The sequence below is a fragment of the Acinonyx jubatus genome, chromosome E4 (genome assembly GCF_027475565.1).
Source record: "Acinonyx jubatus isolate Ajub_Pintada_27869175 chromosome E4, VMU_Ajub_asm_v1.0, whole genome shotgun sequence".
Taxonomy (NCBI): Eukaryota; Metazoa; Chordata; class Mammalia; order Carnivora; family Felidae; genus Acinonyx; species Acinonyx jubatus.
In genome coordinates, this window is record NC_069395.1 from 20,480,629 (window position 1) to 20,624,807 (window position 144,179).

General features: G+C 36.8%; 1 long non-coding RNA gene across 1 annotated transcript; it reads left to right on the forward strand.

The window, feature by feature from the left end:
* Nucleotides 1-4,541: 4,541 nt before the first annotated feature.
* On the forward strand, nucleotides 4,542-101,975 carry LOC113603922 (uncharacterized). Its single transcript, XR_003425722.2, has 4 exons — nucleotides 4,542-4,739; nucleotides 24,028-24,126; nucleotides 96,533-96,704; nucleotides 98,086-101,975. It is a non-coding gene; the product is annotated as an uncharacterized LOC113603922 (long non-coding RNA).
* The last annotated feature ends 42,204 nt before the right edge of the window (nucleotides 101,976-144,179 follow it).

Consider the following 144,179-nt stretch of genomic DNA (forward strand, 5'->3'; position numbering starts at 1 on the left):
TCTATTTTCACAGATCAGACAAAAAGGATTAATTTAGAGTGTAGAGGCAATAAATCAATGAGCAACATACACTCTCTATCATTAACACCATCACTGAGTGCACAGGTCATTTGTATATTAAGATTGCTCAGTTCTTTTTTTTTAAATATTTATTTATTTTTGAGAGAGAGACAGAGACAGAGATAGAGACAGAGCACGAGTGGGGCAGGGGCAGAGAGAGAGGGAGACACAGAATCCAAAGCAGGTTCCAGGCTCTGAGCTGTCAGCACAGAGCCTGATGTGGGGCTCGAACTCACAAACCACGAGATCATAACCTGAGCCAAAGTCAGATGCTTAACCAACTCAGCCACCCAGGCACCCCACGATCACTCTTTTCCCATTTGCCAGTGAAAACAAAGTACCACTGGTTTACAATCATTATCCTCACTTTCCACTCTTGAAATGATTTGATAACCAAATGATGATAATTCATGTGATGGCAAAATCTGACCTGACCCAACAAGAAGAGAATATTTATAGTCTTTATCTTCCACTTACTCGAATATGCAAATTTGTCATTGTAGAAATGTGAGTGTGTGGATTTCACAGTCCTGCTCCACACTCTCTGGGGAAATTACACGGCACTGCATTACCTTTCTCAACGCTAAAAATAAGAAAAACATCTGGCCTCAAGGGTTTCAGGTAAGGGATTATAGACCTTACCACTTAGAACCAGTTTTGATCTTAAATACAGAAGCAGATACGGGGAGGTGACATCAATAATTTAGCAGAATAGGAAGCCCTTGACCTCATTCTCCAACAGAAACACCAACTCAACAACAATATACAGTCCAAGAAGACTTTACAACTCCAGAAACCAGTTAGGAAGTTGCAGTATTCTAAGCAAGCTCAAAGCCAAGACCAGTCACACTGAAATGGGCAGGAAAAGCCATTTCATGTCAACTATCCCTAAGCTGTCACAGCTGTAGATAGGAGGAAAAACCACACTCTCCTTCCCAAGGAGGGAAGGAGAAGAGTGGACTGGGGGTCTAGCATTTCAGCTTTTGGTGGGGGAGGGGGACAGAGAGGACTGTCCTAAGGACTGGTTTCTGACTCAGAGCACTGATGAAATCAGCGTAGCTGGAAATCTGCGGGTCAAGGAGAACAGAAGAGCCTTCAGCAGCTTGATGCACTGGAGGAACTGCAGTACCACAGAGCGACACCAGAGGGAGCAAGAGGCCACAAACTCCTAAAAAAGAAATCAGCAAATCCCTCCTGTGGAAAATCCTAAAACAAGTGCAGTGAGGACACGTAGCCATAAAAGGTTTGAAAGGTCACCAGAATCTGTAGCCACACTGATTGGTGAGAGTTTTCCTCTGTCTGAGGCCAGTCCATAAGTACGAGAAGTGTCTTTTTTTTCCGACTGCAAAATTCACAATAACAAAAATAACAACGCATGTAAGGAAAAAAGGAACATGTTCCAATCAAAGAAACAAACTAAATCCCCTAAAGAAAACTGAGATCTATAAATTACCTCAAAAAGAATTTAAAATAACCATTTTAAAGAAGCTCAAGTACAACAACACAAGTAGACAGCTAAATGAAATCAGTAAAAGAATGCATATACAAAATGAGAATACCTTCAAAGAAATAGAAACTGTAGAAAAGAATGAAACAGAAGTCTAGAGCTGAAAAATTCAGTAACTGAACTGAAAAGTTCACTGAAAGGAATTAACAACAGACCTGGCCAAGGAGAAAAATCATCAAACTTAAAAAAAAAAGTCAACATGCTAGAACCTGGATGAAACTTGAGGGCATTTGTATGGTGAGTGAAGTCAGCCAGTCACAAAAACACAAATACTGCCTGATTCCACTGCTATGAGCTATCGAGAGTCAAACTCACAGACACAGCAAGTAGAACCCTGGTTACCAGGACCTGGGAGGAAGGAAGAGAAGGGGAGTTGCTCAATGGACACAGGGTTTCAGTTTTGCAAGATGAAAAAGTTCTAGAAATGTTGCACCATGTGCATATAGTTAACACTACTTTACCTTACACCTGTATATTTTATGTTATGTGTTTTTGACCGTAATAAAAAGTAATAAAACAGATGTGAGGTCTGAAATGATCTAACTGTGCTCAGTTATAGTATGTTCATTCAGGTGATTCAGAATATGCTTGCATTATTTTGTAGGTATCTGTATAAATTTAAAATTTTTTTTAATTTTCTCATGAAGAGCCAGAGTCCTTTCTGCAATAGGGGAGTTGAGGAGGGGGTGTGTGAAGGAAATGGAGGGGGCACCTTCATACCCCAGTTTGAGAAACCAAGTGCATGTGGTTAATTCGTACTTTATATATGAAAGAGTAGAGCTTTATACACTGCTACATTGTCCTTCCAAATGTCACATCACCAGGAGGAAGCAAATCTAGGGTGTCAGCTTCAATAGTTAACCCTAACCTGATCCTAACCTTAGCTGAAGTGAATTCTTAATATTTTGATAGTAATAAACTTTATTTTTAAATGATAACCTTGCCGTAAATGGAAGCGATGATAAATAAAGCCATTTCTATTTTTTTAATGTTTATTTATTTTTTGTGAGAGAGAAGGGGAGAGACAGAGAAGGGCAGAGGATTTGAAGCAGGCTGACAGCAGAGAGCCCCATGGGCCCTTGAACTTGCAACCGGGAGATCATGACCTGAGCTGAAGTCAGACGCTTAAGTGACTGAGCCACCCAGGCGCCCCTAAAGCCATTTCTAATAACAAGAAATTCAACTGCTCTTACATTAATTTCTACCACTATCTAAAAATTTCTAAGCATTAAACAGTCTGCTAATATTTTCCGTGTTTTATTTTCTTCGGTTGCCACTCATTTTTTTAATATACTAAATGCCAATATAGTTACTTCATAATTCCTGTGAATTTTAATTGAAATTAAGAGTGTAAAGCAATCCCATACAGTTCATAAGTTCAGAGCACTACCATTTTACCACAAACTTAGTGCAGAGCAGACGTTGTTCATTTCCTTTATATATATTTTATCAAGTCCATGGCTCCACTATTTCCTGTAACTGCTGTTATAGAAAAGTATAACATCAAGTGTAACCTCTTGTGCTAAGGGAACCTGATAGATCGATTCAACAACACCGAAATCATTCAAGTCATACCAAACCTTCACTAAATAGTGAGCATGCAACATGATGCCTCACAACTTTAATTCAATAATTTTGTTAAAATGCCATATGAAATAAAATAGTGGCCACAAACTTGGAAATAATGGAACATTAAAGAAAAGGTTTAACCACCATCTAAAGCGAGAACTTCTCTACCATACATTTGGCAGGCAAACAAAGACAGTGACATCCCCAGCTAATGGCCAAATATTGGCATTGTTAGCACACTGATGCCTGCAAAGATGGCTCAGATAATTATTATAAACCACTGAGAGCACATAATGTCAAGCATTCACGTACTTGACCCCTAGCCATTAGAATGATTTTCTGCTCTTTGAAAATGTAACTGGCTAAGATTGTGTCCACCTGTAACAAAAGTATAAGTATGCTATTTGAAAATTAAAATACAGCCCACACTTTGCTATAAATTACTTTTAACGCATTTCATGAGAAAGTTTGAAATAACGGAAACCTCAAATAATTTTAACGTTAGTCGATAATGTCAAATTTGCAAAATTAGCAACCCACATGGATTATCAAGTCTGCTGAAACCTATGCCTCCCGTGGAGGTAGCACTTTTGCTGCTAAACAGAAATACCCACTTCTAAACTTTTACAGTGTCTTGTGATCCAAGCTGTTGTTTATACACATAGGAATTTTTACAGATGATTTTGGTTACCGCTGTGCTATTATTTTAACATGAAATAACATAATCTTTTTTAATTCTAATAATATCATGTAAGCATTCGTCAAGCTTAAAATCAATAACTTTGGAATGCAAGTTAATATTAAAAAAACAAAAGAAAAGAAAACATAATGAGGATAGCCAAAGAGCCAGCACGACTCACTGTGCTATTAACTTGGAAAATTGTATTCTGTGATATTTTAGAGAATAAAGCTAAGAAAATAAATATACTATCAAGGCAGGCACACTTTTAAGATAGCCAGAATCACATTCCAGGCAAGAAAAATAGGGAATATGTAAGCAAATTGTTGGAAACATGATTGTAAGATGAACCACTCATTATAAAGTGCCCCTAAGTTTAGTCTTAAGGGGAATTAAAACATGTTTGGTCTCTTAACATTCCCTCAGTTTGACTTAACTTTAGAATCCAGGCCCCTGACCTCCCTCTTCTTAGAGCATTTACTTGAGAAATCTTGTAATTATAACTGCAGTCTCTAGAAGTAACTGGTTTTTAAAAGCCTCTTGTCAGTTTTACAACCAGGAATGTCTTCCTCAAGGACCTGAGAGTCATTCCTTTGAAATGTAATCATCATGGAAGATTGCACTCTGATCTCCCAGTCTCTATGGAAAGTAGGATATTAACTTTGGTGGACATCTTCCTTCAAGTTGTGACGCTACCCCTTGTCATGAAGATAGGAGAAAGTTGACTTTTCCTTTGGCTAAGGTCACCTAGGAAACACAGATGGCCTGCATTCCTTCACCCCAGCTCTTAAAAACTCCTGCCCTTTGTTTCAGTGGAGCTGGTATTCAGAATTGGTCTTGCTGTCTCTCCTATTGCTGGAAACAGGGTTGGAAGCAATCAGCTTCTGTCTTCATCTTCTTCAGTTCAATTTTCTCCTTTAGCAGGTGAGTTTTGAGGAATGTTCTTCCTCCATAGAATGTGGCTATACAGTAGTGGTGGGAGTTGGCAGCTGAGCAGATAAAACAAGGGCTCAGAAAGTGGTTGTGGAAGAAAGTGGAACTTCTCAAGGATTTAGCTGTCAGCCCCTGAACTAAAAAGCAAAAAACAAAAAGAGAGAAAGAGAGAGAGGGGGGACAGGGAGGTGATGTACTACTGAGGAAAGGTTGTGGTGAAATGTTCCAGTTCCATGATACTCGGGAAGCTATCAGGTCTCCACATTCCTCAGCAGAAGAAGCACATTCAGAGGTAAACAAGATTTAAATACCAAAAGGGGAGAAGGAGGGGCACTTGGGTGGATTTCAACTCTGATCTCTTGTTCATGACTTCACGCCCTGTCTCGGGCTCTGTGCTGACAGCTCAAAGCCTGGAGCCTGCTTTAGATTCTGTGTCTCCCTCTTTCTCTGTCTCTCCTCCCATTCTCTGTTTCTCTGTCTCTCTCTCTCAAGAATAAAAAAAACATTAAAAAAAAATTTTTTTAAGGCTGCAGGCGGAGAGAAAGAGCACAGAAGAGAAGAAGAACAGAGTCTTATTCATTGGAACACAAAGTCTTTAAGGAGGGTGCCTGCATAATGGACAGATTCAGAGGGATTTCAGGGCAGAACCTCAGGTTCACATGGTACCCCTTTGGTTTTACTAAAGGGAAAGGTGGAGAATAAATTGCGTTCTCATTAGAGGATATTGGATACTTCTTCATTTATGTTCAATATGAGGAATTAATGGTATAAGAATATTTGAATCAGATGTTTTTTGAAGCCAAAAAATAGGAAATTTAGAGAATAAAATAAAACACTTGTTCCAGGTACATAGCTCCCCTCAAGCCTTGTTAAGTTTTAGAATCCCAGCAGATTTCCACTGCCACATTGAGGGCACCATCAGCCAGCATGTCTTGGGCCTGCTGACGGGATTAGTAGTCCCTCTGGGCAGCTTTCCTGTGTCCTTTGAAGAAGAAAGAGTTCATACAAGTCTGATGAAACTTATTTTTCTCTTTTTATCCAGTGGTGCTCCTTCTCGGTAGACATGAGGTAATTTCTTATTCAAAACTTTTGTTAAGAATCCTATACAGAAATCTGAATACACAAGCATCACATTTTTAATTTATTCCTTGTTGACTAGAATCTCAAGCTGCCTCCATTCTACACTGAGTCTGAGTGGAGAAAACTTAAATTTGGTCTCTCAACAAACTAAGCAAGAGCAGGAGGAGGAAGAGGAGGAGGAGGAGGAGAAGTAGTTAGCATTCAACTCTCAGTTGAGAGAAAAATGTCCTCAGAACGTCCTGAAGAAATCTGAACCTCCCAATCTCAGCGGTGGGAGATTCATGTTTGACCAGAGGAGGGAGACTTTCCCACAACTTAGACAATGCAAATGTAACACCACAGCCAGCTTGCACTAGAAATTAATTCACCTAGAAAATATTTACTGAGCACTTAGTAGGCCAGAGCACCTGAATAGATAGAGAAGATACAGAAGTGAAGACTAACCAGGGAGAAACAATCAGTACAACAAACAAGAAAATACAAGTCAGTGATAATTGCTGGAGGAAAATTAAAATTGGGTGATTTGCTAGGGAAGATTTTTATAATTTTATAATTAGATTGGATGCTCACTCGGGACGTCCTAACAGAGGGGTGGTATGTAAGCTACGAACACAAGAAGAGATCACTCATTTGAAAGTCAAGGATGCAGCTGGTATAAAGACCCTGAGGCAAAGAACTCAACTATAGGAGGAATGGAAACACCAGTGGCTAATCCACTGGGGATGAAGTGAGGGACAGTATAAAATGGGATGATGGAGGAATATGGGAGGGTTTCAAGGATAGGAAGAATCCTGATTCAAGGCATCTGTATTGTGGAGTAGGTCTGGACAGCCAGATCCTGGGATACTGGGTCCTTAGGAGACCTGGCTAAGTAACAGTTACAACAACTTGATTAACAGATCAAGGAATTCTTGTGTTTACTACCTTCTATAAATGTTTTTGCTAAGCCTGCAATTACCCAACAATTCACACTTAATCCCTTTTACAGCTTGAAAACCAAAACCTAGGTTACATGACCTTATCGAGGCCTCAAAGCAAGTGATTGGCAGAATCAGAATTTGCAATATTTTATGAATTTCCTGGATTTGATTCCTTGGTGAAAATATGGGGAGACCCAAGAAGGGTTTAGGAGACATTTCCTGTTTCCTAGGTTCCTTTCTCTCTTTCTCTCCTCCTACCCCAGGAGTGAGCTCCCATTCCAGATTCCTTGACGCTTTCTTACCTGAGTCTGCTCTGTGTTATGATTTGGTCATCGCACGGATTGAGCTGTAACTCACAGTGAGACATCTGCTCCTTCAAACAATTGCTGGAACGCACCCCAGGGAAATCATCCTCAGAGGGGCAACTCTTTATGAGTTTACTTTTTGAAATTTGCTCCGTAATCATTAATTTACACATATCAAAAGGAATAGAAACTTTAAATGTAGGTACATTTTCAATATAACCTAAATCTATAACATGTAATATTTTGCATATAAGTATGGTCAAAGAAAAAAAGTAATCAGAATATTTGATTAGAACATCTTAACACCCCCAGTTTACCAGAAAGCCTTTTCGAAGCATAAACTATCCTGCCCATTATCCGGGTCCACTTATCCGGGTCATTACTGCTTTTTCATACTAAGCACAAAATGTAGCCTCATAAATGCTACAGGACACACTAAAAGCAAGATTGCAAGTTTAGCACATTAAAGATGGAAAACATTGCAAAGAAACTTTCAAACTGCAAGAGTTTTCTTTAAAACCAAAGCAAGCTTATTAAAGTCAACTCCTACTTATGATGAGACTGTGTAAGAAAAAAATAAATTGCTCTACTTTCCTTCTGAATAGGAAAAACTCATTTTATATAAGGAACATTCCACAGAGTTTTATTTAACCACATGCATTTGACTGAGTGTGTCTGAAGTACTTCAGCACCTCTTGGTATGTCATCATTCTGAACTCGTTTAGAATTCAGTGAAACATCACAGAGCATAATATATTCATTTGGTAACCATTTGGATGTCACATTTATTTCCATAGGTGTTCAATTGCAATTTGACGTTACTGGGCACTCAGGGAAAGCGTAGCCTTAATTTCTATAGTTGCCCCACTGTTAGAACCCATCCCTCTGCATCCAAATCAGCGCATTTGCATGTACAATTTATTCTTAATCTGAGTTTTATATTTTAAAGAATCTCTTTTTCCTGATTATCACGTTTAAATGCAAATTGTTTGATACACAGCTAGTCTGTTCCAGCTGTGGAGAAATCTTATAAAGCAAGATACCATAGGTTAGATATAGCAGCAAACTTTATACAAGCTTGTGTTGTTTTCTTTAAAAAAAAAAAAAAAAAGTTACATTGTACCTAAGTAACATGAGCCTATTTTTGCCATTTTTCCCCCAGCTCAACCCGACCAGGCTGTGTTAAAATATAAATATCCCATAGGAATGGGTCTTAAATTTTGTGAGTTTTGAGGAATGCTATCCTTCACATAGAATGTGACCTCTTCATATTTTAGTGAAAGGAGCTGAGCAATAATGCAAGGGTCAGAAAATGTTTCTGGAAGGGTAAAATGCCTCTGGTCTCTGATTCTCAGAGACTGCGCTGCCAGCACAAGAACTGAAAAGTAGGAATGAGGAAGCTGCGGATGAAAATGCTCTCGTTCTAAAGATAGATATTAACAGATATCCAATCAGAATTGCAATTATAATCTGTCAGATTAATTCTACAGGGTCATAGTAAAATATGTGTGTATGAGATTAAAATGTTTCCATTATCTACCAGGTAGCAATATTTTTAAAAATCGTAATAATTACGACTTATTGTAAATGACAATGTAAATTTCAATCTACATGAACTAAATTAAAAAATATATGTAAAATATATGCAAGTGTGTATATGTGTGTGTTTTATGTAGCTAGAGTGGAATTATTTATTATTAGTTATATAGCAATATTATTCTTAATTATAAAATAACCAACTGTAACTAAGATCTAAAATAAAATCTCAAAAATAAAATCTCACACAGCACTTCAGTATAACACTTCTTCAAAGATATTAGATCAAGTTTAAACCCCATTTTAGGGGTACCTAGGTGGCTCAATCGGTTAAGTGTCCGGCTAGTGATTTTGGCTCAGGTCATGATCTCATGGTTCATGAGTTAGAGCCCTGCATCTGGCTCTGAGCTGACAGCCCAAAGCCTGCCTAGGGTCCTTTGTCCCCCTCTCTCTTTGCCCCTCCCCCACTCACTCTCTCTCTCTCTCTCTCTCTCTCAAAATAAATAAATTAAAAAAAAAACCCATTTTATACAAGACAAAAAATAGAGGTAGATTTGGAGGGTTGTAATGAGGTAAGCCCATAGTGAACAAGCAAGGGCTGACTCTAGGGGGTCTGGGTGACTCAGTCCTTTGGCCAACCGCTCAGGTCATGATCTCACCGTAGAGGAGATTGGGCTCACTACTGTCGGTGCAGAGCCCACTTTGGATTCTCCGCCCCTCCCTCTCTCTCTCAAAAATAAACATTAAAAAAATTTTTTTGGAAGAAAGGGCTGACTTCTCATATAATTTTCTTTGGGTTTTAAATATGTTCAGTTGTCCCCAATTCTCAAAGGCAATATATTTTCTACTGAGAAAACAGAATGAAAGACAGTAAATCATTGCTGAATCAAATTAATTTATTCATGTTTTTGTTGGTTTTGTAAAGGCTGAATCGTGAGTGAATAAATGAAATGTAAACAGATGGAGGCATTGGTAATTACATAGCTCTGGTTTCAGATTCTGGCAGAGTCACCAACACATGTGGAAGGACCCACAGTGCCCTGGTCAACACTTGACCATTCCCCCTGAGGGAACCTCAGCTTTTATTAACTGACCCTCACCTTAAACCTGAGAAATTCTACTTCCTGAGAATACCAAAAAGGTCTTAACTAAGAAGCAACTGAAGTGGCAAATTGTCCCTTTTTAATAGCTTATCAGTCACATAATATAGAAAACAAATGTATGATCATTTAGACTGCATAATTACACCTGCTGAGACAAAATATTTTTGGAAAGAAGGTTTGATTTAAGAGAAGTGGTAAGAATAGACTCTTAAAGAATCATGGATTCTTGGAGAGTCTGGGTGGCTCAGTTGGTTGAGCGTCTGACTTCAGCTCAGGTCATGATCTCACAGTTCGTGAGTTCGAGCCCCACGTTGGGCCCTGTGCTGACAGCTCAGAGCCTGGAGCCTGTTTCAGATTCTGTGTCTCCCTCGCTCTCTCTGCTCCTCCCCTGCTCACACGCTGTCTCTCTCTCTCAAAAATAAATAAAGATTAAATTTTTTTTAAATAAAAAAAAGAATCGTGGATTCTTTTTACGTCTACTATTCCTAACCAAAATGTCTGTTTTACCATATGTTTGCGGATCTAATTTTTAATTCTTTTACACTGTAAATCCACCAAATGGTATACAGTTATCACAAGTTCACATCATTCAATACATGAAAGAAAATTTTCTGTTTCACATTTTTCAATGAGAAATATTCAGGATTCTGCCATGCAGTTTTTCATTTGGAATTTTTCTTGACAAACAGTACCCAACAGTATTCCTAAGTAACAGAAGAAGAAATACATTTCAGTGAATTTTATGTCATTTGGAATTTGTTATGACATATAAGCATCTCTGAGTAACTAAATAGTAAGCCGACTGTAGAAATAAAAACATTTTTTCTTGTCTTTCAAGGAGGAATTTTATTCTTTGACCTTGAGATGACTGTCATACCATACTAAAACTTCCAACCTTATCAAATATAATGTTATTGGCCTTAGATGCTATTTAAAACCACTAAAACTTCCTTCAGGTGGGGTAGAAGAAACAGCATTTCTAGCAAGCAGATATTAACCCCTTGCCTAATGAGATTAATTTGTTTCTCTGTGGGTTGGAGATATCTATCCAGAACAATTTCTTTTCAGAGGATTTCTGCTTTATCAGAGATGGCAGACAAATATTTAATCACCCCCTCAACTCTTCTCTTTTTTCCTGACCTGCTTCCTAAGAGGGAAGGACTAGTTGCTGAGCAACAGACATCTCTGAACAGCATACAGCTCCCCAGCTCCCTTAGTTGGTAAAATGAAGGCGGATGAAACCTAACTGAGACATGGGCACCAGGAAGGGGTTTTGGCTGAGCCACCTTCCTCAGGCTGTGACAACATTGCAATCAGTCGTGAGTTTGGCAGCCATATACTTTCACAGCTGCGGAATATCAAATGTCTTGTAATAACGGTTACTAAATTAGAGCGAACTAAACGTTTGGGAGCTAAAAAGAATCAGTCTAAGTCAGAACATTGAATATCTCAAAGAAGTGTTGTTTAGTTGCAAGACAATAACTTGTGTGCTCTCATGTGGGCTAGACTGGAAAACAGAGCAACATCTAATTTATACATGTTATGTATTTACTTATTTACCTATGTGTCTATTTATTCATCTATGTCAGGGAGGATATTTTGGTTTGTTAATAAACACATATAACAAATTTCACCTGAATATTATTTATTAGATTTTCCCTGACTTCAATTGTGCTGTCCTGCAATTTATATAATTGATTTTAAATTGAAAGTTCACTTAGGGTTCTAGTAATTAAGATATTTCTTGTTGTTCTCTAAGAACAGGAGAGTAGCCTTGTCTATACTACCCCTAAAATGTATAGAACTTTAGCATTTTTTTTTTTTTTTGTCATCAGAAGTAAGTTCCCAATTCTTAGTTCTCTGGTAAAGTTGCTACTCCACCCAAACTTTAAAACAAATCAGCAACACTCAATAAACTTGTTTTTGCGTGGTTTCAGCACTTAAATAAGTCAAAGTTTCATTAAAACAAAAAGATTTAGGGGCACCTGGGTGGCTCAGTCATTTGAGCGACTGACTTCGGCTCAGGTCATGATCTCATGGTTCATGGGTTCGAGTGCCGCATCGGGTTCTGTGCTGACAGCTCAGAGCCTGGAGCCTGCTTCAGATTCTGTGTCACCTTCTCTCTCTGCCCCTCCCCACTCACACTCTTGTCTCTCTCTTGCTCTCAAAAATAAATATAAAAAACATTAAAAAAAATTTTTAAAAAGGTTTAGTTTCTTTATTGAAAGCAAAAAATATGGTAAGAATCTTGCAAAAGTGCTATATTCAAAGCACCTAAAAAAGTGAAGTCTTTACACACTATTTGCTGAGGCATGAAGCATTTCTCTGAATCACTGGAATCAACACAATAGGAATAGGCACAATAGGCACAATCTTGCCTTCATGGGTCACATAGTCTAGTAAAGCTGATGGGCATTTCTAAAAAATTATCATGTGCTTATTTTTCCTGCATTGTCTGGGTGCTGAGGATACAGCAGTAAAGAAAACAGCCATAATCATAGCTCCCAGGAGCTTACAGTTGCAGCTGGAAAAGACAAACAATAAACAGTCACACTCATATGTCAGATTGGGACCAGTTCCATGGAAGGAAGGAAGGAAGGAAGGAAGGAAGGAAGGAAGGAAGGAACCGATGGAGGGAGGGAGAGAAGAAGGTAACAGAGATAGACAGATGACAGTGCAAGTGGAGTGAGGGACATTATAAGGGTCTGATTTAAAAAGGTAGTTTTCACTGCTGTTGTAATCAAGAGTTTGACTACATTTTTCATGTTTAACCACTGACAGCTTTTAAACCCCATATCTTTCTCTTTCCTGCTTACCCTACATCTGGGCAACCAGTAAGGAAACCCTGTGCATTCCTTCCCTTAGCACTAGTGGAAAGTTCAAGCGAAGTCCATTCCTCCCACCCCCTCTTCACCATAAACCCTCACCTCACCGTCTAACTGCCCCCCTGGTCCCCACCCCTGCAACAAAGCCGTGTGCCTCTCCTTTCCCTCGAGTCATTTTCAGACCACTTTAAGAGAATTCCCTGCTTTCCCCCAAAATCCTCTTTATATAAGTAACACATGTCTTCACATCCTCATAATGTTCATGTGGTACCAACAGTCTCCACATCCAGATCAAGTTTTGGGTGGAGCCTCCAAGGGCAACAACAGAGTAGGCACTTAGATATTTCAGTTATTCCACGTTGTAGGAATTTACAACGTTTAGAGAAATGATTTGGTCACTGTACATGAACTAATTGAGTCATTACCTGTTTAGTAGTTACTGGTGTTTTAGTAGCTACCAAATATTAACATTAAAAAAAGACACAGAGAAGTCTAGAATTTCCCCTGAGCGCAGCTAGTATGTCCTAAACTCTACCTTCCTGTCTTCACGTTTGTTGTACTACTTTCTTGTAAGTCTCTTAAAGTTTTCATGAAATGAGACTAAATAAGTAGTTTTCCTGGCTTATTCAAACAAAATATCCCTATAGAATACTTGCCCTCATGTCAAGAGATGCCTGAGGAGAGAGAACAAAATCGCAAATATTTATTCCAGATGCAAAACATTCCAGACAAGGGCCCACTGTTCATGTTTTGTTTTTCTCTCCAAACTTTTCTCTTGAATTTTAATTCTTCTGATTACATAAAGAAGAAAGCCTAATGTAGGTGCTAATCTAACTTTAGCCTCTGAGTTCTATAAAGTGTGTGAATCTCACGTTAACAAGGAAGGCACGCTGCCCAATCCACTTCGGAGTCAAGAGTGGTGTTTTGGAGCAGTGGGACTGAAATTCCGAGGGAAGATGGGAAGAGCAAGGGAGAGAATGGTGAGCAGGGGACCCGCAGCAGTAAAGGTTCCAGGAATAGGTGGCAGTTAAATCCACGGGGCCTTCTGAGGCAAAGAGCAAATATTTGAAACCTCCAGTCCTGAATCTAAAAATCAAGGGTATTTCCTGAATACTATCCCATTACATAAAACAAATTGACCTCTTTATCTGTAGAAGCTGTAAAGTGCAGCTGTTTCAATAGGAGACACATGGAGTGAGAGAGTTTGCCCTGAGGTAGGCATTTCATGCATTTTTTAAAGCAAAATCAAAGTTCTAAAATAAGAACTATAATAAGAGAGAAATGTGGCAGGACCACTGGGAATTTCTCATGATCCCTCATGTAATTGAACAGCATGAATACAAAACCAGCTGCATATTAGTTGTCCTGACACGACTGTCTTAGCGCCTTTCAAAACAAAATGAATATTCCCCATTATTACTTTACCTTTTTCTGCCGGTTTTATTCTGATTTAACACTTTCACAGTATTTTTTTCAGGTGTCTTCTCTGTATTCAGAATTTTTCTTAACTTCAAAGCAAGCTCTAAGCATTACAGTGTTCCAAGGAGGTTTCAATATTGAAAACATCCTTGCCCTAAACCATAATTATGTAATATATGATCATTGTAAAAACAGAAATTTGTATTAAAATTGGAATCTCCTGCTTGGCTACACAAGCTAAGCGTGAATTTATTTCTTTTTTCCCCATACTCATGATCGAAAAGGAACCCCCAAATTATATCAATTCCAAGGAGTCTTAAGGGACCTCGAAACAGAATAGGCTTTGGACCTCAGTATAATTGTATTACCTGCAAATAAGAAAAAGTACAAGATTATGAACTTATAATTTCTTTTCTTTTTTTGTTAATTTATAATTTTCTGTGTGAACCAAGATAATATGCTCCTATACATGACCACGTCAAACTCTATTCGCTTTTTTGTCCAAACAGAAAAAGAAGCACAGTAAAAGCGATTAGTTTAATATATGAAATCGTATCAAAGAAAAAACCATATGAAACCTCCCTGTCTCCTTTACCACACTTGTGCACATAGCTGGATGTACAAGACAATTAAAACCTAAATAGGGATGTTGATATTATGGGGAATTGTCCCTGTCTCCACAGTGAAGCCACTAGAATGGTTTTGTCTTATTGTTACCTTTTTTAACTCTGAAAATCCTGACGTAGGCTCTAATGTTTCATAATGCCTTTTCCATTGAATGTTGTGCCTTTCAAGGAAATAATTAGAATTTTCTGTTGAAACTTTAATTCGCCACTCTTATTCTGACCCCAAAGAATAATCAATTTTGCTTTCTTTGTTTCATATAAATATTCTCAATGTTGTACATTCTAATTCCTAGGCCATACGATCTCCCAAGAGATTTTAGAGGAGATTTTTTCCTTTTAATGTTGGAGAATAAGATATGAATTTAAAAAAAAAAACTAAGGCAAGAATTTTTAGAGCTAAGAGTAGAAATTAACTTTGTGGTAGTTTTCAGTGAGTCTCACCAGTATTTTGATTCTCTTCCCTGAGCACCTCAGTCATCAATAAACACTGACAAAATTCTCATGAAATTAGTCATATCTGTGAAATAATGCATATAAATATAAAACAATGAATGGAGATATAAATATATCTTTTTAAAATTTTTTTAATGTTTACTTATTTTTGAGAGAGAGAGAGAGAGAGACAGAGTGTGAGCGGGGAAAGGGCAGAGAGAGAGGGAGACACAGAATTTGAAGCAGTTCCAGACTCTGAGCTGTCAGCACAGAGCCCAACATGGGGCTTGAACTCACAAACTGTGAGATCATGACCTGAGCCAAAGTTGGACACAACCGACTGAGCCACCCAGGCGCCCCGAGATATAAATATATCTTGATAATTATTGCTATGACTTCTACTAGTACTACTATTATGAACCCTCAAATTGTCTAATAATTTACATATCAAACGAATTTGGTTTGTTTGTAGATGACTACCAAATACCACTCCAAACACAGTCTTTCCGAATGGAAAGCTCCCACAGTGTTTCCACCAGACAAATATATCTACACAGAGGGTCTCCATCGTTACCTCAAGCATGTCTTATACACACTAAATTTGACAACTGCATAAAAGATTATTGCAAATGAGACACACAAAAGGAAGGTGTAGCATCATAGAACACTGCTATATGTGTTCTATATGTATCAAAAAATCATCTATTTGATGAGAATAGACATCAACTAATAAAGTATGCAAAACTCAGCCAATGTGAGTCTATGTCAATAAGTGCTCAAGGACTAAATCTTGCTCCCCATTATCATTTAGTATGCTGAATTGCCATAAATTTCCTTTACCTTGCAATTAGAATGCAATTTACTACTAAGGTGGTTGACGAAGCAGAATGCAGTGTTGTATGGCCATGAACTGTAAGAATATTAAGATCAAGAGTTTTTTCCCCAGAATGCCAAAAATCTCTCAAGTAGAAATTCAGAATGGTATTTTTTTTAATTCTCTTTCTTTTCTTAAGCTAAAGGATTATATAACAACAACAGCAAATCTGAATTTGCCAGAAAATGAATTTTTCACTAGCAGTATATTAATTGGAGGCTGTCACAGTCTATAGACACAGGGCATCCATGATCAAAAGTAGTTGTCTCTCAGGCATGATCACATTCAGCACATAACAGTCATTACATAATTATTTAAAACTAATTTTGGAAATTAAACTAGAAAGGCAACATTACAAGTCATTTTCTCCTGTTCTGATATCTATTGCACTTTAGACAGATATTAATATTACCTACTGTCTTCTTAGTATTTTAGAGTTTCACATTTCTGTTTGAATTTTCTATAATATAAAAATATGCCATCAATAAATGTATTCAACTCTAACAGGTCACACCTATTCACCCTACACTTCAAACTTTTCCATATTGTATATACAAAAAAGAAATGTGATATCTCTAATGGGGTATTTAATTACCTACTCTTTAGTTGGTTATTTTTATACACACACACACATACACCCCACATAAATACACAAATTAGGATGTCAGAAAAAGCAACATTTTTTAATGTGAAAAACTGAGAGCACTGTTAATACCACAACCATTTCCCAGACCTTTTAGAATTCCTCTAAGACAATTTTGACAGAGATTTTAATCTCAATGACATAAACAAAGCTGCTATTCAATAATTTATTTCATAAAACCAGAAGGAAAGAGAGCAACTGCATGACAGTAAATCACTGCTTGGATCTTAAGTACTACTCACAATGACTAGCCTGGCCATTCTTTATGAGTGCATGATTTCCTTTGAGAGATGCAAATTTTAATTTCACTGGCCTGGCGATCCTATCTTTATAAATCTGCAGATCCCTTGGAAAGATACACATTTTAATCTTAGATGTATGGAGAAAGAAAGCTATGTACATATTTACTCACACTCTTGAAGACTTGTAAGACCTTTTAGAACATAAGCTCTATTAATTCAAAATTTATGGTAATAACCTGGAAATTCATCTATGTTCAATCTAGAAAGAAAACAATGTTAAATAAAATATCTATGAATAAAATTTCACCAGTTGATGGATTCAATTGTTTTCCAAAACCTTTAAGTATTTACATTTCATATGCAATACATTTCATAAGATGTTTGTAACAATACCAATTCATATGTGAATATCAATTCATATGCGAATATGTGAATATCAGACCTAGAAGTTAATTAATAATCATTCTTAGCTAACATACTAAAGATAATGATGTGAATTTTAGTTGAAATACACATGAAATAATATTCCCTCTGGCTCATTGTTTATAGCACTCATTTCACAATTAATCATGTGCCATCTTAAAAAAAAACAATTTTTATTTCTAACAAAATTTTCTGTTACTTTTTAACTTTTTGGTTTTTTTATTACTTTTTGAGGCAGGAACTAATTTTTTTTTAAATTTTAACAGGAACTAATTTTTGTATATACACTCCACAACACTTACAAAGAACAAATGTTTGATGCGTCTGGGTGGCTCAGTCGATTAAGCAACGGACTCTTGGTTTTTGGCTCAGTTCCTGATTTCTTGGTTCATGGGTTTAAGCCTCTCATGAAGGTCTGTGCCGTCCCTGCTTGGGATTGTCTCTCTCTCTCTTTCTCCTCCCATTCCCCGCTCATGCTCTCTCTCTGAAAGAAAGAAAAAGAAAGAAAGAAAGAAAGAGAAAGAACAAATGCTTATTGATTTAAATTTGTTCCCTTAAATTTTATTAAAATACATAATTATATAATAATTATAATTTAATTTTTATAATTATCATTTACATAGTTATATTGTTTTGTATCTAAAGGCTTTTTTTTTCCTATACATACCACATATACATGGTTTATCTACATATACAATGACTCACTAAAGTTAGTTTTTTGGTTCATTTTTCTTGTAAAAAACTGGAGTATCTTGACTGTTTAATTTGTAAATGAAAAGTATATAATGACTAAATGGACTCTCATTGAATGCTAACCAGACTGTCATTGCTAACTAAACTCCATTTTAAATGGAAAGATGGTGAGTGTTAAGCTAACAGCCCAGTGCCAGTAAAATCAGGAACCAAACATACTCCTTCCCTTGATCTCACTTCCTGCAACTTTGTATTGGTTGTTCTCCAGTCCAACAATAAGCACCTGAGTTTCTGTTGTTTATGCCTTACACCGGAGCAAATCAACAATGTTGACAATTAAAGTCATTTGCAGCCATATTACATATAAATAAAATAACCAATCCTTCTAATGTTGGCAATGAACTCTAATTTTTCAGACAAGCACTTAATTGATTACTTCTGCCTTTCTGTATTTCTCAACATGTGTAGCAAAAGGCAACTTCAGGTCTGATAGACAACACCCTCCCCATTTGAACAGTAGTTTCCTAACAGTACTATCAAGCACTGATGATGTCATTTAAAAATGAGCAATTTCTGTTACCTTTTGATCAAGATATTATCTTGGTTTGTTTTATGCAAAATGACCCAAGCCAATAACCACAGTCAGGTCCTGTCTACACAAGAAAAAAACAGGTATAATTTGAGATTCGTCTAAAACCAGATTCCATCTACATCACAATAAAACTAATGAGAAGTAATTTTAATGAAATAATTACAAATTTTCAAAAAGAAAAGAAAATTTAATGGCACCTGGGTGGCTCAGTCAGTTGAGTGCCTGACTCTTGATTTTGGCTCTGGTTAGGGCAGAGCATGGAGTCTGCTTGAGATTTTCTCTTTCCATGTATCCCTCCCCACCATTCATGTGCTCTTTCTCTAAAACAAACAAAAAAACCCAAAAAACGGAACAACTACAACAACGACCCAAATTTAACAATTATTGATTGTCCACTATGCAGTTGTTATAGAATATGTAAAGGACTATAAAAATTATTGTTTGAACTCAAGAAAAATTAAACAACTTTAAAGTTGGTAGAAAAGCTTGCTAGCAGTAAAAAATTATAAAAGAGATGTCACAAAATAGCATAAGATTAAATTCAAAAGAGGAAGCATAAGCAATGAGTCAAAAGAGATATTCTTTCATATATGTTCCATAATTAAAATTCATGACCTTAATGTTAGCTGAAAATGATTAATAATAATAAGTCAGGTATTCACATATGAATGGATCCAGAAATGTTTAAAGTTTTCTGAAAACTAAAGTATATATTTATATATAGTTATATACTTTTATAATAAATATTATATAACTTTGTCTTTTATATATATATATAAGATGAATAAATAGAATGAATAATTTTTAACAGCATATTCTGTTACTGAGATTATTTAGTTTTTTGTGAACACTGATACTTGTGGTGAGTTTTTTCTGCAGGGTTTAAATCAAATAATTTTTTATTTACTATTTATTTAAATTATTTCTCCTTAAAAAACTTATTTTGTGGGGGCACCTGGGTGGCTCAGTCAGTTGAGCATCCAACTTTGGCTCAAGTCATGATCTCACAGCCCATGGGTTTGAGCCCCGTGTTGGGCTGTGTGCTGACAGCTCAGAGCCTGGAGCCTGCTTCAGATTGTGTGTCTCCCTTTCTCTCTGTCCCTCCCCTCTCTTGCACCCTGTGTCTCTCTCACTCTCAAAAATAAATATTTAAAAAAACCTTATTTTGTGGAACTTAATTCCATTTATTTCAGCATTTTTTTCCAAACAATCCAGACAGGAATTGTTATATTTAGCCTTCTGGTGGATTATACATTTATTTGCATTTTGGGGCACTAAAAGTAACACTGTAGAATATGGTGTTCTCCTTGACAACAAATCACAGATTCTGTAATAAGTTATATGTGAGGGGGTTTTTTTGACAGAAAAAAAATCTTTAACCCTTTTTGACAAACTTTATTCTCTATGTTAACCCTGGGATTCCTTCAATTCTGTTATTCATTGTAGTAAGTAAAATTTCCCTCTTTTTTTCATTGCTAAAGGTTTAAAACATGTGCATTTATTCTAGCATTTCAAGATTTTTGTAGGAAAAGTTGTTTGTTTCATCCATGTCATTCATGGTTTTGTATATCAAAATTTGATTTCTATTCAGTTTGGGTTTTTTAGACTTCTGAGCCTAAAAGTTGATAACACCTCTGTTCGTTTTATTGCTTTAGCATTTGAAAAGAATTTTTTAAATTTTTTTTTAACATTTATTTATTTTTGAGACAGAGAGAGAGAGAGAGAGAGCATTAACAGGGGAGGGTCAGAGAAAGAGGGAGATACAGAATCTGAAATAGGCTCCAGGCTCTGAGCTGTCAGCACAGAACCCAATGCGGGGACCTGAGCCGAAGTCGGATGCTTAACCAACTGAGCCACCCAGGCGCCCCTGAAAAGAATTTTTCTGAGTAAATGATTTTTTGTTTGTTTTTAAGAATTACACTAGCTCTATTGGTTGCTGTCACTGTAAATTAATACCTTAGGACACCATCTCTGAATCTACGATGCTTTCCACTGCCAACATCAATAGCTATTAAATATTTAACTACTTTTAAAAATCTGTAGTTTTACCATTTTACCGAACATAAAACGAACCTGACACCTTTCTACTGATGCAAATGTTGGTGTGTCTCTTTCTCATAGAATAACAGTGTCTTTGCCCTTTGTTTTCCAGCTGTGGGCTGTTATCTTAAAAAAAAAATAACTATTTATGTTACACCGATATAATATATTAAACCCTAGTTCTTTGTGGAACTCCAAAGTTACTCTTTGGGAATTCAAGTAGATTACTTAAAGTGAGTTCTGCTTTATTTATATAATTAACTTAAATTAGCATGATTTGTCATTGGAGTGAAAAATCACATAATCTATTTTTTCTAATTTGTCTTTTTTTTAACATTCAGGGTTTTTTTTTAATTTTTAGTTTATCCACTGTGAAGATGATGCTAAATACTTTCTTATATTGACTTAAATTGATGATAAAATTTGAGATATGTCATTCAGCTTTGTATAAATGCAAATTACACATGTTGTCTTATAAAGCCTGTTTTCTCCTTGGATGGCTTTTCAGAAAGACACCATCCAGATATATTGATTTTCTGTTTGGATTTTGTTAGATTGGCTTAAAAGCATCTTGTGAACTGGCCACACCAAGCCAATTTAAAAAATAATTTTGAAAAGAGGCTCCATCTATTACACACAACAAATGTAGATATATTTCAGGTAATTATGGCTCTAGGTCTGTTCTTTCTCAAGAATGCAAACTTTATTCTCATTTCTAATTCCAGTTTTATGTCAGTTATTAACATAATGAAGATTCTTTCTCTCATCTCTAGATTTCTAGATTATTCCTGAACAAAATGACTGATTCAAAGTCTATAATAATATGATGCCTGGGATGACTTTAAACTAGTATACAATCATCTCTCAATTGTGTTTAATTTAAAATTCCACTGTCTCTTTAGATGAAAACGTTCCTTCCAATCTTTTTAAGAGCTTCAAGATTTTTCCATCTAAGCATTTCAGGTTCCTCCAACACAGCCTCTGTAATTAGTGGCTCCAGGCCAGTAAATTCATCCTGCCTGTCAGTGCCTCTGTTTCTGCTAGCTTCAGCCCATGATGTGAAAGTAAATCATTACAACTGGCTTCCCAGACTTGAAATTGAATTTGACAAACAGTCTTTGGGAGTTATATAGGATGAGAATGTGAGATACAGATAGCAATCACACCTGTGTAACCTCATTACACATATTCAGTTCCCACTGACTTCAAAGATAGTCATGGGTATATAAGAAAAAGCAAAATTTGTCACTGGATTCCTAATATGTCTCTAATGGCATACAGAAGGCATCATGCTTCTCATTGAGCACTGGGAGTTCCACGTTCCAAGTAATGAATATCTTTTACTTGCTATTTAAATTATTCCAAATAGATCTCATTTCAAATAGAGATTATTATTCCAAATAGATCTCATTTCAGTCCACAATGCCTCAAGAGTGTAATTTCAAAAGCATAATTATGAGAAATAAAACGTTCATGAATTTATGGTACATTGCGAAAGTTAGAAGTAAAGTCAGCAGAAAATGATGAAACAAACTCAGAAGATATTAGAACAAAGAAAATTAGAGATCTTTTAATACCATGACTTCATTTTACCTACGAGAAAGCTCAGGTTGCAGGAAGAAAACGAAAGCCTAGGTCAAAGAACTAGTCACTGACTGACCTGGAATAAAAATCAAGTCTTGTGATTTTCATTTTAATGTTTTCCATCTCATATTAGTGATTTTCAGGGGAAACAAACATATAAATTAAACTTTTATAATTTCTAATTTTTACACAAATTTAGGATTTTTTCCCAAGATCGTTATTTTATCAACAATGTTTTCCTTCTTTACAATTATAAATTCCAAATGATTGGCATGTTAATGTGGATTTTGAAGTCCAAGTTAATTACTTTGAAAAAGTAACCCTATTAATATGTTTATTAGTTTACTAAAAGTTACTGCAATGATCACTTTATAAGTCCTGTTTAGAATATTTTTAGCCTCCTCTTGTTCTTTCAGAGTCGCTTTTAAAATTCAAAAAATTACAGGCAGAAATGCGCTTCACTTGCAAAAGAATGATAAGCTCGGCGGTATGTTCCCCTCAAGCTTCCTTGTCATGGTCTCCTCAAGTGTGCTATAGCCAGAAGACACTGGGGCAGTGTAGCCTTTGGTCCCTAATTAGTTTCATGCCTATCATTCCAGCATTCAAATACAAATGAATTTTCAAACTTCTTTTAAAACTGAAGACACTGATTGACTTTTGGCTGTTGCTTAAAAAAAACATCCTGAGGAAATGCATCCTTTTTACCTGCACATTCCTGACCTCATAAAAGAACGAGTACTCACAATGGCTTGCAGGTATTATTTATTACTTGTAAGGAGAATAGAGCATCTTGAAAATGCACACACCCCCATAATATCAGTACTTCCAGTGATATAAAATGAAATGAATGAACGAATAACAAACAAAATATCACAAATGTATTTTCCTTGTCTTCTCATATAAATTAAGACGGGATAACAAAAGTCTCATAATAAATTCAAATAATTAAAAATCAGTGTTAAAAAATATGGATGCTATAGAGAGGGCTACTTCTAGAAATGCAAGGATTATTTCAGATCAGCATCTGTAAGGATTCATTGATTATTTTCACCCATGATTACATCAATACAAATGGGTTTTATGGCACCTGATATATTTATTTTCACTCTTTTGCAGTTGAAACTCCTACTTCTAATAACAGTTGAAAACTTGGTAGCCACAATGTTTGGATTCCAGAAGCAGAAAAAAATGGTGACTTCATATCTCAAAGAGTCACAGATTTGTCTTAATTTGGAAACTGGAGCTAAATAATTTATGAAATGTGAAGGAGTAGTATCATGTCAATGACACTGCTTCAGATGATCTTTCTTAAGCAGCTATTGATAATTTACATGTAAAAGGCCAAATGCTAGGCGCTTTCTTTAATATCCTCTTTGCTCTTTACAGCAACTGTATGAATAGAGGTTAGTTATACCTATTTTATAGTTTATTTTATTAAAAAAAAAAACCTTAGAGCCCGTGGGATTAACTAACATGACCAAGGTAACACAACTAGTGAGAGTAGTGATATTTTTTTCAAACAAAATTGTCTATTATTTATTTATTCTTCAGCAAAGATAATAGAGTATGTTGGAAATTCAGTCATGAATGCAATCTTTCAAAAACTATAATTTTTATTGTTCTATAACTGAATGGGATTTGATCTACAATATATATATTTTTAAGCAGAAGAATTTATCTTCCCAATTCAAAGTAACACAGAAGTTTCCAATATAAAATGGAATCAAATCAAGTTGTCTCTCTCTCTCTCTCTCTCTCTCTCTCTCTCTCTCTCTCTCTCTCTCTCCGTTTCCCTTTCCTGTCTTCCTTTCCTCGCTCTTTCTTTTCCTTTCCTTGAAGTAACATAAATTCCAAGTGGACTTATTTTCCTGGAACTGAGGCAAGGACATCTTAGCCATGTAATGTCATGTCCCCTGAGTCTAACTGATCCTTCTTTGCCTAGGTATTATCTTCTGTTTCTGTTGCATCTGTTCTGGATGTCTCTGATCCACCATGACTTCCAGTTACCTGATCCATAGTCTACATATCCATTCTTCCAATGGTAAGGCCCTCACTCACATCTATTTCCTACCTTTCTTGTAGACAGAGTAAATTTATAAATCTCAACATGCTTGGCCTGGATGTGCAGAACTCTATAATATTGCTATGGTTCAAGCTAGTCCAAAAAGCATCTCAAGCAACCATTGATAACCTGAGACATTTACCATCTTGCTTATCTGTGTCCTGAGACTCGTAAGTCATGGCATGTTCAGCTCTGAGATACCTCCAAACTTATCTGGTGTCTCCAGACACATTTATTCTCCCTAGACTCAGCTAAAAGCATATAGCAAAGACTAAATCTCTTTCCAAAGACCCAGCAACCACTAAACAGAATGCACTTTTCCTCCAGTCTCTTTCCTGCCTTGTAGTTGAACCCATCTCCAAAAATGGCTCCTGGGGAGAAATCATAAAGCAGGTTGTCTGCAATCCATAATCTCCCTGGTGGCAGGAGGAGGGAGATAGGGGAGACAGCCTGAGAAACTAAGAAGTTCCTTTAGCCAAATCTCCTTGTAATCATGCTGATGACAGTTCTGGTACACAAACTAACGATATTCACTCTCAAGAGAGTCCATATCTGTGAAAATATTTTAGCATGCTATACTTGATTTGTCTAGGAATGTTTGTACTAAACAAACATGGAGTCTATGAATTTATAGCACATGTCTCTCTGGAAAATGTCAGATAAACTATGCAACCATCTGGGAACGTGACAATGTATCATAGCAAAATGGTCCTCTTCTGTGTCATTTATGTAACCACGAATATCACACAGAGTCCCATACAGTAATCTGAGCCGGAGCACATCCTGACTGACAAGAAGTCACCCAGGCAACTACATTGAAGGTTCTGGTCTCTCACTTTCACCTATGCTTCATGATTACTTATCTTCCTGAAATTATTGGTAAAGTTTGCTATTAAGTAAGATTTCTTATTTGAGTGAGTCTGATTTGACAGTACAGTCCTTTGTGTTATCTCAATCCATTACCATCTTCTCTCACTGGTATAAACCCTAGGTTCCGAGTCATCCAGATCTGGTCTTTGGTATTTTTAAATAAGATTATAGATTTCACTAAAATGCTTTTCTCTTTAAAACACCTCAGTCTTACAATTAAAAGTAGGAATATCTGTGACTATTGTATGCTTGAGGCCGTGGACATAAAAGACCCTTATTGATTCTTTAATGATGACAACAGTAAGGATAATGAGAATATTGAAAATACATAATCCAATGTTAAGATATGAACTACTGCTTTTATTTGAGATGTTTACTATGGCAGCACCACAACATCATCTTTGGTACATTACAGTCACAATTTTGTTACTCTTCTCTCCTGAAATCTTTTTTTCAACGTTTTTTTTTTTTTGTTTTTTTTGTTTTTTTTTTTTTATTTTTGGGACAGAGAGAGACAGAGCATGAACGGGGGAGGGGCAGAGAGAGAGGGAGACACAGAATCGGAAACAGGCTCCAGGCTCTGAGCCATCAGCCCAGAGCCCGACACGGGGCTCGAACTCACAGACCGTGAGATCGTGACCTGGCTGAAATCGGACGCTTAACCGACTGCGCCACCCAGGCGCCCCTCTCCTGAAATCTTAAATGAAATGAGTACTTAACTATTTTAGCTAGATGCCAAGGAATTATTAATAAAAATTATATTGATAATTTTTGTTAATAATAGTGTGAATAGTTTGATAAATTCCTATGTCATCTTATTTTTTCAAGTATTGTTTAAAAACAAACACAAAGGATTAGCAACCTCTGCAATTGTGCTTCTGATACGTACAGACAGATTGAGCAAAATATTCAATTATAACAATCAAATTGTGAGAATTGAATTTGTTGAACTCTTATTAAAAAGGTTCTAAAACACTTTATCAGATATTATTTGAGTACCAGGAAAGCCACGTGCACAAATATATTGCTAAATATGCCACAAAATGATTGACTATTTTATAAACAAAATATGTCATATTCAGTGATTAAAGTCCAACAAATGTAAGATTCTAAGGTTTACATAGGACAAAATTTAATACAAAAAACTCCTTAGTGGGGCGCCTGGGTGGCTCAGTCGGTTAAGCGTCCGATTTTGGCTCAGGTCACGATCTGGCGGTATGTGAGTTCAAGCTCCGGGTGGGGCTCTGTGCTGACTGCTCAGAGCCTGGAGCCTGTTTCAGATTCTGTGTCTCCCTCTCTCTCTGCCCCTCCCCCATTCATGCTCTCTCTCTGTCTCAAAAATAAATAAACGTTAAAAAAAAAATTAAACTCCTTAGTGATCTACACAAATTAGGTACTTGCCTTATGATATAAATAATATTTTCAACTATAACTGAAATTAACTATAAATGAATAAAAAACATTATTATTACAGAAGAAAAAGACAAAACATTCTGAGTTTTCCAAATGAATCTACTATTATGGACCAAACTATACGCCACTATACATAAGAATTAAATTATTTTCCTATTAAAATTAAGTATATTTCAACTGATAACTATTAGTTTATTTTTAATGTGTCTTTTTGGTATTTTTATCAGTGATATAAAAGAACTAAAAAAATTTTATGAGTATGGAAAGAGAAAAATACAAATAATTTATTTTAAGGTAAGAGTTAATGAAAATAGTTACTATTATTTTCTATGATTGAAAATTTTTCCAATTTAAAACTTAGAATTTCTGTGAATTCAGTTCTGCAAATATGCATTGCTTATGAAAAATGGAATTTTTATTACTAGAAGAAAATTTCAGAATATAAAATTTTAAAATCTAGAGCTTTCTACGGGACCTTGAGGAGACGTATTATGATAGTGTTTCCTAAGGCAATATATTTTAGGAAGTAAAAGTGACAGTGTGGCTCTTGGGCAAATCTATACATTTAAATGAAAACTGCATTGATGGTGTGTCTATACAAAACATTTTTTGTACCAATGATATGTTATTATATGGTGCCAAGTGGACCTTGTATAATATTTATCTTCATGACTCAGATCTAACTATAAAGAACCAAACCAGCAACTGCTCAAATTTACGTTACTTTGCATCATATTATTAGAGAACACAAAGTACTCCAAGCACCATTTAGACAAGATACTTCACTAGATAGAACCTGTTCTGCTTTTAAGGCAGAGCTGCCCAGGCAAAAACCTCCTCAAGTGAAATAATAACCCAAATGTGTGTGTTACTAGAATGATGTTTTGTGTAAATATATCACACAGTGTAGTGTACAATTTAGAATAACTTCAATATGGTGTTATCTGTCACAATATGGCATATATTAGGCTTTTGGCTCTTTTTTTTTAATGTTTACTTATTTTTGAAGGAGGAGAGAGAGACAGAGAGAAAGAAAGAAAGAAAGAATCTGAAGCAGGCTCCAAGCTCTGAGCTGTCAGCACAGAGGCCTGTATGGGGCTCAAACCCACGAACCGTGAGATCGTGACCTGAGCCGAAGTCAGATACTTAACCAACTGAGCCACTCAGACGCCCCTAGGCTTTTGGCTCTTTTAAACGTGATCTTATTTACCAAGAATTTTTATATTGTATATATGACTATAAAAAAAAAACACACAGAAAAGTTTCTATTCTTTATTACAGTTGGTTACACAGTCCAAATGCATGCAGCATCCTTTGGCTATAGTATGGAAAAATGAACTTACAGCTATTAATACAAAAAATGAAAAGAAAACACTGCTGCAAATTAAAAAGAAAAGTGATTTCTGGATAAAATAATGACAATTCCAAAAGAAAAAATGTGTTTTCCAGTCTGTGGGTATCCCTACATGGAAAAGTTTTCTGTGTATTAGGCAGCAAATAAGCCTTTTTCCCTGATGAATCTTTGTCAGTTTACTGTCAGAACAGAATGGGGCAAATTAGTTTGAATTAACCATTTAGACCACATATGCACAATGCCTAATAGTCTGTGACTTGTCTGACAAACATTGAAAATTTTATTTTACAAATTCTTGTTTGACTAATTTTAATTTTTTTCTAAATTAAAATTCAGTTTAATGAGTTTATGAGTTTAGATCAAAGGTTTTCAATCTAGAACATTGGACCCCTAAGTTCACACCAAAATGGACTCAAAACTAACAATAATGATGCTAATGATGATATTGATAAAATAATCAGAAACAACATTTATTGTGTGCCTACTGTACTCCAGGAACTGTTCCATATATTTTATGTGTATTCAATATTTAATCTTTACAACACAGCTGTGAAATTAGTATTTTTCATTTTACAGATGAAGCGATTAATGCAAAGGTAGATGAGGTAGCTTTTCCCAAGATCATTTAGTTAGTAACTGGCTAGTTAAGATTCGAACCCAAGCAACCTAAATATTTTAATCATTATGCATATTATCTTCCAAGATAGTCATGGGAAGTCCATGAATTATTTTCAATTCTAAACTATCTTATAAATATTGCATATTTTTCTATTTTGGATAAACTAACTTAAATGCTATTTCTTTTACTTTGGTCAAAATTGTGTGAAATCAGAGTGATAACACTAATTGATTACAAATAATAATCAGAAGTCCACAGACGTCTTGGGGCATAAGGAAGATTATGACTTATGTGTTGTCTCACAACCATTTGATAAGAAAGTTAAAACAAGAAAACCTAGATTTCTTGGTTTCTTTCCAATATGTTTCTGAACCTCTATCTCTCTAATATAATACTGTATCAGAATTTCCTTCACACAATGTTTTATATTTTTCCTGCACTTTCTAACCTTAGCACATTTAAAATATCTGGAGCTAATGCTTTAAAGACTTGCAAACTTTTAAAGTGGCTTCTATGCTCAAAAAATATGAAACCAGGTATAAAACCCACTTTTTATCCAGTCAGCACATCCTTTGGTAACATATTCTATTTCTTCTATCTAATTTTAAGGTGCCCAGTTGCAATGGTGTATAACAACCTGATAAGGTTTCATTGCAAAATTCAGTCACAGGGTAGGTCAATCTGAAAAAAATAATGTTCACATAAATCCAACCTGGATCAAAATTTTTATTGCAGACATGAAAGTAAGCTAGGGTTGGGGTAGAAATGAAAGAGCTATAGAAATGTAGCACACTCATAATCTTTCATTTCTGCCCTGGAGAGGCTTGAAATGTTGAAGCCAGGAAATAGAATATGATCAAACAGCCCTGCTTGTATGTGACTAAATTGATAAAAGCCATGAAAACCTCAATCTAAATTATAAAGCACATTTATGAAGTCCTATCAAACTGAATTGTTATCTTTATGTGTTTTAAACAAATTCTGAACACTGAATAATGGACCAATAAATGCTTAATGAAAGAATGAATATATGGTTCTACCAATCCACACTTTATTTTTTGAGATACTTACTTTCACATCTCTAAAATCCACATGAAGCCAAGACTTGAAATTTTTTCTGAGTGATTTGTGGGAGAAAGAAAAGGTGCTGTATTACCAGTAGAGAAAATCCTATGCATTTTGAATATTAATAAGTTCTTTAAATGTGAATACAAATGCAATATATGTCATAACATTTGTTTGTAGTAGTGAATTGTCATGACATCCCAAAAATTATCCACTAATCACAATTGGCAAGGCAAAAAAAAATAAAATGGTGACAGGTTTGACATGCAAGCGATTAAGTTAATTTTAAATTCAAACTCATCTGCTAGGTTTTAAAAAGTGGAGACATAAATTCTAAATGGAATGGCCAATGTGACTAGCCATTTCGAGTTTAAATGCCCAACTTGAGAACGGGTTATACAGTACAGAAAAAATACTCAATTGTTCAGATTTTGAGAATCTGGAAATTTTGTCACATATAGATAAGGACAGAAAAAAGAAAGAATGTAATCTCTTATCTTCACACACTTGAAATTTTATGTCTGGCATTGTGTGAAGAAGATTGGAAATCTAGAACTGTATCCATAATGACAATTTTAAGTTACAGATGTTAGCTTGCAAATTCATGCACATATTATATACCGATTGCTCAACACTGCCTTAAATTACCTAATTAATGAAATGAAACACTTTGCATGTACTTATCATGGCAACATATCATAACACTTTAACTCTGTGTTTTTACTATGAATAAACAAGCAAATTGATAAATGAACGTGTATCTCCAAATGTCCTTTCTGTTATTACTATTTGACATAAAAAGTTAAAATTAATTATCACCCAATAAATATATCTTTTAATAAACAATTTACAGTAAAAGTTAAAGATTCAACATTGGTTGTCCTTAAAAAGGAGCACCACATGGATATTTTTTGAATTGAGGAAGTGAAGGGAATGAAGTGAGAATACCCATGCATGTGTGCTGAAGCTAGCTCTTCCATAGCTGCTAGAGAAGTAAGTGACTCTTAACAAACACAATTCCTGTTTTTTGCCTTTAATTTGAGCCAGAGTGCCAACAATAATAGCAAAATAAGTAGCAGAAAAAGCATTCTCTACATTGGAAAAAAATTGATTTAATGTAATGATAAATTGAAAAGTTTTTAGAGACTGCTATATGAGAATAAGCTTGAGCAATGCTACTCAAAGTATCCTGTATGGAGCAGTGTTGGACAGAAAACTCTTCCCAGTACGTGGTGAGATAAGGAGCTTATGACATATAAGTCAACTCTATAGTCACCAAACAATATTTAATTCAACTGATATATTTTTTATAATAATACTTCCTCAATGAAGAAAGCACTGTGTAGATTTATATACTGTGTATATTTGAGTACAAGCTCCTGATCTTATTCTAGACTGGTAATAACTATGAATAGTAATGAGCTAGCACAGGGGTCAGCATATTAAGGCCTGCAAACCAAATCTCACCCACCACATTTTTTTGTAAACAAAGTTTTATTGGAACACAGTTATGAGCATTCTTTTTTTTTCCACGACCCAACTACAAGACATAGTTGAGTGCTTGCAGCAGAGACCATCTGGTCCTTCAGAATTTTGAACATCTGGCCCTTTAAAGAAAATATTTGCTGACCCCTGAGCTTGAGCATCCATATGATCTTGAAAGCTTTTGAAAAGGGAAGTTGAAAATCAGAAACAGGGGTTCCTGGATGGTTCAGTCAGTTGAACATCTGACTCTTGATTTCAGCTCAGGTCATGATCTCACAGTTCATGAGTCTGAACCAGCGTCAAGCTCTGCACTGACAGTGCAGATCCTGATTGACATTCTTTCTGTTTTCTTTTCTCTCTGCCTCTCCCCAACTCTCTCTCTTTTTCTCAAAAGAAATAAGTAAACTAAAAAAAAAAGAAAATCAATAGAGCATATCTAAATGTGCATGTTAAGGCACATATTATTCATTGTGTGCCATTCTATGGGAAGAGGTGTGACCTCATGAATCCTGACAATGTAAACCGATTACGATTACAACTACGATTTGAAAACTATGTATTCTAACCAGACTCTCTGACTTGGATGTCAAGAATAATTAAATATTCCCAAGGAAAACATGATGGTTGTTCAGATTTTAACCTGAATATTAGTCAGTCTGGAATTTTATAGAAAATAGAGAATTTCTATTCCGTATTCAGTGAGTGGTAAATACATTCTACACCTAATATTTTTACTCCTGTGTAGAAAGGCAGAATATCTTCCAACACTAAAGGGATATTTTTAAAATGCAAAAAAATAAGGTTATACCATGGATATACAAAACTATATTTTGAGGATAGGTAAATTTACAAAGGTATAAATAAGAATGAACAGGCCACAAATACCTTTTCCCCATTAATTTGAAATGTTACTTAAATTATGAGATATTTTTGCTTTCAAGCCATATTACAATATGTGGTTCTTTCTATTTTTTACCTAAAAGGAAAAATATACTATGAGAAAATTTTTTAATTGTATTTAATTTGAAGAAACAGCTATTTATGTACATAAATATTCATATGTATATACAAATGTATCTAGAAAAATAGACAAAAAGGAAAAAACCTCATATCTTGATTAGTCAAAATAAATGGAAAAGAAAACTTAATACAATTTCTCACATACAGAATAATTGAATATGTTAAATGAGCACCAATTTACATATAACATCTGCTAAATGTTTAAACAATTTAAACAGTTTGATTATATTTATAGATGTGACTTTTAAATATGTAGGCCAAAGCAATTATAGCAAGGTTGCAGGTATAAAGCTAATATACCAAAGTTCAACTGCTTTCTTATATACAGCAATGAACAAGTGGAATTAGAAATTAAAAACGCAATACAATTTACATTAGCATCAAAACACTGAAATACTTAGGTATACGTTTAACAAAATCTGTACAAGATTTCTATGATGAAGACTATAAAACTTTAATGAAAGGAACCATAGAACTAAAGAAATGAAAAGATATTTCATGTTCATGGATAAGACCCAATATTGTCAAGATGTCAATTCTTCTCAATTTGATCTATAGATTCAATGGAATCTGAATCAAAATCCCAGCAACTTATTGTGTGGATATTGACAAACCGATTCTAAAGTTTATTTGGAAGGCAAAAGACCCAGAATAGTCAAGACAATATTGAAGAATAACAATTAAGATTGATACTATTTGACTTCAAGACTTACGATAAAGGTAGAGCAATCCAAAAAGTGTGGTATTGACAAAAGAACAGGCAAATAGATCAATAAGACCGAATAAAAAGCCCAGAAATAGACCCACAGAAATATACTCAACTGATCTCTGATAAAAGAGCAAAAGCAATACAATGAAGCAAAGATAGTCTTTTCAACAAATGGTGCTGAACAATGGGACATTCACATGAAAAAAAATCTAGACACAGACCTAATATCCTTCACAAATGTAAACTCAGAATGGATCACAGATATTGGTATAATATGCAAAACTCTAAACTTCTAGAAGATAACACAGGAGAAAAATCTAAGTGATCTTAAGTTTTGGCAATGGCTTTTAGATGCAACACAAAAAGCATGATTCATAAAGGAGATAAGATTAATAAGCTGGGCTACATTAAAATTAAAATTTTTGTTCTGCAGGAGACACTGGCAAAAAAAATTAAAAAAAAAACAAGCCACAGACTGAAGGAAATATTTGCAAAAGACATGATTGATAAATAATTGGTGCATAAAATATCAAAGAACACTTAAAACTCAATAAGAAAACCACCCAATTATAAAATGGACCAAAGACCTTAATAGATGCCTCACAAAAGAAGATAAACAGGTGGTAAATCAGCACATAAAAAGATGCTTCTCGTTCTATGTCATCAGAAAAATGCAAATTAAAATGAGATACCATTGCACACCTGTTAAAATGGCCAAAATCTAGAACATTGACAACACCAAATTCTGACAAGGATGTGGAGCAACAGAAACTCATTGCTGGTGGGAATACAAAATGGCACGGCCACTTTGGAAGCCAGTTTGTCAGTTTCTTCCAAAAACTAAACATATTCTTGCTATAGAATCCAGCAATCATGCTCCTTGGTATTTACCTAAAGAAGTTGAAAACATGTCTACACAGAAACCTGCACATGGATGTTTGGGAGAGCTTTACTCATAACTGTAAAAACTAGGAAGCAACTAAGATGTCCTTCAGTAGGTGAATGGATGGACTATGTTCAGTGCAGACAATAAAATATTAAGCACTAAAAAGAAATGAGCTATCAAGCCATGAAAAGACGTGAAGTAAAATGATATGTGTATTACTAAGTGAAAGAAGTATGATTCCAGCTATATGAAATTCTCGAAAAGGCAAAACTATAGAAACCTTAAAAAGATCAATGATTGGGGCGCCTGGGTGGCTCAGTCGGTTAAGTGTCCAACTTCAGCTCAGGTCATGATCTCACAGTTTGTGAGTTCAAGCCCCGCATCGGGCTCTGTGCTGACAGCTCAAGAGCCTGGAGCCTGCTTCAGATTCTGTGCCTCCCTCTCTCTCTGCCCCTCCCATGCTCACACTCTGTCTCTCTCTCTCTCTCTCTCTCTCAAAAATAAATAAACATTAGAAAATTTAAAAAAAAAAAGATCAATGATTGCCAGGGGCTGGGGAGAGAGACAGATGAATAGGCAGAGGACAGAGGATTTTTAGGACAGTAATACTATTCTGTAGGATACGATAATGATGTATACCATTATACATTTGTCCAAACCCATAGAATGTACTACACCAGGACTCAACCCTAACTAAACTGTGGGTTTGGGTGATAATGTGTCAATTTAGGTTCATAGGTTATAACAAATGTACCACTCTGATGGAGGAACGTTGATAATGAAGAAGGTTTTGCATGTGTGGAGGCAGAGGTATATGGGAAATCTCTGTACCTTCCTCTCAATTTTGCTTTAAAAGTTAAAGTCTATTTAAAAATATGTAGGCCATTAGAAACCACTAGTTATTGTTACGAAATGCAGATGCTCTGACAAGTCAAAGACCTTTCTTTCAAATCACCAGAGAATGGTATGACTCAGTAATCAATATTTAAAAAGAAAAATATTCTACTTTGTTTTAAAGCTTACTTTTGAATATTAGAGATGACCAGTGTATTGTAGGAAAGAACATTTTGCACTAAAACAATGTGGGGTCAAAGAGGAAGAAGCAAGGACCCCTCCAGGGAATTGTAGGGTAATACAAATACCACCACGTTCACTGTTTCAGTTTTGAACGTACTCTTCCAAATGGTTGGAAAAGTAAATATGATTAATTTAAACAGACCAGTCTTGCAGAGGACACCCTCTGCAACCAGAGGCATATGGAAGATGGAAGCTAGGTATTGACATTGAAGGGATCCATGACATATTCTGGAGTAAAAATAATAATTTGAAGAATTAGTGGAATAGCATGAATATATCTTACACACACTTACTCTCTCACATCTGAAAAAATATAACCCAAAAGGTTAACAGTTACCACTCACGGAAATAATAGTAGAGGAACAATGGAAACTTTCCTTTTGTTTTATGTTGTTCAGTGGTGTTGGAAAATACACACACATACACACATATATACACATATATACATTTTACAAACACTACTTCTGTAACTTAAAAACAAACTAAAATTACTATGAGAAAGGCTTAGAATCATATGTCACTATTGAGAGGGGAAAAGGGGGGCCTGTTCACTAGTTTTTTTTAATGTTTTATTTATTTATTTATTTATTTTATTTATTTGAGAAAGAGAGAGACAGAGACAGAGAGCATGATTAGGGGAGAGGCAGAGAGAGAGGGAAACACAGAATCCAAAGCAGGCTCCAGGCTCTGAGCTGTCAGCACAAAGCCTGACATGGAGCTCAAACCCACGAACCATGAGATCATGACCCTAGTCAAAGTTGAACACATAACTGACTGAATCATCCAGGTGCCCCATGTTCACCAGTTTTTAATATGCCCTAACCTTTAAGACCTGGTCATAACCTCCAGTGACTTATTGTATTTAATCATCAAGCAGAACACAGGGGACTGGAAAGATAGAAAAAATATTTGTCAAGATACAAGCAGTAATTAGCTCATTCATGACTTCCCCTTAATTTCAGTAAGAATCTGTTTTCTCATAGATCATTCATGCTGATAGAATGGCTCTCGGGAAGAATTAAGGATATTTTACATATCAAGAATTCTGAAGAGAATGAAGTAAATCAGTATTTAAAAAATTTATATAGGCAAACATATAAAGATTATCATCACTCTTTATTTTGGTCAGCAGAGTTGTCCCTGAATATACATGGATGGTTTTACCAATTTCTTCGTAAACTAGTGAGTTGCTGGTTCTCATGTGAAAACCTATGCATCCAAGAATGACCTTGGCCTGGCCACCCTCAGCAAAGTCTCTGGTACTGGGATGGAGACAGGATTTGACCTTCAATCTGCGGGAGGTGACTCAAAGTCCCAGAGTGGTGAAAATTTCTGTTGACAACCTCAGATCGATTACTGATAATCAGATAGTATTAAGAAAATTTGCTACATATGCCACTTGTATTTAGTTTATAAAAATACTGGTTGAGCCATGTGCTTGGGTGCCTAGGGACCAAACACACACGGGGCCCCAGGCAGGGAGGGCAGTACATCAGGATCACCAAGTTATACCTGAGCACATAATCCAAAAGAGAGCTTGGATTGGCTAGATGCCAACTGGAAAAAAAGGCTTTTTTTCCATACAAATATAACTTGTCTCATTAAGTACAATATGTATGAAACTGAACGCTTCATCTCTATTCACCAATTAAACATAGCTGAAGGAATAAAAAGTGTTGGGAAGTTTTTAAATTAAATTAAGACAAGGGGACTCTGGGTGGCTCAGTTGGTTGAACATCAGACTCTTAATTTTGGCTCAAGTCATGATCTCCTGGTCATGAGATCGAGCTCTGCGTGGGGCTCCATACTGAGCGTGGAGCCTGGTTGGGATTCTCTCCCTCCCTCTCTTACTGTCCCTCACATGCTTGTGCATGTGCGCGCTCTCTCTCTCTCTCTCTCTCTCTCTCAAAATAAATAAATAAATACACATTTAAATTAAGAGAAGTCCCCTAATTCAAGGAATTTATATTCTAAAAGAGAATATGCTATAACAAAAATAATGTTTAAAATGTACATCAGAATTGAATAAGCACATAATTCTACACTAGAACAGGCACAGCACTGCAAGGATTCAGAAGAAAGGCATATGTCTCTGCACTAGACTTGGAGCCAGAAGGTTTTGCATTACAGCCCTGCCCCTGAAAAACAAGTGAGCCTTCGATAAATCACTTAAATGATCTAATTTAATTTGCTCATTTGCAAAACAGATGTACTATTACCTATTTCAAAGGATTACTTTAAAAGTTAAAGAATATAATAAATGCATGAAATTTTGTGAACTATTAAGAAAATCTACACATATGAAGACATTACCAAAGATAAAAAATATTTAACTGGGAAAAACAGCATTTGAGCTATATGAAAGGACAGGAACAACAGAAAGTGGAAGAGGATAGCATCCCAGAGGAGAGAAGAAGTGAAATGTGTAGAAGATAAATTGGCAGCGATGCTTAGAGAATAGATCTTCCTGTTAACTCACTAGTAAAACATGTGTGGTAAATAGTTAAATATTTGACTGAAAGGTGAAAAAAAAAATAATGTAGCATGAATGCCAGATTAAGGAATTACAACTTTATTTGGTAGACTCTAAGGAAACACTGAAAGGCTTAAGGTTATTTTTTTATATGATCAGAAATATGTTAATGAAACACTAAAACTTTGTGGGATGGATGAGTGAGCAAAACCTAGAGATGACACGATCTCTTAAAAATTATTGAAACAGCTCAGACAAGAGATGAAAATGAAAGGCCCCACTTTTACTCCAGCAACTCCATGTCTAGGATCCATTATACGCTAATATCAATAAATTTACATTTAAAAATGTGTGTAAAGAATAAATTGTATAATTGTTTCATAACAGTGATATTGTTTTTAAAAATGGAAACTACTGGGACACCTGGGTGGTTCAGTCAGTTAAGCGTCCCACTTCAGCTTAGGTCATGATCTCATGAGTTTGAGTTCATGAGTTTAAGCCGTGTCAGGCTCTGTGTTGACAGCGTGGAGCCTGGACCCTGCTTCGGATTCTGTGTCTGTGTCTCCCTCTGTCTCTGCCTCTTTCCTTCTCATGCTCTGTCTCTGTCTCTCTCTCTCTCAAAAATAAACTTTTAAAAAAGTGGAAACTACCTAAATGTTATCAAGGAAATATTAGATAAATTACAGAGCATCCATTGTACACAATGCTATTCAGGAAATTAAGACAAAATTAAAACTACGTAAAGTGACATGGAAATATTTCTAAAACAAGTTAAATGGAACAGCAAGTCAAAGAATGAGGCATAAAGTAAAATCACATTGAAGTGTCTTAATGTACATATTTTGATATGTATACACCTTAATGAATGACATTAGAATGGATGGAGCATATCAGAATATGAACAAAAGTGAATGCTGAAGAAAGGAGTCGGGGCAGAAAGAAGTATGAAGGAGAATTCTCACGTATTTTTTTGTACATTTCTACGTGTCACTCAACACTGCTCTACACACTGGGAACAAAACTGTAAATAAGACAAACAAGGTTACTGTCTCCATGTTGCTTCCATTTTGGTTATGAGAAATGGATAATGTGTAGATAAACAAGATATCCTATGAATTTAAGTATTACGCAGAGAATTAAAACAGAGAGATGTGATAGGGAATAATTTAATGTATACTTCAGATTGCATGATTTTTTTTAGTTTTCTATTTCCACAAATTCAGTGACTTAAAACTATATCCACTTATTATCTTGGTTTCCATGGGTCAGGTTTTCTGGGTCCTCTGCCCAAGTCTCACCAAGCCACATGCAGGCAAGGTGTTGGCCAAGATGAATTCTTTTGGGCATTCAGGGCCTTTGTCCAAGCTCACCAGATTGTTAGAAGGACCCATTTTCTCAAGGTTCCATGACTGGGAGACCTCGCTTCTTAGTGGATATCAGCTGCTGGAGATGACAGCACTTCTGTGCCTCATGGACATCTCCATAGGTAGTTCACAGCAAGACTGTTTCTTCCAGGCTAGCAAGAGTCTTTTACACTCCAGTCTGCTAAGATGAAATCTTATAGAACCTAATGTGGTTATGGGAGTGGCATCCCATCACCTTTGCCATTTTCTATTGATGAGAAACAAATCAAGGATTCCATCCACACTTAAGGGGATAGGATGATACAAGAGGGTGATTCAGTGGGCATCACCTTGGGGCATGCCTGCCACAGCCCTTCTGCACAGGTGACATTTAGGTTGAGCTCTGAACAACCAGAAGTAGGCAGCTGGATTGGAATCTGTAATGGACCACCCAGAGTTCCCTGAGGACAGACAGATATTTTCCCAGCTGCTAGAAGTGTTGCTGGTTGAGAGCTTTTATTTGGGTTAAGTTAATTAAACAAGGAGACCATTAGACAGGTAGCTCTAATGTGGCAGCCTATGAAAACAAACCATAATCAAATCTATAAATGCCTCAAAATTACAATTAAACTTAAGAACAACCAATCACAAATAGTCAACTAGGCTTTAAGCTATAGCCAATAAATAATTTTGTTACATTGCTTCTGCCTTTTCTTTATAGAAGCCCTTCCCCAACTCCTATCAGTAGAGCACTCCTAATCACTTCCAGTTTGGAACTACTTGATTCAAATTGATTCTTGCTCAAATAAATTCAAAAATTTTAATATGCTTGAGCTTATCTTTTAAGAGCAGTTAGCCCTCTCCAGACATCTCCCTCACTGGAGAGAGCAGCTTTGCCCAAGATCACAGCCCTTCCAAGAACACCTTTCATTCAATAACTGTTAATAAAGGAGAATAAAGGCCAGGTCCTCTCAACCCAACTCTAGACATTCTGGAAGAGCCAGCCCAGCCTCAAATTTCCTGATAGGGTCACCTAAGGCCTTGATTAACGCTGTGTAGCAACCCAACTTCTCTCTCTGCCTACCTTGCTTTCCTCCCTTGCACAATCTTGATCCCAAGAGCATTCCCTAATAAACTCGCTCCATCCTAATTTCCCCCTCAGAGTCTGTTTCCTGGGAAACTGAACCCCCAGCCCTAGCTCTGACACAATTAGCGTGATAATTATTCCAGGAAGAGGACACTGGGAGGACTACTGGTCTTCAGACTTCTCAAGTAAGAAGGACAGGCAAAAAAACCAAAAAAAGTGATTGAATTTGGAGTTTAACTGATCAAAAAAATGGCTCAAGTTGAGGTCATAAAATTAGGCCAGAAGGAGAAACCAGTGTTAGATCATGCAGGGCTGTGCAAGTGAGGGTATGGAGGTTTGATTTTTGAATGTGGATTTTGAATGTGATTTTTGAATCGAAAGCCATATTTATTGTACTTGTAAATTAAAATTTTAAAAGCCAATAAAAATCAAACCAAAGTGATGATTAAAATATGCAAATAATGAGAGAATAGATGATAGATGAATTTGATAATAGATCAATTAAAGAAAAAGAAAAAAGAAACCTTGGAAATAAAATATGGAAGTTTCTCATCAATGCAATGGACAAATAAGAAGGATAATTAGGTTATTTATTACCAATTCTGATTTAATTTTTTAAGTTTATTTATTTATTTTTAGAAGGGGGAAGGGCAGAGAGAGAAAGGGAGAGAGAGAATCCCTAGCAGATATTGTGGAGCCTGACACTGGGCTCGATCCCACAAAGAGTGAGATCATGACCTGAGCTGAAATCAAAAGTCAGATGCTCAACTGAATGAGCCACCCAGGGTCCCCACTTCTGATTTAGTTTTAATAAAGAGTAATTGAGGCAATGATTTTGATAAACCTGTATTTGAAAAATTCTTATTGATGTCTCCATATATCTTTAAATTCAGCACTTTTGAATGAACATATCCTTTGCAAACAATGCCAAGACTGCTGACCCACTAAATATGGCACCCTATCAGGAAATAACACTTAAATAGACCCTAAAATCTATACTGTTCAATTCTCTCAAGCTGTCAATGTATGCCTGCAAAGAATAAGTCTTTTCTCTGCCATACACAAGACGAAGAAAGGTCTGCACTAGAAAGTTCAGATGGCTTTATCAACAATGGGGTCCATTCAAAAGCAGAGGAATCTGACAGAAAAGATGTTTGAGAAGCGAATTTGAAGAATTTCATAAATTCCCCTTTCCATTTCTTTCCACTTAAAGACAATTCGAATAGCTTGCTTCTACCCTAAAAGACAAGATAGTATTGAGCTTTTAACCTTGACAGAGAGAAAAACTGCAACCTCATTGTGTAGGAGGCTTCCTGCTGAGTGCCACCAGCAACTTAAAATTCTTTCTCAAGTGGAAAGATGAAAATTCTTGGCAAATTTTATCAGTAAGAGTCAAACATTAGATTTCTGAGACTTAAAGATAGAATTATATTAAAATTCCAATAAATTCCCTCCATGCACTACTAATATTAAGATTTCAGTCATTCGGGTGATGCAAAAATGTATTTCAAATGGATACTAATTACTTTCAACCCACGTAGCTAATGAGCCACAGAGTCTATAAACACACAGATGAAAAATAGTTTTCCTTATTTATTCATCAGCTCAGTTTTAGAGTTTTGGCAAAATGAGTTAACTGTAGACACAGTTGGCCTTAACTGTATTAATTAATAATGAGGGAGGAAATTAACCTCTGTGTAGGATTTTTTATCTACAAGGTGCTTTCATAGGCACTCCTTCACTGTTATAACAATACTGTGAAGTAATAAAAAGTAAATATTATTCTCACTTTACAAATGAGAAAAGAAGTTCAGTGACATCAAATACCTTATCCAATATCACACAGTCAGTAAATGACAGGAAAGAGATAAAATCCACTTCTGTCCATTTTACATACTCATGAAGCCTTCATAACAATCCATACTGGTATTATTACTGTGGAGGTTGCATCCTCCTTAGCACTACTGATACCCCTTAGATGTCAGGCAACGAGCTAAAGGTACCCCCTAGATATCATCAGAAAAACTCTGACATTAGACACTTTTATAGCTGTAGTACTGTGAAATATTTTAAAAGAGTAAGTCACTGCTATCCAATTTCAGCCTCTTTCGTTAATGACCATTGATTTTCTGAATATCGCCTCTTTAATATCTGAAACCTTTTAAAAAAAAATAGGATATATGTAATTATTAGTGAAAGATGTAGCATCTGTGCTTAAATGTATATTGCTGAACGGAAACATGGATTAACTGTAAACAGGCACAAAGGAACTTTGGGAGAAACAGAAATGTTTTAAAAACTAGAACTTAATGAAGTTTGCATGACTCTATAAATTTATTAAAATTATTGAGTTGAACACTTACAATGTGAATTTCGTGGTATGTAACTTACACATCAGTAAAGCTGCTTTAAAAACAGTAAGAAAAAATGAGGGGAATGTGTATTACTGTTAAATATTAAAATATGAATATATTAATATAAATAAATTAATATCACATTTGAAGGAAAGAAGACTACAAAGTCACTGAGTACCTGAATTTAAGAGAATGAGCATGTGGGGCCTAAAGAAAGAACACAAAGGGGAAATAATAACATCAAGCATTCTGTAGCACTTTCCCTCTTACACTGCCCCGTGGCAAAATTACTATCTAATTTGATCATCACAAAGCCTCCATTTTATATCCCCATGAGGAAAAAGAAGTATGGAGAGGGAAGGTGATTTGACCAAGATCACAGAACTAGTGTCAGAGCTAGATTTCACACTCAGCCTCTAGAATGTAACCCTTACATTCCAAAGAAGTTGGATTTGTTCAGGCTCATTCTGGTACTGTTCTATCTGTTCTAACTACTCATTCAATCCACTTTGCCAGACATGGCTAGCCATTTCATTGTCATGTATAATCCGATGAGGCAGAAATTGTCATTGTGATTTTGGTGTCATGCGAGTCTCTCCGGGCCTGACCAAACTATGGGAATAAACAAGGGTCTTCTGAACATCAACCCAAATTCTCCTGGCACTTACTGACACTGACCTCATGGGATCCTAAACACTTGAAAAAGTTTACCTCTTCAAAATGTTTCTGAGAATCCCAAGGATTACATTCAAATTGAAGCTCTGAGAGGCTGCCTGGTCATTCTCTTGGGACAGCAATGTCTCCATCTAGGCTCCGTCTAGCGCCAGACGAAGATGTGCAGGGGTCTCTTGAATGTCTCAATGCCCCTCATCCTCTTTGTGTAAGGAATCCCAACACAATGTTGCTTGTCCATCAATATTTTTAAATATCATTAGTAAAACAAGCGGTTCCATTTTTTTGTTGTTGTTGTTCTTCTAGTTCCAGACACAAGCCACTGGCCTTGCATGAACTCATGTGCCAGTCACCAATTGGAACTCAGGACCACTGCTTTCCTAAAATGTCCAAGGTTTTGTTGCTGAGTGCAGCTCACCATGCCTGCCTTCGTCTTGGCTTATTATAAGCCAAGAGCTTTCACTCACTGGGACCCTTGGTAATCCATTCACCCCCATCACTTCCCCAACTATGTTTATACAGTTTGAATCCCTGTTAGACTGTGTTGCAGCTCTGCTATATGAGATATTCTGCTGTGCTGGAGCCCATCATGTGCCTAAAGAACAATACACTGAACAGGGCATAATACTTTGAAGTAGCATTTCTTTTGTTACACTGACCCTGTTAAATACATCACTTAAAAAAATGTTTATTTATTTATTTTGACAGAGAGATTGTGTGCAAGCAGAAGAGGGGCAGAGAGAAAGGGGGAGTGGGAATCCCAAGCAGGCTCCATGCTGCCAGCACAGAGCCCAGTATAGGGTTAGAACTCGTGAACTGTGAGAACATAACCAGAGCCGAGATCAAGAGTCAGATGTTCAGCCAATGAGCCCCCAGGTACCCCTAAATACATCATTTTAAAGTACTTTTTTAACATCACAAAAAATTATTATTTGTTAAATTCTATAAATGTGTATCCATATATAATTCTATAATGTAAGCTTTGTGATTATAAATAAATGAGTCAATAAATGTTTACTCAATTCTCCGTATTCCTAATTTTTTAACCGATCATGTTTAACAACTCAAATTTAAGTTTAGCTTTTTCAAATAATATATCGCAAATTTGATGACTACATTGAAAGTCAAGCAAAAGTGATAAAATCAAATATATGTCTTTTAAATGTAGCAGAACAGTTCACCTTTGAAATAAAATGTATTTTTTTAATCTTTTCTCTGGCCGTTAGGAGAAATCTAGAGAGATAAAGTAACTCATTTGTTGGAGACCTCAGTAAACAACAACAATATTTACATGATTCTCCAAATAAGCCTTAAAAAAACTGAGCACATAGACAAACTACCCAGCTAAATTTCAGGATGCACATAATTCCCAATTGTTAATTTATATTTTTGATCTCATTTTTATGCCTGAATAATCAACTTATGCTTGGCCATGTATTTTTGCACTAAACATATTTAAGAATAGAACATTTATAATTTGATACTATTGACTAAAATTTTAATCTGGATTGGTCTGCATTTGTCTTACAGTTGAAATTACTAAACTTTCCTGTATTTGTTTAAAATAACTTACAAAATAGTATCCTAAAAGTGCATTGTAATATCTCCCATAACGATACAGGGAGTTTTTTTTTTTAAGAATAATATATTTAAAATGAAGATTCAAACCTAGCCAGATTCTCTTAGGATCTCAAATGACTTCTCATGTGTAAACTATTTCACTAAAGAAGCTGTATGGATGCACACAAAGCAGTTAATAAAGGGCCTTCAGCCTGCTGAGGCTCTTAGAGAAGCAGAATAACCTGAAATAAACTTTAGGTTACTGGGAAAATATAGTTAATGAAAAAAACATATTGAGTGTTCTTGAGAGGGATTATTATATATTTTAATTAAAGTATAGTTGATACACAATGTTATATTAGTTTCAGATGTACAACATAGTGATTTGATAATTCTATACATTATGCTATGCTCATCACAAGTGTAGCTACCATCTGTTGCCATACAATACTATTACAATACCATTGACCTTATTCCCTATGACCTTTTATCCCCATGACTTATACTTTCCATAATTGGAAGCCTATATTCTCCAACCCCCCTTCACCTACTTTGCCCATTCCTTTGCCACTCTCCCCTCTGATGATCACTAGTTTGTTCTCTGTGGTTATCGATCTGTTTCTGCTTTTTTTGTTTGTTCATTTGCTTTGTTTTTTGAATTCTACATACAAGTGAAATCATATGGTCTTTGTCCTTCTGGTATTGTTTTTGATAAATGCCTTATAAATAGTAAATTATTTTAACTTTATTTTACTTTAATATAAACATATTGTAATATTTATACATTATTAATGTATTCACTGTTTCAAAAAATATTTCCTGAGTGCCTGGGAGAGGCACTTAGCTATGAGTTGGCAGGAAATAAGAAAAAAAAAAAAAAGGCCCTTGTCTTCATAGAATTTGCTTTACAAAGAAAAAATAGAGAAATAAGCAAAATAAGTGAATAGTTTGTCAGATGGTGAAGAAGTGCTGTGGAAAAAAAAAAGCATAGAAGGATTATGGGAGTCAATGGAGTAGTTGTAATTTAAAAGGATGGTCATAGGGGCGCCTGGGTGGCTCAGTCGGTTAAGCGACCGACTTCAGCCCGGGTCAGGAGCTCGCGGTCCGTGAGTTCGAGCCCCACGTCGGGCTCTGGGCTGATGGCTCAGAGCTCAGAGCCTGGAGCCTGCTTCCGATTCTGTCTCCCTCTCTCTCTGCCCCTCCCCCGTTCATGCTCTGTCTCTCTCTGTCTCAAAAATAAAATAAACGTTAAAAAAATAAAAGCTAAAAAAAATAAAAGGATGGTCATTGAAAAGGTGACATTTGTACAATGCCTGAAGATGAGCAAACCAGTCTTGTAGCTATGTAGAAAGAAAGAAATTGAGGACAAGGGAACAGCAACTGTTAAGGTCTTATAGCAGGAACATGCCTGGTAGGAAGACAGTATACATATGGTGAAGAGAACAGGGAGAAAAAACTAGAAAGGAAGTCAGCTGTGTGAGTATGCACATGCATATATGTTAGTGCTTATGGGACGCTTTAGGCCATTATAAGAAGTTTGACTTTTGTCTGAGTAAGATAGGAAGACATTGAGTAAGACAGGAGAGTTTTGAACAAAGAAGAAACATGAACTACTTTATATTCTTAAAACAATTACCCTATTTTGTTGAAAATAGACTCGAGAAAGTCACACATACAAAAGTAATAGACCAGGGAGGAGGCTATGCGAATATAATGCAGGAGAGATGATAATGGAATGAATCAGGGCCATAGAAATGGTGATAATGCATTTTAAAGGCAAAGCCAAGAGAATGGTCTTCCATATTGGATTAGATGGTAGGAGAAAGAGGGGGGAGAGAACTAATTTTTAACCTGAGAAACTGAATGAATGGATAATACTAAAAGGGTATTTGACAGATCAAAAGGGTAACAGAATGTCAGGAATTTAGTCTGGGTCATGTTAAGTTTGAGCTAGCTGTTGGACAGTCAAGTGGAGATGTAGAGTAGGTGGCCTGGACCAGAAATGTTGTGTATGTGAGGCTTTAGATAGATAATAGATAACAGATAGATGGTTTTTTAAGACCATGGCACTGGATGAGCTCACTAACAGCAGACAGTTTAGGTAGAAAACACACCAGGTACAAGAATTGAGTGCCGGGGTACTCTAGTTGGAAGTTGAGAAGAGAGGAACCAGCAAAAGCATTGGAGTTGCCTTACACGCATCTTAAAAAATTGTCTAAACAAGGACATTCTGTTCTTCTCAATCCCAATTCCACAATGTTTTTGTGAGGAGAAGGGAGAACACACAGCCAAGAACCAGGTACCATTTATAGTCACTCTCTATGAGAATCATGAATCTATAGTCATCTTCGTGGTCAAACTCTTGTAGCTCATTCCAGGAAAAACTGTCAGGAAGCAGTGGAGGTCAAGAACTGAAAAGTATAATCAGAAGGTAGAACTAGCTCAGTCATCAAATCCTTCATATTCATTCAGCTAATAATGATTGAGAGCCAACCTTGTGAGTTACTGTCCCAGGTGCTGAACTCAGAGTGCTCACTAAATCAGAGACCATTGCTAATCCTACAAATGCAAAAATTTTATAAGTATACATCATAATGATATAATACCCTTTACAATAATGGCAAAATTTTTTGATCAAAAAGTGTATATGTCAAGCACTATATAGACAGATTGCATTAAATAAAGATGACAGCAATAACATCTTCTATCCCATAAGCTCTCCTGCAATGTGATTTTGCCCATTCCCAGGTGGACTCTTATTCATCTTTTCTTGGTATCTAGGTTGGACTTAAGGGCCGGGTTTTTTTGGCCAGTTTTAACCAAAAGAACATGAGGAAGTGACTTTGTGTGACAACTAAGGCTAAATAAGTAAAATTAACCATCTTCCACCTGGTTCTCTTAGAACACTTGCTTTCCAGACATTCCTCTTAAGACTCTCCCTCTTGAGGGGCACCTGGGTGGCTCAGTCGGTTATGTGTCCGACTTTGGTTCAGGCACAATCTCACAGTTTATGGGTTCAAGCCCTGCCTGGGGCTCTGTGTTGACAGGTCAGAGCCTGCTTAGTATCCTTTGTCCCCCTCTTTCTGCCCCTCTCCCACTCTCTATCTCTCTCAAATAAATAAATAAACTTTACAAAACCATTTTATAGAAGACAAAGTAGAGGAGCCTGCTTCACTCTGTCTCCCTTTCTCTCTGCCCCTCCCTACTTGCGCTCTATCTCTGTGTCTCTTAAAAATGAATAAATGTTTAAAAAAAAGTTAAAAAGACTCTCCCTCTTGAAACCCAGTCACCACACTCCAAGAAGCACAAGTCACATAGAGAAGCTATATGAAGGAGCTCCAGTGAACAACCACAGGGGAGCCTGTTCTCCAGGTCATTACAATCAGATATGTCAGTAAAGTATGCTCCATATCATTCTGCCCTCAGCATTTGATGCATTCTCAGCTATCTGAGTCTTCCAAGCTCAGGCTGCTGGTTTCAATATTCTCCAACCAAATTTATAAGCATAATAAAATACTTCCCATTTTGTGTCAATGAGTTCTAAGGGTGGTGTATCAAGCAGAAATAAATGGCAGGAAGAGTAATGTTAAGTATTTTTGTCACATTATCTCATTTAATTATCAAAAGAAATCTATTAGCTGGATATCATTATTGTCTGCATTTTACAATGGGAAAATGGGGACTGAATCTTAAAGAACTGTTAATGCAGCTAATAAATGGTACTGCCATAATTACAGAACTAGACATTTTGAAAACAGCACTATGATATATACTACAGGTAAAAAACTCTGCAAAGCGCTGAAATAAGATATAAATACATGAAATAACCTCTGTTTTTGAAACTTCTATAAGCAAAATAAGGAGTCAAGACACGTATATGCAGCAATTGCTTTCTTCTAAAAATCTGTAATTCAATGGCAAATGGTGCATTCATTCATTAATCAAGCATTCAATAAGTGGCCACTGGGTGCCTAACATTGTATTAATCAGAAAACCAGGGAATGGTTTAGGCAGAAAGAACAATAAGTAGTGAAATGAAAGAGAGGACACCTTTATAAATCACCCATTTGTATTCTATCCTAGAAGTAAGATATCTACAACACCTTGCTAATAAAAGAAAAAAACATAGAAGGATTGAAAATTTGTGAACATAGTTCATCAAAGTGATCCATGAATCATGCACAGAAAACAGGTTCTAAAAGATTACATAAAGTATGGAAGAAATAAATAAAATAAGTATATATGTTCTTATGTGGGAGAAGGAAGAGGAAGATACAGAAGAAAGCATGCATAGGGTTGCTACTAAAATAAATTGAAATTGATATGAAATATGTCACACTTGAAGTTATTCATATTTAGAGGAATGGTTTACATGCATAGTTTTAAGGTTCTGCTATATAATTTTTAATTTTATCTACAAATTTTACATTTGAAGTTCTGAGGAATAAAAAACAGGTTTTGTCCATAGTACTAGGGAAAATAAGGATGGCATTTTAAAAGACAGAAAATATTGTTATCTCTTCTAGATTTTCTACCTCAAAAAGCTCACATTTACTTTTTTTTTAATCTGAAAAAAAATAGAAAAAAAATCTAAGAAAATGACAGAGTTAGAGCACTAGTCCCCAGATTCTATGCTACTTCAGTTTGCCCAGTGAACATCTTGGGAGACCTTTGTGTTTGGTCAGAATGCATCATTATCACATATCTTTAATCTCAAATCACTGAAGATCTTAATTAGTGAAGACTGAGGTGTGTGTGTGTGTGAATGCGCATGTGTGTCTTTAGTGTACTGGTATGTAGCAGAAATGAGATCTTGGTCAACTCCATTTTCCACTATTAAAAACAGAAATTAAAATGCTGTGTGTGTGTGTGTGTGTGTGTGTGTGTGTGTGTGTGTTTACCAAACATTGCCATTGAAAATGCTATTCCAGTTTTATATAATGCAAACTTAATTATTTTAAACTCTTTTCTTCAAAGACATTAAACCACTCACAAAGGTATTCATTAATCCACATATCTCCAAGATACTGTATCTTTATTTAGCTGAACATTTGGTTCTGAAAATTAAGTCTTGTTGGCTCAGGATTTTAGCATTGCTGCATTATTTGAAAATAAGCAGAAGGTTTGTAAACAGGGGGTTTAAAAAAAATTAGAAATCTAAACTCCTAGCTGCTGAAGGAGTGCCAACCAGCATATGGAAGGATCAATGTTGAGTCTAGTTTTAATTGATCTGGTTATAGATGCAGTGACTAGAGAGGTAAGAAAGTTTCATGGCACAAGTTAATGTGCAAAATGGCTGACATAAACAGTGATCTGTCTAGTCTTCATATCTATTCAATTTAGCTTTGTGGGGTAGGAAAAATAATTTTCCCTCTACCCTTCTAGGTTCTTGGCTGAGACTCTCTCCCGCCCCCCCCCCATAATAAAAGACAGACTAACAGAAGAAAAACAAACAGAAATTTAATAACATATATGTCTGGACTACATGGGAGACCCCAAGAAAACTGAGTAACTCTCCTAAATGGCCCAAGCCAGCACCTTAAATGACATTTGAAGCTGAAGACTAAAGAAGATTGGGGAAGGTGGTGAGCCAGTCATCTAAGTTTCTAGAGACTTACTCATCCTCCTCTTCCTGGTACAGAAAGAGAGACACCATTAAAAATGGAGATTTCCCTTATAAATGTGAATGTCTCTTTCAAAGGGTAACTTCTACTTGGTTTTTCAGTTTGTCCTGTGTGTACTGTTTCTGAAAAATCATAAGTTCAAAATAATCTTTACGCCAAAGAGACATATTTTGAGGTGATAAATACTGCTCCCCTTCAGTATCTTCAACCCCATACTCCAAAATACAGGAAGAATAGTTACCAGTTAATGATAATTTTTATATTAATATTAGTAAAATAATGTGAATTTATAAATTCATGATCACTGTTATTGATTAAACGTGATTGTCAGCAGAAAATGTTGCCATTTTAAACCACAATTTAAAGTATAGTCTCTGTTCTGTGCATTTTTTTTGCATCACATTTTCTCACCATAAAATGTCTGACATTTGTTCATGAAGCATTTCTTAGGCTTCTATTATGTGCCAGGCTCTGGGGGCGAAAACCAAATGAGATACAATTCTTCTCTTAAATGAGTCACAATTAAAAAAAAATACAGCAGGTAGTAAAGTAAGTAAGTGTGCTTACAAGGCACAGATACTGATATAAAATTGTGTACCGAAACTATGGGACACAAACGATAAAGCAAGTAACAAGTTTTCCTTGGGAGTGATGTTGGGAAGTGCTTTATAAAGGAAGGGGTTTCTGCATGGAGTCTGGAAAAGAGCATGAGACAGAACAGTTCGAGAAAGGGCACTATGGCACAAAACAGTCCAGCCTACTTCCTTTGAAAAAAATATTCTGCTTTGATAAATAGATACATAGAAGTTTGCTCAAATAGATAAAGTAGACACACATGTATAATACACACCATATGTTATGTATAATGTATACATACATATACACAACATATATATAATATGAATATACATAATAAACGGTATGTGTGTATATATGTATATATACATATCTATAGGTACTTCTATGTATTTTTCATGCTTTAGAGCAAAGTAGCCATTTTTGCCAGCCCATGGAATGCTCTTTATTACATATACCTTTTCTGGCCTTCCATTTCTGACTTGATCCACAGTTTTGTTTCTTAAAATGCTTACTCAGTGAGCTCTCACATTTAAGAACAAAATAGTACCCAGAAAATATTTTAAATTTTAAATTTTAATCATGTTTTTATTGAGTCATTTACATAAAAATCTAAAAATATTTTTTTAAAAGAACAGTAGCCCCATCATTGTTTTGTAATAGGTACAACGTAATGCACTTACTTTCAAATACTCTGGTGCCACCCTGTGGTTCATTTCCATATGACATCCTACTGATAAATTGATCATTTTGTTATTTCATTGTAGAAAACTTTTTAAATACTATACTTAAGCATCTGTTTAACAACTACTATTAAGCATTATATTGGTATCATAAATATAATTAGTCACTATGTTTAAAAAACAAATAGTGTTTATTTTTTCAAGGGGTTTAGTTTTGGGGATTTTTTTTTGAGGGAGAGACTAGAATAGACATGGAAATAAGTATAATACAGTGCCTTTAATAAATGTGGACCCATGTCCGTATCTTTATCATCTTTTCTGTCATAATTAAATAAAAGATTGTGTAGGTGACCCTTTGAATGATTTCATCTGTTTGGGAAAACTATAGAGATATATCCTGAAGAAAGTGTTTATTATTACAATAAACCATTTTTCTTGCTTAATATGTGTAAATTTTCTGAGTCCCATTATCAAAACTGGCACTATCCTGTTAGGAGGCAGATAATTTATGTGCATTCCAGACCTTGGGAGTTTGATGGCACGTAGAAGCACACCACTGGACTCCACATCCCACTTCTCATAAAGCTCAAGAAAACAGATTCCTCTTACAGAAGGAGAGAAATAATAAACTCCTTAGAAATAGCCAGCTTCGGGTCATAGAGTGGTTTTACTAAATGACTTGGCCATGGAGAATAACAGTTGCCTTGAGCTTGGAAAGAGTCATAATGAATGGGTAAGAAATGGTCCCATAAGAACCCCCATCGTAAATATGCAGGTCTGACAAGGGTTGGTAAGCAACTCTAAAACAGATCATGACTCTCTATTAAATAATCTATGACCCTACCCAAGTTAAGGCAACTTATGAAGTGAAAAACTTTTTTTTTCTTTTTTCTTTTTTTGCTTTGCTTTGGCTCTTCAGGATCATCTGACATGAGTGCAATTCAATTTTGTCACAGCAAAAATATATAAAATAATTATATGTCATAAGGATACAACACAATTTTAGTAAGAAAACATTTCTTTGGGACAGATTACTCTTTGGGGGACATTAAAAATTATATTGACCACCACTTCATGCAATTGTCAAGGGATTAAGAATCTAAATATGTAGTTGATTATTGTGAAATCTCTAGAACAGTCTTTTCTAATATTTGATCAAATTGTGCTATTTACATTTGAGGGGGGAAAAAGAGCATTCTGGTTTAATTTAGTAAGTAATAGTGTCAAAAGCAGAGCTCAGTTTACTTAGAACCCCCTATTCCACCCCCCCTCTATCCTTTTCTCTCTTGCCCCACGGTGCTTGAAAACAACTTCAAACATGATCTTGCCCCTCAGGCTGGGATCCTTCACCCATTTCAGTAGCCATACTTGCTAGTAGCTACTATTTGCTTCGCACTGTTTAGGTCAGTGTTTATAGTGGTGCCCCTTTAGACATTTGGGAAAGAAACAGTTATTCACAGTAAACAGCATCCCACACATTGCAGCATATTTAGCATTCCTGAGATTTAGGCACCAAATACCAGCAGTGCTCACCAGCCTTTGCTACAAAGCATAGCAACTTCTATACATTTTCGGATCCTCCCTAGAGGCTTACAGCATATAGATGAGTATTGAAGTAGACACAAGAGAAATACTTATTCACTTATTCAACAAGAGTTTATCAAACATCTGTAATTAATCACATAACATAATGGGAACTCACTAATCAGAGAGACAAAATAAACATAAAATCACAATTCAGCTTAAATTTCTATAAAAATATAGACACGGTGTTAATAGAACACAAAAGAATAAAAAGACTGGGAGAATGGGGAAGGCTATAAAGAGGAGGAAAAAGAAGTGATCTCTGTTTGGAAGGGAGCATAAGAGTAGCCAGGGAGAAAGGAAGAACATTCTAGTGAGTGGAAACAATATGCAAAATCTCAAGTGTGTGAAAGAGAATGAGGGATAGTGATTGCAGGTCCCTGTGACTGAAACAACAGGCTTTTGAGATAGTTTGACGGGAGGAAAGTTGACTCTTGAACAACATGGGAATGAGGGGCCAGCTTGACTAGAAGCCATACCAATAACATATATAGTTGATTAACACGTATTTTGTATGTGTATTGTATGCTGTATTTTTATAATAAAGAGAGAAAAAGGAACATGTTTTAAGAAAATCATAAGAAAGAAAAGATACATTTACAGTACTGTTCTGTGTTTATTAAAAAAAAACTTGCATATGAGTGAATCTGTGCAGTTCAAACTCATGTTGTTCAGAGGTCAACTGTAGTTGGAAAGGGAAATGGAGAACGGGAAGGGGGGTGCTGGTAGTTGTAAAGGTGAATTTTAATCACTTATGGAATTTGAACAATCTTCTGCCCCTCTAATTTTACAATCCTCCTTTGAGATCTCAGCTATTCTCACACCGTCAATTATGACTTTTACATGAGTGACTATCAAACTCCATTGTCATATCTGACCCCTGTCCTGATATCCATATTACATTTTCAATTCTCCGCTCCCCTTTCTTTTAATGGTTCTACCCTAACTCCAGACTGAAAAGGTGTAAAATGAACTCCTCTTTTCTTCCAAACTAGGTATTGGCTCCTCTGTCACTATTTCAAGCTTAAAGTCACTTTGACTATTTTTTTTCTTTCAGATTTCCCTGCTGTCCTAGAAATCAAATCAGTTTTTGTTCTCTAGTCTCTACTCATTTTTTTGAACAATATCTCTTTTATAAATTTTTCTCATAAATTCCAACTGCTATAATCTAGGGGCCTCCTTGGGTTATAGTACACTTTCCCTAGCCAGTCTCCTAGCCCCAGCTTTCCACTCTCTTCCATCATTCCAGCACATTGCCACGATACACATCTAACACATTATTTTAGTTGCTTTGGTCCTGTGCTCAAAAACTGAAGCTCCAATAACAGGAAAAAAAGAAAAGTCTGCTCATCTTGGAATTCAAGGCCTTCCTCAATCTGGGCCCAACCTGATTCCCTAAGGCAATCGAGTGGCAGTCTTCAACTTTCAATGCTATCTGTTGGTAATAAGGATGATGGTAATGGTCAACAAAGATTAAGAGTTTTCTATAACTTGATATTGAGAGAAGTGCTTTAATTTTCTCATGTAGACTTTATTAAACCTCATCAGTGGGCCCTTTTCTTTTTCATTTTGCCGATGAAGAAACAGAGATTTATCTGATTAAGTTGGCCATATTTTCACAGGTAATAAATGATAAAGCCAAAATTTGACATGTGAAGTAATTTCTGATTCATAATGCCACTTTATACTTATTTTCTCCTCTCTTTCTCTTTTTCTATCTCCATTCACTCCTATTTATTCTCTGAAATGAATATGATTCTATCACCTAAATTCCTCCATTTTTTCCATCAAAATTTAGCCCATCTGTCAAATCATACTCACAGACTACTTTCTCCATACACACTTCCCTATCAACTTAAGTCAAAGTCACCTCTCCCTCCTGCCAAGCCAGTGGTTTCCAACTTTGGCTGCACATTGGAATCACCTGTGGAGACTTGATATAATTGGTTTGGGGAACCACCTGGGCTTTCAAGATTTTTAGATCTCTCAAGGTGATTGCAATGTGCAGCCAAGGTTGAAAACATTGTTCTAAGATCTTGACTATATATATATTTTTTTTCTTTACTCTACAGCTCTTTTAGCAATTAGAATCACAGGCAAACATGATTTGGAGATCAGTGATTGTATCTATAAATGAGGGTGTTGATTATCATAGTGATCTTCAAACATTTTTTGGCAAAATATTTTAAAATCTTTTGGAGACACACCAAAAATATATAAAAAACAAAGCTGAACTTCTTTTATGGAAACAGAGGAGGGAAATATCAAATCCCATTAAATTGCCTCCTTCCTCCATTACATCTCTGGTCCCCCAAGGACCTACGTGAAACCTCTGAGGCACCTAGGTTCTAATCCTAAATATACACTATATCAACCCCTTCTGTCTGTAATAGTTTGATGTTCTATAGTACCATAAATGAAAGATGAATTATCTGTATGTTAGCTGTATTATTGGGCTATTTCTTTCCCAATAATGTATTATTTAGCTAATGGAGCTTCTATTTCTTAGGGAATTATATTTATCCAAAAAATAATAATAATAGTATTTTCAAATGACTTAGAAATGGCAAAATGCACCAAACATCATATTAATATTTAAAATTCACAGCCACCTCTGAGGACAAATAGTAGTATAACCCTTTTGCCGGTGCAGAAACAGAGGGATGAGGGGTTAAGTGACTCACCTCAAGTTGTGGTGCATTTGAGTGCCATACTTCCCACTCTGAATCCAGTTTATTCTATTTTTTATAAATATTTTATGAGTCTCTCCTTCACCTACCACCATGGGCTTAAAAACATTTCCACTAATGAGTAGCACAGAGCTATCTCTAAGGTACTTGGAACCAAAGTTAAGCCAGAATTTAGTATAATAGACAATTCACAACACATATCCAGAGATCGGCGGGGGAATAAAACCACACAATAGGGTTTTGCATTCACAAAAGGTAAAATATGCTGGAGAATTTTTTAATGACAGATATAAAATAAAATTATTTGTAGCAAAAAAATAACATATTGAGCTTCAATTCCAACTAACAAGTAAAGATTAAAGAAGAAGAAAATCAATGAAGAAAACCCATTAAAGGGAAGAAATAAAAGATCAGAGTAGAAATAAATGAAACAGAGACTAAAAAGATAACAAAAAAGGTCAATGAAACTAAGGGCTGGTTCTTTGTAAAGATAAACAAAACTAGCTGACTTTTAGCTAGACTCCAAGAAAAAGAGAAAGGGTTCAAATAAATAAAATCATAAATTAAAAAGAAGTTACAAGTGATACCACAGAAATACAAAAGATCATAAGAGACTACTGCAAACAATTATACACCACCAACTTGGAAAACCTAGAAAAAAATGGATAAATTCCTAGAAACATACAATCTTCTAAAACTGAATCATAAATAGAAAATCTGAATAGACCAATTGCTAGCAATGAATTTGAATCAGTAATCAAATATCTCCCAATAAACAAAAGTCCAGGACCAGACAGCATCACAGGTAAATTCTGCCAAATATTCAAACATGTAATACCTATCCTTATCAAACTCTTCCAAAAAATTGGAGAGGAGAGAATGCTTTCAAACTCAATTTATGAGTCCAGCATTACCCTAATAATAAAACCAGACAAAGACACCATACACAAAGAAAAACTTATAAGCCAATATCCCTGATGAACATAGATGTAAAAATTCTCAATAAAACTAACAATCCAAATTCAATAATACATTAGAAGGATCATACATCATGATCAAGTGGGATTTATTCCAGGGATGCAGTGGTGGTTTAACATACACAAATCAATTAATGTGATACACCACATGGACAAAATGAATAATAAAAATCATATGATCATCTCAATAGAAGCAGAAAAAATATTTCACAAAATTCAACATCCATTTACCAGAAAAACTCTTCACAAAATGGGTATAGAGGGAATATACCTCAATATAATGAAGGCCACAAATGAGAAACCTACACAGAATATCAAACTCAACCTGTTTATACTCTTAGAAGCAAGATGCCTACTCTCATCACTTTATTCAACACAGTACTTGAAGTCCTAGAAATTAGTCAAGAAAAAGAAATAAATGGTATCCAAATGGAAAGGAAGAAGTAAAACTGTCATTATTTGTAGATGTCATGATTTTATACATAGAAAGCCCTAAAGACTCCACCAAAAGGCTGTCAGAACTAACAAGTGAATTCAATAAACTTGCAGGATGCAAAATCAATATACAGAAATCTGTTACATTTCTATACTCTAATAATAAACTACTGGAAAGAGAAATTAAGAAAAAAATCCCATTTACAATTGCATCAAAAAGAATAAAATACCTAGGAATACATTTAACCAAGGAGGTCTAAGACCCATACATTGAAAACTATAAAGCAAAGATGAAAGGAATTGAAGAAGACACAAATAAATGGAGAGATAGTCTGGTCTCATGGATTGCAAGAACACTGTTAAATGTCCATTTTAGTCAAATTCAATCTACAGATCCAATGCAACATCTATCAAAATCCCAATGGCATTTTTCACAGAAATAGAACAAATAATCCCAAACTTCATATGGAACCACTTAAGACCCCAAATACTCAAAGCAATCTTGAGAAAGAGGAACAAAGCTGGAGGTGTCACATTCTCTAATTTCAAAATGTTCTATAAACCTATGGTAATCAAAACAGTATGATACTATATTTAGAACAGACACACAGATCAATGGAACAGAATAGAGAGTCCGGAAATTTACCCACACATATATGATCAATTAATTTACAACAAAGGAGCCAAGAGTATACAATAGGGTAAGGACAGTCTCTTCAATAAATGGTGCTCAGAAAACTGGACAGTCACATGTAAAAGAATGAAACTAGACCACTGTCTTACACCATTCACAAAAATGAAATGCAAATGGGTTACAGACTTGAATCTAAGATCTGAAATGATAAGACTCCTAGACGAAAACATAGGCAATAAGATCCTTGATATCAGTCCTAGTGACGTTTTTCTGGATCTGATGCCAAAGGGAAGGGTGATAAAAAGCAAAATTAAACAAATGGGACTACATCGAAGTAAAAAGCATCTTCACAGTGAAGGAAACCATCAACAAAATGAAACAACAGGCTACTGAATAGGAGATGTTTGCAACTCATATATTCAATAAGGGGTTAATATCCAAAATATATCAGGAACTCATGCATCTCAACAACAAAAACAACAACCAAACAACCCAATTAAAAAATGGACAGAGGATCTGTATAGACATTTTTCCAAAGAAGACATACAGATAGCCAACAGGCATATGAAAAGATGTTCAACATCACTAATCATCAAGGAAATACAAATCAAAATCACAATGAGGTATCACCTGACACCTATTAGACTGACCGGCTATTATCAAAGACAGAAAATAACCAGTGTTGAAGAGGATGTAGAGAAAAAGGAACTCTTGCTCCCTGTTGGTGGGAATGTAAATTGGTGCAGCCACTATAATAAACAATATGGAGATTCTCTCCCAAATTAAAAATAGAACTAGGGGTGCCTGGGTGGCTCAGTTGGATAAGCACGACTTTTGATTTTGGCTCAGCTCACGATCTCACAATTTGTAAGTCTGAGCCCCACATGGAGCTCCATGATGACAGTGCAGAGACTGCTTGGGATTCTCTCTCTTCCTCCCTCTCTCTCTCTCAAAATAAATAAATAAAAGCTTTAAAAAATAAATTAATTAAATAAAATAAAAGCTTTAAAAATAAATAAAAATAAAAATTAGAACTATGTGATCCAATAATTCTACTTCTGGGTATTTACACAAAGAAAATGAAAACACAAATTTGAAAAAATATCTACACCCTTATGTTTATTGCAGCATGGTGTACAATTAATTGCCAAGATATAGAAACAATCTAAGTGTCCAAAGATGGATGAATGGATACAGAAGATGTGATAGATGATAGATAGATGATAGATAGATACATAGATACATAGATATACACATACAATGGAACACTACTCAACCATAAAAAAAGAAGGAAATCTTGCTGTTCACAATAACCTGAATGAAACTTGAAGATATTACGCTAAGTAAAATAAGTCAGATGGAGAAAGACAAATACCAGATGATTTCACTTACATGTGAAATCTAAAAAAGCAAAACAAATTAACAAACACAACAAAATGAAAATAAGCTCATAAATACAGACAATAGATTGGTGGTTCCCAGAGGAGGAGGGGTTTTGGGGTGGTTAAAACCAGTGAAGGGGCTCAACTGAATGGTGATGGATAGTGATTAGACTTACAGTGATCATCACTTGGTAGTGTATACAAACATCAAGTTGTAATGTTGCATGCCTGAAGTTTATGTAACATTGTAGACCAATTTTACCTCAAGAATAATAATAATAAAAGAAAACCTGTTATTTCAAAACAGATCATCTTGTAGCAAAAGAAAGAAATTTTTTAAAATGTTCAGACATGGTTGTCTCAGTTTTCTGAGAAAGCTCAGCTCACTACAACTCGCTTTTATTCTCATTTTAGTTCCTTCTCTCTTCCCAACAGAACTTTTTACTGTCTGAGGATCAGTGCAGAGGTCTGCCATATTAAACTGTCACAAGAATACAGGGATAAAAGATTCCTGATAGTGGGGAAAGCTTAGGTAAATAATCCATCAGTGAAGTGCCATCACTAAGTCAAGCTAATAACACACATAGAAGGACACACATTTATCCACAGGAACAGAATCCTTTGAGTGTAATATATCTTATTACTTGTACCAACAGTCTTTAAGTTTGAAAGGCACATGCTACCCAAGAAATTACAGAGTAATTGCTTTTTTTTTATTAACAGTGAAATAAAAAGAAACTGATAGCAACAGAACCAAATGACTGAAGACTTATTTAAAAGAATTTATTTCAATATTAAACTTCTAGTTCATCAATGAAAGATACATCTGCTCTCAATTCTTCAATCTCTGTAAGAAAAAAAGTATAAGGATTAGGAAGTTGGTCATGTATATTTAAATTTATATGGATTTGTATAATATTTCTTCAAATTGAACTTACCTAATAATTTTTCCTTAATTATGTTTAGAAAATACTACTTTAATCCATTTTAAACAAAAACTTTATTAAATATAATGGATATTTAGCTTCATTGGGGAAAGTTTTTAGGCTAACATTTACATAATTTAGGGGAAAATACGCAGAGTTATGATTTGGACACAATGTGTTGAATGTTTAACTGCCGTTAGCTCTCTTTGGAGGGAATCGGCCTAGGAATTTCATATGCATACATTTCAGTCTTGGGCACAGCTGTTTGGAGCAGGGGTGGGTGTTGGACCCTAAGGCAGCCATCCCTAGGTGACTGTCACAGGATTTTGTCCATAAGAAATGCTTCTATACTGGATGGTGACAATTCAACTAACACAAATGCTCTCTCTTGAAGAGTTCGAACGTGAAACATGCAAAGCTAGAGTCAGCAGCAGAAGTAAAAGCAGTTGAAACAGAGATGAACTGGGACATAAAATAGCAAAGCTCAGGAAGAAAGAATAATGGACCTTTCTGGAGGCAGCACAGAGAACCAGGTTGCTACCAGAGCGGTGTTGAATGCTAAGCAAAGTTCCACTTCTCCCTAGAGCATGACTGCAGAATTAGTGTTTATTTTGAATGTGGGCCTGAATATGCAGCTGTTCAAGCTATTTTCTGTTTCCCCCCTCCAACCCCCCCCCAGGTCTGGTCAACCCAGTACTTCCTATTCTTTCTTTTTTTTTTAACGTTTATTTATTTATTGAGAGAGAGAGAGAGAGAGAGAGAGAGAGAGAGAGAGAGAGAATGGAAAAGGGGCAGAGAGAGAAGGAAAGAGAGAATCCAAGCAGGCTCTGGGTTGTTAGCGCGCGACCCGACACGGAGCTTGGAGCTTGAACTCACAGAAACTCTTGACCTGAGCTGAAACCAAGAATAGGATGCTTAGATGCCCCTTCCTATTCTTTCTTAATCAAAAGCCTCTTTACTTAGCATAACTGAGCACATTTCTATAGTCCTCATAGCCTCAAGAAACCATAAGGTCAAGTGCATTAAACATCTTTAATTAAGCATAATCAATAATACAGTTAAATATCAATAGATTTCAATACCAATTGCTGTTTTTAGTAATTACACATTTTTTCGTTTTTTTTTTTAAGTTTTTTTTTTTTGAGGGGGGCACAAGTGAGCAAAGGGCAGAGAGAGAGGGAGAGGAATCCCACGAGGGGCAGAAAGCCGGGGGCGGGGGGGAGAGGTGAGAGAAAGAGAAAAGCAGGGCTCACCCAAAATGGGGCTCCTGGGGCTTTTTCTATTTTTACTGGAAGCGGGGCTCATGCTCACCTGAAGCAGGGTTGGAGCTCACCCAATATGGGACTTGATCTCAGGAACCATGAGATCATGACTTGAGCCAAAGTCAGATGTTAACCAATTGAGCCACCCAGGCTCCCAGACACAAGCATTTTTAAATTTCTCCTCTATGTTACCACATAGTTGATCAGCAACACTAAATAATCCTAATTCATATTATAAATTTTTGAGAGGTATTACAGCATAGTGCTGAAGAACATAGATAGATTCTGGGGCATTGGTTCAAATCTGTAAAACAGAGATATTAATTGTCTTTACGTCATAGAATTTTTGTGAAAATTAAATGAATTATTTTAGAACTTCAGCTGAAAATAAACATTATATGAAAACTAGTTATTAATTATTATTATTAATTAAATGCAAAATTTAAACTCTACAAGGTTGAATATCAATTTTTAAACAGCATCACCTACTTTAAAAAAGGAATTCATTTGGGGCATCTGTCTGTCTCAGAGTGTAGAGCATATGACTCTTGATCTCAGGGTTGTGAGTTCAAGCCCCATGTTGGGCATAGAGATTACTTAAAAAAAAAAAAAAGGACCAATTTTAGTAGAAACTAGTGGTATGCTTTAGCCCCACTGTGCTTTCATTGGTAGGTATTATGCTACTGAAATATAAAGGTGAAAATGAAGGCAACTATCAAAAGAATCCAATTGGGCCCATCACTTTATTACACTTAACTCTGGATATGAGATTTGGCAAGGAAAATATGTTTAGCCAAAACATTAGAAATTCTTCCATTACAGGGGCACCTGAGTGGCTCAGTCAGTCGAGCTTCCAACTTCGGCTCAGGTCATGATCTCACAGTTCGTGGGCTCGAGCCCCGCATCAGGTTCTGTGCTGACAGCTCAGAGCCTGGAGCCTGCTTCAGATTCTGTGTCTCCTTTCTCTCTCTGCCCCTCCCCCCCCCACACACACTTTGGCTCACTCTGTTTCTCAAAAATAAATAAATGTAAAAAAATTTTTTTGAAGAAATTCTTCTATTACATAGACAAGCACCCTATGCTATTCATAAAAATTCCAGGCCCTAGGATATTCACTGGAGCTATTCATCAAATGATTCAAACAGCTGATAAAGAGTTGACCGAAACAGAAATGACTGAATTCCTCTCTGAGGAGCCAGAGTGAGTCTCTGGCAAGAACAAGAAGCTATTATGTCATGTCCAATTTACTTGGTCTAGTGATTCAAAGAGCACTGTTGCATCCATTATCATCATTTCCCTTTCTAAGTTTCTTATATTCATTAGGAAATGTCCTTAGCTACCCTAAAGATTTCATGTTCATTGTCTATGTTAGATTGAATAAACTGGATATGGCCTAGCAGAGTGATAAAACAGTATTAGCAAACAGATGCTGGACATTAGTGCCCTAAAGTAGCTTTCAGAGACACTCTCACTGCCCCTGGCCTCCTCCCCACCTGAGGCTCCCAGCAGCGGGCTCTGCCTCCCTCCCCTCCGCGTGTGCACTCAGGCCTGGATAGTTTTTATAAGCAAGAGGATTAATAGGCCCAGGAGCAGATGCTCTTTTACAGTAAGTACGATTGCAATCTCCAATTGTGCTTTACATGCCGTTGATAGCAATCACTCCCCAAAGAGACATTTCTTAAATACCTCTCTATTTTAAGATCCACATTTTGGTAATTTTATTAAGTTAGAAGTTAAACACTTGCTGGCTAAAGTGCATCACTGACTGTGAACAAAACTGTGCTTAGAGATTCTTTTAAAGTACATCTTCTCTGCACTGTGCAATGCTGACTTTGCCCGACTAAATCCAAATCGTGACCAAAAGGAACTGGAGCCATCTGTAAAAGAGTTAGAGAACTCCAGTGCCACATTTGAGGTCCTCAAAACCGTGTTTGTGGAACCCATCACTAAAGTTTTCATGATGAAAATGCTAGATTTTCTCTGCCCCTTCTAACAGAGAATATAATCTAAGCGTTTTGTCTATGTACCTATGAAGCGCAGAAAGCATTAAATCTCGAATCGCATTACATTGGAGCTGTTTTAGTTCTGACTTAGTTCTAAGGTAATATATGCACCCATGATGAGTGATGAGAAGACATTAATGAAATTAATTGTGCTTAGTGCATCTCTTGTTAACATTGACATAACCATTTACTGATAGTCATTTTGGGAAAAGCAAACCAAGGAGGAAAATCAAGAAAATGAAAAGAAAAATTAAATTATACAAAGGATCTTGATGTTATTCATTCTTTCATGTGTTTCGACTTTACTACAAAACATCTCTGTATCTCTTTTTCTTTCCCTAAGCAATTTATCACCCTAGTGACCTCTGTTATGATCTATGTTTCCTTAGAATGAAATGTTCAATATATTCAGCATCTTCTTTTTGTAAAACCTTTGATCATTTCTAAATGTCAATAACTTTAAGTGTTGGTGTATATTATATGCATATGTGTAAATATTGTAAGCATGTATATGTTTGTATGTATTTATATGTATTCACACATATATAGATGTACATATATACTTACATTATAAATATAGTTGATAAGATCTATATTTTTATCTATAGCTATATCTATATATTTCTATATACAGAGATATGCAATACTTAATCCTTTCCAGATCTTCAATTCCCTGTGCAATCTGATAAAATCGCCTAAGAAAACTGCACTTGCTCACATATACAAAAACTGATGTTACCAGCAAGGCATGCATTTATATCCAAGTCCATGGGTTGCAAATTGGGAACCTTGCTTAACCCTTAATTTGATCCACAGAAGTGTTCAGTTTAGAAAAAGTATTAAAGAGAGGCGCCTGGGTGGCTTAGTCGGTTAAGTGTCCGACTTCAGCTTGGGTGATGATCTCACAGCTTGTGAGTTGAAGCCCTGCATCAGGCTGTCTGCAGTCAGTGAGGAGCCCACTTTGGATCCTCTGTCTCCTCTCTCTGCCCCTCCCTTACTTGTTCTCTCTCTCTCTCTTTCTCAAAAATAAGCATTAAAAAAAAAATAAAGAAGTACTATAATATGGCCTTATTTCAAATATTGTAATAAATAAAAAAGAACTATTAATCTTCCTCTGATTTTATTTTCAAGTCTGGCTGAAGAACTGTGAGGAAATGCCGTAAGACGGTGGTCATCAGACCATCCTTTTGATTGTTTGGTTTGTTCGTTTTGCTTGTTTTTTTCTTTGCAACTTTCACATGCAACACAATAAAAGGCATCACGTGTCTCTTTTCCTTCAGTCTTTCTCAAGAGGACAGGGAGAAAGGACATGTGGCCCCGGAGAATGGACGGTGGTATTATCAGAGTATCTGGTAGGAGTGGAGATTGGGATGAGATGTGGATCACTGAATTATAAATTACCCACTTGAACAAGAAAGCATTTTATGGGTACTGATCAAGCTATATAGCATTTCTGTGTTTTCTTTCTAATGTCTAGAAAGGCATTAGAAGAGGGGTTTTCCTTGACTTTGAGGTTATTAATGATTAAATGTTGGAAAAGTCTTAATAATTAAGGTCCAGCCCCAGGAATAAAGGCAGAGAGGGCTCTCCGTTTGTGGCTACACACACCTGTCAACCCCACCCCTTTTTTTTATTGTAGTCATCATGGCCTTTTGTGACTGGCGTAATTTCAAAAAAGGAAGCAGTCACCATGACTGAAAGAATGTTAAAATATTTTATTGGCTATCGGACATCCTCTGTGTCCTAGGAGTCAGGCAATATAATTTAACTCAGAGAGCACAGCTTTCATAAAATCTTATGAGCCAAACTAGTACACTGCGTTCTCCAGGATGCTTCCTGTTGGTAGCCCTTCCAGTCTTTATGATAAAACAAAAGGAGTGGGAGTGACTGGTGTCTCATTTAGGACACTATTGTGTCGTTCAGTGGTCTAAGATTTATAACACCATCAATATATTCTGTGCTGTGCTCAGAACATACCAAATTCCCTTTTAAGTAAAGTTGCTTCCATTCAGAATATGAGGATTTCAAGAATAGTAGTGTCAATAAAAAAAGAAAAGTAAAGCCTTTACACAAATTTCTGGCCTTTTACCATTATTACCCTTGAGAGGAATTAAGTCTAACTACAGACAAAAAAATGGAGAAGCAATTCAGCAAGTTCAAAAGTGCACTGACCATTTAATTACTCTTAAATTATATTTTACACAAGGATTAACATTAAGCCTCTGTAGCATCAAATCTCTACTTTGTTAACTTTCTAAATATATCTTACAAATTGTAACAGAGCCTCAGGATAATATGTAAGCCAGTAAATAGTCGAGACAACGATTTTAAAATATCTCTAACACTTTCAGCTTTTCTTGTTATTTTTCCTTAAGCTTTATGTCTATTTCTCTTTATTCAGTGAAGAAATGGTCATTGAATACCTACTATATCCCAAGCACTGTGCACAGTATCAAAGACACAGTAATAAATAGGATAAGTATAGGTTTCCTGCCCTGAGAGAGCTTGCAGTATTTTGGAGACACAGAGAAGCAATGAGGCAATTCCAACGTGACATGTGCCTTGTTTGACAGGGAGGAGCAGTTTGCTAAAGGATGACATTAAAAAAAAAAAAAAAGGCATCTAAACCAGATTTCAGGAATTATGGAAGGATTTCTAGATGAATCTTGAGTTGTGAGCCATTAGCCAAATGCAGGAAAGTGAATGGTTTGAAGAAAGAGAGAAAGCACAATAATGAGAGACAAAGCAATAGCTTTATCTTAAAATAAGAGAGAAATCTGTCTAGGTCTAAAAGTTAATGGGAAATATGCAGCATGGAGGAAGAATATGAAGTTAGAGGAGATAAGTAAGTATAACTAACAGAGCAAGGACCTCATGAAGGCAGAGTGCAGCTGAGGAACGAGTTTGAGGAAGGACTTATTACACTGTAATGGAAGGAAAGAATAAACAAAAAATATGAACAATTTTAAAGGTGCAGTGGCAAGAAGCTGAGAGAATTCCAGCAAAGTGGTTTCAATTTCTTAATATGAACAAATATAGTAATCAATATTTATTGATTATATTTTATATCTCAACCAGGGTGGTTAGAGGTCATCTAATACTCAGAATTTCCTGTGACATTGATAATATCCTCCCAGTTTGCAGGTACAAAAACAATGCCTCAGAGAAGACAGTTTGTCCGGCATCACATAACCAGCAAGTGTCAGAGGCAAAGACATGAATCCAGAATCTCCATATTATGTGTTTCTTTGCAGTCCCTCCAGTAAAGTAGAAGAAACAATTCTCCTCTGTGTGAGTAAGGATGGGGAGGGGGGAGGGGGGAGGTGGAGACAAAAGTTTGAAATGACTAAAGAAGGATCACAATTGCCACGAATTTCTCCTGTTCTGACTAGAGGGCTGCTGGAGAGTGCTAAAATAAGGAGAAACAAATTGTGTTACCAGTCCTTTAGAAATCTCAGTTTGCTCAACAGCTCAATCAAGTGTGGACATGGAAAAAGTAGGCAGTTGAACTGATCTCAGATAGAAATTTTTCCAGGTAGATGGTGTTTCAGTCAGCTCAGGCTGCCATAACAAAATGTCATAGCCTGGTTTGACCCAACAGAAATTTATTTTTTCACTGTTCTATAGGTTGGAAATCTGAGATTAGGGTGCCAGCATGAGAAGATTTTGGTGCAAGCTCTCTTTCTGGATGGCTGACAGCTGGCCACTGTCTCTCTGTGTCTTCACATTGTGGAGAGAGAGCAAGTTCTCTGGTATCTCTTCATAAGGATAGTAATCCCATCATGGGGCCCCACCCTTACGACTCCATCTAAACCTCATTACCTTCCAAATGCCCCACCTCCAAATACCATCACATTGGGAGTTAAGGCTTCAAAATATGGATTTTAGGGGGACCAGGGGGGAGGGGGACACAATACAGTCCATAGCAGATGGAAAAAATGGAAGATAATTAAATGTGTGATTTAAAAAATGTTCAAGACCTGAACCGGAAAAATCTAAAATGAAGGGTAAAGGCAGTGAATACCAGTTGGGCTTACTGTGGAAAAATAGTGGTAGAACCCAGGTGACAGAACATATGTAATGGAAACAATTCAGCTCAAATAAGACAGAAGGAAAACGGGATGATTGAATTGACTTTTTAATTCTTAATATCTTCCATATTGATTTTTAGTTAATATATAAAAATAAATAAGGGTCTGTAGGCTTATTTTCTACAAGCAGAAGAGAACAAGAGAGATTTGAGTGCTCTGCAAACACACCTGAGGAGAAACCGGAGGGTCGGAAGGAAGCTGGCAGCTTCAAAGAATGAATAGCCAATGGACTTTCCAGGAAAGAAGAAAAGGTGAACAAATTTGCTAAAAGAGATCTTCCTGGGCACCCCAGTAAAATCCTTCCCTGTGGCTAGTAAGGGAGAAACACAGGTGACTATTTAGGAAAAAAATCATGGAGTGCCTGAGTGGCTCAGTCAGTTAAGTGTTGGACTCTTGGTTTTGGCTCAAGTCATGGTCTCATGGCTCCACATCACGCTCTGTGCTGACAGTGCAAAGGCTGCTTGGGATTCTTTCTCTGCCCCTCCTCTGTGTTCTTTCTCTCTGTCTCTGTCCCTGTCTCTCTTTCTCTGTCTCCCTTTCTCTCAAAACAGATAAATAAATTTTTTTAAAAAAATCCAATTCCTACTATATGTAAGATATACTCACTGCACAAAAATAATCTATCTCACCAGATAATGAGGTCTAACTCTTTCAATAAATAATTGAAACACTTTTTTTTAAAGGAATAAGAATTCAGAAATCAATGAAGAAAATTTGATAAACATTAAGATATCATTATAAATAGTATATTAAATGACAACTTTTATTTTTGTCTGATCCCACTATCTTTCACCAAATGGAGCTCAGAGAGTGTGGTCTTCTGTCTGTTGCTCTATGAATTATATTCACTGTGGAAATGGATTTTCAGGAAAGGGATAAAATTAGGCATTCAATCACTTAATGGACATTTTTAACCATCAAAATACAATTTTGTCCAATTAGCTATTTTTTTGAGATTAAGAATACAAAACCATCAACTTTCAAGGATCTCAAAAATTGAACTGAGCACTAAAATGTGATTAAGTGCTGGTTATGTCAAACGTATCATTGAATGCTTTAGCCGTTTTCAATATGTGGTCTGCAGACCCCAAGGGTCCCCAAGACCCTTTCAGTGGGTCCAGTCGAGGTCACAGCCATTTCAATAACAAGACTAAGAGCTTATTTACCATTTTCACTGTGTTGACCTTTGTACTGAGTGTGCAGAACAGTGAGGGATCTAACAGCTGGCAATGTAGAATGAATCAAGGCAGTGGTACCAAGCTGTACAATGGTCATTTTGTTCAATGCCAATACATCCACTTTCATTTAAAAATATCCTCACAGAAGCACAAAAAATTATTATTATTAAATCTAAACTTCTGAGTACATAATACCCTGTGAGACCAAATGGGAAGTACACATAAAGCATTTCTGTTGTACAGCAAAGTATGATGGTTGTCATGAGGAAAAACATTTGTGCCACTGTTTGAGTTCTGAGCTGAACTATACCATGTTCAGGAAACATCACTTCTTCTGAAAAGAGTAACTGGAAATCTAACATCAATACTTAAACTTGGATATATGGCTGACATTTTCTCAAAAATGGTCAAAGTGAGCCTGTCACATAAAACAACTGACGGTTTTCATTGCCAATAACACAGTTTAAGCTTCAAGCGAAAGCTTCAATTAGCTTGCCAGCTTTCCAACATACAGACTTTTCTGATGAATTTGGGAGTAGTATCAGTGAAATTTCATGACATAGTATAATGAAATTCATCAACATTTGGAAGATCTGCACAATTCATAATATTTTCCAAATGCCCCATGCATCATTACAGAATCATGCATGGGTAAAAACTGCATTTAAGTTACATAATAGACCAATGGGTACACCAGTGGATTTCAATGTAATGAAAAGTTTATTGATATAGTTTCAGATTCCACATTACAGTTAACCTTGAAGTAATTACTCCTTACTGAGTTTAGGTATAGTATCAAAGAAAACTATTCAAAATTATTTATAAAGTCTCCTCCCTTTTCAGCTACCTATATATGTGCAAACCTGGATTTTTTTCATTTTCTTCAACCAGAGTAACACATCACAAATGATAGAATGCAGAAATGGATATGACAACCCAACTGTCCTCTATTAGGCCAGTATCAGAGAGATTTGCAAAATGTAAAACACTGCCACTCTTTTCACTAAATTTTTATCTGGGAAATACAGTTATTTCATTAAAATATATTATTTATGTTAATATGCAATGAGGTATTTTTAAGGAGGTTATTTTTATTGTTGTTTTAAAATTTAAATATACGTAGTAGGGTCTATATGGATGCTTAATAGCCAAAGGAGTATTGCATATTATTTTTTTGAGAACAACCAATGTGCACCTTTATTTTTTTTCTTGCTTTCCTCATATCAAAGTGACTGGAGGTCTAGGAAAATGCATTTCCAAGAATCCCCTGAAATCAGATTTCTGGGTTAGAGTTTACTAAGCAGAGGTCACAAAGTTTGAAAGAAGTAGAAATCATTATTTTTTGTCCAGTAAGGAGACTTCATGGGCTCCAATGGAAGTGATTCTTTGTAGCTTCTTCAGACCCTTGGTAAGTGATTTATCTGGTGCAGTGGTGAGCTGAGATCATTAGTGGGAGATCCCTGTGATTCCTGGACCTTCCTAATCCTTTCATGGTTTGTGATAAAACTGAGTAATAGTGAGTGTTTTCCATAATCACTGCTCCTCCAACCCCTCCTACACTTTTTTTTTTTTCAGAGAGAGAGAGACTGAGACAGCAGTCTGAGGGCAGAGAGGGAGAAAGAAAGAATCCTAAACAGGCTCCACTCTGTCACCACACAGTCCAAAGCAGGGCTTGATCTTACGACCATGAGATCATGACCTAAGCCAAAATCAATAGCTAGATGCTCAAACGCCTGAGCCACCCAGGTGCCCCACTATGTATTTTTAAGTCACTAGTTCACTGTTTTAAATTTATTCCTTTCTGAAACACCATCATCCTTTGTTTTTCTGACTGAACCTTGACTCATACCAGGAAATTGCTTAAGTCAATCCTGAAAATGTGAGATTTGGCAACGCTTCTTGTTTTAGCTTAAACTTTTTCAATGAAAATTTGATCAACTGTTATCACACTGAGAAAAATACTTAAACCGGTTTTATAGCAAAAGAAATGAGAGAACACATTGATTTTTTGAGGAAGAACATAAAAATCCATGATACTCTATAGCATAATTATGTGGAGCTAATACTTCCTTTTTTACCAAAGTATAGTTGGCACACAATGTTAAATCAGTTTCATGTGTACAACATAGTGATTCAAAAAGTCTATATAATACGCTATGTTCATAAATGTTGCTACCATCTGTCACCACACAACACAACTACAATACTATTAACTAGATTCCCTACATTGAGCTTTTTGTCCCTGTGACATATTCATTCCATAACTGGAAGTTTATCTCTCCCACTCCCCTGCACCCATTTTACTCATCTCCCCACTCCCCTCTCTTCTGGCAACCATCAGTTTGTTCTCTGTACTTATGGTTTGTTTCTGCTTTTTGTTTGTTTATTTGCTTTCTTTTTTTTAGATTTCACATTTAAGTGAAATCATGGTATTTGTCTTTCTCTGTCTGACTTACTTCATTTATTATAATATCTAAGTCCATCTATGCTATTGCAAATGGCAAGATCTCATTTTTTTTAATGACTGGGTAATATTCCAGTGTGTGTATGTGTGTGTGTGTGTGTGTGTGTGTGTGTGTGTGTGTGTGTGTTTATCACATCTTCTTTCTCCATTCACCTGTCAATGAACACTTGGGTTGTTTATATATATAGGCTGTTGTAAATAATGCTGCAATAAACATGTTTTATTGTTCTGTTTCTTTTCTGAGCCAGTCCACTTTATGGTTTGGTTCTCCACTGTGGACTGAGTCATCCAGCAATGGTTCCCAGATGACCCACTTGCCCCTTCCTGTTGGATTTCATCTTTCTGTAGCAGAAACACCTCCTTGCCTTCCAACCACACATTCTCATCTTGTCTCTCAAAATAAAAGAATATTCATTTTTACCTAGAAAAACTGCTGAAAGTTTTGGTTTCCCAGCCTTCCTTGTCTCTAAGTACTGGTAAGTAAAATCTGTAGAAATTTCTGTGTAAATAAAGGTGTTATGTGGAACTTCCAGAAATCTTTAAGGAAAAAGGAAATATGCTCTTCTTCCTCCCTTTCTCCATACTGCCTCTGGAGTGCAGTAATAATGCGGATTCGATGTGCTGCTGTAGCAACTGCATCCAAGTGCAAGGATAAGGGCTATACCCTCAGGGTAGCAGGATGGACATGTAGGAGCACAGGTCCCTGATGACCATGGAGTCCACATACCTGCTTAGACCGCCTTCCCCTAGAATTCTTTATGTGTGAAGTAAACAAATTTCCGATCATATTTCAGCTATCTTCTTTCAAGTTTTCTGCCACACAGAACCTTATCCAGTCCTGACCAAACCCAGTACTAACCTGTAATCTTCAAATTATAAACAACACAGGGCTGTGCTGCACAAAAAACTTTCCATAGAAACTTGGCAGTAATGGATGGGGATGTATGGAATGGAAATGAAGCACTACATACAGTGGAAGACATCGCCATTTCTAGACATTTGTTATCACTACTCTGCTGCAGAAATATTCATCATTGTCCATAACTAACCATAAATCCCCTGCTTCCCATCACTTTTTGAGGTTTTCGTCCCTTTTAGTTCAACTTGTCTCTTAAATGACCTCTTCTTGTTCACTCCCAGTAGGTCAAAATTCCTCTCATTTATATTGTCAACAGTTCATGTCTGTCTTTCTCTCACCTACTGAATCCAAACCACATGCATAGCATCACATCTCTAAGTAAAAATGTGGTAAGAGTCTATCTTAGTGTCTTTTCATCAGCAAAAGAACTATCTACCCCAGAGATAACCTCAGCAATTCCATTAGAAAGAAGCAGCGGCCACAATTAGTTTCTAATCATATTTTTTTCTTACTCTGTAATTACTTAGGAAGCAGCAAAAATACAACTGTGAAGATTTAATGAAATCAGAAATTCCCCCCAACAGATTTTAGAAGTTTCTTTGTATCATGAAAAATGCCCGGAAAGGCAGAAGCCCAGACACTGCTGATGCTCCTGTGACTGATGGAAAAGCAGAAGCCATTTCTTTTAACAGAGATACACCTCCAGCAATCTGTCATCCTCCCAACTTCCAGCTGGCTCTTGCTGATGCATGCAGACATTGCCACCCTAAGCCTGTCCTTGCTTACTACATCTGTTATGTGATTTTTCTCTCAAACTGCCATAGGATGTAGCTTCTCTCTTAAACACAGCATAAAATGTTTGCACTTTTACTCATTTCCTGTCCCATAGCTTTCAAGTCACACACATTCTCTAAGAACTTCATTATATAATGCACAGCCTCTTGAACCCCAATTACTGGAATTATTCTTCAACTCTCATATGGAAGATGAAATCAATGCCCCAGCTTGACAATTTCCTTACCTTTTCATCTCCATTGTTTTTCATCTCCACTCTACCTCTGATACAATAAGTATATTTGAATTTGTCACCATCTAAAACTTCACCTCTTAAATTTTAAACTCTAATTTTCTATCACTGACAATTTTTAGAACAATTCCAGTTTTTTCTCCCTCAGTCTCATCACAACTACTTTGTTTAAGTTTTTATTTGTTCATTTTAAGTCATCTCTACACCTAACATGGGGTTCGAACTCACAAGCCCAAGACCAAGAGTCACATGTTCTACCAAATGAGCCAGCCAGGTGCCCCTTATCACAACTATATCTTAAGCCTTCTAAGAGAATTTTAGGAAGAGAAGGCAGAGCAAAAGGTTCTTTGCCCCTCTCCTTCTTAGAAACTATCCAAAAATAACAAAGAAAACAGCCAAAAGACCACTTCATTTTCAATAAACACTAATGAAAGTCCATACCCCTGGATGAAAATAAATAAAGAAAAGCTCCAAACTGCAATGAAAATTAGTCCAAGGAGGGTGCCTGCGTGGCTCAGTTAAATGACTCACTCTTGGTTTTGGCTCAGGTCATGAACTCCCGGTTTGTGGGTTCCAGCACAGAGCCCGCTTGACGTTCTCTCTTTTTCTCCCTCTGCCCCTCCCCCCACTGTGTGAGCTTGCTGTCTCACGTTTTCTCTCAAAATACATAAGTAAACTTAATTTAAAATATAAACAAAAATTAGACCAAAGCATTGAAAGTTTGGACAATATCTCTCCAAAATCCAGGCAGCGTACTCACCCTTGAGTTCATCCTCTGGGGGCAAAAAATGGCCTCCTTGTTAAACCAGCAAGGTTCCAGTGGGGGATGGTCAGTAGGAGCTTTGTTTCGAACAAGTGTCCAGGAAGATGGAACTGAAAGAGGAAATATATAGAAAAGCTGTCTTTGCATTAGGAGTAACAGCATAGAGAATAAAATATGGGTAATACACAGCCCTAAAGCTTCTGATCTTGGACAGCTGGAAAGGAAAAAAAGATCTTCTATGTGGGCCCGTGTAGACAAACACACAGATGCACACACATGCATCTACACACACACACACACACACACACACACACACACACACACCATATCATACTAAAACAGAAATATATTAGATTTCCCAGAGCCCCAGGGGACCTTCTTACTACCTTAGAACACAGGAGACTGAGAAAACATTGGGAAAAGGCTGTTCGAATTTCAATAAACTGCAAGCCCACCCTCCTCTCTGATGCCTCTTCCAACTCTTCAGAACTGTTTGTCTTTCCAGAATAAACAATACTAAGAACAATAAGGGTGGAAAAAAAAAGAACTAAGAGAAGGAGGAAGATGTGGAGAGGAACACACTAACAAAATACAGATAAAAATCACTTGTCAAAAACTAAATATAGACAACAAGATAGGTGATTATTATTTACAGTCTTGGCTGTCTGCACCAGACTCTAGACTATTGTTCTTTGCATTCACCACACCTAGCAGAGTGGCTTGCACATAATAAATATTTCATGCACATTTGATGAGTAAATAAGCAATGTTCTGAAGCAGAATCTCAGATATTATTGGTCTCCATATGAAAATGATTTGCAGTAATTGGGTCTTCCTGGGTTTCCTGAAATGAAGCAAATATATGTAGTTTTTGTACTAAGTTTAATCAAGGCAGGTCCTTTTGAAAAATCTAATTAAATTAAACAGATATTTGCTGAGTCCTTACTATGTACAGATTGTTCTGCCAGTTTCCACCATGGATTTAAAAATGAGACCTTGAGTAGTTAAATATCTAATATTTAATTAATTAGGATATTAATTTTAAAAAGTATGGGTTTTAATTCATCTAGGGAACGGAAAATGCAATTTTCTTCCCACCGCCCCATTCCAGAATCTATTCTAACAGTAAAACCATTTACCATTCCAATATAGTAGTAGATTGAACAGGTAGATAATTCAAACTATTCTAAATACTGCAAGTGAACTGGATTTCTTTATATTTAATAACATATGGTCATAGTTAATGGAACCTCATGCATTTATTTACTCATTCAGTAAAGTATTTGTGAAATGCCTTCTATCAGAAGATGCTACAGTATACTAGGCAGTTTGAGAGTTCCTAAATCTTACTATATTCAAAGCATAGGTGACATTTGATTGTGATGCATTTTTATTTCTCTTTGTAAACAAAGGGATTTTCATTCACAGTTTCGTATCATATATAAGAAAAAGAAAGGGTGAGACTCTGGTTTTTAGTTCCACGTGTAAGGAACTTGGAAGTTTCCACGCCATCCTAACAACAAGTGAAACTATGAACAGAGTGAAAAATTAACAACTGTTCTTGGATCTATGAGAGAGATGAGGACACAGGGCAAATCACTGCACCCAAGACTAAAGAGACAAAAGTCAAATAAAGGAACCGAGGCAGAAGCCCAAGAGCTGAAACACCTTTGGGAACAAGTGCAGGGGCAGGATCCCTGCACATTAATTAACAAATTACTGAAGACTCAGTAGGAACAATTGTGAGAGTTAAAAACGCCAGGTAGACACAGTCATAGGGAGCCCCACAATTTTGTGACATTTATCTCCAGGAGCTCAACCAGGTTCCTGTAGTAAATATCAGAGAAAAATCCCCTTGGGTTTCCAGCAGAGGGCAGGGATAGGGAACCATCTTGCATTCTGTTCTCCTTAACAAGGCTGCACTCAGGGGAAACTAGTTAACCAGTGCCTAACCTGATGGGACATTATCAGAGTCTAACTGGTCTAGGAGAGGGAAATACCCAACTCCAGCCCACTCTAGCCATCCTGTCCCACCTAAGAGAGGAAGGAAAAAAAACAGAAATTCTTGTGAAGTTCACAGTCTAGAGGCACAGTCTCAATAAAAACTGAGGTGTAGTCACAGGACTAGAGAAATATTTCTCTCCTCTCACACCTCAACACTACATTCCTAGGATCCTGTTTACAACAGTTCCTTACACCCAGTACACCATGACCAGTTGTCAAGAAAAAAATTACAAAGCATACCAAAAGGCAAAAAAGCACAATTTGAAGAGACGGAGCAAACATCAGAGCCAGACATGGCAGGGTGTTGAAATTATCAGACTGGGAATTTAAAACAATTAGGATTAATATGCAAAGGTCTCTAAGGACCTTTGAATACCATTCATAATGACCTTATGAATAAAATAGACATCATGTAAGAAGAGATGGGCAATGTAAGAAGCAAGATGGAAATCCTACAAAATAGCCAAAAAGAAATGCTAGAGATCAAAAACACTGTAATAGAAATGAAGAATGCCTTCAATGGACTTATAAGTTGACCAGACACAGATGAAGACAAATCTCTGAGCTTGAGGATATCTCAGTACAAACCTTCAAAACTGAAAAGCAAAAAGAAGGTTTTCTGAAGAAAACAGAACAGAATATCCAAGGCCGTGGGACAGCTACAAAAGGTTTAATATACATATAATGGGAACATCAAAAGGAGAAGAAAGACAGAAAGAAACAGGAAAAAAACTCAAACAATAATGACTGACAATTCCCCAAATTAAAGTCAAACACCTACCCACAAACTGAGAAAGCTCAGAGAACACAAGTAGGATAAAAACCTACACCTAGAGGTGTCTGGGTGGCTCAGTCTGTGGAGTTTCTGACTCTTGACTTAGGCTCAGGTCATGATCTCACTGTTTGTGAGATCAAGCCCAATGTTGGGTTCTGGCTCATACATGCACATGCATATGTGTGTGCACTCTCTCTCTCAAAATAAATAAATAAACTTAAAAAAACCCTACACCTAGGCATATCATTTTAAACTACAAAAACTCAAAGATAAGGAAAAAATTTTGAAAGAAATCAGAGAATAAGACTTTACCTATAGAAGAAAAAAGACAAGAATTACATCCAACATGCAAGAAGAAAGTGGAGTGAAATAAAATGTTGAGAGAAAAAAAGCCACCAACCTAGAATTCTATACCCTGCAAAATTATTCTTCAAGAATGAAGGATAGAGAAAGACTTTCTCAAATAAACAAAAATTGAGGGAATTTGTTGCCAGCAGATCTGCCTTGCAAGAAATGCCAAAAAAAAAAAATTCTTTGGAGAGTAGGAAAATAATATGGGTCAGAAACTCATCTACATAAAGAAAGGAAGAGCATTGAAGAAGGAATAAGTGAAGGCAAACGCAAAAATTATTTCTCTTGGGAGTCTGGGTGACCCAGTTCATTAAGTGTCCAACTGTTGATCTCAGCTCAGGTCTTGATCTGGGATTGTGAATTCAATACCTGCATTGGGCTCTGCACTGGGTGTGAAGCCTACTTAAAAAAATTATTTCTGTTATTCTTTTTTTTTAATTTTTTTAACATTTATTTAGTTTTGAGACAGAGAGAGACAGAGCATGAATGGGGGAGGGTCAGAGAGAGAGGGAGACACAGAATCCAAAACAGGCTCCAGGCTCTGAGCTGTCAGCACAGAGCCCGATGCAGGGCTTGAACTCACGGACCGCGAGATCATGACCTGAGCGGAAGTCAGACGCTTAACGGACTGAGACACCCAGGCGCCCCATGTTATTCTTAATTAATCTAAAAGGTAACAGTTTGTTCAAAATAATAGCAACAATGTATCAAGGGCACGTGCTTATGTATATATCTTATGTACATACACATTTAAGATGTTTATGTGTAAGAGAAGTGAATAGTGGCAATGATGCAAGGGACAGGAGGGAAAAATCAGGAATTGTTTTATTATATGGTATTCACATTAGCTATGAAGTGATCTAGTGTTACTTAAAAGTAGGCTAGGATTCATTACAAATGTATATTGAGAACTCGAGGACAATGATTAAAAAATTTTTAAAGAGGTATAACTGATAGGCTAAAAAGGAGAGAAAATGGACTTTCATAGAATGCTCAGTTAAGACCACAAAAGGCAGAAAAAGAGTTGAAGACAAAAATAAGAACAAATAATAAGGGCAACGTGTTGCAAACAAATACAAAACAGTAACAAAAAGCAATAGATATTAATCAAACTATATCAGGTAAAAAGTCATGCTTACATTGCTAGGGTTTTGTTTATTAAGAAAAAGTCAAGGAATGGCTAAAAATAACATGTGTCCACATATTTACCATATAATCTCCTTCTTCCTTTTATTTGAGTGCTAGAAAAATGGGTTTTATGAAAAGAATATAAAGAAAAAAAGACCTTTTTAAAAATCAGTTTTAGTAAAACAAACAAACAAACAAACAAACTCTAGTCCTTTTGATTATTCAGAATCCCCTGAAGTATGTTCCTTAGAAAACTTCTTCCTGGACATAAAGGGTGGTTCATGAGAAAGGTCTTATATGTCAAATCAGTTTGGGATTTGTTGCAATCTATAAACTCTTTACAATACAGATGAGCAGATCAAAGAGTCTGAAAAGTCCCACAGTACAGAAAGTTCATTTAGCCAAATATTTCCCAAATTTTGGAAAGTGTAAAAAATTTTTGGCAAAGAATGTGATCTCATAGCTCAGAAGTACCAGACTTTTAAAGATGGTCGAGCAGAATTTGTTAAAGGTAAATATGATACATGTCTAAAGCCACGGTCTCTGTCTCTCCTGCCTCTCTTACATAAAAGGACTGGTCCCTCCTTCCATGTGCACTTTGGTTGATATCCCCTTTTACTTTCTTAAGGACTTAATTTCTACATCGTCTACTTTCCGTGGATGTTTTTCTCTGTTGGGGTGCTGACCCATTAACTGCAAAAACATACTTTTGTAACTACCATTTGGGAAAAAAAAATACTTGAAAAATCTTAAGTTGCCACCTATTTCTTTGCTCCCTATTACAGGAAAATTCTTGAAGGTTTCTGCTTGATATCTCTTTCTATATTACATCTTCACTCTTGAATCTATTCTAATCTGGCTTTCCTCCACATCACTCATTGACATCGTTCTTTTTTTCTTCTATTGACATTGTTCTTATAAAGGTCTCACAATTCCATGTAGCCAAATTCTGTAGACATTTCTCAATTCTTGTCTTAGTTGACACACAACTTCTGTGTAATTGGCCACTCACTCATTCCTGAACACTATCCTTTATTTCTGCAACATCATACTCTTCTGCTTTTCACCATAACTCATCTTAGTCACCATTGATGACTTCACTTCATCCACCTGACCTAAAAAGTTATAATTCTCCAGGTTCAATTCAGGTTACTTTTGATTTTCTAACTTCTTACTAGAACATTTCATTCACTTCCATGGCTTTAAATAACACATATGCTTAGATTAGTATTGCCAAATGGATAGCCCCAGTTCTCAATGCTGTTCTGAGTGCTAACTTTTGTAGGTAGCTGCCTACTGACACTTCAGCATACACACCACATGCATCTAAAAGGTAACAAGTCCAAGACAGAAAATTTTCTTTCCTACCCTATCCCAGGTTCTGCTTCTGTATTATGTATCACAATAAAGGGCAAGTCCCTCCACACGGTTACTCAAGACAAATATTACAGAGCAATCTTCATTCTGTCCTTCCTTTATCCTTCACACCTAGGTCATTAACAAGATCTGTCAAATTTGCCCCTCAGATATTTATCTTGCATGTGTCCACTTCACTCCATCTCCATTTCTACCATCTCAGTTCAAGCCAGCATCTTCTCCTGCCTGGTCTACTGCAATAGCTTCCTACTGATCTCTTTCTTTCACTTCCTGCCCCTCTTTAAGCAATACTCCCCACAGCACAAGAGTTATTTTTTTAATGCAAATCCAGTTGACTTATTTCACACCCCACTGTTCAAAATCCTTCAATGGTTTCCCAGTGAACTTGGAATAAAGTCTGGTGAACAAGATCTGGTTTGTGTCTGCCTCGTATTGACCCATTTGCCCCATTTCTCATGTGTATCGGCTGTAAACATGCTCAGTTCTTTCCCTCCTGCTCTTTCCCTATTTTCCATAGAACTCACTTTTCTTTATTCATATCTTGACTCAAACAACAACTCTAACAGTCTGTCACTGCCAATCCCATCAAAAGTTGCCAGTACTCCCACCAGATTCTATCACATGTCCAAGTTTCTTTCTGAGAACTTCAAATAACCTGTATTTATTTATTTACATTTTGAGAGAGAAACTGTGGATGGGGGAAGGGCAGAGAGAGAGGAGGAGAGAGAGAATTCTAAGCAGGCTCCATGCTGTCAGCAGGAGCCTGACACGGAACTCACAACTGTGAAATCATGACCAGAGCCAAATCAAGAGTTGGAGACTTAACCAACGGAGCCACCCAGGTGCCCTGGTATCGTTTGTCTTCTCTTCGCATATACACCACATACATCTCTGAGGGCAGAGATCTTTTTCATTTAGTTGAATCTTGTGATCCCAATGATCCTAATGCCCAAAGCAATTATGGCACAAAATAGCTACTGAATTAATATTTATTGGCTAAAGCAATAAATAGTTTTCATTATTAACAAATAAAGACTCATAAAATGTGTAATTATTTTTCAGTGTCCCCAAAAGGTATAATCCTTGTGAATTTCAATGTCAAGTAAGTCTAAGGAGGTCATTCCAGATTCCAAGAAGAAAACCTAATTAAAGGTGGAACGTGGACCTTAGAAGGTGATATATGTCCCTAGCACACCTGAGGTTTGAGTATGAAAATAATTCATCACCAATTTTTGCAGGCAATTTCAGTTAAAAGACACATCTCATTGTATACATATCTCCTTTTCAAACTGCAGTTCCTAACATCTTCAATTAAAATCCTAGACTCCAAAAAACTCTTTCCTCTCTGCTCAGTTTTTAAATGTGTATCTTATTTTCAATAAAATGTAATGTAGACTTTGGCCACTTGGAGGCACTTTCGCTGTTTTGTAGACACCCCTTTTTTAAATGCCAGGTGCCCTTCAAAAGGACTAGAATTAATTTCCTTAAGAATATAACATTCTTGATTCTGACATTTTTAACTCTCCAACTCCTAAAATTTAAATAAGCTATTTCTAATCCAGGAAACTGACATTACTAACTCATGACATTATCTTATTCAATTTGCTATTACAACGCTGTCTTCTGTCAGCTCTCTCATAAAGAGATCACAGCACAATCCACTCTAGGCTAATTCACAACTAGGGTGAGGTTTAGAATCACTCCAGAGAATTTTCAAAATATGCCTTTCTGAGCCCCACTCTATCCGTTCAGGTGCATTAAATCACAACTGCCAGGGGTACAGCCTTAGGTTATGAGTTTTCATAAAGCCTTTTGAGTACTTCTAATACACTCTTGGATGAGAACAAGCCCAATATTTCAAGCTGCCTTATATATCAGAAAAACTGCCTCAGAAGATATACAAATCGGCAATCTCCATAGGAATCATGGGCATTTCTTTGAGGTATAGTCATCAAAAGACTGCGTCAAACATTGCCACCAAATTTTTTCAGTTATAACTGTCTTCTGTCCCTATATGTCTATTGTCAAGATTCTCATTCCCGACAAGAGAAATCAGACTGGCCTGATGTGGATCCATATCCACCTGAGAAGCTGGAGAACCTTGTCTGGTGAGCACATGGAGTGGAGAAGTGACTTGGTGAGAGACAAGAACAGCATCTATTACTTTGCTATCTCCTGTCTCCACCACATAACATTCTTCTGCTTAAGTAGATAATACCCCTCAATTCCTCCAAATATGCCAACCACAGTCACCTTCTAGTGCCAGCAATGCCATTAGCTCCCTTTGCCTGGAAAATTTGTAAGTATTAACGAACATAGTTCTTTTTCCTGAAAGAATATGAGCAGGAGAGTTGTATTTTGATTTTGCATCTTTTTATCCCAAGCCCAGGAAACCCACTCAACTCAGGAGACACTAAAGGCACTAAATCACTTCTCTTCGAATCTGATTCTCATCCTGATAAAAAGTGTGAGGAAAAGTGTGTGTGTGTGTGTGTGTGTGTGTGTGTGTGTAGGTTCCCTGTTATTCCAACATAGAATTAATGATGACATAGTACGATCATATCAAGATAGTGGGATGTGCTGTGCTTTGGAATAAAAGTGATATCACTTTCTATTCTGACTTTCCAGCATATTATTTCACTTGCTAGTGCCTCTATTTCCTCATCTACAAAATGGAGAAACAAAAATACTTATCTCTGTGGGGACTACACAGGATAACATGTTGTGCCTGATGTGGTCAATTGTCCCCAGCGCCCAACCCCACCCTTTTCTATGCCTCTTTCTGGTCCATAAGCTTCCCATATGGGAAGCTTAACACTACATTTCCTCGACTCCTTGGCAGCGAGGATTCTGGATGTGAATTGTGTTCTACCAATCAGAGACAGAAGTTGGATGTCAGCAAGAAGCTGGGGATCTCTGCTGGCAGAAAGGCATTAGAAATAGGAAGCTTTTATGCTGCAGGAAATGAGTCCGTTTTCCAGATTTTTCAGTGTTGTGAGATTTGAGGCATTACAACAGTGACAGCCTCAGAGGTGGAACTTCCTAGTGAATCGGTTTTGTATTGTTTCAACAGTCATCCCAGACGGTCCACCCAAAAACCCACTCCTCCTGTCCTCCCTCTGATTGTAGGGACCTCATTACCCATCTTAACCTACTTCCACTTTAAGTTTCCAGAGTGGTTTCTATTTCCTACTCTAAACCCTAACACAGACATAAAAACTGCTTAACAACGTTTCTGATACTTAAAAATTGCTTTTAAAATATTAGACATTATCAGTATTTATATTTGACCTTAATCATGTTGCTTAAATACATTAAGCCTGAGTTTCCCTACCTGTAAAATGATAACCTGCTTCTGCAACTACTATGTAGATAAAATGAGATGATGTGTGGAAAGTGCATACCACAATACGTAAGTGCTCAATAAATTTTATCTGTGTTGTTATTTGTGTTTAATGCCATTGTTATTTTTTGTTATTTTTATCAATTTTTGCATCATTTTGATATTAGTCTTTTAGCTTAGGAGTAAGCTAAATATCTTACCTACTTTACAATACCACCTGTAACAGCATTGAACAGGTGTATGTTAATGTCTATGCTATTGACATGTAGTAGATTTCTAAATTTAATAACATGTTACACAGAGAACTAGGCTAAACTTAAAAATAATAATAATAGTTTCTCAAAAATGAATCATCTGATTCTTGACTGTGGAATCTTATTTTGGACTTTGCTGTTCAACCACTAGAGGGTAGACAAGTACAGTGGAAAATCAGTACCAGGAAAAGCAGTATATTCTTGGTTTGCTTTTTGAATGCCCATGAGTAGAAGCCGTATTTTTTTTAACATGTTTCTTCTGTTGCAGCAACCAATGAAGAGGGTAGAATAAATATGCTTAACATATAAGCACACAAATGTCAGATAAAATATCATGTGCTTATTTTAACTTCATAGTTTCCTAAAATTAATAGGCACAATTCTCCACCCTGTACCTATATGCATTTTAAAGCAAACAACTCAACAACACACGCATAATTTTTTTTTAATTTAGAAGAGAATTAAACAGTCCATGAGTCTCTACAACAGAGGCAGAAGTACACAGTAGTATCCTAGTGAGAATACCATGAGCCTGGGATCATAAAAGGGGACTTTTTACTCATTAGGTGCTATAGACACAGTGCTTGAGGTTTATAAATTTTTCAAGTATTAGAAAAAATATACAAGACTCCTGAAAAAAGTTGACTCCCAACCTTGAAATAAAAACTGCTTTTTAATTTATACCTACACACATGCACACAAGCTAATAAACCAAACCCCTGAAACAACAAAAATCTGCTAGGATTTAGACTGAAAAGCATTAATAAACTTCCTTAAAATTGCCAATTTTACAAAACTGAATCTTAGAATCCATGAATTCAGTACTGCTGGGTTTCATTTAATTCCACTAAAAGATATTTTACAATTTTCTACATAGACTTCTTGAACATATTTAGAGTTAGGTATTTGGATTTTTTATATTCCTTTAAATAGTATCTTTTTCTTAAATTTTTTCTGTGTTACTGATATATATAAATGCAATGATTTCTATACCCTGGATGGAGTCAGTAAACTTGCTAAGTTCTTTTCTTAGTTGTTACTAATTATGTGTAAAATCTCTTGAATTTTCTATACATATAATTATGTCTTCTGCAAATAATATCAATTTCATGTCTTACTTTGCTAACATTAATTTTTTTTCTTTGTCTTACTACATTGCTTGGAGCCTCCATTATCCTAGAAAATAAAGTAGTGACAACATCATGCTAGCCTTGTTCCTGATGTGAATGGAGAAGTTTTTAATCTTTCACCATTACATATAACATCTGCTAAAGATTTAACAATTTTATTGATCTTTCTAACATAGCTACTTAGACTTTACTAATCCCTTGTGTGCTCTTCTATTCATCATTTTTTCTGCTATTCTATCATTTTCTTCCTTTTATATTCTTTAGATTTAATTTTCTAGGTTTTTTCTAATATCTAACATTGAAATGAAGGCATCGCTGATTTTTATATTTTCTTTTTAAATATATGCATATAAGACTTTCAGTATAAATTTCCAATAAGTATGGAAAGTGAGTTGGAAATAATCAATTTTAATTATTTAAACTTATCTCCCCAGCATCTTCTTTCTGAAATTAAATTCTTTAATAATTTTTTATAATATTGTGTAGATTAAAATAATTCTTATAAGCCCATAGGTCTTGTCTTTCCTAATCCTCCATGTCTACTCTCCTCTTTAGTGTGTGACATGCCATCTCAAAACACACTGGATTCACTTGCTACAATTCTAGTTTTGGAATACTCCATAGTATGGCCATGTCTGGGGTCAACCCCATGCTCTGCAGTGAACAGAACACTTGATAATCTGTTCGCTTCTGAAATTCCATCATGTCAATGAAAACTTTCCTCACAATTATGGGTCTCGTTTTAGGGTTTTTGTTTTGAATTTCTCTGTGTCACACCTTAGGGAAGATCAGGATTCTGAGTGTTTTAAAGAAATAAATTCCATATCCACCTTCCAATCAATTCCTCTTTGGTTATCAGATTTATACTGTAATGGGAACCATGATTTCAATTTACAATAATGCCAATTTTGCTTCAATGTTGTGGCTGCATTATTTCAACCCAGTCAAATAGTGAGATGAATTTTCTGTTAATGTTAACTTCCCCACCACGGAAAGTAGAACCAGATGAAGTAAACTGGTAACTTTCTTACAAAATGGTGGATGTATTATTTAGAGTGTGGCATTTTCACAGCCAAGTTTTTAGCTTGTGAAACATTTAATTTGGTTTTGTTTCATGGTTATAGTTTGGCACTGACCTGACTAGTCCTGTTGAAAATTCATGCTCAAGATCACGGTGCAGACAGGATATGAGAGGGTGAATGAGTCAGTGCACGCCCACAAACGCCGTTAAGAAAAACAACTACTAGCATTTTGATCTGGTATTAATCATCTTAGTAGATGGAAAGCCTATAAAAAGTGACTCCTTCCAGATGCCAGCAGAGAGCAGGTTACTAAAGAGCTGCAATGGCCAAAACTTTTGACAGAATGATTAAAGGGAAGGCCCTTACTACAACTCTAAATAAGGAGAATTATCCATAGCTGGCAGTTTCTAGAAGCCATAATTCCTTGGGAACCACTCAAATCTTTGACCCCAATGCAATTTATCCAAGTTTCTTTCTCCAATCTCAACTTGTTATAAATTCACACCACGTTTCTCATCATTCCGAGGGCAGATGAAAATCATCATCCCATCATTGCCCAACATTTGCTGGAGTAAACCAGCCAGTCATATATTCCTTGAGGGCAAGAACTGTACCTGGTCAAGTTGTAGGCATATAATACATACACAGATAGTCCTGACTTACCATGGTTTTCAATTTTACAATGATATGCACTCAGTAGAAACCATACTTCAAATTTCAAATTCTGATCTTTTTCCAGGTTCATGATGTGTGGTAGATACTCTCTCAGAGTACTCTCTCACAGCAAAGAGCCCGAACTACTAGTCAGCTACACAATCACGAAGGTCAATAACCAATACATTTACAACCATTCTGTACCCTTACAAGCATTCTTTGTTTTTTTTTTCATTTTCAATACACGAGTCAATAAATTACACGAGATAGTCAACACTTTGTTATAAAATAGGCTTTGTGTTAGATGGTTTTGCCCAACTGTAGACTAATGAAAGTGTCTGAGCATGTTTAAGATAGGATAGGCTAAGCTATGATGTTTGGTAGGTTAGGTGTATGAAATGCATTTTCTTTTCTTAATATATATATTTCTTAAACTTTTTTTTGTTTTGAGAGAGAGAGCACAAGTGGGGAGAGACAGACAGAGAGAGAGACAGACAGACAGACAGAATGTGAAGCAGGCTCCAGGCTCTGAGCTGTCAATGCAGAGCCTTATGTGGGGCTTGAAACCACAAACTGTGAGATCATGACCTGAACTGAAGTTGGACACTTAACCAACTGAGCCACCCAGGCACCCCACGCATTTTCAACTTACAATGGTTTTATTGAGATTCAACCTCATGGTAAATCGAAGAAAATGTGTATAACAAATATGTATTGAACTATGTATTTCATAACAAATTAATCTACACTATTTTGTGAACACTTAAAAAATAAAAGTTAAATATTTACAAGAAAATATTTTATAATGGTAGTAAATGTTAGAACTATTTTAAAAGACTACTTATGTTGCATGAGACTATTACTCAAGGAAAAAAATTGGCACACAGTTATCCATAGTAGTTATTTTCTTCTTCTTCCAATTTTTTAAATGTTTATTTATTTTTGAGAGAGCTCAAGCAGGGGAGAGGCAAAGAGAAGAGGACAGAGGATCGAAAGTGGGCTCTGCGCTGAGAGTAGCGAGCCCACTGTGGGGCTCGAACTCATGAACTGTGAGATCATGACCTGAATCAAAGTCAGATGCTGAACCAACTAAGCTACCCAGGTGCCCCCCCCCATAGTAGTTAATTTCTACAATGAGATCACACTATGATAATAAATTTCTTCATGATGATTATAAAGCAAATATTTCCACAAAAATGATCACAACAAACACAGAATGATATAACCATGAGGTCATTTACAACAGTTGTTCAATGAGTATCAAGTAAATAAAAGAAGTTGTAAAACAAAAAATTGTGAACATCTAAATGTTAACAGAAATTTTATTTTGCTTCTCTTTTTTACTTTGAAAATTTTCACAATCAAGGATCACACCTTGCAGTTAATTGCCATGTCTCTTTAATCTGAAACTGTTCCCAGTCATTTTTGTTGTTCATGATATTGACATTTTTTAAGGTCCAGACCAATTGTTTTCCAGAATGTTCTGTAACCTAGATTTTCAAATGGCTAGATTAAGTTTAAATATTCTGAACATTAGTGCTCTACAGATGAAATTGTGTCCTTCTTATGCATCAACAATTGATGTCAGTTTTTCTCCTCATACTTTTGTGCCCTATAGTCAAACTCTGTTATTACTCATCTCCTGAACCAACTTGATGGGTATTTTCTCCTGATCTCTGCTAACACCGTCAGTCTTTACAGGAAGCTCTCTCTGTTCTTTTCCAGCTACCCAAGGTTTTCATAATAGCATCATTTACCACAAAACTTTTCTATAATTCTCCAGCCTTCGTACACACACGCACACACACACACACACACACACACACACACACACACACACACACATATATATTCAAAATTCCTATAGTTTTCTGAAATCCATTCAGTGCTTCATCATAAAGAATTACTTTGTAGCTCCCCTTATATTAATACTATCTTATCACAATCATATATCTTGTAATCCTGCTAGATCACCATTCCATTGACAATAGCAAGCATGGACCTTGAATTCTCCACATTTGGATTTTATCTCCCACAGAGCCTATCAGGATCCAGAGCAATTAATAAACCATAATTGTGTGGTCCTTGGGGAATGAATGAATTAAAATTACCTTTGGAAAAATCCATCTTACAATTAATTGCTCCACTGTTATAAAGAACTCACCCAAGTATTTTCAATTTACTCTCCCCCCCACACACCCTGAAGGTCTTATAAATCCCCAGAGATTATCTCTACCTCTATATGTAACTATGCTCTTTCAAAAGTTTAAACTCTCAATGAAAATTTTCAGAAATTTACTGGAGAAAAAAATCCAGTTTAAAAAGAGTCTCCTCTTTCTTCAAAATAGTATTTCTTATTTAAAAAAAAAATAAGTCAGTTGACTTGAATAATCATAATAAAAATAACAAAAAATGGAGACAATAAGAATATCATATAAGCTATCTCAAGTAATTGTAGTATTTATTTTTTATTACTTTGTACATAAACTTACAGAAAACCCAAGGCTTTATAGCTCCGCATATTATATTCTGTTTGCCTTTATTTTTTTTGTCTCTGTTTTAGTGTAGAGCATATTTTCCGATGGTAAATACTTGTTTATATCTTCAGGCTCATGAACGTCCAGCATCAATGTACGTCATCACAGATGAGAAAATGCAGAAGGCTCTGGTTTCAGGCCTTGCTCTGTCATTGGTTTCTTGTTGCTAGGAACACACAGAAACACTGCTAGCTGCTGAAAATTCTTGTTAGTGTATTAACTAAATATAGGTGAATTTTTTTTATGAGAAAAATATTCCCAATGTTTATTTTTTTTCATTGTCACCTGATTGTCAAGTTGCTAAAAGATTGACTGAATCAAATTATAATACAAATGATCTTCAAACTTTGGCTCTGAGAAGCCATAAATGTTTATCAAAACCAAGTATAATTCTGGAGCATGGTTTATATCAAGAAAACAATTGCTGATTGAACCTGCCAGTAAGTGGATTAACCCACACTTTTAACAGTAACAAGTCTTATGGCTTCGACACATTTTCAGGCTTATTGTGAGTGGGAGGATGTTCTGCGGTCTTGTAAAATCAGGAAACATTAAGAAATACAACACTAAACAGATTTTTAAAATACAGAAATTTTCAGAGACTTTACTTAATGTTATTTTGTATTGTGAATCTATAAAATGGGAATAGAGGATTTCCTACTCCTAAAACTTATTTGGAGTAATGTATGATGACTACAGAAGACATGGGTTAAAACACAAGAGTTCCATATGTGTTTGCAAGTAACTTGAGAGTCCGTGTCATTATAATGCAGAGCTGGAGGCAGACAACCTGAATTCTCCTCTTACCTCTGTCAGTAATTAGCTGTGTAAACTCAGCAAATCCTGGGGCAAAGGAATTTTGTCCCCATGCCTCAGTTTCCAGTTTGTAAAATAGAGAGAAAAACATAAGTTTATTGTGAAAATCGAATTAATAAATTCACAGTATAGAATTGTTGTATAGAATTGTTGAATCATTATATTCCAATAGAATGTAACACCTTATGTTAATTATACTTTAATTAATTAATTAATTAACAGTAAAATTGCCATATAAACTGAAAAGCACTATATGAATATGAATTGATATTCTATTTTTATTATATCCCACATATGTTTCCCTTTGGATTTATAACCCTTGCTTTCTCAGATTAGAAGTTCTATTCTCAGGGCACCTGGGTGGCTCAGTTAGTTGAGCATCTGACTTCAGCTCAAGTCATGATCTCACAGTCTGTGAGCTCCAGCCCGGTGTCCGGGTCTGTGCTGACAGCTCAGAGCCTAGAGCCTGCTTCAGATTCTGTGTCTCCCTCTCTTTCTGCCCCTCCCCTGCTCATGCTCTGTCTCTCTCTCTCTCTCTCTCTCTCTGTCAAAAATAAACATAAAAAAATTTTTTTAAAGAAGTTCTATTCTCTACACTAGTACAAGATGAAGCAAGCTTCTATCTGATACAGTTTAACTACAGGACCAGGCCATGCTACTAACTATATGACTATGTTTGAAAATCCTTCTAATTTTCAATTTTAAAGAAATGCTTTCAGATAAGGAATACAAATACAAATTGACTAATGTTTTGACATGATGGGCAGATAAACCATAAGCTATTTTTAAATGGTACTATGGGGAAAGAGACAGGAACAGAAACTGGATGTCTATATATATATTTACATGGGAACCCTGTAAATGTCTTTTGTAATAAAAAATATAATTATTTCAGAAATAAAAAAGCTAAGAATTTCTTAAAAGTAGTAAATAGAAGGAAAAAAAAGAATCTAATTGAATAACTAACTTTTGACATAAATACACAGAGAAGAATTATTTCAAGTGACTTTAAACTGAAATATTTTTCGTGTCCATCACTAGTGAGATATATCCTACGGACAAAATTTACCACAAATAAATCATAAGCTGCAGTCAGTAGCCTTATTGTTAATGATAACATTGGTATTATTATTTTGAAACTATTGTATATTTATGGTATAGGATAATCAAATAAGAAATGATGTACATATCATGTCACCAACACTTTCAATATAAGAAAATATGAGAAGTATAACACCAAGTAAATTAATACATAATAATCACATATTTGAAATATAAGTATCATTATTGATTCATGATTTTTTTCTTTTTCTAAAAAAAAATTTATATTCTCATTGTTATGGACTAAATGTTTCCCCCCCCCGCCCAGTTCCTATGTTGAAGTCCTAATCCCCAAAGTGATGGTAATTGGAGGTGGAAACTTTGAAAGGTGGTTAGGTTATAAGAGTGGAGCCCTCATAAGAAGAGACAGGAGAGAAATGATCTCTTTCTGTTCCATGTGGGGGCACAGTGAGATGATGGCTGTCTAGCAACCAGGAAGCAGGCTCTCATCAAACATTAAATCTACTGGCACCTTAATCTTGTACTTCCCAGTCTCCAGAGCAGTAAGGAATAAATGTTGTTGCTTAAGCCATCAAGTCTATGGCTTGTAGCCTGAGCTGGCTAAGACACCTACATTTATTTATCTCTTTAAAAACGCGTCTTATATAAATACCTGTCCACTGAAAAGTTCCAGAAGCTGAGACACACCAGTAGCAATGACCACCTCTGGGGCCCTGATTCTGGTCTCTGAACTATATTTTCCTCCTTGGGAAACTGATTGATTCCAGGTCTGAGTGGAAAAATCTGTCAGCTAAATCTGCAACATCTTGTGCTGAAAAACAAGATAGCAGTCAAAGCTTATAGAGGTCATTACAAAGAGGCAGAGAAAGCTACTAAAGAGGCTCTTTCCAATTTAAGAAACAGTTTGAGCATCAATAGAAATGACTGGAAAGGCCTGAAATTGATCCTATATATTTATAAAATCATGAGTCAGTAATTATACCAAAAGAAAATTTTGTAAACATTCATTGGTCACATTCAATAGTTACTAAAAGTTTCCCCAAAAAATTGATTTTAAAAAAGGGAAGGGATGGGGCGCCTGGGTGGCGCAGTCGGTTGAGCGTCCGACTTCAGCCAGGTCACGATCTCGTGGTCCATGAGTTCGAGCCCCGCGTCAGGCTCTGGGCTGATGGCTCGGAGCCTGGAGCCTGTTTCTGATTCTGTGTCTCCCTCTCTCTCTGCCCCTCCCCTGTTCATGCTCTGTCTCTCTCTGTCCCAAAAATAAATAAAAAACGTTGAAAAAAAATTTAAAAAAAAAAGGGAAGGGATTATGCATGATCTATTCTGTTTTTTCTGTGTATATTTCATGCTATACACTTTTCCAGGGCAACTATTGTATAAAATCTGTGGCTTCAACTTGGGACAACTCAAAAGGCCATCAAAGCTCTAAAACTCTCCATAGCACCAGTTGGGGACATTGTTGAGACTTCACTCCTGCTCTTTATTCTCCAAAGAGGACTCACTAATAAATGCCCTGGATGTTAATATCCATCACATAGTTTGCTTCCCAAAAGTCCCAACCCGCTGCCAGCAGTTATTGCCATGTGTGGTGTAAGGAAGCAAATACTAACAGAGGATTGTAGACCTGAATCATTTGTTTTCCATTTGGCACGGAACTTGTTTACTGAAGGCAGGTGGAACACAGACTATGGCACAAGGTAGCAGTGGAATTGATGGTATTTTCACTGGTTTGGTGTACTGATGAAAGAAAATACATTTGGTCATGCAATGTGTCAGACATTTGAGAAACATGGGAGAAATAGTAATGATAAGGAAAAGAAGTGGGTGAGCTCAAGTGACATGCTGAAAAAAAAATAAAAACTGAGAATGATTAATCTGCAGTTACAAGCTAGCTGTAACAGCTATAGGCTTCCCTGGTGATAGATGATAGATGACTGATATAGATCAGATAGATAGATGATAGATAGATAGATAGATAGATAGATGATTGATTATGGATAGACAATAGATGATAGATATAGACAGATGATAGATAAATAGATGGATAGAAAATAGATGATAGATAGATGACAGATAGATAGATAGAGACATGTCTCGTCTTCTACAGTGGGAAGACAGAAGCAAAAGAAGCCAAAAATAAGGTCCATAAAAGTAGCCAAACTTCCAAAGACTAAAATCATAGACAACACAAATCTGCACCACCAATGTCAGTTTTCTATATGGGAGAGAATGTGATTCTCACACATATGATGGGGTATCTAGCTTGTTGTACCTGGAAATTTTAAATTCCCTTCCAAAGATACTGATTCCAAAAGCAATGCCTAATAAATGCCCTGCATATTAATCTCCAGCTTAGTGTTTCCCTCCCAAGAAAATCAACCTACAATAGTAACCAAATGGTTGATTAGTGTGAGAATTTTCTTTATCAAAGAATTCTTATAAATACAGAAGGAATTATAAATTTAGCAAATCACCAATGGCAACCTGTAATGAAATAATAGATCTAGGCCACCCACCACTATAACTGATGGTTAAAATCATTGAGTCAAAGTTTGATGGGGAAACTTTATCAGGCTGGCAGTACATTAGCCCACTGATCAATCTTAATATCACTACAAATGGGATACCTACTATTAATGCTCCTGATGTGACAGAAGATGCTATACCTACAGCAACATTTATGAAGTATTTTTTCCCCAAAAGTTGACTTCAATCTAATCAAAGCTATACATTGTTGATTTACAAGAGATATGGGGAAAAGAAGAATAAGTAAATATAATCAGCCACATCAAGAATGTGAGAAATGCTTCAGGACAAATGAACCAATATCTCAATAAATATATACCATTATAAAAGGGTGTTTAGAGGCATATTGACCAAAAACAAAGCATGGCTTAATATTGGATCCTAATTCAAATAACTAAAAAGACATTTTTTTAGACAAGAAAATAGAACACAGATTAGTAGATGATATGATTATTTGTAATGTTATTTTTCATTATTTATAACATTATTTGCAATGAAATATTACTAAGTAATGCTTTTTAAAAGTTGTTATCTACTAGAGATTCATATTGGAATACTTATAGGTGAAATGATATGATATCTGCTATTTGCTTTGTAATAACCTACAGAAAAATCACATAGGTTGGAGGGGGAATAGACAAAATAAGAATGGGATATTGTTGGTAATTATTTGAGCTGGGTAGTGGGTAGGTAGGGATTCATCGTGTTATTTCAATTTTAAAATATGTTCAAATTTTTTCTAAATAAAAAGTTTTAAAAATTATTTACATCATTAATGTTAGTTTATATTTGATACCAAATCAATGCATTCAATTAAGAAGTCATGAGGTAATACAGTTTAATGTTGGAAATTTGTGAAATATTAATCACTTGATGATAAGTTACTTTTAAAAATATGAATTAATATTTTTAGGGAAATTATAATAATTTTCATACTAAGTCTTTAACAAATGACTTATATATAATACTTTAACATATTCACAATTAATTAAGAATTATAAGTACATATATAACTGATCATAAAATATCTACTTTATCTCTTTATATAAAAATGACTAATTCCCCCCAAAAAAGACTAATTCCCTTTAAGAATGCAATGATATTATTTGATTTTTTTTAAATGTCTGATAGAAATTTATTAGAATAAAAATGTACTAACAGCAAGTTGATTAATTTGACACTTAGCTATAAGAATAGTTTGGTGAAAAAGTTATTCCCAAACATTTATGTTTCAAATATTTTTTTTTCTTTTTTATTTATTTTTGGGACAGAGAGAGACAGAGCATGAACAGGAGAGGGGCAGAGAGAGAGGGAGACACAGAATCGGAAACAGGCTCCAGGCTCTGAGCCATCAGCCCAGAGCCCGACGCGGGGCTCGAACTCCCGGACCGCGAGATCGTGACCTGGCTGAAGTCCGACGCTTAACCGACTGCGCCACCCAGGCGCCCCTGTTTCAAATATTTTTAATTTTAGTTCATTATAGAAAGTTTTGTGACACTTTTTGCATAAACACTATTGATAATTTTTAATTTTTTTTAAATATAGGCGATAAATTATTAATAGATTGTTAAGAATTTAACCTACCAGTTTGGCATATTTCAATTTTTTTCAACTTCTGGCATTTCAGAGAGTATAATAATATAAAAATGATAATCAAAATATTAACTATCATTATAAAACAAATATTAAATAAAATTTAAAAATTTACAAGATGAATAAAATGTAGGAAAAGTACTCAAAATGTTGCAAGTCTACCCATTGCTCACCAAAGTTATCAATACCACAACACAATTTTTTTGATCATCATGTCTAACTTAATTTTTCAGTTAGACTTGAGTCAAACTGCTTTTGGTTAAATTGCTATTAACTCAATTGTTTTCTGCTAGTCATATAACAATCGTTCCATTTTGAAGATTATTGGTTTTTAAATAGCTAGAAAATGTCATTTATTATGCATTCTTCATGTGAATTGAATAAAAAACAAATTATTTCTAATCAATAGAGAAACGGTAGCCTCCAGAAATATTATTTCTTTTTTTCTTAATTTTTTTTTTAACGTTTATTTATTTTTTGAGACAGAGAGTATGAACGGGGGTGGGTCAGAGAGAGGGAGACACAGAATCTGAAACAGGCTCCAGGCTCCAAGCTGTCAGCACAGAGACCGAGGTGGGGCCGGAACTCACGGACCACAAGATCATGATCTGAGCCGAAGTCGGCCACTTAACCTACTGAGCCACCCAGGCGCCCCCAGAAATGTTATTTCTGCTTACAATGCCAAACTCTGGAAATGAGTTAATTGGTTTGGAAATATTATGTAATCTCTCTCTGTCCACCCTCCCGCCCTTCACCTACCCAATCTTTGACACCCACCACTAGAATAACCAAGATTCATTTGGTCTCCGTCTCACTAAAGGAGTAAGTGACTCATGAATATATTCCATATTCACCAATGCTGGAAGGTAAAACTAGATATAGCACTTTACTGCAAGAATCTTGGAGTGATGCTGTCACATTCACCACGTGTGGTGCATTGTTTAATAAATATCCAAAACTGGGACACCTGGTTGGCTCAGTCCATTAAGCATCCAACTCTTGATTTTGGCTCAGGTCGGGATCCCAGGGTCATGGGATTGAGCTCCATGTTGAGCTCCGTGCTATGCATGGAGCCTACTTGGAATTCTCTCTCTCCCTCTACCTGCCGCTCCCCCACTCACCCAGGTGTCTGCTGTCTCTCTCGCTCTCTCTCTCTCAAAGAAAAAAAAAATCCTATACTAAGTTGTTTGTATAGCTCATGTTTATAAGTATGCATATATATTGACAGATAATTTTCAGGTACAAATACTCTGTACTCTTAAATTTGTTTTGTCAATGTTCACACTCTTTAATCTTTCAGATATCCATGAAGATCAAAGCATTACATAAGTCCTTGTTTCTCTTCAAAGTTTCATTCTTTTATATTGACTGTAAACAATCAATTTTGTAACTTACAGTTCTTGTAATATCAGACTGTTTTGCTTTTCTTTCAGTTTAATACAAACATCCTAACTTGTCTGAATTTAATTAACATGACAAGCTGTCTTACAAATCTGCCTTCCTCACTGATATATGAAAAATTATTTAGGGCAAAACACAATTATTTTTAAAATCATTTACATATTCAAGTTTTATTTTTAATTTTGCTTAACACATGTACTTAGGCATGCTTTTTGTGAAAATAATTGGTTAGGAAAGTGCATAATAGAGTATTATCTTTCCATATATAATAATTAAAATAGATCATGTCATACAATTCTTAACATGATCTCTATTTTGTTTTTAAAAATCTAGATAGTTCCGTATATGGACAATTTAAAAATATAGAAATATATATACCAAGAAAGTCACAGTGATCATCTTTAAAGGTAACATTAAGGAAATACTCACTTTCTATTTTTATCTTTTGAATTTTTTTTTAAGTAGGCTTCATGCCCAAAGCAGAGACCATTGAGGGGCTTGAACTATGACCCTAAGATCAAGACCTTGAAATCAAAACCTGAGTTGAGATTGAAAGTCCCAAGCTTAACTGACTGAGCCATGCAGACACCCCTGTCTTTTGACTTTTTAATAATGAATATATCTTACTGGAGATGAAGTATAAATATACCTTTTAAAAGAATTTAATATATAGAATTATATATATATAAGAATTATATATATAAGAATTATATATATATATAATATGCACATTCTATATATAATATATGCACCTATATATACTTAAGTATGAGTATATATACATAATTGAATGTATTTTTTTATTTAATGAGATAAAGTATAAATATTTATTTCAAAAAAGGATGTCATTGATGGTCTTGTAAGTTCTCATAATCTGTTCTATCATCTTTTTCTGTCAAAAAAAATTTTAGGGGTGCCTGGGTGGTTGGTTGAGCATCCCACTCTTGATTTTGGCCTAACGGTGGGATTGAGACTCTCATTGGTCTCCATGCTGAACGTGGAGCCTGCTCAAGATTCTCTCTCTCTCCCTCTGCCCCCTCCCGCTTGCCCTCTCTCTGTCTTTCTCTAAAAACAAACAAAAAAATGTTTTTCAAATGTTTAAAAAATATATTTTTAATTCTGCACCAAGCTATGAGGTTTTCAAAAATATGTTCTGTGACCATAAAGAACTTCTGTAAAATTAACCTTCATCTTTCAAAGATTTGTATAAAACATCCTTTACCTTCACTCCACTGAAGTAAAAGTATTTATTAAATTTTTCTGTAAGGACCATGAAATTGAATTGGGACCTGTGCTGTAAGAAATCGCCCAGAATGTCACAGGAGACTGGCACACACCCTCTAATGAGAAAACATTTCACAAGCAACAAAAACCACGGTCAAAAATAATCAGAGAGTTGATGATGGAAAGAAACCTAAAGGAGCATAATCCAAAAAGCGGTGAGTCCTTCTTAGAAGAGAAGTAAACCAAATTCTGCTTTCTTCCCTGACAGAATGGTGAAGAAAGAGCAGGAATCTATCATATGTTAGCATAAGAAAAAAACTATTTAAATCCTTAATTATCTATTAATGACTACATGAGGGTTGGCATAATGAATTAGAATCCCTAGGAGCCCTGACCTGGGAGCAAGTCTGCTCCACCAACCATTTGCTACAAACCTTCAAGGTATATGGGCTTAAATATGGGGATAAGAGAACTAAGAGACCCTCCTTGAGGCACAGATGGCCTTCCCTGAAAGAAGCAGTGCACTGAAGACTGGGACAAGCCAAGAAAAATCCTTCCAAGGCTTTTCAGGCTCTCAATGGATATAAACAATTGCTACTGAAGGCTGGTGCTGAGGCAAGAGGGAAGGAAAGAGATCTCCCCAAAGTCAGAAAGCTGAGAGTGTGAACACATAACAAAAAGTACTGTGAGCAACTTAAAAAGCTCACAGCCAGTCTTTGGAACCAAAAAAAGAACTGCGAGGGTACAGAAAATAACGGTTGCCCATATTTGCTCCTGAGTCAACACTCCAAGTATTTATAGACAGAAGCCCAGAAGGGAAGATGAAGGACACAGGACTTGCTGGTTATAAAACTTCAAAAATTCATTGTTCTAGTTTCATAAAGAGATGGGACCAGGAAGATCAGAAGATCAGACAAAGTACCAGAGAAGTTCCTATGTCTATTAAGAAGTCCCACTTGAGGGACGCTTGGGTGGGTCAGTCAGCCAAGCATCTGATTTCAGCTCAGGTCATGATCTCACTGAGTTCAAGTTCGGAAGTTTGAGCCCCACATCCGGCTCTGTGCTGACAGCTCAGTGCCTGGGGCCTGCTTCGGATTCTGTGTCTCCTTCTCTCTCTGCCCCTCCCCTGCATGTGCTCTCTCTCTCAAAAATAAAAATAAATATGCATTTAAAAAAAGAAAAGAAACCCCACTTGAGCTCTGGGGAACTGTTTAACCATTAGGGGGACCCCTCAGTTCACACAGGCAGTATGACTCTACTCTTAGACATCAACTTCAGTTTGGTGATCCATTCAGCCTGATTAGGCACATTAAAGTCAATACTTGGATAACACAGGGAACTTTCACTTAAGTGAAAGTCATAATTGATGTCATCATTTTAATATCAATACAGTTAAAGTTTAACACATTAATTATATCCACCTGCTATCATATATAGCTAACTAATTAGTTCACATTTCCCAGTTAGATTATAAATTCCTCATAGGCTAAGATTATGTTTTAATATTTTTCTGTGTCTCCCAAAAGATGTAAGACAGCCTAGATATATATGATTTAATTAATGAATAATCAGCTATTCTTTTTTTTTTTTGCCCAGGAAAAAGTTAATCCTCTTCATCCACCCAGGATTAGCCTGCCCATCCAACAGATCCATGACTTTGATATTAGCTCTCTGGAAGCATTAAATTAATTGTGAAATTTTTTTCCTAAGGAGAAAGGATGAATATTTGTTTTAAAAATAAAACAAAATAGGGGCGCCTGGGTGGCGCAGTCGGTTAAGCGTCCGACTTCAGCCAGGTCACGATCTCGCGGTCCATGAGTTCGAGCCCCGCGTCAGGCTCTGGGCTGATGGCTCAGAGCCTGGAGCCTGTTTCTGATTCTGTGTCTCCCTCTCTCTCTGCCCCTCCCCCGTTCATGCTCTGTCTCTCTCTGTCCCAAAAATAAAAAAAATAAACGTTGAAAAAAAAAATTAAAAAAAAAAAAATAAAAATAAAACAAAATTAAGACTATATACAGTCGGAAGAAGACAGAAATGGTAGAAGAAAGAAGAAAATGAAGAGCAGAAAGCAGAGGAGAAGTAGAAAGAGAAGGAAGAGAAGAAGGGGAAGGAGAAGAAGAAGAAATGTAGAAATGGCAATTACATAAAATCAAAAATTTTTTTTGAATTTCATTTTCATCCTCTAAATTCTTACTTATAACCATTTATCTCTCCAAATGGCTTTTAAAAATCAGGATAAAAGTTGGTACTATATTTATTGATTTTTTATATCAATAATCACCTCTAATTAGGGTTCTTCCTTTGAGTTTCTAAACAAAGATAAAAATTATAACTGTTTAAAAATACTACTTCATCTTCAATCCAGTAGAGGCCATTCCATATATTGAGTAAATTTCAATAGCACATACATAGTATCTGTACATACACTTGAAGATTACATGAAATAATATACACACATAAGAACAATTAAGCACCCACTGTATATATGAGAAATGAAAATGCGCTGGGTGAGGAAAAGCTTCCAGAAGTAAGAAAACTCAACCTGGATTCATACACAAAGAGACATGTAAAGCTTGATGACTGTCTGCAGTACTTCTAGTTTTGTGCTGATAATGTAAATGTTTTTAAAACAGTATCACATAGGGGGCACCTGGGTGGCTCAGTCTGTTAAACATCTGACTCTTGGTTTCGGCTCAGGTCACGATCTCACAGTTTCATGAGTTCAAGCCCCACATCAGGCTCTGAGCTGGCGGTGCAGAGCCTGCTTGAGATTCTCTCTCTCTCCCTTGCTCTCTGCCCCTCCCTCACTTATTCTGTCTCTGTTTCTCTCAAAGTAAATAAATAAGCTTAAAAAAAAACCTTAAGTACATATTATATGGAAACAGGCAATTGATAAAAAACATAAAAATATATAATATGCTATATGTTGAGAAATACTAAGGAGAAGCCTAACACAGGGAAAGTAAGTAGAAATTATGTGCAGGGGGGTTATTAGTTAAATTAGGTGGTCAGAGAGAGCCTCACTAAACAGATGGTATTTGAGCTAAGATTTGGGTGATAAGGAAGGAAGCCATGTAAATATTTGGAGGAACAGCATTCCATGTAGAAGGAACAACATGAGCAGCACTTCCCAGGGCAGAAAATGCCTAGAATGTTTAAGAAATAGCAAGGCGAGCTGTGCACCTAGAAGAGAGAGGAGAGTAACAGGAGATGAAGTCATAGAGTTGAGGGCATAGGTGGACATGGGCTTGCCCATGCTTCTAATGACGGTCTTTACTGTTAGTGAAGTGAGAACACTGGAGGATTGTTACCAGGAAAGTGCAATTATCTGTTTATGGTGGAGTATTTCGTGGCTAGTGTGTCGCAGGGAGAACAACACCGATGTGGAGAAAGCATTTAGGAAGCCATCATTGCAATAGGTGAGATGGTGGCTTAGACAAGGGTGAGCATAGCAAGAAATGTTTGGATTCTTGACTCTATCATCAAATTGTTAACTGCTCAGTTAGGAGAAAAAGTCTGGAAAACATTAAAAGTATTTTCTAAAAAAAGGTGGGGGGTGGGGAATAAATCATTTGTTTCTTAAACTCTAGCTTAGAACAATATGAAAGCTTTTAGCAACTATTTTGTTAAAGGCATTAAGATTAAATTTCATTCACAGCCCATGGTACCATGTTTGAAACAGAGAAGATGCTCAAAAATATATCCTGAATTGAACTGAATTGAATCAAGAAATTATCAGAGAAAAAGAATGAATTCCAGTCTTATGCCTGCAGCTGGCTTAAACCTGAATATCAGAAAGAAAATGTTCAGAATTTCTCCCTATTTTTCTACTGTCTTGTTCAAGTTCCCAGCCAGACTTATTCCAAGTGTGGCCCCCTGGACCAGAGCATCAGCACAAGTGAGAGCTTGTTGGTTATGCAAACCTTAGGTGCCATTTGCAGACATCCTGGACCAGCATCTTGGGAGGTAGCCCAAGAATCTGTGTTTTAACAACCTTGCAGGTGATTCTTAGGAGCACTGAAGTTTAAGAAGAACAGTTCACAACTATCCTCAAAATCAAATTCAGTTATTTATTACTACCCAGAATAGGATCCTAGACTCAAAACCAGAGTTTTTATTAAGGTATTTTTAAATCCAAAGATCACTAAATAATTTATATATAATATAATCATGCAATTTATAAATACACATATGTGTATGTGTATGAGTGTATAATCACCCCAGGTATACTTTCAGACTGGCCGTCACCTGACAGCCTTGGTTAGCAAAGCTATATCTATGACACTTGTTCTTCTAGGACCTTTTGAGCCATCCCAGATACCCTGCACTCTAAGAATGACTTCAAGAAGCAAAAGACAGAAGCAGCCCTATTGGGAAAGCCTTGCTTTTTATCTCTTTCTAAGCAAGCTATTATACAAAGTGAAACAATATAAACAAGATTTGTTCATTTGCTTATTTGATTGTTTTAACCAGGAAAGATGATTGTTTATAAAGGCTTTGCTTCTCAGCTCTTGGATGTTCAGAGTAATGAAGTGGAGAGGTTGTATGCAGGCTTTGGGAGCTGACAGATCCTAGTTCGAATCCTGGTTCTGTTTATTCTAGCCACGCAAACTCGGTCAAGTTGCCTAATCTCTCTGAGTCTCATTCCTCATCTAAAAAGTAAGCTGGAGGGTAGTCTCTGTGGTGCAATTGCAATTGGCTAGCGAATTGGGCTGTGAACTGAAATGCTGGTGGTTCAATCCCACCCGCGCAAGTCTGGAATTATACAGTCTTGGGGCAAATGGCTGGCTCAGTCGGTTGAGCATCAGACTCTTGATTTCGGTTCAGGTCATGATCTCAAGGTTCTGGGATGAGCCCTGCCTCAGGCTCCACACTGGGCATGGATCCTGCTTCAGATTCTCTCTCTCCCTCTACCCCTCCCCTGCTCTTGGTCTCTCTCTCTCTCTCTAAAGTAAACAAACAAACAAATAATAAGAAGTAAACAAGACACTACGGTAATAGATTGGTGTGTGACACAAATGAAGTACTCAACAAATTTGCATTCCCTACTTCTATCTATAATCTGTCAGTAATTTTTATTTCCAGCCCTTTTCCCTACATGCTAGAACTGATGTAAAAAATAACCTTCCCTCCACCCACCCACAATGTGATGCATTGAGGAAATACTGATTTGGGGAAATGTGTAGCTTAAATGTCTTTAATGCTGGATTTCCAGATTCTCTTCCCCCAGAACCACCCATGGGGAAAAGGAAGAGAAACCACTTCCCACAGCTGGGGCTTTCCTCATTTCCAAAGCTGCAGAATAATCACAATTCCCAAAGGAAGCATGCCAGGCTTGGAGGCTCTCTTTTCTACCAGGAGAGCATTTAATAGTTCTTTCAACAGGACAGGCCTTCAGCCATTCTCCATATTATTTATCTGTAACCTATTACTTTTAAGTAAAATCTTACCGTTTTACAAAATAAAGAACATTAATCTTCTACACTCCATATTCCTACTTTCTCAATTTGTATTTTGCTTGAATGATAAGAATGGAAGAGGTAGAGGGAACAACTCTACTTCTTAATGGTTAGTCTAGAAAGAGCCACTTGCAATAGCATTTTCTCTGAACAGAATTCATCATTGTGCTGTCAGGATCAACTTTCTTATCTGAACTTGAGAAATCTGCTTTTTTGTCTCCCTATCTTAGAACACTGTGAATGGGAAAGCTGGCAACGGTCAAACGTGGCCACAGAGTTGATGTGTGGGAGGGTGAATCTAATAATTAACTGCCAAAATTCATTTTTTTAAGTCTCTTTTACCCTGTTTACAATAAGCTTCTACAGTTCTCTAGTTTGTGACCGTATCAGGCTTGTAAAGTGAAGAATTATAGAAATTATAGGAGTAAAAAAAATTAGTTCAAAAGCTTTGTGATACCCATACTGTGTGAGAAATACTCTTGTTTGAATAGTAAAATATTTTAGATCTCTAGTTCAGTTAACACACATATTTTCCAAAAGGAAAAAGAAGTCTGTATATATGTATGTGTGTTGGTGGGTGGGTGGAGGGCACAGGGGTGGTTTTGCATTGATCATGGGGCTTCAATAGATTTAAGAAATGACGATGAAGAAGAAGAAGAAGAAGAAGAAGAAGAAGAAGAAGAAGAAGAAGAAGAAGAAGGGGAAGGAGAAGGTGGAGGAGGAGGAGGAGGAGGAGAAAGGGAAGAAGAAATATAGCTAACTTCATTTTACTTTCAGGCTAAATGAAATACAAAAATAAAGCCATATGCATTTCTCTCTAAGCATTAACATACAGGCACAGAGGTGAAGTATTATCAAATTTGATGCTATCTAATTTTAAATTATTTAAAGTTATAGAAAAAGTTCATTTTCTTGATATTTGTCCTTTATAAATTTTAAGAACTCTTCTTACATTATAGGACAAAAAAATAGAAGCAGGTGATGACAACAAGAGGCCTCCTGTTTTTGAATTTATTCTGTACAGGCTGCTTTCAGTATAAAGTAAGCTGCTGACTGCCACTCCCATACTGCTCCTTCCTAACATCCTCAAAGCAGGGAGCTTGGTTCTTGGGCTGGTTCAGACCCTTCTCAATATGGAAGTAGGACCACACACTGGACATCAAACCAATTAAAGTAATCTTTTCTACTTGCCTTTTTCTTCCCATTTCATCCCAGAGCCTATCATCAATTCAAGTTTATTCATTATCATGAAATACGAAACTTTTTTTTTCTGTTTCTGAGTATTTTTATTAACCACTAATAATTAATTCACTTGGCTATGTGGCTGTCAGAATAAAATAAAATATATGTTTCGTGATTCCCAAAATAGGCTAAATGATAGGGTTGATCTGGTGTTATTTGAGTTAATTTTATTTGGCAACAGTTTGGGCTTGATCAGCTTACAGAGATTTTTTTTTGTTTTTCCAGGATTCCCCAAGACATTTCTGGTTTCCAAGAACAGAAAAGTTTGTTATTTCAGTCTGTGTTAGCACCTTGGAAACAAAAAGAGATTTGTTATATTACTCTTCACAAATACATTTAGTAACCACCATGCCAAGATTTACATTAGATTTTCTTTGTTATGGTAATTCCTTCTGATATACGTATGAACGAGGTTGATTCCTGACAATGACTATGAAATAGTAACCATATTACTTAAGTAAGCTATGCTCCCAACTCAATTCAAAGGGGATATGTCTACAGATAGATCCACTCTTGTAGATATATACATATGGCTATAAGTGAACATTTTACTATCTATAAAGAAAAGAACTCATATTTTATTGCTATAAACTTTTTCAATCTTTAAGTGTTTAAGGTTGTGAATTCACTCAAATATGCAAATATAATGATATTTTAAGGCAATCAAAAAGGGATGGGATTTCTATTTATTGTCTATTATGTACCTGGTTTCATGCCAGGTGCTTTATATCTGTCATATCATTTAAGATTTCACATAATTCTAAATCTAACCATATAACTCAGAGTTGGTGTAAAGCTCTTACATCACCAATCCAATTTTCTAAGGAAGAAAAGGCACCCAAATCAACAGGGCCAGTTGGAAGCAACCAAAGTTTAAGATCAAAGAAACCAGGACACGTTTTTTGCCTCTACAGTGTGCTCTTGAACTCCAAATCCTTGTTTTTTACCCATATCATGGAGATAATACAACTACCTCATGATGCGTTAGTGACGATTAAAAGAGACGATGCGGGGCGCCTGGGTGGCTCAGTCGGTTGAGCATCCGACTTCAGCCCGGGTCACCATCTAGCGGTCTGTGAGTTCGAGCCCCGCGTCGGGCTCTGGGCTGATGGCTCAGAGCCTGGAGCCTGCTTCCGATTCTGTGTCTCCCTCTCTCTCTGCCCCTCCCCCATTCATGCTCTGTCTCTCTCTGTCTCAAGAATAAATAAACGTTAAAAAACAATTTAAAAAATAAAATAAATAAAAGAGAGGATGCAATTGGGGCGTGTGGGTGGCTCAGTCAGTTGAGCGTCCTACTTCAGCTCATGTCTCACGGTTTGTGAGTTCAAGCCCCACATCGGTCTCTGTGCTGACAGCTCAGAACCTGGAGCCTACTTTGGATTCTGGGTCTCCCTCTCTCTCTGCCCCTCCCCTTCTGGCATTCTGTGAGTCTCTCTCTCAAAAATAAACAAACATTAAACAATTAAAAAAAAAGATACAATGCAAAAAAGTAGCTGGGAAATAGGGACTAGATGTCAGTTTGCTTCCTCTAAGTTCTACTTCTTTCTCTCCCTACACGTGTTGTACTCTACTTCCATTGGATAGTTAACTAAAGTATCAGAAAATGGTAAAACTGAGAGCAGCTTTAGTGACCACCAAGTGACATCATTTAACAAATGAAGAGAATAAGTTCCAGAATGTGTCAAGACGTAGACACAGCTAAGCAGGGACAAATTTTGTTTACAAAAAATTCTTAATTCAATGTCTTTTCCATTATACCTACCTAAAGTACATAACTTACTTAAAAATCAGCTGATGTGTTACCGTCTATGCCCCCCTCCCATCCTAACTTAATCAGTACTTCTGAAACGCCCACGTGTGATGCCAACTCCAATTGTATAGCTCTACGTGTCTCAAACATACATATACAGTGACTGACCGCAATATTGTCCGTGTGTCCTATTTGTCAGTGGCAGCCGTTCAGAGACAAGTATGGCTGTGCAGAAGTCCTCGCTGTTGCTCGATACTTTTCAAGAATAGACATACGTGTCAATATTGATGTAAGTTTTTCTATTTTTTAAAACGTAAGAAGGCTAAACAAACCTGTTTGTGCTTTCTATAATAACGCATAAAGTGAAGAAACAAGCATTCATAGCATTCCATACAGCTTACTGTACAAGGTCGGCACTCAGTAAAGGAATTAGGGGAGAATAAACAATTCTTTTCCCCCTACTTCCTCTTTCCACTTGCTTTCATTTTAAATTGGGTAAAAAGTGAGCTTTAATGACCGTTCTATCATATTTCCCTTTGTACTCTGAAGTTCACAGCTCACAAACAGGAGCTTGGCAAACATTTGTGAATTGATTCACTGCCTGTGGGGCTGCTATCAATTTCTTCCACCTCCTATGGACACTAACTCGATCCCTTTATTCCTTCCTCGAACATTTATCCAATAAACATTCACTGAACACCTGCAATTTTTCAGGCCCTGTGCTGGAGATGAGAAAGAAATAAGAAACAATTCCTCTCTTCCAAGAACTCCAAGTCTAAAGTAAGGAAGTGGATATGTAACAAAGTAACTCTTTTTGATGGTATATAAAAGTGATATAGGAGATGATCCCCTTTAAAGTGGCATTCTTTACTCACTACCCACCACGTCCACATTGCCACAAAAGAGCAGAGAAGTTTAAAAAAAAAGTGCAGCTGTCACCAATGATTAACACAATGGCGAGACATGGTGTATGAGAACGGATATAGGTGGTTTTATAAGGACCATGTGGTTGTGTGGGACACGCATGCTGAACACAGACTGCAGACACTGCCCAAAACTTCCTTTTGCAGGGTGCGGATGTAACCGAGCCTTGCGTGGAAGTCTTCGCTTCCGGAATAGGAAGATTGACTAACCAGTGAAGCTCTGTATTACTCATTTCAGCAGTCATTTGCTTTTCTTGATGCAGCACATAAAACTTGTACAAGATACAGCAAAGGAACTTAGTCAGGTCACCCACATTAATTTAGGACATGTTTCTGTTGACTGATTATACAGACTCTACCTGTTAAAGTATATAACAAAGTCAAAGATGTTGGGCTCAAACGGAATCTCAGATCTAAAATTACAATCTTATGGCCGGTGGGGGAAAATGATTCAGCAATTTTTTATTTAAATTAAACTTCCAAAATGATTATAGAAGAAATTATATTCTGAATACCTGCTATTTGCTTGGCACTCTCGTAGATGCTGTAGAGATAAAAAGACATGTAAAATATGCTTCTGATGCTCAGGAATTTGCAATCCAATTGGGGGAAGAAACTTTAAGTGCAAAAAGGAACAGCCAAACAAGGCAACACGCAATATATTGCTAAATGACTGATATTGGTAATCAGAGATATGTACACAGTTAGATAACAGTATCTTTGAGGTAAAGCAATCTAGAGAGAAATTGTACTTGGTGTGAGCTTTGGAAAGGATAAAATGGAAGAATGAGGTGTTGTAAGAGAAAACCGGAAGTGGAACAAAGGCACAGAGTAGGAAAACTCTAGGGAAGTTAAGGAAATAGGGGTTGGATTCATTTGGCTGTGCAGAGATAGCCTGGGAGAAGAGTGGAGCCAGGGCTGAGAATGTAGGTTGAAATCAGAACATAAATGCAAACCCAAGGAGTTCAAGCCCCCTTCCATGGTAATGTTGAGCCATTGAATTTTTTTTTCATCAGCGAAGTGATGTAATAAACCTGGAAATTATGTTTAGGGTAAAAACCAGGAGTCCAAGTTAAGACCAGGTATATTAGGAGAAGCGTGAGAGCCCCATTTGGTTCATAATATGGCATTTTTTCAAGTGAATATATTCTTTAAGTCATATTTTCAGTATGTATTTAGTAAGCTGTGAAGAAACTTTCTATTAGGGTAGAGTATATGCCACTTAATATTAAAAACAGATTTGTTACATTTACTGAGTAGAATATCTTCACTGCTTTGGAATTTTCTGGTTTTCAAATCAACAATTGTTTCTCATATTTCAGAATTCATGTTTTACTGTGTTTCCCTCTGTGATTCTTTGTAACATTCTTGGCATGGGTTTAAATATGTAGGCAATAAAGCCCATCTTGTACCCCATTAAATAGTGCTATATGGTGCTTTATATTCAGAATCAGTGCACTGAACTGCCTACCCAGAGTGACTCTCAGCTGACTGGCTTCAGAGCTAGTGGGATGGCTTTTTTTGCACTGGGCCATTTCCTGTGTATAATTCATCAAAATACCAAACCAAGGTGGATCAATGTGAGGACAAGTTTGTTCAATATCCATGCTTGGAATTGGCTCTTTTGGCAGGAGTAAAACCAAGATTCATTCTGCCAATTGGAGAAACTGAAAATTGGAGAACTCAGTGACCTGACACTTCATTTTGTTTGTTTTTATTTTTGACAGAGAGTGGAGGAGGGGCAGAGAGAGAGGGAGACACAGAATCTGAAGCAGGCTCCAGGCTCTGAGCTGTCAGCACAGAGCCCGAAGTGGGGCTTGAACTCATGCAGGATCATGACCCGAGCCGAAGTTGGAGGCTTAACTGACTGAGCCACCCAGGCGCCCTGACACTTCATTTTGATTTATTACATAGATACTGCAACATCACATAGATAGGTAGCCAGGTAGCTGCCTGACTAGTTTATGATTAACATCAACCAAACTTTCCCTCTTAACTGTCTGATTTCATAAAGTCAGTTTTATAGCTCTAAAATGATTGCCATACATCTAGTCAGAAACCAGGTGGGGCCATGCACCGGAGTTCATATTTGCATGATCACAGACCCTAATTCACCCAGGGACAGGGTTAAATTTGAGTGTATGTCATCTTTTCTGAACTGGTCCAGAACTTCATAAGTTTGCTCTGGAGTAATTTCTTCAATTCTTACTCTTACCTGCTAAAAAAGTGGGTGCTTTTATATGGTGCTTTATATTCAGAATCAGTGTGCTGAACTGGGATCAGAATACTCTTTCTTGGATTTAATATTAAATCACATGGATGCATCACATGAAATTTATTTGGCTATAAAATTCAACCTTTAACCATCGGAAGAGAAATGAAATCCATATGTAATAAGGTAACATTAGTTTGTAGTATTGCTTTTCAATCTTGTTTTTAATGTAGACTACTGTAGTAAATCAAAGACCTTGAAAGACCCCTACTCATTTCCTCATGACCATGCCAAACAAAAATTTTCTTTTTTTTTCTTTTTTTTTTAATTTTTTTTCAACGTTTTTTATTTATTTTTGGGACAGTGAGAGACAGAGCATGAACGGGGGAGGGGCAGAGAGAGAGGGAGACACAGAATCGGAAACAGGCTCCAGGCTCTGAGCCATCAGCCCAGAGCCTGACGCGGGGCTCGAACTCACGGACCGCGAGATCGTGACCTGGCTGAAGTCGGACGCTTAACCGACTGCGCCACCCAGGCGCCCCCAAAAAATTTTCTAAAAAATAACATTTACAAAACAAAACTCTAAACAGAAAGACTAATAGAGGCTTTGGTAACATTGTGTTTTGTTAAATATTTTAATCAAGAATTCTTATTTGAGGCCATATAATATACAGAAATTATCATAACTAGAAATTTTAGTTCCCTTAGAGATGTTCACAAATGACCTAGAAAACTACTCTGTTTCAAAACTCATCACAGTGCATACATAGAGTATTGTGATAAACAAGTTGACAGAGGTTAACAATTTCGTCTGAATGTTGTTCTGTCGGTTGTGAAGAATGAATCAATTATTTTGTTCACATACACCGGAGGTGAATATGAGAAACCCACACCACTACATATCTAGCGTAGACTTGGGGTAGTGTCAGTAAGAAGTACTTCTCACAGCCTGCTAGTTAATAGAAACATTAATTCTATTTGAGTATGTCCTCTCATTCTGCTCTACTTTTCTAACCAAAGGTTAAACTCTGCCCACATGATCCTAGGTATATAGGAGAAGGAAAGCAGAAAGAGTCTCCCTTCACTGCTTTGTCCCAGATTCAACAGAAGCACCACACTGTGCAGCCTACTGTCAGCAGCACCAAAATGCATAATGTAGACACAACGTATACATTATGGATTTTCCCAACGCATGGTTCCAGAAATGTGGAGTTTGTGAGATAATGATCCTGAGAATGCTTTCCTTGATTCTAGAGAAATAGAGACTATCCTGCAATAGCAGGGTTGATTACCTTGCATTTAGAATGTACTATAAAAGAGCTCACACTGGATTTGGAGAGAGAAAATGTGAGACACTGCCACTTGCTACTTGTAATTGACTCTGTTAAGCATTTGACTCTTGATTTCGGCTCAGGTCATGATCTCACAGTTCATGAAATCGAGCCCCGAGTCAGGCTCTGCACTGACAGCACACTTTCTCTCTCACTCTCTCTCTCTCAAAATAAAAATAAACTTAAAAAAAAAGGATAATGATGTCTACCTTATCAACAGAGTAAGCAAATAAAATAGCACGCACCAAAACAAACTACACAACAACATGCATTCTCAAAAGCTTTGGTTTTCATAATCGATGTTTAAAAAAAGTTATCCATATAACATATGTATGGCCAAATGGATCACTCATTCATCCCTTTATCTATTTCTTAAATGTTGCCAAAACCTACAAGATGCTAATGGTATTACACATTGCATGTAAGTTACTGATTAAATAAACAAAGTTAGACAGACAATAAGTGACTACACACACACACACACACACACACACACAATTTGTGTAGGTGTATTGTGTGTATGTGTATTTACAAAAATTACAGCTGCAGTAAGTGCTGCAACATAGTGAGGGCTGAGAAAAGGACCAGGTTCTTAAAGTGTTTAAAGAAGTTAGGGAAAGTCTCTGAGGAAGTGACATTTCGGAGAAGATTTGAAAGACATTTGAAAGAGAAGAAAGAGTGAAGAAAGCAAATGGGGGTGGGAGTGAAGAGGAGTATTAACTGTGCGAATGGGTGACTTTGCACTGACGAACATTTTGAACTTTACCACTTCAGAAGCAATATTAAACAGCATGTGTAACTAAGAGAGCCAGTAATTATTACAGGAAACAAAATTAAATCACATCTCTTGAATTTCTTTGCTCTTTCTTCTATTTACTCCCCAGGCATCAGTAATCACTTGGTATGTGTCTTTTGAGCTCTTACTGATGACTCTAGTGTTTTCCAAAGTATAATCATTATCCCCAGAGAGAACTGGTTTTAAAAAAGATATGTTCTGGGGCGCCTGGGTGGCTCAGTCAGTTAAGCATCTGACTCTTGATTTCGGCTCAGGTCTTGATCTCATGGTACCTGAGATGGAGCCCTGAGTCGAGCTTCAGGCTGACAGCATGGAGCCTGCTTGGGATTCTCTCTCTCTCTCTCTCTCTCTCTCTCTCTCTCTCTCTCCACCTCCCCTGTGTGCACTTGTGCGCACTCACACACGTGTGCATGCACTCAGTCCCTCTCTGGCCTTCCCCTGCTTGAGCTCGCACATGCACTCTCTCTCTCTCTCAAAATAAACTTTAAAAAAATATATATGTTCTGGGGCTCCACTCTGGAATTACTAAATCACAGCACCTTGGAGAGGAGTCCTGGAATGTGCATTTGTAATGATTTTCTCAGGTGACTTTCATGGGCAATAGAATGTGAAAACTGCTGGACCCGGCACGAAAGTATTGCACACAATATCAAAACGGACATTTGTGTTCCCTGACACAAAGACCTCACAACATCTTCAACAGACAACCTGGGAAACAGAGGGGCACAGAACAAAACACAAGCAGACAGAGCACAGGAGTCAGGACTGCATCTGAAACCCCACTGGAAAAACTGATGCAGAAAAGGTGATCTGAGTCACTGCAAACTCAAAATCTAAAAATTCTGCCTATCTCTTGAGACCCTGTTCTCCCATTTCTGTAAAACATAAATAAGCCTTTACTTACAAAATGAGAATTGTTTACCCTTAAGGCAGCTCTTGCCATAGAAAGGAGGTATGCTACATCCTGTACCAGGAAAGGTTTTGGTCTAGCATTTATTTATTTATTTATTTATTTATTTATTTATTTATTTAGATTCTTTTAATGTTTATTTATTTTTGAGAGAGAGAGAGAGAGAGGAGCAGAGACAGGGACAGACATAGAATCTGAAGCAAATTCCAGGCTCCAAACTGTCAGCACAGACCCCGATGCAGGGCTCGAACTCACAAACTAAGGTGAGATCATGACCTGAACCAAAGTTGGACACTCAATGACTGAAACACCCAGGCACCCTTATTTATTTTTATTTTAGTAATCTCTGCACCCAGAGTGGGGTTCAAACTCATGACCCAGAGATCAAGAGTCACATGCTCTTCTGACTGAGCCAGCCAGGCACCCCTTTGGTTCAGTATTAAACCACATTACTGGGGCGCCTGGGTGGCGCAGTCAGTTAAGCGTCCGACTTCAGCCAGGTCACGATCTCGCGGTCTGTGAGTTCGAGCCCCGCGTCGGGCTCTGGGCTGATGGCTCAGAGCCTGGAGCCTGTTTCCGATTCTGTGTCTCCCTCTCTCTCTGCCCCTCCCCCGTTCATGCTCTGTCTCTCTCTGTCCCAAAAATAAATAAAAACGTTGAAAAAAAAATAAAATAAAATAAACCACATTACCGAACTACCATTATTTAGCCCTGTTTCCCAAATTGATGCCTGGACTGAGGTACTTTGCTAAGGAGATTTTTTACCTGGATGTTTCTTTCTTGTTTTAATCTGCAAGGTCAGTTTGCACTTGGTTTGGGTTTTTAATCCACTTGGAGTGGATTTTATGATCTCTGAGAACTACAATACTCTACTGTAGTTCTACAATACTCTTGCTGACTTGACTTCAGGTCTTCAATTAATAATACTTTCCTAATGTTATATTATAAAAGTGATCAATATTGGCAAAACAGATATTTATAATAAGTGCAGAATTGAAGAGAAGACACCCTACCCTTACTGCCTGCCCTCTTTCTCCATATTCTACTCTTGGCCCTCTAAATAATTCAATATCCCAGGATTGTTTTTAATTTTTTTAATGTTTATTTATTTTTGAGAGAGTGGGAGACACAGAGTGTGAGCAGGGGAGGAGCAGAGAGAGAGGGAGACACAGAATCCAAAGCAGGCTCCAGGCTCTGAGCTGTCAGCACAGAGCCCAACATGGGGCTCGAACCCATGAACTGTGAGATCATGAGCTGAGTGGAAGACAGATGCTTAACTGACTGAGCCACCCAGGCATCTCCGATAGCCCAGGATTTTGAGGCACTTTCCTAAGGCATGTTTCCAACTGTCCTTCTGCTGCTGATTGTTCAGGTAAGCTGCTAGGTAGGCATGCCAATACCAACTTCCATCACTACCAACATATGTCCAATGCCAAAGAGTATGAATGAATTCTTGAATACAGAGACTTGCTACTCTACCTTAGAAAGGTTTTCAACAGCTAGTTTATTAGTCATTGAGATATATAGCATGCAACTACAAACATCATCATTTTTATGATTTTATGCCTTTTCTTGTTTCTCCAAAAGTCAGGAATGCCATAATCTCTCATGCTAATCTGTTAAGAGCCAATAGAAAATATACTTCTGTGGCCTTAACAAAAGATCATTCCTGTTCCTGCCAATATTTATCAGACTATGTGCTGGTTAGCTGTATATGTGCATCTGTTTATCTAGCACTTATGTTGTCAGGAGGTTAGACATAGACTTTGAATTCAGAGAGTCTGGGATCCATCATTTACTTCCTGTGTGTCTTTAATAAAACTACTTAAACATGGTTAGTATTAGAATTTTCTTCTATATAATGTCATTAGTAATATCTACTAGGGTGCCTGGGTGGCTCAGTTGGTTGAGCATCTGATTCTTGGTTTTGGCTCAGGTCATGATCTTGCAGTTTCATGGGTTCAAGCCCCACATCAGGCTCTGCACTGGCAGTGTGAAGCCTGCTTGGGACTCTCTCTCTCTCTCTCTCTCTCTCTCTCTCTCCCTCTCTCTCTGCCCCTCTGCCACTTGCAGTGTCTCTCTCTCAAAATAAATAAATAAACTTAAAAAAAAAGTAATATCTACTTAATGGGCTTGTTAGGAAAATTAAGTGAGAAAATTAACAAAGAAGGTCTCATACATGCTAAGCACAGATTAAGTGCTCAAAATATCAGCTGAGCTGGTTAATCAGAATGACCAGTTGCCACTGGCATTGTCACTTCTGGCAGAACTGGTGCCCACAGCAGTGGCTGCTTTTTTTATCATGTACCGAAAAGAGCTCTCATTTCTCAAAATTCCATCCCAGAAAAAAAAAAAAAATGACACTGTGTGTTCTGATTTCAGTGGCCTGAAAGCTCCCATATAAAAATACAACATGAGCTATAAACCCCCAAATCCTCAAAGTCGTTCTACCAACTACCAACTAAAACACAGAATTTTCCCAATTCCTCTCCTATATTCCAGACAGTTAGTGAGAAGGTGCTGGTAAAAATAGTAGTTCCCCCTAAACACAAATTCGTTGACCTTCTGCCCTTTCTAAATGTGTTTCCCTCTTCTACATTTGAAGAACTATAATATTTCATCATTCCCACTGAGTATTCAGTGACTATGTAGGCAAGCCATTATCTGAAATGATGGGAAAGAAAAAAGAACATTCCCTAGGAAATATTACCCACATCACTAATTTAGCTGGAACACTGTTGATTCACTAAGAGACCTATCTATCTGTACTAGAGAAACTGGTGCTTCTGAAACACTAAGAGCCCAAGTAACAAGCACATAGCTGGGACAACACTGGCAAGTGGTCATAATAAAAAGTTTGAAATAAAATACTATTAGGATATTACTGTAGAAAGACAAATTGAATTTGCTTTTCAAAAGTTAGCCTACAATTTTTAACACATAGACCACAGAGAGTGAGCCGGAAAAAAATGGTTGGAAGTGTGACAATAAACTGCCTAAAATTTGAATTTTGAGAAATGACATGAGAGGAAGAAGCCCTAACATTTAGTTAAGAAAGAAAAAGAAAAAGAAAAAGAAATAATGTTGCAACTTAGATGAACATAGGACTTTGACTACTGAGAAAGACAGGAAAATATTAACAGATAATGGAGAATAGGGATGCAAAAAAAGGGAATCTTTTAGAAACTTAACCATATTACCACACCTTGATAACCATCCAAGGATCTTCACATTTCAAATTCCAGGAGTTGTTTGTCATTCCTTTGCTTACTTGATCTATCAGCTGCATTTAACACATATAGACCTCCTCCTCATGAAAATATCTACTTTCTTCACTTGGTTCCATGAGATCTCACTTCCTACTCCTCTGACTCTTTACTAGATCACCCCCTTCTTCCCAATTTCTCAATATTGAGGTTCTTCTCTATCTGCACTTTGTAGGTGCTCTCACCAAGTCCCGCTTATGTACTAATGTCCTCCACGTTTCTATCTCCAGCCCTCACTTCTCTCCTTCAGTCCAGACTCCTGCATCCAACTCTGTTCAATCTGTTCTCCTGGATACCTAATGGGGCCTTGATGATAAATTTAAATTTAAATGATAAATTTAACATTTATCAAACTGAACAGTTGATCTTCCACCCACCTACCCAAACCTATTCCTCCTTCCAAAGCCTTCTGCATGTCACTTAGAGCCACTGTCATTCACCTGTTGCTCAGCCAAAAGCCTTAAAGTTTATCCATGACTCCTCTCTTTCTCTCACATCCTACATCAAACTCCTTCATAAATCCCTGACAACTCTATGTCCATTTAGTATCGTGAAGCAAGCTGTGTCTTATCACCTCCTTTTGTCTAGCATTCTTCACTTTTTATATTTTCTATTTTTTAATGTTTATATATTTATTTTGAGAGAAAGAGCATGAGTATGAGAGGGGCAGAGAGAGAGGGAGAAAGAGAATCCCAACCAAGCTCCACATTGTCAGTGCCTTGTCCTCCACTTTTTAAAATCACATGGCTCGTATGTCACTATTAAGCATTATATTGTTAATTTCTATATTTGCTTATGGTCTGCACTACCATTCCCACTAGAATGTAGGCTCCATGAGGGCAGGAAATTGTCTGTTTTGTTTTCTGCTACACTTCTAGTATTTAGAACAATTTCCAAAACATGATGGGAACTAATAAACAGTTTTTGAATAAAACAAATTACTAATTGAACATGTATAAATTATTTATTTAGTCATTTACAAGTGACTTATAATATGGATGTAGTCAGTCTCAATGAAATCTCTTGATTTTATAAAATCTCCAGCAGAATTCCCTACACACCTGGCTGGTGATAATGGACAGGGTTCTGGAGTCCACTTCTATTTGTATGAGCAACATATCACTTACATACAAATGCAAATGTAACTTACATCAATAGTAACTAAACATGAACTCTAACCAGCTCATTTTGAACTATAAATTAATAAAATATTTCCTATAAATATGAAGGTACATAGACAAAGAAACCACACAAGGAAAAAACAAGTGGTTAGTATTCACACATGTGGTTATCAGCCTGGGATCACAAAACCAAGATAAGAAAAGATTAAGGCCAAATCCTTTGATTCACCTCCACATGACCAACCTACACAGTTTCCACAGAAAACAGAAAACTTACTGGAGGCACCTATTGTCTTTCCTCTAGTGTTTTCATTGGATGATATGAGGTCTGCTCACTAAACTTTTCAGTGAATAGGTCCTGGAAGAAACACTTTGGGGGATTTGCTGAATGACAACATAATGAATCCATTCTTCCTCACATACCTTAAAAGGAGTGTAAGTGTCTTAAAAAAAAAAAGTCATCCATAAATATCAAGTTAGTTGTCCTTAAAAATTCCAGGAACTAAAAGATTCTCACCATTAGTCACTTTCCCAGGAGCTCTATGCCATTTACTTCTGGTCAAAGATCAGAAGAGTCATGGAGGGAAGGCAGGTGCTCAGCTTCAAAGACAAATCCTGGGGATTTCTCAAGGACAATCCCCTTCTCTTGAGCAGTTTCAAGTACATTTAAAAAGTAGGCACATGCGCAGAGATACCCACACACACACACACACACACACACACACACACACACACATTTAGAATCATGCTAACTTGGATATACCATAAGAGATTACAGGAAACACATGTATCATTCATGCATTCCCCTAAGTTTTTTCTTTCTGATTTATCATTTTCATGTTTTTGGAAAAGATAATTAAACTAAATATCTGAAAATTTGAGTGTTTGCACATATGGGAAAGATTTAATCATAGAAAAACAGGTTGTTAAGTTACAACAAGGATTTTTCCTTTTTCCTTTATCTTTCATTCATATTTCACACTCTGAGGGAGAGCAAAGTCAGAATGTCCTCCTCTTCAGCATGGGCTCTTTGGGTGCCCAATACCAAAGAGTTGCTACTGGCCCAGGCAAACTCTTAAGCTGAAAATATCTATAATAAAATAATTATTAAACAACCACAAGGCCACTTTTTACTTACTTAAAAAATATTTATTGAACACCTACTTACTTAAAAATATTTATTGAACACCTACTCATGCAGGCACCAGGGGAACAGCAATAGACAAAAAGACAAAAATACCTGTTCTTGTGGTAATTATATTCTAGTGTTAGCAAACAATTTTAAAAAGTAACAAGTAAATATATAGAATGTTAGGTGATTATAATTGCTGTAGATGAGAAAAAAGGAGGGAAGGAAAATAAAGTGTTTTGAAGAGTCACAATATAAATATCATAGTCAGGCAAGACTTCATTGAGAAACCAAGATATAAACAAAATTTAAAAGAAGTAAAGGATGGGGTGCCTGGGTGGCTCAGTCGGTTGAGTGACCAGCTTCAGCTCAGGTCATGATCTCATGGTTTGTGAGTTCGAGCCCTATGTCGGGCTCTGTGCTCACAGCTCAGAGCCTGGAGCCTGTTTCAGATTCTGTGTCTCCCTCTCTCTCTGCTCCTCCCCTGCTCATGCTCTCTCTCTCTCTCTCTCTCTCTCTCTCTCTCTCAAAACTAAATAAACATTAAAAAAAAATTTTAAAGAAGTAAGGGACCAAGTCATCCAGATATTCAAGAAATATTATTCTAAGTGGGGAAAACAATAGTCAAGGAAGAAATGTCAGTGGAATGAAGTATTCAAGAAGGACATAAAGTTAGAGACATTATAGAAGGTCGGACTGCTTACAGCCCTGTAGGGCATCATAGTGACTTTAGCTTTGCTATGAGTAAAATACAAAGTCAGTGGAGGATTTTGAGCAGAGGAGTAAATAATCAGCTTTTTAAAATTCTCATTCTGACTGCTATATTGAGAATAGACTAAAGGTGAGAGATGAGATGAGGGAGAAAAAAGGAAGCTTGGGTAAGAGGTTATTGATATAATACAAGTACAGGGAAATGAAAGCTTACACCAGGTTAGTAGCAGTGGAATTGATATGAAGGAATCAGATTCTGAATATTTTAAAGACAAAGCTGACAGGATGTACTACAGACTTGATATGAGAGGTATGGAGATTTACTCTAAAGATTGTCTCTAAAGGAGCACCTACAAAATGGAATTTTTATATGTCCATGGAAAGCAAAAGGAATTTGACAAACATAAGGTAAGAGTGATGGGAAATATGGACATCCTAATTTTGAAACACCAATTAAACATTCAAGTTAAAGGGAAGATATTCAGGGAAAGATGGAAATTTAGGAGATGTACAACATATGAATGGCATTAAAACCATAAGGATGAATGAGATGACTCAAGAATAAATCAGAACAGAATAGATTTGAGGACCCCTCCAAACTTAAGAAGTCAGGAGATGAAGAGGAACCAGCAATGGGAAATGAAAAGAAATGGCCAGTGAAGTAAAAGGAAAACCAGACTCGTCCTGGAAGACAAGTGAAAACATATTTCAAGGAGGAAGTGATAATCAACCATGTCTGATTTTGCTCTTTGTTCAGGTAAGAAGGGAATTGAGCATAGATCTTGGTTTCAATGACAGAAGATTTCAGTGACATAGACAAGAGCAGTTTCTGTGGAATAATGAAAGCAAAAGCTTGAGTCAGAATAAAATGGAAATGAAGAAATTAGAGATAGTGACCACGGTTTATGCTATTATGGAAATTTACCAGAAGAGAGAGAAAAATCAGGGCAGTAGTTGAAAGGGGGTAATGAGATAAAGAAATGTAACTTTTCTTAATAGGAAAAGAAAATTAAAGACTCAATCCATATTTACATCCTGATGAAAAAGATCACATTAGCAGAGAGAAAATTCCAGAGAAAAGAGAATTTCTGTAGCAATATCCTTCTAGAAAAGGAAGAGTTAGCTCTGGCCTTCACCAGGGTCGATTCCTCCATGGTAACAGCAGAGAAAATAGAATAAGTAGGCCCAGAGGCCAGAGGTTGAATAGATGAGGTAGTGGGAATTTGCAGAAATTCTCCTTTAATTGCCTCTATTTTCTCAGGAAAATGGGAAACAAGATTATCACCTGATAGTAAAGGTTCAAAGAGTAGAACTCATAACATAATTCAAGAAAAAAACAACAATAATGTCCAGAGAGAAAGATCTGAGACCTGCTTGTAACCTGCCATCTGTTTAAAGACAAACATCTGAAAAAGAAAGAAAGAAAGAAAGAAAGAAAGAAAGAAAGAAAGAAAGAAAGAAAGAAAGAAAGAAAGAAAGAAAGACAAACATCTGTATCAGGACTCAAGACAGGATAAGATGTGTTGATGTACCAGAGTATCCATCTGCAACACAGCCGCGAAGAGACGAAGAGGGCCGTGTACTTAGAGCTGCACTTAAAGGAAATGAAACTCAGTAAAGATAAGTCAAATCTGGCTGATAACTTCTGCCTCCAGTTCTGTCCAGACTCAACCATTAACACCAACAGGTTTCAGTTTCACCACCAAATACTTCTTGTGTACTTACACATATTTATTTGTCAGGGGGGAGGCATGTGAGGAATGGAGGAGTATTACTTTGTTTTATTTGTTGCTTTTTAAAAATTTTTTTAATGTTTATTTATTTTTGAGAGACAGAGAGACAGAGAGACAGAAACCAAAGTGGGCTCCAGGCTCTAAGCTGTCAGCACAGAGCCTGACGCAGGGCTCAAACCCATGAGCCATGAGACCGTGACCTGAGCCAAAGTCAGACACTTAACCAACTGAGTCACCCAGGCACCCTGTTTTATTTGTTTTTAATGAAGCATCCCAACTTACTAGGCTTTTATATTTCTCTTATAAAAACTTCTGTTTTATATTTCTTCACAAAATATGTTGTATTTCAAAATTGGCCTAAAGTTGACCGTTTTTACATAAACTACACTGGATTTCTTTCATAGTTCAGTGGATAAAATTGACATGTTCCTTTTTGAATTAGAACAAACCAGTTGCATATCAACACAACAAAAAGATTTGGTGTGAATGAAATGAGTCACATTCTGTAATGAAAACTATATGTATGAAGCTTATTGTTCCATATTCTACATATTAACTATAGACGTTATATCTTGAACTTTGATAATCTCCAATGCTTATTCATTCATTCAGCAAACATTTATTAAGTACCTACTATGTATCAGGCACAAAGTTTATAACAGTGAAGAAATAAAGATCCTTGCTTCATGAAGCTTATTATAGTCAAGAGAGAGAAATATAGATAATAGATAATCAACAAAATGTTTAAAATATAATAAGGTCATGAGGTGCCTGGGTGGCTTAGCTGGTTGAGCATCTAACTTAGGCTCAGGTCATGATCTCGAGGTTCACGAGTTTGAGCCTCATATTGGGCTCTGTGCTGAATGTTTAGAGCCTGGAACCTGCTTTGCATTCTGTGTCTCCCTCTCTCTCTTCCCCTCCCCTCTCCTGCTCTCTCTCTCTCTCTCTCTCTCAAAACTAAATAAAAACATTATTATATATATATATGTATATATATACATATATATATAGTGTGTGTGTGTGTGTGTGTGTGTGTGTATACGTGTCATAAGTACAATGAAAAAAATACATCAGAGTAAGAAAAATGGGAAGACAGTCTGCAATATACATGGTGTGGTCAAAGTGAGTCTCACTGAAAAACTAACATTAGCACAAAGATTGTAGCTGATGAAGGTGAAGTCATAAAAACTCTAGGGAAGAGAAAGCCAAGCAGAGGGAAGAATAAATACAAAGGTTCCGAGAAGAGAGAGTGCCTGGATTGTTCCCAGCAGTATGAGGGGTCAGCTTGAGAGATGTGAGTGAGGAAAAGAGAAGCTGAAGAAAGGACTGGTTACATTAACTGGGGGGTCCTGTGCAACATTTAAATGTAGAGCTCTCTGCTCAAGATTATTAAAAATTTCATACTATCTACTGTGGAGCGTTAAGCCATTCATGGGCACCTTCTGATTACAGGACATTGTGTGACTGCACAGGTCAGACATCCACGAAGTTGAATTTGGCAGGACTTAAGTTCAGGTCAAATAGTAGGAAAGTGAGGGAACATATTCTGGAGGGTTTTCCAGGTTCTCCAAAGAACTTTGACTTTGACTATGAGAGAAATGGCACATCATTGGAGGGTTTTAAGCAAACTTACAGCATCTGAGTTAAATTAGTTTAGGGCCCAAAGTGGAAGCAACAGCCTGGCTAGGAGACTACTACCATAATTCAGGTGAGAGATGATGGTGGCTTGGTCCAAGGACAGTGCTCATGGAGGTAGTGAAAATTTCCAGACTCTGGACACACCTTGAAGATGAAACTGACAAGGTCAGTGATGGGTTTTATGTAAGGAGAAAGAGAAACTTAAAGAGGCATGAATAGGGATGACTCCAAGATTTGTGGCCTGAGGAACAGGAAAACAACGGGAGTTGTCGTGAACTTAGACAAGGAAGTGTGACAGAGACAGAGGGGATGGTGGTGGAGACAGACATCAGGAGTTCAGTTCTCGGCACAGAAGTTTGAGATTCCTCTTAGACACTTGACTAGTGGAGACAGTGAGTTGGCCTTTGGATACATGAATATGGTATTTAGAAGAGTGGTCAAGCTGGAGATAAAATGTGGAAGTAATCAGAAAGGCCTTAATTCTTCAGTGCAACCAAAAGTAAAAGTCTCAACTGCTCTAGATTCTTCAAAAGTTCTAGATTAATTGAAATTCTCCTTTGTGTGCTACATTGATCTTGGCTAATGACATCTTGTACTATTTACTTTATACTCTATTTCCATTTTATTAAAAAGGCTTTTCCCCCCCTCATTTAACAGCATGACTTGGCTGAAACTGAACAGCAAAGAGTTGGGGAAAACTGTTTCTAAATATCACGATTGGTTTTCTGTACCAGTTGCTGACTTTCCTATTTGATTTTGGAACACACTATTTTTTTTTCTAATCTCCCAAATGGCCCTTCTATTTCATAAATGTAAAGAAAATTTTCATCTATTACATTTATAATGTCATCATTAATGTAAATGCAGAAAATAAATATTCTGTCTTAGGAATGTTAACTGGTAGGTTAAGCAAAGGTTGCATATTATTTTTGTTAGTCAAAGAGGAAAAGAAATTGTCAGGGATGGGTGAGACTAACAATGGATGGTGTCTGGACTTTTGCTTGTACCTAGTAAAAGAGTTGGGTTTTTTGTTAGTTTTAGGAGTTGCTTGTGGGAAATATGGAATAGAAGGAGCTGTCTTACAAAGAAAAGTCATCGTGAATCTGTACATTCAAACAATGCTGTGCAAGGACCTGGGTGTCAAAAAGAGGCAAGAGATTCGAGAGAGAGGCATTTTTTCGTAAACCTGTTCAGAACCAAATCCACAATTCCAGCACATCTGGGAGAGGCTATAGAGACAGCCCCCTTAGCAGGATCCCTCTCAATTCCTGAGAGATGCCCTCAAGAAAAGAGATGCCCAAAGAAAAGGGGCTGCGGGGGATGGCTGAAGACCAGAAACACCAGCAACAGGAAGCAACACAAGAGAGAGGAGGAAATGAGGGGCCATATGGTGGCTGTTTGTGAGGCCCCCTTTGAGGAGCTCAGAAATAATTTGAGAATGATTTATAGGAGAGGTTATTCAATAATTATAATGAGGGAGGGTCAGAGTCATTGTAGTTTACTTCACTGTGTATTGATACGAGAGGTCATTTTTACCCCCAGCTTTTTAAAAGATGCATGAACATGTATATTCTAGTTCCAAATGGAACCTGAGGTACTATGTACTTATCAGCTGATTTCTTTGAAATTGGTTTCCTGGCAATATGTTCTGCTGGCTAAGTAATGCAGGACCACATCTTTTCTCTAAGCTGAGTGAACTGCATCCATTATTTTTTCCAGTCTTCTCCACATCTCCTTTTTCCTGCCCTATGTCACAGTGGGAGCAGTGGATAGAAAGAGAATTTTCATAATTGTAATCCAAAATGAATACAGATTTCCCCTGTGTAAATATTTTATACCTCACTCTACTCTTATATTTTAACAAGATGAAGAAAACCTAGAGGTGTTACTATTTAATAGCTCAGTATAATGTGGGTTATAATAATGTTGACAGTGCTTATAACTTCAATGTAAAATAAAACTTTTTTTTTTCAGAAATTCGCATTAAACTTGTTCTCAGGTTTGAAGATGGCCTCTATGCTAGGGTTTATGAAAGAGTGGGAAAAAGCAAATTGATACAAATTGATACACACAAACAGAAGAGGAAATACATCTTTTCCGTGTGTTTCAAAATATAATTTTGTCCTCCAGGCTCAAGATGAGTATAACATGACTAATTATTTTCTGTGTTTGATAACGAAACTCTGAAAATATGTAGAAAAACACTGTAATGTAAAATTGGTAATGTGAAAAGAACAAAAATACTTCTGGATCATGTCATGTACATGTTAGGTAAGTTGTTTCTGATCATTCATGCAAAATAGAATCTCTCCATCTTGGCCCTGTAGACACAGGAGCTGGATAATTTTTTGTTGTGGGAGGCCATCCTATGCATTGTACCATGTTCACCATCATCCCGGACCTCTCACGACTCTCTGCTCAGTCATGAAAATCAAAAATGTCTCCTAAAGATGTAAAATGTTCCCTGGGTGGCAAAATCACCCTTGGCGGAGAACCACTGATACAAACTCTACTAGTTTGCAGTCTACAATAGAGAACTGAATTCATTTTCACAAAATATTTTGTTATTCATTCATTCTGAGCAACCAATTTCAAGTTACCAGTCAATGGAAAACAACAAAAGTGTGCCAAAAAGATAATGTAAAAACAGCCTATCTCCTAAAATTATTAAATGACGCCATGCACACTGTCATTTGATGAGGCATACAAAGTATCAGTTATACTGGTGTCATAGTCCTGCCACTCATAGATGACACAGTTGACTAATCTACTTCCTTCTTCAGAAATTTAGCCTAGAAACAGCAAGTATCAGGCCGTTTTTTTGTCCACTCAGTAGGATCTATGTCTCATTAAGCTGGGCAAAAGGCAGGAAGACTACAGAATTATACGATAGGTTTGTTTGGTTTTTTTTAATCTGTTGGTTGTTAATCTGTTTACTGATAAAAGCTGAACTTTGAGCATGCCTTACCACTGACATCTTTTTAATACAATTAATTTTCAGGTCAGACTTTTAAAAAGCTTTGCCAGTTGCTTACATTTCCATTTCTCATGGAAAAAGTCACAGTTGGAAACTTCTAACTGAATCATAAGTAAATCCGAACTACTTTTCTCTTTTGTCCACTGCATTCTTAACTTTTGTTTTGTGCTTGTAGAAAAACGAAGCTGTACAGACTTCATGCACATAAAGCATTTCTTATGAGGAATATGAGAGTCTCTGTAGCAAAACCTGTTTTCAAGACCAGATGAACATGCCTCTTATTTTGAACAATATTTGGTACAATAGCTATAATGTCACAGAATTTGATTAGTTCTTACAACTCCTATATTTACACTTGTTGTAGTTGAACTTTGACCCTGTTTTGCTAACTTTCATGTGATTGAGGGAGCCTAAGGCAAGCTGTTGGCAAAGCCCAAGCTAACAACAGCACCCTTCCACCCCTACCCCAGGGCGGGATAGGCCTGAGGTTCTTTAAGCACTCCTGACTGCCCAAGAACAAAGGAATCGAGAAAACAGATGGTAGCTGATAGAGATCACAGTCATACAAGACAAGAGTCTCCATCAGTTTACAAATGTCTTAGTAAGTTACCAGAAAAAGGCAATCTTATCAATAGCCTAATCTCCAGAAACTTATAGACTCTATTTCCAGGATCCCCATTCATAATGACGTGGGGAACAAAGACAAGAAGGAAATGGCAGGTAAAATAAAAAGTTTCCTTATAACCTGCAGCACATTGACAAATCCTTGAGGCAAATACAGAGTAGAACATTTCTCCAGGAATCCCCTACTCTCTTAATGTCTTACTAAAGGGTAAACAACCTTAGCTTGACAATAGCAAGGCCTCCAGTATCTTAGGAGTCTTCTTTAGCACATGAAAGCCCTTTTAGAGGCCTCTGTTTTGCCTTTACCTCCCCAACTCCATAGTATATAACCAGTCACCCTTCACAACCCAGTGCCGCTCTTCCTGCCCATGGATCCTGCTCCTGTGCTTTGATAAAATCACCTTTTTCCACCAAAGATGTCTCAAGAATTCTTTTTTGGCCGTCAGTTCTGGACCCCCACCCTATCAATTGTATATGAATGGCCTCAAAAAAAGAAAAGAAAAGAATATTGGACAATTCGATGCTTGGAAATAATTCTGAGACAATATTTCATTCAACAGATATCTTTTAACTTTCTCTACTTATTATGCCTTTTTTCTATACCTCCCACACTTTTTAAGGTATATTCCAGACAGGAACATCCAGGTGGTGATAGTTCTAAGAAAATTGATATAAACAGGAAAAAATTTTTTTTAATTTATTTTCTTCTTGTTTTAATGAGGAACAAGAAAAAAAGAAAAAAAGAGAGAAAGCATTCTTCCTCTCTTCATAGGCAGGGCAGATGAGAAAACAGAAAAACAGTGAGAAGCAGATACTCTCTACTGTTAGGGAAACAACCAGATATTGAGACAAATGGAGTTTTCTGTGTTCTGCAAAGTGAAACTTCTTCATTCTCTTGAAAGTTTTCAACTTTTTAATTTGATTTTTTTTGGTGCAGGCAAAGGATTTGTAAAAACACATTTCTCCCTCTTTAATTAAAAAAATAAAAAGTATTCAATAGCAACAGTCTGAAGAGGAGGAAAAAAAAGGAAAGAAAACAAGAGAAGCCACAAAGCCCCAGCTGCACTTAGTTCCTGTTCACTCAGTGCAGTTTGTGACGTAGGCTTGTTGTATTTTGAATTCACAGGTTAGAACAGTTCATTCAAAGAGGAAACTGGCTTCAGCATAATCTGCAGAAGAAAATAGCATTCACAGAACTGTTATTTGAAAAGGTGCACAGAAAGCTGTATTCTTATTTAAATGAACTTCACCTTAGCTTTAACGGGGGAGGGAGGGGCTAGATACATTTTATGATAGGTAACTTCTGATTTTAAATTTGAACAAAGTTGCATAAACAATTATTGGAATCTGAGAGTCAAACACCAAAACCTGAGTGGCTGAGAGTGTGGGGTCTCACTGCTCAAAGGAGGGGTCTGGAAGAAAGGGCCATTGCTTTGCCTTGGCCTTGCTTTGATTTCCCAGAGCTGGGAGATGAGCCATCTTGTTTACTTCCAACCACACCTCTGGGGTGAGACTTAAGCAGCTCCAGTTGTAACATTGATATTAAACTGAGGTCCCTGAGGCTAATGTTGGGGAGAAAACATTTTTAATCTATCCTTCTGGATTTCTTTGGCTGGTATATTGATATAAGATAAATTAACAGGAGAAAAACAAATTTAATTGCATACATACAGAAGCCCCACAAGAATATGAGACCCAAAGACGATTTGGGTAATTGAGGTTTATAAGCCATCCTGAGTTAAGAAATGAGATAGGGGCCTGGGACTTCAAAGGGGAGGGTAATTCACAGGACAATAAGAAAAGCAGATGTTTGGTAATTAGATGTTTGTCCTGCTAGATAGGTAGGTCATTCAGATAAGACTCCATCTCTGGTAATAGCTTTCTTTCTGGGCAAGGCCCCCTATCTAAATTCATTTAGGTAGTTACGGAAGAGGTCAAAAGTTTTTTTGAGTCTGCTGGGGCTTGGTTGCCTTCAACTCAAAATAATCCACATGATGCTAAAGTGGCATATTTCGGAGTCCGTTACTTTGCTGTTCCTCAGTCACACCTTTGAAACTTCCCCAAGAAGTTTCACAGTCCATAAATGCAGTTGGTAGATTGCTTCATCTCACTGAACCAGTCTCTTAGTCCTGAGAATAGGTCAGTTCAGTTAAACAGTGTGTCTCATTTCAGGAGGTGGTGATGCAGGTTAAGTTTCCAAAATTAGACCTATCATGCAAGGTTGTTTTTTTTTTAAGTTTATTTATTTATTTTAAGAGAGAGGGAGGGAAAAAGCATGAGAGCAGGAGAGAGACAGAGAGGAGAGACAGAGAGAATCCCAAGCAGGCTCTACACTGTCAGTGCAGAGCCTCACACAGGACTTGAACTCACAAACTGAGAGATCATGACCTGAACCAAAATTAAAAGTCAGAGGCTAACCCAGATGAGCCACCCAGGCACCCCAGTCCAGTATTTAATAAGAGGTGTTTCTCTGCAACAAGAGAAACATAGTGGTTAATGATTAGAACAGACTATAATCCTGGTTTCTGAGTTCTGAAGGCAATCAGTTGAGATTTCTAGACGTCTGCCTTGAAGCATCTCAGATGGAATGAAGACAGGCATTGGCAGTCTGACAGATTTTCCTGGTTCACAGTTTGAATGTCTCTGGTGGTCTTTCTGAGTGACCACACAGCAACAATCCATGCATGAGCTATTGTGGTGATTTCTCATGAGTTTGTAACAAGTTGCTCACCCTTAGTTTTGAAGGACTTGATGGGGTGGGGGAAGGCAGCTTTTTGTTTAGTGATTCCAAGCCAAAAAGGTGGGAGAAAATTGGGAATGTTAGTTTGGAGAGTTGTAGCCAGATATGAGGAAATGGAAGATTTCAAAATCCAGTCTAAAACCTCAAAGACAATGAACAGCACTAGAATGTAAGACCCAAAAGTGTATATAATAATTTCCACTGAAACATATTTTTTCTCTCAAATCATCCCATTTCTATCAAAGATAGCCAACTTAAGACTAATGTGTTTGCAAATTAAGTCTAGTTTCAAGAATCTTGGCATGATTATTTATATAAGTGCAGCGAGAGTAGTGATTGACCATATAGGCTTTATTAAATCTGCTTTGATGGAATTTTTTATAAGAAACTTTAAATTTTTCTTTTTTTTTGTTTATTTATTTTTGAGAGAAAGAGAGAGAGACAGACTGCGAACAGGGGAGGGGCAGAGGGAGAGGGAGACACAGAATCCAAAACAGACTCCAGGCCCCAAGCTGTCAGCACAGAGGCCAACTCAGGGCTTGAACTCTTGAACCATGAGATCTTGACCTGAGCCAAAGTCAGACGATTAACCGACTGAGCCACCCAGGCGCCTCTTTATAAAAAACTTTAGACTGAACTTGTAAAAGACTGTGAAGCTAAGAAGCCATGCCAAGGACCCATCATCAGACCTTGCATTCAATGTCTATAAATTTGGGTGAATTCCTCTCTTCTTAAAGTCCTCCAAATATCTTAAGTTTCCTGAGCCTGTCAGGAAGTGATTTTCCTTACTCAACTGATAAGGCTCCTAAGAACTCTGTAAGCAAGGTACAAAGCCAATTTTTCCCAGAGGCTTTATTGGCTCCATAAAGTCAACCTTAGTTCCTTAAAGTTGTCTGGTCATATCTCTGAGGATACAAGTATGTCTCTCAAATATGACATTCCAGTCAACGCCTATGTGATATAACCAGTGTTTCCAATTGTGAGCTTTTACAAGAAGAACAAATTCTTACTGAAGTTATATAAATAATTATATTGCCATGAGAATAAGAATACAAAGTTTTCCAAATTCTGGAGGGATCAGGTAGAGAAAAAAGGTGATTGTTTCACCATTGCTCACAAAAGTATATCTTACCAAACTGTTGTTAGCCTAAGAGAAATGAAAAAATTTCCTGAAATCTGGAAAAATAAAAAAGAACTGGCAATGTTTCAAACAAAAGTCATAAAAATTATAGTCATCCTCATCAGTTTATTCAGTCCCATGTAATTAACACTTGTTCTGCTTGAATCCAGTTTTCCTCTAGTTCTGGAAATTCTTACCCAGCTCAGTTTCAGTTTCATAATCTTGAAGTTATCAGAAACCTGTACTTGTCAAAAGATGTTTCCTTGAATCTTCTTGAAGGCAAAGTACTTTTGCAGGAAGACTTTTACAAAACACCAATGTAGAGTAATAACTGTAAATGACCAAACCAAAGATTTTAAATAACACATTCTTTTTTTTTTTTTTTTTTTTTTTTAGAGAGACAATGTGTGTGTCATTGGGAGAGAGGGACAAAAGAAATGAGAGAGAGACAGAGAGAGAGAGAGAGAGAGAGAGAGAGAATCTTAAGCAGGCTCCAGGCTCAGTGCAGAACCTGATGTGGGGCTTTATCCCATGATCCTGGGATCATGACCTGAGCTGAAATTAAGAGTCATATGTTCAACTGACTAAGCCACCCAGGCTCCCCTAAATGCCTGTTCCTAAAGATCTGATGAGTTCATTGTAATGGAATTGACAACAGAATTTGGTTATTTTTATGACACATAACAGTTTAAGGTAATAACTAGAATTGTGACTGATAACACTGTACCAGGACATATCAGAATTTTAGAAATTTCAGACCATTTTTCATATATTTACATTAAAAACATTTATCCACATAATAACCTAAAAAGTTTTGTCATCACTTATTTGACAACACTTCCCATGTAACTTAACATACCAAATAAGCCCAAGTTGTGTAACGTCTCTTTTTATAAGGAGAGAGAACAAATCTTTTAAAATGTTTCAGGGACCGTCTGAAAATTCTCAAATTTAGTTTGAAGTCAAAAAAGGCTTATTTAGAATTTGATTTCAGGAAACATGTCAAAAAATAATAAAAGAGGTAGACACTTGACTAAATAGATTCATAGTTCATTATGAGCTAATACTTAGTTATCCATTTAATGAAAGTGAGAAAAGATTTTAAGGGCAAATGCAAGGAATGACATAGTTATGAGCAAAACCAATAAAAGACCTGATAAAGCACTATTTTGATAAAACATAGAATTTTTGCTTTCTAGGCAGATTACTTAAAAGGTACAGACATTTTCACAATCTGTTATCAAAAGCAGACCAAAAGCCCAAGAAAATATTATCATTTTTAAAAGAGAGAAAAACAATTCTAATTTTACACCAGCTTACTTTGACATTAAAAAAACTTAAATTTATTCTAACCTTAGTCAGCCTGACTACACTTTAAAATTCCTTTGCAAAGATTTCTTCTCCACAAACCTTCTACAACTTTCTTTTTCTTCAACAGAAATATATCTCCATTCCTCATAGCTTCTTTAGCTAAAAGTACTACTTTCCTTGCATGGGAGATTTTTACCTTATTATTTCTAGTAACTTTAACCAGACATATTAATTAAGAATTCATAGCACTCAGAAATCCTAATTTCTAGTGAAAACTAAGAATTAAGCAATTGTGAACCGTCTGTTATGATGAGGAAGCAAAGGTAACCTGATACCCCACAAACATCCTCCCCCCCACACACCCAAGGTGGGATATATGTGATAGTCCACAGACACACTTGACTGCTCAAAAGGAAAGAAAACAAATGATTAACTGATAGAGATCACTGTCACGCAGGACAAGAGTCTCCATCAGTTTACAAATGTTTTAGTAAATTACAAGAAAAAGGCAATCTTATCAATAGCCTCATCTCTAGAAACCTATAGACTCAGTTTCCTGGGTCCCCAACATCATCCTCCCCTCCATTGTGATGTGGGGAACAAAGGCAAGAAGGAAACGGTAGGTAAAATTAAATTTCCTTATAACCTGCAGCCCACTGACCAATCCTTGAGTTAGGCAGAATATAACCTTTCTCCAGGAACTCCCTACTATCTTAATGTTAATCCCTTACTAGAGGGAAACAACCTTAGTTTGACAATAGCAAGACCTCCAGTATCTTAAGAGTCTTCTTTAGCATGTGAGAGTCCTTCTGGAAGCCTCCCTTTTGCCTTTGCCTCTTCCAACTCCATAGTATATAATCAGTCACTCCTCACAACCCCACTGCAGCTCTTTCTGCCGACAGGTCCTTTCCCTGTGCTTTAATAAAATCACCTTTTGGGGCATCTGGGTGGCTCAGTAGGTTAAGCAACCCATTCGGTTCAGGTCATGATCTCATAGTTCATTAGTTCGAGCCCCACGTAGGGCTCTATGCTGACAGCTCAGAGCATGGAGCCTGCTTCAGATTCTGTGTCTCCCTCTTTCACTGCCCCTTCCCTGCTCATGCTCTGTCTTTCTCTCTCTCTCAAAAATAAATAAACATTTTTAAAAAGCACCATTTTACACTAAAGATGTCTTAAGAATTCTTTCTTGACTGTTGGCTTTGGACCCCCCACCACCCCAAAACTTCATCACATTATGCCAGCATTCTTTAGTTGGCAGAATTATGAATACATTTCAGAAGTTCTAGAGACATATGCTTTTCACAGTACAAAGGTTTTTTTTTTTTTTTAATGTAGCACAAAAACATGTTTACTAAAATATTCAAATGTTTTATTTCCTCTGTAAAAGGAAGCTCCCAAAATGGATAAATCTATGTTTTGTGATTATTTCAGATTTTATCTTATTTGGAAATGATCTAAATATTTAATGACTATCTATCATATAATTTAACTCAGCAATACTTTAAGGTTTCAAGTTACCAAAAGATTTGGGGAAACTATTTCAAAAATTGACCTAAAAGCTCTTATCACACTTACATCCATTTCATTCATTTGGTCTTAACAATCATACTCAGATTTTTCCTGAAGCTTTCATGAGCCATTAGAGCAGTCAGCCACCATCTTAAATTCTTTTTCTTGCTGATAAATTCTGTAAGAGATAACATGGGCTTATTTGACTAATAACACAGGTAGAATAAAAGTATACTTAATGCTAAAAACTCTAAAGACATATCTGTATTAATGAAACCACCAAATTTAAACTTGCTTCAACACCAATATTTTCCTAAGCAACATGATCCTGAAAAGCATTTAGGTTAGTTTCTATTTCATTTTTTGAGAATTTTTATAGATAATAAATTTATATAAGTGCTTGTTTGTTTAAGCCAATTAAATAGAGCTATTTTAAAAATTAAGTTTGGCAATCCATCCAGAGGTAGGAAAATATCACACATCTACAACATACGTATATAACATACATAAACATAAACATACAGACACATAGAGACCCTATAATTTGTGGAGAAGACCTTTCATTTGTCCAATTTCCAAATACATCTCTCCATTTTTTTTTTTTCTGATAAGAAACCTCTCCCTAAAAGTTTGCATTTGAAGAAATGGTTCTTGGGCCCTGGAGAAGATAAGGGTAGAAAATCTATATCACACGGGAAAAGTATCCAGAGTACTCCAAGAAGGACTTTGGTTTCTTAAGGACAATACTTACAAGCCAAAGATAAAGAGGAGAGGTTTTTGGTTTGGTAAAAAGGGCAAGTTGACTTTGAATTGCTTCTAGATCCACATTTCTGGTTTTGTGGCAAGGTTTTTTCCAATTCCCCAAAGAACTTGATTCTAGCTGGCATGTCAAGAGAAGGACCCATCTATCCAACTGTGTTATATCCAATTTGATTCTTTCCCTGTGGTCACATAGCTTTATTTTAGCTTAAGGAAAAAGACAAAAAAAAAAAAAAATCCGATTAGGCTCTGAATATCTCACGTTCAACCAGACCAGTAGCCTCTCATCTTATTTTCTCTATCCACTGATCTCAGAAAGTAGTTCATTTACAAAAACTTTTGAGGATCTTCTCTGGGTTTAAGAAATTCTTTAACTATGGCCCTTAGTTCAGCTTTGACCAAGGAGTAAAGATACCTGAAGAAAATTGCCTATAGCTTCTGGTGGTTTTACTTATTTATTTTTATTTCTTTTAAAGTTTATTTATTTTTCAGAGAGAGAGAGACAGAGCATGAGCAGGGGAGGGGCAGAGAGAGAGGGAGACACAGAACCCAAAGCAGGCTCCAGGTTCTAAGCTGTCAGCACAAAGCCTGATGCAGGGCTTGAACTCACGAACTGTGAGATCATGACCTGAGCTGAAGTTGGAGGCTCAACTGACAGAGCCACCCAGGTGCCCCTGGTGGTTTTATTTTAAAAGGTAATGGTGTAATAGTCTCTTCAGAGTGGAAGAGCAAGTCAAACAAAGGATTATTAGAATGAACATTCAGAGGAAGATAGAGAGGAGCAGTATGAGTTACATCAATCTTACAGTCTTTTGTTTTAGGTACCTCTTATATCTCTAATTTTTTATTAGCAGTTTTACAGAAAATCTTTCAGTGAAGCTATTTTGTAATTTTGAAGACTTTTGGAGGATTCTGCATACCAATTAAAATAGATATTCCAATACGTTCATTTAATTTGGAAGCTTTTTTTTTTAATGTTTGCTTATTTTGAGAGAGAGTATGCACAGGCGAGTGGGGGAGGGGCAGAGACAGAGAGAGAGAGAGAGAGAGAGAGAGAGAGAGAGAGAATCCCAAGCAGACTCTTCCCTGAGACCATAAGATTCCAAACTGATCTGATATCAAGAGTCAAGGACACTTAACTGACTGAGCCACCCAGGCACCTCTTAAGTGCCCTTCTTAAATGATCTTATCTCATTGGAAAGTTCCTCATAATGGCTCATTGTGAGCCATTGTTCTAGGTTGTAATTCCCCCAAGGGCTGGCAGCAGCTTGGTAGGACCCAGCCACAAGAGTTCAGTTCAAATTTTCTATCCAGCTATATCTAGCTGCAAATGGAACACAACCCACATTTCTGTCTGGTCATATTTTGGAGTCTTCAACCTGAGAGTTACCAAGCCAAATTCTCAGAACATTAAACAGCTTAGTAAGTTTTTGTCATTTTTATCAATATATATGGCTTCCAGGACTACAGTTCTTAGACATAAAATAAGCAGATGGTGTGCTTAACTCAAAATTTTAAGGGGTGAGAAGAATGATTTACATTGGATGTGGACTTTAATTTTTGGTCTAAGTTTAATTTCTGGACTTTCATTTTGTAAAGGGTGTCCCTAAAGCTAGCTATTATATTTCTTTGTATCCACTTTTCAATTTGATCTTTTCATAGGTGCTGAAAATTATTTTTTTCATTCAAATATAGCCAATTCAAAGGATCCATCTTCTGGCCACTTGATGAGCAGGATCTTATTAACCTTAATAGTGTCTCAAACCAATAAGCCTTTTCATGGTTTAACCAAAGGTGTGAAAGTCATCATCAAAGAAACATGCAAAGGATGCAGCCTTCATAAGATCCAGAAAGTTCACTCCCAAAGATAGTCTAAGAAAGTAAAAGCTCTTTATTGTTACAGGTGGTAAGAAAGGTGTAATGAAAATGGTATTATTCTCTGGTTTCCCACAAGAACATGACACCTCCAGTCACAGACCCACTAATCTGTGACACCAGGCAGATACCCTGGGAATTGGATTTTTCCAGCACTAGCAAAGCAAGAAGGTTGAGACAACAAAAGCCCCTAATAGACTGGGGCCCTTGATGATATGTCTCCGAGAGCAGGCACAGTCAGACAAAGAGTGTTCCTTGTAATTTTCTCTCTTGGAACCCCAGTCTATTCGACTGGCCACCAAGATACACACTGGTATGTGCACCTTTCAGCTGGGAGACCAAAAAGAATGTTCTCACTGGTCACCAGACCAAGCTCTAAAGACACGGAACAAGACAAAAAGAAAACCTCATCCAGTTTTTCTTATATGCACTTTAACATCTTTAGTTAAGGCTTGGTTCTCTTAGTGCCAAACTAACACCTAAGAGGGATGTGCTGCTGAGTTGAGAATTGGGTAGTGTTTCATAGTGTACCTCATTCCACAAAATTTTTTTGAGGTTGGCAAGTGACCAACTGTCAGTCCAACCAACTCTGTGACCAACTTATCCCAGCCTGGCAGTCTTTTGAGTTAGGTGGTGAGCGCTCTATGTACTGAACCCATGCCCACCAACTTTGTGGCTTTGGCTTCCAAGTTGTTCTTTAGCAACAGTCCTTACTTCATGTGCACATTAACCCACAACAAAGTTTGTTTAAGTAGATGCTGGTCTGGTGAGAATCACAACCTCACCAAGTCTGGGAGACTGACTAAACCCCAGGCTTCTAGGACCCATGCCTGCCTCTGTCCTATGGTTTCCCTCCTAAGACAAACCCAAGAGGCAGAGACAAAGAAAAACAGCGACCATGCCTGGAAGGAAAAGTATCAATAAAAATCAATAGCTCATAATAATACATCTTTACCAGAGTCACTATATCCAAGAAACAACCTCCACAAACATTTCTGCCAATTTTAAAATTAGAAAAGGGAATAAAAAGGACTCTCGCCACTCTCTCTTCCAGCAGACCCTTGTAGGCAGAGGTCCAGGAGACTGACGTGGTAAAAATTCTTACCTTCTGTCTGCGCTTGTCAGAGGGGCCAGGATCTCCCTGCAGTAGAACCCTGGAGCGTGTGGTGTCCAGCCAGCAAAGTATCCTGCCAACTACACTAACTGTTGGAAAAGAAAGCTTTTTTCTCTACCCTTTCTTGGTTCTTTGGCTGGTAAATTGATATAAGATGCATTAACAAGAGTAAAACAAATTTTATTACGTATGTATGGGGGGGGGTGGTTCTATAAGAAGTTAAGACCCAGGGACAATTTGGGAAATTGAGGCTTATATGCCATCCTGAGCCAAAGAACGGGATGGAGATCTGAGGCTCCAAAATTGGGAGAGGTTAACTCCCAAGACAATAACAAGAGTAGATGTTAGGTAACTAGATGTCTGCCCTGCCATATAGGTAGGTCATTCAGATAAAAAGTTCATCTCTGATAATATCTTTTTTTTCTGGCCCAAGCCCCTATCTAAATTATTTTAAGTAGTTATAGAAGAAAAAGGTTTTTTTTTCTTAATTCGGCTGGGTCTTGATTGCCTTCAGCCCAAAATAACCCACATGTCAAAGTGGCATATTTTGGGGTCACATATTGCGCTACCCCTCACTACCAAGCTCTTTATTGAACTCACCTTCACTAGGCCTTCCCTGGCGTGCTTGTGCCTTTCCTTGTTTAGGGTCCACACAACTCTCCCTGCACTCAAGCTCCTTTGAAGTCTGAGACTTTATATCTCCCACCTAAGATCTAATTTAGTGCTTAAAGGATAATTCATTTATTAAAGGCACTGGTGCCATTTTTAAACTGGAAGCTTACCTTTCAGAGATATGAAAATGATTTCTAGTTGCCATAATTTCACGACGTTAGACCATTTGTATGTCAAATACTATTGCTCTGTTCATAATATTTAGACAGTTCCATAGCAACACATAAAATATTACCTCCAGAGGTCTGCATTCCTGCCACCGTATATCAGGATTGGTGGCATTCCTGAGAAGACAGCATTACAGAGCATTACATCTGAAATTCTCCCTTTATGGTAGTGATTGCAGGAACCTGGAGCAGAAACATACCCTAGGATTTTGTACCCAGGACTCACTACAATTTCTAGAAGTGTCCCCTTTGCACTTGTATTTCTTGGACTTTATTTGCAAGGCATCAAGAAATCTTCTTCCTGGGGGCACCTGGGTGGCTCAGTCAGTTAAGCATCTGACTGTTGGTTTTGGCTCAGGTCAGGATGCCACAGTTTCATGGGTTTGGGCCCCGCAGTGGGCTTTGTGCTGACAGTGTGGAGCCTGCTTGGGATTCTCTCTGTCCCTCTCTGTCTACCCCTTTCCCACTTGCACTATCTCTGTCTCTCTCAAAATAAATAAATAAACTTAAAAAAAAAATGGAAATCCTCTTTCAATCCTGAAAAGAGCTGATAAAATTTGACTGCTTCATAATTGATCATTTTTTCTCCACAGTAGAAAAAATAGATTGTCATCTTTTTGTTATCTAAAATGTTTTGTATTAAAATATTGCTAGAGATTACAGAGATGCAAATATCTTTCTAAAATCTTGTTCTCTTTGCATATGCTTGAAATTCAAAAATAAGTTTCTCATTCTGGCTTGATTCTGAACCCGACAACAAAAACTTGGTTTACTGTACTATTCGTTTGCATTAAAATCAGTTTTCTGCAGTGTCCAGCACAGAGGTTTATTTTATTTTATTTTATTTTATTTTATTTTATTTTATTTATTTTATTTTATTTTATTTTATTTTTATTTTGTTTTGTTTTGTTTTGTTTTTAGCAGTTTAAAACAACAAATATTTATTTTCTCAGAGTTTCTCCAGAAGTAGCTTAGCCCAGTGGTTCTGACTCAGGGTCTCTCATGAGATTGCAGTTGAGCTGTTTGCTGGAGCTGTGGTCATCACTTTTCACATTGGTGGCTTTGTCACATCATGTTCAACAGATTCTTTTTCTCTCTTTTTCTTTTTTTTTTTTTTAATTTTTTTTTAACGTTTATTTATTTTTGAGACAGAGAGAGACAGAGCATGAACGGGGGAAGGGCAGGGAAAGAGGGAGACACAGAATCGGAAGCAGTCTCCAGCCTCTGAGCCATCAGCCCAGAGCCTGACGCGGCGCTCGAACTCATGGACCGCGAGATCGTGACCCGGGTGAAGTCGGACGCTTAACCGACTGAGCCACCCAGGTGCCCCTCTCTTTTTCTTTTTAAGTGTAAATTCTCTGCGCCACTTGTCCTCAAAGTATCATCAACATTTCTCTGGTTGAAGTTAACAGCATTTTATCTGCCTGGCTTCCTCAGAAAGTAGAGCATTGTTTGAAATAATCCCCCTGTTTTATTGATTAGGAAAAAGTCTCAAATCAGTTTCAGTTGTCACTCTGAGGCACAGGGACCATTCAGTCTCTGGCCTTCCATCAGCATTAGTCGATTAGCGACTGTTATGATGACACAATATTCAGTTTTGGTATCTTCTAGCACAGTGGGTCTTAGACGTCAATGTATACACAAATTACTTGGACATCTTGTTAAGGCTCATATTCTAATTCCCTAGGTCTAGGATGAGCCTGAGATCCTGCATCAAACACAAAGATTGTAAAGATATGTTAACTACCTCTCTTTTCATTATTAGCAGCTCACCACCTCCACCTCATCTTCTTGTCCATAAACCCTGTAAGTCACTATTTTCTATCTGCATTTCCTTCAAAGTACCTTCATATACGTTTGTTGTTATTGTCTATTTGCATAGCATTACTTACGTCCAGATCATGTCTTCTCACACAGGATTACTATACGGTATGCTACTTTATGTCTTTTAAAATGCGTCCTGTAACACTTTATAGAATACACAATATTTAAATTTTTTTAGCATTTATTTATTTTTGAAAGACAGAGTGCTAGCAGGGGAGGGACAGAGAGAGAAGGAGACACAGAATGTAAAGCAGGCTCCAGGCTCTGAGCAAGCGTTCAGCACAGATCCCTACGTGGGGCTTGAACCTATGAACTCTGAGATCCTGACTTGAGCCTAAGTAGGACATTTACCCCACTGAGCCACCCAGGCGCCCCCACAATATTTTATATAGTCGTTACATTTGATCCTCAAACAACCTTAGTGGTGGGTAGGGCGAACCTTATCCTAGCTCTGCAGATAAGGAAATAGACTCAGAAAAAGTCCATTACTTTCTCAAGGTCATGAAACTAGCAAATGCAGAGCTGAAATCCCAGTTCCCCAAATTTAATTTTACCTTCTTAAGGCCAAATAACAATAGCACCCACAATAAAATCCACTAGAAATTTCAACACGTCTTAAAGCCATGTAGCCATTTAGAACTGAAAGTGGCCTTATAGATTATGAAATTTAACAGCCTTTACTTCATACATTGTGTGCCGTGTCCAACATTACAGAACTGATTGTAGACATGACAAGTGCTTGAATCTACTGACTCCCAGATACAACATTTTATGCCATATTTCTCTAGCTTACTCCCTTAAATGTGCCTTGGCATTTTTAGCTTTCCATTATATGGGCCAGTAACATGGCCAACAGTAATTTCTGACAGTCTCAAAGATGTGCCTCTGCTAAAGACGAGCTCTATTTCCTGCTCTCCAGTAGTTGGACCACACTAATATTATCTCCAGAGAGTAGTTCACATCACTTGCCAAATCTGGAATGAAGTCCTTCCAAATCCAAGTTTTAATCAAATTCCACCCCTTGTTGGACTTCCCAACAAGTCCTTGTTGCCTTCCCTGGGCCTCAGGAAACCTCTCCTCTCCAGGAGCTCATGCAGTTTCTACTACACAATTTCTGCTATACCTTTGAGTGCAGTGTTTGACGTGTCTTATGTATCTGCATATCATCACGTGCCATTCCAATCCCACACTGGCCTTCTCCCAGCTTCTTCTCACTGAGGACAGTTGATATATGAAAAGCATCTCCTTAGAACATCCTTGCATCTCCATATATTAAACCATCTAGAAAATTCCTACTCAGTCTTCACTTCTCAGTTCAAATACTGTTTCTGTCAGGAAGCCTCTGCTGATGTTTCCATGTGACTATGAAGAGCCCTCATCTGGGTTCCTGGAGCATTCTGTACACATTATTCCTTCAGAGCAGTAGTCCACTTATATAGCTAATGTCTACACATCTGTATCTTGACTAAAGATTCTTCATCACAGACATAAGCATCTGCTTTTCTTCTGTACTGTGTATGGCACACAGCACAAAATTGGCAATTATTATTTGTTAAATGAATCAGAAAATGACATGTGTATGCCCATAATAATGAGGCATTCTGTGTTCTTTCAAGCTTAAGAAATAAACACAGAGTTAGGAGGTTAGAGGGAAAATATTTGTTCATCAGGGAAGCACGTTTTGGGTATCATAGGCCCAGAAATGCCTACACCAGCTGTGAAGCAAGTTTGGAAAAAGGTCAATGGCATCCTGTTTAGATATTATTGTGCTTTGAGAAATTATAGCCTCATGCTGAGAGGTAAGGCCTTGTCTTCAACTATTCTCTTCTAGAGTTAGAGCCACTATCCTTATATCAGAACTATATTAAATGGTTTGCTATTCCATTAGCTCACCAGACTTCCTTAACTATGATTTCTCTAAAGAGACCCCCCGACAATGGACAACTTTGTAGTCATTTTTTCATAGACAACATTAGGATCATTTTTGTAACAACACCTCTGGTACCATCAAGAGACAACCTCTCCTATATTTCCAGAGACCTGCACCCACAATTCTATTCCAGCACTTACCTGTAGGACAGCAACTCCTCATCTATCTCCCTGCCAGACTGCAAACTACATAAAAGCATGAGATTCACCTGTTGTGTGTAATTTTCATAGCTCAGCAAAGTTTAGCACTTTTGGTGGGATAAGTACATTCTCATACATTTGAAGATGGGGGTGGAGAGAAAAAGAGGGGCAAAATGAAAAGAAACAAAGGCACTTTTGTAGCTAGTGTTCTGGATACAAATTAGTTTCTGTTGATAAAAGATTCGGAAGTACAGCAGAGTCAAACTATCTTTATTTCTGCTTGCCAGCAAGGTTGTGGAAACGAGGTATTCCTGCAGCCAACTTCTAGCATCTTTTCTATAGCTCCTTGAATGTCAAGAGTCAATGCTTAACTTCTAGCTATGGGAATCCACTTTCTAGTGTCCTTAATATTGCAAGGCACACACAGGGGCTGCAGTGACAGCTTCTTCATTTTAGCGTTCCAACACCTGCATTACAGCTCAGGGAATTATTCTTAAACTTACCGTTCTAGTAAAGACCTCAGAGATAGCAGCTTCCCAGTGGGGTCAATCTGGGATCAGTCCTGAAGGCCCAGCCTAGAATCTTTTCTCTTATAATTTCCAATATTTGTGTAAGCACATAATTTCCTGTATTAAAACTCATCTTGCTTAAAATACTTACAGCGATAGTTTCTGTTTTCTATAGTTCATCCTGTCAGATAACAATAAAAAGGAATAAGAGAGAGGAGAGAGAGAGAGAAAGACAGGGAGGGGGGAGGGAGAGGGAGAGAGACAGAGAGGTCTTTTTGTCTGAAAAAGCTCAGTCAGAACTGTCAAAAGAATTTACTGCTTGTTGTAGGCAGCTCCTGATGATAGGCCTCTGACTCCCTTTCTTAGAGCATTGACTAAAAAAGGGCTTACAACTATGAATCCTTCCTCTGTCCCTTTGAGATATATTTGTATCTCCTCAAGGACCTGAAAACCGTTCCTTGAAAAGTGATCATCAGGAAGGAAAGGGCCTCTGTCTCTCAGTCTCTGTGGGAGGACACAATCCTAACTTCCATAACTAGCTAACAGACACAGCTGGCTGATCGTTTACACTGAACAACCCTTCGTAGGTTTTCACTCCCTGGACTCTACTCGAGCCCCTCACTGCTCCTCCTCCCTCTCTCACTCTCCCTTTCAAAGGCCACAGTGCTTCCATGCAAATGTAAATGGGGTTCAGCCCTTTCCCCTACCATCAGTAGTTAATGAATAAAATCTTCTTTACCTAATGTTTTCTTTATCTTTGAGAAGAGAAGGCCTTACCCTTTTTTTCTTTTTCCTTCTACTCTTGTTAAATCTGCTTGCTAGTCAATTAAATCATAAAAATACAATTTACTTTATCTATAAAAACTTCATAATGGTTTATTTTAAATTATAAAGGTTATGAAATGTCATAACAACTTGCCATGGATGGTTATGAAAGCACGTTTTCTCTATATCTTTTAACAAAGGAAATGTTTTTCAGAATTCCAAAGGAATTCCAAAAATTCTCTTTAGAATATTTTCTTCTGTGATTTTACCTAAAGTCTGATGGATTAGGGTAATACCTCAAGTACAACTCACCATTATGAAACAATCCCATGAATGTTAGAAATTTCTAGCGTACTTACAGTTTCAGGCTAAATGCTAATGAACAGTGTTCCTTGAAATTTCACCTGTACAACTATGATTTAGTGTAGGATCTGTGAACTACAAAATAAGCAACATGAATAGGGTCTTTTTTGCCAGTTGGTGGCAGAAAGAAATTCCCATTGGTGGTTTGCATGGGAAATTTCCTGAAGTAGAGACAGACTTAGAGATCTTCTCTTTCTCTGGCCTTTAATTAAACAGAAATATTTTGGAGGAGCTCTAATTCTTTGCAACAAATTTATAATACACAACTTGTTGCTATTCTCATTTCATGTGAACTGTTAGGTTTTGCATTTGCAGGAAATGAGTAATCAGTCAGACATGCAGAGTTCCATTATTTGGCTTCTCTTCTTTTAAGGGGATGAAAACAGTTAGTTTAAGAGGGAGTTATAGATGCTTAACATCTCAGGCTCCAGTTGTAAATGTGTCTGACCTGAAAGACAGATACTGCTGACAGATGCTGTCCTGGGTGGAGCTTTAAGAATGTTTGAGAAATTCCCCTGTTGACTAAGAATCAATACACTGTAGTCTCGGAGAGTTATCCTCTGGACATCCCCTTTGAACATTTTTTTTTTCTTCAAAGGGGTTTATGCAAGGAACTGTGATTCATCGAATATTCTTTCCTAAAAAGAAAGCACCTCCATGGACAACTTGAAAATTCCCAGTGACAATAATCTTATCACCATTGTTCTAATTTTTCCTAGTCATTTCTAATGAGGAACCCATAAAAAATGAGACTAACCCACGAGCTGAGAATCAATAAGTTTCATTTCATCCCTACCTCATTAACTCCTGGTAGGGCCTACAAAATTCCTTCATTTCTAAAAGAAAATAAATTTTTTATCATATGAGAACACAAGTTAGTCTTAATAAAACAATAGAGCTGGACAGTAGTAAAGGCAGTAAAAATTGATTTTATTTTTTTAATTTTTTAGCTTATTCTTATTTATTTTGAGAAAGAGAAAGAGAGGGCACATAGGAGTGGGGGAGGGGCAGAGAGAGAGAGAGACAGAGAGAGAAAGAAAGAGAATCCCAAGCAGGCTTGCACTGTCAACACAGAGCCCCATGTGGGGCTCAAACCCATGAACCATGACATCATGATTTGAGCTGAAATCAAGAGTCAGATGCTTAACTGACTAGGTGGCCCCAAATAGATTTTATTCAAGAGTAACACAAAAGAAGAAAAGGGATCTCAATATAGAATTGGGCTCAACTCTGAATATAACATGGGCACTTGGGAATTTATAACCAAGGAGCAGAGTGAGGGTTAGTGGATGAAAAATTACTAAGAGGAGCATAAGGGGTAAGAGGGTTGTGGTCAAACTAACCAAGAAAGATTCTTGCCAAAGACAGGACAGAGTGATCAGACATCACCTGGGACTGATGGAGGATGAAGACCTCAGTTAGATACTGAGAATGATCAGATATGGAAGACGGGAGGGTTTTGCTAAACTGATTTAGCAAGGGTCTGGCTAAAATTGGATTTTTCAAGGAAGTGCACAGATGGACCTAGGAGAAGGTTCAGGAGCCTTGACTAAAGTTGGCCAAGTAAAGAATCTTTGCTATTAGAGACTGTATTACTGAGACATTTTTCTGTACCAAGAAATGTAGCTAAAATGACATTTTGTCCCCACCTTTTAGGAATATTTCACTGAGAATGCTGTCTGTATTTCACACCATCGCTTACTTTTTTTTTTTCAATTTTCTTTTAATGTTTATTTATTTTTGAGAGAGAAAGAGAGAAACAGAGTGCAAGCAGGGGAAGGGCAGAGAGAGAGGGAGACACTGGATCTGGAGCAGGTTCCAGGCTCTAAGCTGTCAGCACAGAGCCCGACGTGGGGCTCAAACTCATGAACCTCGAGATCATGACCTGAGCTGAAGTCGGATGCTTAACTGACCGAGCCACCCAGGTGCCCTATAATTCCTCTTTTTAAAGTAGTGGCAATTGAAGGAAACGTGAATTTACAAAAAATATGTTAAAAAATATGAGAGCATTGAGCATGGGATGAACTGAAGCTAATGCCTTTCTGGATGTTATCCTTATTGAAAACCACACTTTGGGTTTGCCTCAAAATCATGATGTGAGATGGTAGCCGAAGCAAAAACGTGGACATATAGAGGCAGATAGCAGACTGGAGAGGGACGTGTGTCTGAGGATTGCCTGAAGGGCTCAGAGTTACTGGCTTATTCGGTAAGTACATGAGATGAACTTTAAACCGCCCTCCAGTCAGCAAGTAAAATGATTTTAATATATCGAGGTGGCTTCTGAGAGATCTAGCAGTTTGTGGTTGCCAGGCTCTATTTAACTAAGATCACAGAGACTTGCATTAATATCTCACATGCTGATATTCATAATCTCTGTGCACAGTCTTCATGACACAATTACTCACTTATGAAAAGTACATGCTGATGCTTTAGTACAATTGTGTCTTCCGTTTTTCATGTGGTCACTCATAGCACTGCAGCTGCCACCATAGATGGAAAATGTTGACAAATGCTTTGTGCAAGCTCACTTCCATTATCAACTTTCTTAACAACAATAACTCAGCTTTTTACTAAATATAAACTTTGGCTTAATGGCTGCTGAAAGAGTTTTGTTGCAAGATAAATAAAAAAATAACTGAGTAGTTGTATGTTGATACCCACGGGATGAGTAAACAATAAAACACTTTTGCAAAAGCATTCAGACAACCTTCTGCTCATTCTTCAGCAAGAGTGTTCAGCATCTATTTCCTGGCTAGGCTTCCTGTGCAACTAACTTTCCAATTCCTGTATTTCCCAGTGACTTCACTAACATGAGTTGTTTTTTTTGTTTTTTGGTTTTTTCTTCCAATTTTGATAAAGGCTAGAGCAGGGCACAAATGGCTGGTGCAAAAAACACTAGCTGGGAAAAAGGCTTCAAATACTTTTCCTGTGGCTATGCAAAACCAGAGGAATGTGGCTATCTCTGGGTACTGTGTAGGTCTCAATATCTCTGAAAAGGTGGAGGAAAATGAGAGATATGTTATCACTCATTGCTTTTCAGATTTAACCATGTGTTGGATATGAACTCTCTTTA